The following is a 117,421-nucleotide window of genomic DNA, read 5'->3' as shown; positions in this document are numbered from 1 at the left end:
GGACAGCCGGACATCTGCACCCCTCCTCCTACAGCAAGCAGGAGGCTCCCGAGAGCAGCTCCAAGGCAGAGGGCAGGAGCAGCACATGGCAGTGGGGGAGGGACACCTGAGCTGCCGGGCAATTGGTAGCCTGCTGGGCAGCTGCCACACAGGGAACTTAGGGGAGCTGATGGGTGGACTGCTGTCCCACCCTGGTTCCATGCTCTCACCAGCTAGCTCCAACGGGCTGCTCTTCCTGAAAGCAGTGGACAAAGCAGGCAGCTGCTAAACAAATTATAAGGGAGCATTGCACAACTTTAAAAAAAAGCATGTTCTCTAATTGATCAGCAATGAAACAATAACCTTAAGTGAGGAGTTACTGTACCTTGTTCCTCTCTTGCCCCTTACAGAGGGGTTCTTCCAACTCTCAACCCTGAACAGATGAGCTAACAGATGCATCCATGCACGCATGCACACTCGCTCTTCTCAGGAAGTAACATAATATCTTCTTCCTTGAGTGCTCTGAGCTCCTTCCTTTATAGAAACCACTCATCTCCTCCCCAGCTGATACTGAATTGAACCTGACACACCCTCCAGGTACAACAAGGTGAGCTAATTGGTTTCTCAGGCTTCCGTTAGTGCTTTGTTGACCTCTGTGGGGCTTATACACCCCAACACAGCCCCACACATAGGGGTATCCTGCCTCAAACAATGGTCAGATGCTGCAAGAGCCATGCAGTAGGTAGATGTGGAATAATCTGCCCTTCTCTATTACAGGTCAAGGTGAGACATATGTGATGTGCTTCAGGGTTAAGCCAAAGATGTAATATCTCTTCCAAATTCTTCATTGTCAATTATTATAACTCTGGATATTCTTGATATTCATATAAATGTCCAATCCCTTTGTGTCTCATTAGGTTCTTGGCTTTAATAACTTTCTGTGACAGTGAGTTCCACAGTTTAATCACAGGTGTGGAAAAAAGTATTTCCTTTTATCAATTTTGTATTTCTCACCTTTTAATGTCATCGAATGTCTCCTTGGTCTTCTATTATGAGACAGGGAGAACTGAAGCTCCAATCTTCCTTCTCTAGATCATTATTTTATACATTTTCATCATAGCTCCTCTTATTCACCTCTTTTCTAACTATCCTAATCTTTTCAAATTCTCTTCATATGAGAGCTTTTTCAGGCCTTTGATCATTCTTGTCACTTTTCTCTTTAACCCCTTCCAGCTCTGCAATATCCTTTGAGATGGATTGATCAGCACTGGACACAGTATTCCAAATGATGCCACATCATGGATTTATAGAAAGGCCTCATAGTATTATCTGTATTAGTTTCCATCCCATTTCTTAAGCATCCTAACATCTTGTTAGCCTTTTTTTAAAAACAAACAAACACCACAGCAGCACATGGAGAAGAGGTTGAGGTTTTCATTGATGTCTGGATCCTTGTCTTGGGTTGGTATAATTTAGAACCCTGTAAAGTGTAAGAGTAGTTTAAATTAAGATTTTTCAATTATACCTTTTCCATGATAATCTTCAGTGATCATTGTTGGTGCAAAATTAGTGGCTGTAGTGAGACTCCTTTAAAAATCAGGCCCATAATGATTTCAGAAGGTTTTGGCATGAAGAAGAAGAACCCACTAATAATAGTATTAACAATATTTTCAAATTTTCATGTATCAGATTAAAATGACAATAGAATCTGGCCCATTGGGTAGATTGGTTCTGGTAATATTGTCCTTTATGGGGCGAGAGGGGAGTTAATTATTCCACTTGTGCTTTGAGAATTTTGATGGGCACATTTTATATTATTATTTCTTTATTTATTAGTATAGCAATGTCACCCTGAGGCTCTGATAAGGGATCAGTGCCTACCTGGGCTATGCACTGAAAAATCTAATACATTTAATAGAAAAAGTCCTGAGAACAGTCATCTCCCTGGTGCCTAACAATGAGAGATTTTTTTTCTTGGTTTAAGAATCAATCTAATACTGAAGTAACTTCACCGAAGTCCATAAGGGTTCAATCTAGCAGGTTGCTCATCCAGAATAATGAATAATGATAACCAAAGTAAATAGTCTGCAAACAATTCAGGGCGGCTGCTACAAAATGAGATGCATATATTTGTCCCATCTTTGTGTGTTGTTTTCTTTAATCAGCAATAAATCATCCAGACTAAAATACCTGATTTGATCTTGGTTTATGGAAAACATAACATACAGAAGGCCAAACTGCTGGCACTCACTGTTTGCACTTCCACATAGTGCAGAGAAATATGCACAGATGTTCAGCAATGTGAGAAGACATCCCTACCTTCATTGAACTGAGCTCTTATTATTATTATTATTATTGTAATGCCTGGGAACTCCACTCAGGAATCAGGACCCCTTTGTACAAGGTGCTAGTAGGCATTGCAGGCTGGTGATTGAGCATGACTAGGGCAAAGGTATTTCAATCCAATCCAATGAATGCTAGTCATGGGATTTAGTTTTTTCAGTTACTTCTATTGCTAATCTGGAGTACTGGCTACTAAGTGAAACTTGAGAAGAAAATGAAAGCTGCAGTAGTCTTTAGTGTCACTATCTGACACAGAAATGCATGCAAGCATTCCAAAGAACAGTATCTCTCAGGCAGCTGCTTAGTGCCTAATGATGCAGGCTTGGCACAGCGTTCTTGCTGACCTGAGAGATTGCAATGTCCATTCCCTGCACCTAACCTTACTATACTGGAATGTAACAATGCACTGCACTCAACAATCCCACCAGCACCTCAGGACTGCTGAGTAACAAGTCTTCTCTACAATCTTCTGTAGGATCAAGTCCCATGATTGATAGCAAGAAGACAGAGCATGTTTCAGAGATTTTTCCCCTCCCTCAACATATGGTTTGAGCAGTTTCTCAGCACTCCCTGCTGCTAAAGAATGGAGCCATACCAGTAAAGGAAGAGAGAAGGAATTGTGCTCCAAGGTGTGTGCACACTGCAATAAAACACCCATGGTTGGCCCGTGGCAGCTGACGCAGGATCATGGGGCTCAGGCAGTGGGGCTTTAAAACTGCAGTGTAGACATTCAGACTGACTGCACTGCAATTTTATAGCACTGCAGTCTAAGCCCAAGCTGACATGGGCCAGCAGTGAGTGTTGTATTACAGTTTAGACATACACCTGAAGTGGCCTATTCTACTTTGCACATTCCCCCAGATAGCATTCTGCAATGAAGAAATTGATGGTGGAGTCTGTTCAACAGTGCAAAAGTCTAAAGCAATCTTCTGCCCAATCCTGGGCTATAGCCACCTAGCTCTGCTTATTCTCCATTGAGTTAACCCAGAACAGGGCCGGATTTAGGGGCAGGCAACCTAGGCGCCTACCTGGGATGCCAGACTTGGGGGGCACTAGGTTCAGGTGCTGTTTGTGTGGTTAGCAACAAAAAGAAAAACAGAATGTTTGAAGTAACATATTTCAGGCATTCCATATGTGGATTCATTTTGCACTAATCTCCAAGAATGTTTTGGACCTTTGTAGAATCTCGTGGAACCTTCCAGACTCTGAGAACTTCATTTTCCTTGAACCTCCTAGAATGGTCAGCCATGCCCTCATGAGTATATAAGGGGCAGGGCACCACCAGTCAGTCAGTGAGATACAAGAATGAAGTGAAGTTAAAGCCCAACTGTGATATTGTGAACCTTGTTTTATTGTGTAATTATGAATCATGTACTTGTGTTTTATTACTTGAAACGTATAAGGAACAACTAATAAAGGACAAATGCAATAAAAAAGTATTCAAAATTAACAAATGGGAGGGAGGGCGCCAAACACGCTCCTTGCCTAAGGTGCCATTTGGTCTAGGGCTGGCCCTGACCCTGAAGTTATTCCATCCATGATCACCACCAAACAAGAGTATCCTCTTGAGAAGCCTCCACATTGGTGCCTCTGCTCACTAGGATGATTGACCCAATGAAAAACAGACAAGAGTAGAAGTTTGAGAGGAATTTTTTTTAAATTTTGCTCTTATATGTTGTTCCCACCCACCCCAGATGTGTGTTTTCATGGTTCTCATCTAAGGGTAGATGTATCATATTAATGATGAAAACAATAGGCTTATTTTTAAAAGTACAGGTAACAAATCTGTTTTATTTGTAATAAAACAAAACTCTTGTAAACCAGTTTAGCTCAGTATCATTATCCACTGTTATACTGTCACGTATGTGTTTGCTTGAGGGAAAATGTGGCTTCATTTGCTAACTAAAGTCTTATCTTTGTGCTAGTCAGTTCATTGTACTGGCTGATCATTGATCTTGCTTCCCACTCTGACTTCAAGGCAGCTGAAAAAGTAGCTAATCAGTACACTGGATTTATCATTTTACTAACCAGGCCAAGATATAGTTTATCTGTATTCATCTGTAATAAAATTAACCTCTAAAATATATGGAGATATTAGGTGTGGCAGTGGCAGGTATTGAAGACAATGGATGTGGCATTTGGCCCTAGACTGACCCATTCCCTCACTGAGGCAACTTTTTGTTTTGCTAGAACCAGGGCCGGCTCTAGGCACCAGCAAAACTAGCTAGTGCTTGGGGCGGCACATTTTTAGGGGCGGCATGGCCGGCGCCAGAATGCCACCCCTGCTGCCCCTAAAAATGTGCCCCAGCCGCCCTAGCTCACCTCCGCTGCTGCTGCCGCTCGCTGCTACTCGCCCTCCCTCCCAGGCTCTCAAACCTGGGAGGGAGGGGGAGATCCTGAGCGGCCACGGCGCGCGAAACAGCTGATTTGCGCGCCGCTGCTCCCCCTCCCTCCCAGGCTTGAGAGCCTGGGAGGGAGGGGGAGACTCCGAGTGACCAAGGCACACGCACTGCTTCTCCCCCTCCCTTCCTCCTAGGCTTGAGAGCCTGGGGGGAGGAGGTGGCGGGGCTGGGGATTTGGGGAAGGGGTGGAGTTGAGGCAGGGCCAGGGGTGGGGGCCCAAAATTGTTTTTGCTTGGGGTGGCGAAAATCCTAGAGCCGGCCCTGGCTAGAACTATCCAGTGCCTGAACTTCACAGATAAAAAGATTTCATCCTGCTCCCATTCAAGTCCAGTCATTAATTTAAACAGAAGCAGGCCTGTAAATATGCTAAACAAATGTACTCAAATAAGTCAGATTCTATAGAGAATGATATTGCCAGTTGACAATAAAAGGATCAATCCTGTAAGCCCATGTCCGTATGAATAGGCCCCTTTCAGTCCATGGGACCTTTCAGAAGAAGAATATATTTTTGCAGAAATCAGGCCCAAACAAAATAAGAAACCTAGTCATACAAGCAGTCCTTGCCCACATGAGCAGTTGTATTGACTTCAGTGGGATTATTTGCATAGAAAATTATTACTTAGGTGAGCAAGGGTTACAGAAGCAGGGCCTCACTTTTTTCTGTATCAGGTAGAACATAGTAATGAACCTAGATTCCACCAATATCACTAACAGCTCCCTAGCTCAGCCCTTTCCTGATATTAAGAAAAGCAAAATAGAAGATAAATTAACAGAAAGCAAGACAAAAAAGTGAAAGCCAGGGCCCTGGGGAACTTTGCTATCAACAATGTACTCAACATGTTCAATCAGTTCAGCATTAATCTCTCCAGCTTTTTTCTTATAGGAGTAAGAAAAAAAAACCCACACAACATGGCCTTTCCTTGTTTTTCTTACCCTTTTTTGTGGTTACATCATTAATACAATATTTGATTTTGAAACCCAGCCCTAAGTTCAGTAGTAACAAATGGACAGATGCCAAAATAGATTAGATGTAATGTATGTTAATAATTTTATATAATGGAGATATCCTATCTCCTAGAACTGGAAGGGACCTTGAAAGGTCATCAAGTCCAGCCCCCTGCCTTCACTAGCAGGACCAAGTACTGATTTTGCCCCAGATGGCCCCCTCAAGGATTGAACTCACAACCCTGGGTTTAGCAGGCCAATGCTCAAACCACTGAGCTATCCCTCCCCCCCCCCCCCCCCAAAAATGGAGATATCATATCTCCTAGAACTGGAAGGGACCTTGAAAGGTCATTGAGTCCAGCCCCCTGCCTTCACTAGCAGGACCAAGTACTGATTTTGCCCCAGATCCCTAAGTGGCCCCCTCAACAATTGAACTCACAACCCTGGGTTTAGCAGGCCAATATTCAAACCACTGAGCTATCCCTCCCCCCTTTGTATTGTTGTAATACATACTAGGCCGCATGTGCTGGGCACTGTACATACACATAGTAAGAGACAGTCCCTGCCCCAAGAGCTTGCAATCTGAATAGGTAAAACAGACTTGGGTGGGGGAAAAGAGGCAAAGTGACTCGCTTAAGGTCACACAGGAAGTCAATGGCAGCACCTGAAAAAGATTGGTCTCCTGCCTTCCAGCCCTGTCCCCTCCCTGTTAGCTGGAAAGGCAACATGAACTATCCCTACACTCAATTCCTGGTTCAGTCACTGACTTGCTCTGTCAAGTCACTAAACTCGGTGCCTCAATTTCCCCCACTGCAAAATGAAGATAATGATGGAATCCCACCTTTGCAAGTGTTTTGAGGTCTTAGGATAAAAGGTACTTGTAACAGTGCAAGACTCACCACCATGGTGCCTCCTGCTGGTCGCTTCTGGGAATTAGCTCATCCAGCCTCCAGAGTGCCCTCTGCAGGCCAATGTCCCACTGCTGCTTGCCCCCCCATGTCCCTCCCAGACCCAGTACCCCCTTATCTGGGGTGCTGCCCCCTGGCCATACACCCCTCAGTCTCAGGGTCTCCCCTCCCCAGGGAACCCACACCCACTATCCCCACCTTGCTTCAGTAGAAGGCTACTGCCAGTCATTGTCTAGCCCCCACACCCTGGGGCAAACTGCAGTATCAGCCTACTCATCACCAGCAAGGTTGGGTTTGGACCTGCTGCCTTTGCCTACCTCAGGCTGTCCTCTCTAACCCCCAGTACCTGTTGGCCTTCTGCTAGGCTGCAGCCTGGGGCTTTCCTAGCTGGAGCTCCCCAGCCCTGCTCCACTCAGGTACTCTGCTCAAGTCCCTACAACCAGGTCCCTCCCTCTCAGAAACTAGAGGAAGTCTATTGCCTGAGTGCCTGACTCACAGCCTTTTTATAGGGCCCGCTGCTGCCTGATTGGGGCGTGGCCCAGCTGTGGCTACTTCCCCAATCAGCCCAGGTTTCCCCCTACCCCAGCCCTCTCCCAGGGCTGTTTTAAGCCCTTCAGGGCAGGAGCGGGGTTACTGCCCCACTACAATGCTATGTGAACATTATTATTAAAATTATTACATAGGATGAACAACATTGCCAAGATGCCACTGAAACTAATTTTTCAATTCTTGACTGATTTTTATCTATGCAGCTTTAAAAAAATTAACAGAGGGGTGGTTGTTCTTTTGCATTTAATAAACAATAGTAATTTGCTAGTCAAGTGTATTTTAGAATGCTAAGATCACAGTTTATTACATCATCTCTGGAGGTTCAGATTAAAAATGCCACCAGATGGTATCTGAATAGTCTGTGCAACAGATACAGAGCCTAGTCAATAGGGCACTGGATGAGGCATCAGAAGACCATGGATGGTTCTGTTCCTGGATCTGCTATGGATCTGCCATGTCACCTTGGAAAGTCACTCCACCTCTGTCTTGTCTATTCAGATTGTGAACTCTTCGGGGCAGGGACTGCATCTCACTATGTTTGTACGGTGCATAGCACAATACAGTTTGTAGGGACTACTTAAATGCAAATAATAATAATAATAATAATAATGACAATGTATAGTCCTAGCCCAATTAGCTAATCCTTTGGGCCACCAAAGCTCACCCAGAAAGCAGCCCATGGCTCCAGTGGATTCACTTGTTATTTTTAGGCCAACAATAAGTAATCCAAATTTTCAGTGAATTCAAAAATTACCTCAAAGTTTTTTTTTATGCAACTCAGATATAAAACTAGTTACTTTTATTAAAACTGGGTTGACACAAACTATGTATTTTAACAGCCAAATTCTTGTGCCTGGGAAATCACAGGACAGTTGAATAAAGTAACAAGTAAAAATTGCTTTTCTCAGCATCCAGGATAGATCAGTACCATTCACAGTCATTGACAGTAGGCTTTCTCTGATCAGTTGATTTGTTTGTAAGATACATTATAAAGCCCTGCTGCAGACTTCCGAGAGTGTTATCCCATAAAGGGTTGGAGCCATTCAGTTAGCGTGGCATCAGTTTTGGTCAGGGGGCATGTTGACGTCACTAGGCATCACCATCACCCTAGGTAACTCGGGAGGGTGGAAAAATCACAAGTGTCAATGAAGCCTTCCTGCACTAGGCCTAAATGAACCAAACTCCTTCCATGTTTAAACTCTAATCAACCTCAAAAGCCAGGTGCAATTGGAATATGTAAGCAACCAGTTATCTGTGTGCAACCCCCTGCTCAAGCAGTAATAATGAGGCCTGCATGTTCCTGGCTGAAGGGAAAAAGGACAAGATAACGGTTTAAAGAAGTTACTAACAAACTAGGCTTATAGCTGCCAAGAATGACTTAACTGCTTAAATGTAATCGTTATTTGCTTAGTAACTATTACCAGGGATGGGGAGGGGTAGAGGGAGGAATGGGGGAGGAGAAAGGGAGGGCTAGAGGAGGAAAGGGGGGGGGATGAGGCTTAACTGCAAAATGTATAAAAGAAGAAAAAGCTGTTTCTGTTGGTGTGCTTGATTTGAGACGTGCCAGTCTCCTTACACCGCTTTGAGATCTCAAATAAACTTTGTTTGCTTCTCCACCTCGTGTGTTTATTGACGCGAAGCACACCGGGCAACGAACCCGCTGTTACTGTCCTCGGGCACTCTGTGCCGGTGTAGCCCCACAAAGTGCTCCCCTCCCCTTTTGCTACTGGGAGCGGTTTCTGCCACGCAGCGTAGCAGTTTGGTAAACACTCCCGGTCTGCTTCCTCTGGGGGGGGGGGATGGTTGCAAAACGGGAGGGATGGGGTTGTGGTGGAAAACACTCCCGGTCTGCTTCCTGGGGGGGTTGCAAAACGGGAGGGATGGGGTTGTGGTGGAAAACACTCCCGGTCTGCTTCCTCTGCGGGGGGGGGGTTGCAAAACGGGAGGGATGGGGTTGTGGTGGAAAACACTCCCAGTCTGCTTCCTCCTGGCTAATGTGCCAAATTGATCTGTTGCATGATTGAGGCATACTGTTTTACTTTTTTGTGTGTGAATCCGTGAAAAGGGAGGTAAGGTTTGGGGGAACGGAGCATGCCCCTGAGCCCAAGGTGAGACCACAGTGGCCCCTTTTCATTTTTTCCACTGGCTTCTCCTTGCTTAGTTCCAATGACTGGGCTGCTCATGCACCTGTCACTGGTCCAGGGATGGTTGCAAAACGGGAGGGATGGGGTTTGTGGTCGAAAACACTCCCAATCTGCTTCCTCTGGGGGATGGTTGCACAACGGGAGGGATGGGGTTGTGGTGGAAAACACTCCCGGTCTGCTTCCTCCTGGCTAATGTGCCAAATTGATCTATTGCATGATTGAGGCATACTGTTTCACTTTTTTGTGTGTGAATCCGTGAAAAGGGAGGTAAGGTTTGGGGGAACGGCGCATGCCCCGAGCCCAAGGTGAGACCACAGTGGCCCCTTTTCATTTTTTCCACTGGCTTCTCCTTGCTTAGTTCCAATGACTGGGCTGCTCATGCACCTGTCACTGGTCCAGGGATGGTTGCGAAACGGGAGGGATGGGGTTGTGGTGGAAAACACTCCCGGTCTGCTTCCTCTGGGGGGATGGTTGCAAAACGGGAGGGATGGGGTTGTGGTGGAAAACACTCCCGGTCTGCTTCCTCTGGGGGGATGGTTGCAAAACGGGAGGGATGGGGTTGTGGTGGAAAACACTCCCGGTCTAGAGAGTTATGCACAGTTGTTTGCTCCCCCAGGTATTAATACATACTCTGAGTGAATTACTGAATAGAAAGTGATTTTATTAAGTACAGACAGTAGGATTTAAGTGGTTCAAAGTAGTAACAGACAGAGCAAAGTAAGTCACCAAGCAAAATAAAATAAAATGCGCAAATCTATGCCTAATCAAACTAAATACAGATAATCTCACCCTCAGAGATGTTTCAGTAAGTTTTTCTCAGACTGGACACCTTCCAGGCCTGGGCACAATTCTTTCCCTGGTACAGCTCTTGTTGCAGCTCAGGTGGTAGCTAGGGGATTCTTCATGATGGCTTCCCTCCCTCTCTGTTCTCTTCCCCCTTTATATATCTTTTGCATAAGGCGGGAACTCTTTGTCTCTCTGGGTTTCCACCCCCCCTCACTGGAAAAGCACCAGGTTAAAGATGGATTCCAGTTCAGGTGACATGATCACATGTCACTGCAAGACTTCATTACTCACTTGCCAGCACACACATATACAGGAAGACTCACAGGTAAATACAGCCATCTGCAGACAATGGGAGTCATCAAGATTCCAAACCATCATTAATGGTCCACACTTTACACAATTACAATAGGCCCTCAGAGTTACATTTTATATTTCTAGTTTTAGATACAAGAGTGGCACATTTATACAAATCAGATGATCATACTCAGTAGATTATAAGCTTTGTAATGATACCTTACAAGAGACCTTTTGCATGAAGCATATCCCAGTTATGTTACATTCACTTATTACCGTATTTTCTCTAAAACTATCTCAGTTACATTATATTGACTTATTATCAAGTTTTTATAAAACCATATAGACTGCACAACGTCACACCCTCCTCCTGAACTTACTGCCAGAGACTTGGACACTGACCATGGCGGAGGCAGTATATCTAAAATTCGTTTTTGGGCTCCCCTATGGGGCAGACACTCCTGTGTCCCCCAAAAGGGAAAGAGACCCTGACCCAGCTGTAGGCTCACAGCTTCCAGCTATGAGGGACCTTTCGCTGGGTCTACACCGGCAACAGGCATGCTCTGGATCTGATCTCAAGGCCCGGTTTTCCAATAAGGCCTCCAAGTCTTCAGGGGACGAATGCTCACACGCCAGTTGTCACCTCGCAGCTGAGAACAATATTAATTAATGTAAATGCTACAACAGCCCTGCCTTGCGCAGCAACCATTGGGTATTTGGGGGATTAATCCCCTGCCCTGCCCCCACCCTGCAGCCCCCCTGTCCTGGCCACCGGGCGGGTCTGTGGGGATCACTGCACTCTGCAGCCCCCACTGCAGAGGACAAAGGGAGGGCCCCTCTGGGGATGACACCGCCCGGACGTGCCTTTTTACGCAGCCCCTCTCCTGCATAACCCTGCAGCACCCGCCGGGTTCAGACCCCCCCGCAGCCGGGCGCTGCACCCCCCAGGCCCATGTCCGGCTCTAGCGGGCCGCCACGCGCTCCTAAATCCCCGGTGCAGCCCCGCCCCCTCGTTCTCAGGTGCCTCGCAGCCCTCTCCCCTGCTGCTGCTGGGGACTGTAGTCCGGCGCAGCGCCCTGGGCGGTGGAACTACATTTCCCGGCATGCCGTGCTCCCCGGGCTGGGAGCGCCGCTGGCTGGCTCAGGCTGCGCGAGGGCGCTGCACCGGCGGCCGCTGTCATGTCCCTGCTGCTGCGTGGGGCTGGGGGCGCCCGGGGCGCGCTGCGCCCATGCTGCCGCGCCGCCTCCCGCCGGGGGCTCAGCTCCTCTTCCGGCGGCTGGGCTGGGGTCCGGCCGGGGCGGCGCTCGCTGCTGGCCGGGCTGGCGGGGGCCGCGGCGGCGCTGGCCGGGCTCGGGCTGGTGCGAAGGGCGGAGATGGTGTCGCGGGAGGCGGCGGCGGAGGAGGAGGAGGACGAGCTGTCCCGGCGCTGCGGGGATTTCATGGCCCCGCCGGTGAGCGGGCTGCGGGAGCTGCGGAGCCGACGCCAGGACATGCGGAGCCGCATGGAGATGCTGATCATGGAGACCCAGAGCCAGGTGTGCCGCGCCCTGGCCCAGGTGGATCGCGGCGCCGCCTTCACCGTGGACCGGTGGGAGAGGAAAGAAGGTGACGAGCCGCGGGGGCCAGGGAGCGGGGCCGAGGGTGCAGCGCACGGAGTGGGAGCCTGGGGGGTGAGTTTCACGCAGGGTGGGTGGACCGGAGGATCCTTACAGGGTGTTTGTGCCTGGCCGCACGTACTCTCGGTATAACAAAAAGTTGACAGATGGGCGATCATACCTCAGACCCACGGTGAAGCCTCACCATCCGAAGAAGTGGGCTGTAGTCCACTAAAGCTTATGCTCTAATAAATTTGTAAGTCTCTAAGGTGCCACAAGTACTCCTGTTCTTTTTCCTCACCATGGGTAGATCGTGCGGACCGCTAAGATACCGCTACGCTTTCCCAGCTTGTCATGACTAGGGTGGGAAGCAGATCCTGTGGGTGTTAATCATTTGATCGGTCTGGAATAGATCACATCACATTACCACTGGTCAAAGAAAAAGAGGGGTGCCAAAAGGGGGCATGCTCGTGTGCATCATCTGGAGAATGTTGTATCTGATTAACCGTTCCTCTTGCTATTAATCCTTTCCACTTGCCTCTTTCCTTTCCAATATCAGAGCTCTGCTGCACCCTGAAAATAAATAAGTAATTCCTAGGAACAGGTTTTTGTGTCTCTAGCAATTAAACAATCACTTAAAATATGTTGCGTTGAGTAACTCTTGCAAAATAGTACAGTGGTCGGTTGTTGCCAAACAGGGTAGAGCTGTTTGATGTATGGACAGATTCTGTTTTATAATGATACTTTTCTTGCAGATACGACATTTCTGCCTCTACTCTCCAAGGCATAAATTCTGGGCATTACTCACAATCACACAGAGATTCTAAAAAGGAAGATATAAATGGTCACGGCTTGAAAAATTTACTAGACACATACTATGTAGAAAAACAAACCTACTGTACAAAAGAAGGCTAGGCCCTACCAATGAGTCCAGAATAAACGTATTAGTGAGAAGTCTGGCCCTCCCCCAGGCCTCCCCAGCTTCAGGGAAGAGAAGAGTTGCTGGGATTTCTACCAGGATGCTTTCCATGTATCCTGCTTGAGGGTGGGGGTCTATCTTCTATATTTGCCTTTGATTAGTAGGTGTCTGATAAATGTGAAGATCCCTCTTCCTTTAATTGCAAGAAGTTGTTGTTTTCCATCATTTTTCCCCTCTCCAGACTTACCCCTTCTCAATAGCCTCCTGACTGCTGGGGGTAGGGAAAGGTTTCTTTTGAATCCTCCTTTCTTCCTACTCCCTTTCTCCTGAACAACTCCAGTACTTGCATATGTGGTTGCTCATTGCTTTCCCAAGCAGCAGTGTGAGACTGACATGGTTTGTGACAGTTTTGTTATTCCATTCAGGGTTCTGAATAGCAGCAGAGAAGCTAACTGGTGCCTTCTTATCCAAACACTACTGCTGCTTAGGAAAGTTATGAATAGCGTGTGGAAGCACAGAAGCTGTCTGATAGTCAAGTGTAATCTTCCTGAATTATCTCCTTACATTTCACAGATTCTCTTTACAATCATAAGAACTAGATTTTTGTTTTAAATGAAACTAAGTTCTGTATAAGCCCCCATACTTGCCAGGGAATATTTCACTATTATTACTGACAAGTGGGAGAGTGAGAATGGATTTTTCAAGGCTTCTAAATGATTTGGAGCAATCATAGTATTTTAAAATGAGAGGTTTTGATAAAATGTGTCCCTTAATGAGTGACAATGAATGACTGAGAATGAAATGTGGTATTAATTACAGTCTTTGGTTTCACTTTGGAGACGTGGAACTGCTTAAAACAAATTCAGATTCAGAAGAGAGTACTAATGGTACTTAGCTGACCATTTATTCTTGCCACTTATGTAACTTGGGTCATCGGGAGGATTTTTTATGGCGAAAACTCTGCTGCACATCTGAAGTCAAAATCTGCCTTTTTGTTTCTACTTGCAGTTACAAGTGACTCTCTGGTTTATAGTTGTTTCTAGCCAGGTTCTAGTAACTCCAGACTTGTCTGTGTTTCCAGTGACAGAATAAATGGGCTCTCTAGGTACTTCACGCAATCTATGGTCAGCCTGTAAAATTCACTGCTTCAGGACGTGCTAGCTCTTGGAGATCTAATGGTCACCTATACTCTACTAATCAGTGTTAAGAATTGGCAGGATAAGATGCTTCTGAGATCAAAACTTTCCTGGGGTTGTATTTAACAGGTGGTGGTGGTATCAGTTGTGTGCTCCAGGATGGCAACGTCTTTGAGAAGGCAGGCGTCAATGTTTCTGTAGTTTTTGGGCATCTTTCCGAGGAAGCAGCCCAACAGATGAAAAGCAGAGGGAAAACTCTGAAGACCAAAAATGGTAAAACATGCTACTTAAAATCTAATTGAGTCTACAGTGTTACTGAATTATTGTGTTGGAGACAAATAAACCAGACTTCTCTTATCTATGTTTTTATAAACTGCCTTACCATATTCAAAGAGATCTTGAAGAAGGCCACGTTTCTGATTGAAATTGTTTCTCTTCTCAGTGCTCTACAACTCTTCCTATAGCATGCATGACAGGTTCTAAACATGAACACCCACCTAGGAAGCTTTCAAATCTCCAAAGATTTGAATATCAAAATAAGTGTCATCTCCTGTCTTGTTGCTCTGTCTTGAGGACAAAAGAAGTGCAGCCAAAATTGTTTGAGAAATTACAAAATCCAGATTAAAGAGGAAAGGGTGAAACAGGGTTCATTGATATGATGACATGTTATGTTTGCTGGAAGATTTTTTTTATTTTATTTTTTTAACTCTTGGCTCCTATTAGCATTGCAGTAACACTAGCGTGTAGTTCAAGTCAAAAACAGATCCAGTAAAAATGCCATAGTATTCCATATTCCGCCTTCATCTCATATTTGTTCATGAATAAAAATCTTGTTCTGTTACGCTGGACACACACACACCCCGTACAAATGTACAATTCAGATTTCTGTTTTTCTTTTGTATATAACTAAAGGGAACTCCTCCCCTCCCCCAAGTAAATTAGAACTTGTTGAGTTGTTTTGTTGCTGAAACAAAAGGCAGAATAGAACCCAGTTTCTCCTGGTCCCCATGCAGTCCTAGTAATACTTCTTTACTCACTGCAATAAGCCAGCATAACTTGGAAGATGCGCCTGAAGCAAGCATGTAAGGACTTACACTGCCATTTTTGGGTCTCTTTTCTGACCATAAATACACTGTAATAAATGACAGCTCACTGTTGAAAACTTGAGCTTGCTTTGCATTTCTCAAATTCCAAATGTTGCTGTTTGTTTGGAGGAGAAAATTGCAAGAGCTGGTATTGTGCTTGTGCACTGCATTTCAGCATTTACTAGATTAGATCCTGATTCTTCAGCTAGCTCCTCTGGTCAGACCCGTTTAGTAGACATGCTGACTTCAATGAGACACCATGCAGAGCCAGTTGCAGAATTGGAGTCCTAGTTTGGAAGCCTTCAGGTTAAAAGGTGTTGCATGTAAATTGTTCCTGTTCTTAACTACTGCTTTTTATGTATGTGCTGCTGTCTAGGTAAATTGCCTTTTTGTGCCATGGGTGTAAGCTCCGTTATCCATCCAAAGAATCCCCATGTTCCAACTATACACTTCAACTACAGATACTTTGAAATTGAGAACGCTGATGGTAAGATTTATAATGGTCTGGGGTGTGTACAAATATGGAGTCAAATTTTAAGGATGGAGCATGACGTAGTGGTTAAAGCACAGGATTACGAACCCTTCTAATTCTGTTTCCAGCTATGCCACAAAATTGTTGTTTAGTATTGAGTAAGTCACTTAAGTACTGAGGTTATTTTAGGGTGACCAGATGTCCTGATTTTATAGGGATACTCCCAATATTTGGGGCTTTGTCTTATATAGGTGCCTATTACCCCCCCCCCACCCCCGTCCCGATTTTTCACATTTGCTGTCTGGTCACCCTAGGTTATTTCTAACTTTATTTTAATGAAATTTATCAATCTGACACAAGGAGGAGCCAACACCATGTGACCAATCACCAATGGTCCATGGACCACAATTTGCAAAACCATTTTTTAGAGGAAGTGACTCATTTCCCTGCTATCTTCCTGCTGCAGGGTTAACTTAAACTAATATACTGTAGATGGCTCCTATCATTACAAACCTGAGAGAAAATTTTTGTAAGCCCATTCAGTGTAGTAATTACAAAAGACTAACCTTGTGCAATTGATACCACATGAGAATGGGCAGTAGTCAGGGCAACTGATATAACACTGCACAAACTTTCCTGCTTGGAGGTTAATTTAATAATTATCTGGATTCATGAGTCATTTTCACCCATATAATATTAGTTTAAACTAAGCATTTACAGTGCTACTTTTGGGTACTCTTGAATTTAACGTTTGAAAGTAGTTGCAATTGTTGGTTTATATCTGACACCTAGCATTGTATATGATTTGTGTTTGGAAATAAAGCAGTCGTTGCATGTCTGTCTTCTGTAGGGACTAAGCAGTGGTGGTTTGGTGGTGGAACAGACCTGACTCCAACTTACTTGAATGAAGAGGATGCTGTTCATTTTCACAAAACTCTGAAGGAAGCTTGTGATCAGCATAATCCAGAACTGTACCCCAAATATAAGAAGTGGTATGTGTGGGGAGATGTACTTGCATTGTTGTTTACCTTGGGTCGGATTTTTTTTTTTTTTATTTGTGGGAAGGAGGCGGTATCACACAACAGGCCGTGCTAATGCTGTTGCTTTAGGTTAGTTATTAGCTCACCTCACAAAACTATTGGGAATCTTAGTTAAGCATCTGAGAATGATATATAATTAGTGTGGTTTATCAGGGCCATGTTCTGCCCTCTGATATGTATGAGCAGCTCCCAGTGAACATCCGCTGGAGCTGCCAGTGTGTATCTGGGTAAAATTTGGCCAGATATGTTTGTAAAGCACTTGGAGATCTCCATTATTCATATGCAACAAAAATTTCAAATATGAATGTCTAAAATTGGGCTCCTAAATCGATATTTGTAGCCTGTTTTCCAGAGGTGCTGACACAGATCTCCTGTGTCAGCTTGGGCAAGTAACTTAACGTCTGTGTGTCTCACTTTCCCCATTGGTAAAATGGAGGAAAATAATAATAAATGCCCCTGTGAGATGGATGGTAAGGGTTAACTTTATTACACTCTGAAAAGAACTGAGATCCTCTGAAGGGGGTGACTGCTGTAGAATCACAAGCTAATTCGCTTGCTGCTCTTCATTGAAAAGAGAGTTTTCTACTATGATATGGGCTGTTTGCACTAATAATGTCTTTAACTGCTCTGTTTTCATAATTTTACTTGTTGCTAACCTATCTCTTAATAAATAATACTGTACAATATGGCACAACGTCTGACACATGTAACTTGCGCAAGGTTTAGGTGATATAACTCTAAAGAACACACTCGCCCTCTGTTACAATTGGGAATGTTTTTGCAAGTTATACATGACTGAAATTGTCAACTGCTTTATTTATTGATAACAATGCCTTTCATTCGTGCCTGATGCCTTCCATATGAGCATCTCAAAGCACATTACAAATATTAAGCAATTAAACCTAGACCTTCATTCCAATGCCCTAGTCACAAGACCATCTATATCTCCTTGTAACACTAGCATATTTGTATTTATTTTGTATCTTTGGAGGAAGAGATGGGGGAAAGTAGCAGGAGATACAGATATTGATGGGGTGGAGGAGGGAGGGAATGTCAGAAAGCAAAACGCGTTGAGAACTTTCTTCTAGTTTCTATGAAATGGTGTTAGATGTGAGGAGCCACAATGGGGCATCTTAATTTTAGACATTCAGAGCTGCAAAAGACCTATTGGTTTACTTTGTCCATTCTCTGGCAATGGAGGATTGCAGACCAAAAGTGCTTTGTCCAATTTAATCTCTTTTATGAATGTTTCAAGCAACTGGGCTTTCATGCCTCCCCCTGGGAGATTATTCCACAGAGCTCTCTGGTGGGAAACATTTTATTTATGGTTCAAGCTAAGAAACTTACTTCTCTTTTTATCCCTCTGCTCCCAGATATCTTGTGCATTGTTAGCCCATCCTAAACAATTCCTCTTCCTCGTGGGGGCAAGACCCTCGGGTGCAATTGCCAAAAGGAGTCGGAGGTAGTTTATCTGCTCTCACTGAAATCCGTAGTAAAACTCCCATTGACTTCAGTGGAATCAGTTGGGCTAGCACTGCACTTTTGAAAATCCCACCCCAGCGTCTTTGCTGTCAGACAAAGCAGCCAATTACTGGGCTAAATTATATTACTCAGAACTAATTAGGGTGCTTTTGGGGGTGGGGGAAGGAGTTTGTCCTTTTGCATGCAAGGGGAGCGTCCTGCTATGTAAACAGCTGCAGCTTTCAATGACAAATGCATTGGAAGCTCAGCTGTGCATCACTTAAAGACATAGATTTAAGCTGACAGTCTCTCTTGCTTTGGAAGACGTAGCTGATGGTGCCCTTCAGTCTTAAAGCATAATGGATTGCTTGCTGCTCTGTGTCCAGTGTCTTATCTGCCACAAGCTATAGTATCCAGAGGAAGGGTAACTTCTTTCTGTAAGCTGCCAGCCTTTGTCTGAGTGTGAGAGATAAAGTGGGTGGTGTGAGTTCATTTTTGCTGTTATCTGGGGGCACGCTAGTTAATGTGCATGTGATGATCTTCTCTTCGAGGAATCTCTTATGTAGTAGGATATATCCAAGTGCTTCTGTGCAGGTTGTTACAGTTCCTTTACTAGATGAGAAAGCTATTCAAGCAAGCTACAGAGGTTGAGGATAGCTAGTAGTGTAGGGTATGTCTGCTTAAAGTGTGAACAGATACCCACAAGGAAGGCTGTACAACCATTACTCATTATCAAGTGATGTATATGTATGCAGGGGAGAGGAGAGAATCTAGTGGAATTAGCATGCACTTCCTTGTTCCTTACTCAGAAGGCAGCCTCAGGGAGGAATACACTCCTTCCTCTCCCATGAGGAGGGGAGATGAATCACTTCCTTCCTATGCAGACAGCCCAACTCTAGTGTTTGGTTTAAGAAGCAGTTGTCTAGGGACATGTGTGCTGCAACTGAACCCAACTTTCTCAAATGGAAAAGCTCGCGCTTATACTTGCTATGCTAATTTCTGTCCTAAGTGTCTCATCAGGTTTATACTCTATGCTCTTCTGTTGAGTTTCACATGCTGTCCCACTGCTTTCTAAGGCCTGGTCTATGCTAGTGGATATCGATCTAAGTTACGCAACTTTAGCTACATGAATAACTTCACTGCGGTAGGTTGACAGCTGACGCTCCCCTGTCGACTCCACCTGCGCCTCTCGCTCCGGTGGAGTACTGGAGTCGGGAAAGCGCTCAGCAGTCGATTTATCGCGTCTTCACTAGACGCGATAAATCGACCCCTGCTGGATCTATCGCTCCGGAGGTAAGTGTAGACATGCCCTAAGTTTCACTCTCCACCCACCTTGGAATAAAAAGCCGATTCTCCCAGCAAAAGAGAGATGTCTTTCAATTTACAGTAACTTCTCCATCTCAGTGCATGTATGGCCCCACATTTTTGTTTTTATTGCTTGAGAGCAGCCATTGTGGGCAGATCTTATGAGATTCTAGTACTGAGAGAGAGAGACGGGATCTCCTTGGAGGAACCCTCTAACAGGAAAGGAGATACACTGTCCTTTTTTGTCTCAAAATGCACAGCCGTTCTGATACTAAGACTTTCTCATTCTGTCTCAAACTTGAAAATGGGCCTGCTTTCATGGGCAAATGTTGCTAAGATTTGTGAATCTTTCATGTGTTTAAAAAAAAAAAAAAAACTAGTAAAATTGCAAAGGAGAAAGTTTTTTAGGGAGAACGTGAAATTGCAGAAACTTGTGTGCAGTCTTCCACAAAATAAAATGTGAATTTTTATACAGCTCTGGAAACAAGGGCTGCAGAGCTCAGTGAGATGTACCTTAATAAGACTTTTCCCCAGTTTCCTTGGTAAGGTGAAAGGTGTGGACTTGTACCCTTGAAGACTAATGTTTGCATACGTAGCCACGTATTTCAAAATCTGCTGTTGTACTTGTTCGCACATGTGCAGTAGCTGATCTTTTTTCAAAGTAAGCAGTGTCGTGCTTCGTTATACTGAGAGTATGATTTAATCCTTAAAGGCAGCTAATGTAGAGCCTAGTCCTGCATGGTGCTGAACATCTTTAGCTTTCATTTAAGTCAATGGGCGAAGATGGCATTCAATAGCTTGCAGGATTTGGCCTTTCGTCTGCATTTCACCAGTCTAATGTCTGGGGGTTTGATTGTTTTTCTCTGAACTTATTGCACTAGCCTTGACATCTGGTTGTTGCTTCTTCCAGGTGTGATGATTACTTTTACATCAAGCACCGTGGAGAGCGAAGAGGGATTGGGGGCATATTCTTCGATGATCTGGACTCTCCCTCAAAAGAAGAAGTATTTCAGTTTGTGCAGAGTTGTGCCAAAGCCATTGTGCCTTGCTACGTTCCCATTGTGAAGAAACACGCCCATGACTCTTTCACACCAGAGGAAAAATTATGGCAACAGCTTCGTAGAGGGAGGTGAGTAATGCAGGAACAAAATGTAACATAGTGGAGTTGGGGAAGAGGAGAAAGTGAGACTGGTTCCTCTGTCATGACACGAGGAAAACTTACTCTTCTGTAACATTCCCACATTGAATCTTTGCAGAGTCACAAAGTTATGTTTTAAAAATAGACCCTGAAAATCCTACTTAAGTTGGTACAACTGCATTTTTAGGGGGGGGGGGGTTCCCCCACTTTTTAAAGGTGTTCAGGCTGATTCCATTTTAGAAGTATAGGATCCTATGCTTCTTTTGCCAGTACAAACTGAACTCTTCATAGTAAATGCAGTATTTTTGCCTGAAGAGATTTCTTTTGTATACTCTGAAATCCCTGGAACTCTCAAGAGTTCAAAGAGAGTCTCTTGAGCACTGCCAATGATACTCATTAGTAAAACATGAGGTTTTTAAACTAAGAGGAAATTGGCCAGCCCTGCTGGTACAGCGCTTGTGTTTTAATGTTCTGTAATACAGTGAGTATGGGGACAAAGATAAATAAGAATACAGACTAGGAAAAATCAGGCCATCCAGTTCCTGCATTTCTTAAAAGTAATAAAGTGCTTTATGTAGAACTTTCCTTTTTAATTCCTCTCTCCCCTTTGAAGAGCCCATCTTTATGATAGTGAAATTTAGTGAGGCAAGATGTCTTGCAGGACAGTATTGTAGTGGGCTTTCAAATGCCTTTTGTCACTAGATACATACTGAAAAGGAGCTATTGCATATATGGCACTCCTTAAATACCTTGCTCTAGCAAAACTCCTTCTCTGTTGATTTAGAAATTGTCTGTAGCATAACAAAGCTGAAGGGACTGAGAATCCCCTGTAAATGTCAGCTGGAATCCTTTTATTAATTGCTGTGGTACTTCCTTCCTTCTACACGGGGAAAAATAACCCTTTTACTCCACCATTTCTATTCAAAATATGTATTGCTATTTCTGATTGTCTGGCTTCCTCCCTTTCTTTAAAGAAAGTGAATGAACCAGTAAAGGGATATAGAAAAGAATAAGACTGCAGTTGAGTTTAGGTCCCTGTCCTACAGCCTTTACTCACCTGAGCAATCCCGCTTACTTTAATGGGGCTACTCACATGAGCAGAGCATTGCAGGATCAGGCCCATTGAATGGTGGTGGCAAACTCTGGAGGGTTGTGGGAAAATAGGTTTCCATTAGGTTGCAGCCTAGACCCTACTAGGCTGCTTACTACGTTTGATCTCCCTGCAGAGCCTTGGGCTAGGTTATTTTCGTTCCTCTGTATGAAGATAAGGAGCCCCTCCCTTCACTGTCTCTCTCTTAAACGTGTCTGGTTGTTAAGATAGCCACTTCTGAATTGTAGGGGCTCTTTTCAGTGCCCTAAATGCTGGAGCAAGACAGTGAAAGCAGAGTGGCTGCTGCTGTGCCACGCAGGGTCCCCGCACTCTCCCATTTGAGGGGCCGAGGCAAAGAACAATAACAAAGACATCTGGGCCACAACAGTGCTTCAGGTGTCCCAGTTTGCATGTTGACCCCTACTTACAGAATACACCATGTGCCTCAGGAAGTGTCTCCGAGCTTTAGCAGGGCATTTAGGTGGGGATTGAGCTTTTTGTGATCTGTCTCGAATGCTTTCCACTAAAATTTTATCTTAATTTCCTTCTTTCTTAACTCCGTACAAGAGAGTTGTGTCCACTTTTGCACTGGCAGGTGCTACCTCATTCCTGTATTTTAAATCATGAAGTGAAGTTCTTGTCTTATATAGCTTTCACTTTTAAATCTCTATCTATAGCCACTCTTGGGGTCAATGCTTGGAATTTTGAATGGGTGTTTTAGCCCAGCAACTCGGGCAGGACAGGTCCAGCACAGCCTGGACAGAGTTCAGACAAAATATGGCAGTGGGGACTGGGAGTCAGGTGTTACTGGATAATAGAGTTTCCTTTTCCCAAATCCCCCGCCTCACTCTCTCTCTGCCACTGTTCTGGGATGCTGGGCATTTTATAATTCCCTGCAGCTGACTCTGCCCTACACATCCTTGTATAAGTGCTGGGTAGCTGTGGGTCTTTCTTAGTGAGAGACTGTTTACCCTTTCCCTATTAGCTATCGGACAGGGCCACCACAGATCCTTACAATAGTCAAAAGGGAGTCTAGCTGGATGAGCTCCTTTGGAAAATGTCCCCTTTGTGTAAAGGATTGCATGCTGGGAAGATCAGTGTTGTAAGGGCACATGGCCCCTTTGGACAGAAACATTGCCCAGAACATGATGGCTGTAAATTCATTAAGTAGCTGTTTCATTAGAAAACCTCATCTGGAGACTTGCTAAAGATTTCACTGCCTCCATCTTGTATTTTATTTAGGAGGTAAATATGGCTTCTGATTGTAACTGTGAAGAGTTTCCATTGAGAGTTTAACCAGACTGCATATTGTGCATTGCCTTTGTGCTTATTAATGAGCTGAGTCTGTGGCTTGCAGGGTTGGTTCCAATATTCTCTCAAATAGTGTTCAAGAATGGAGTAGATGTTCACAGTTGAGTCATTGAGTTGACAGTCAATTCATTTTACTTATTTGGAAACCTTCCGTTCTTGTTTTGTGATGCCTGTGTGTGCAGTGAAAGTCTCTACTTCCTGTTGTTGTTCACAGGAGGACAAGGCTACATACTCATTCCTGCACATATGCTGAAGGGGGACAGCTGGTCCAAACCTGGTGCTCTTTGTTCTGGTGTCTTGGGGTCAAGGAGACTGAAACTGACTATTGTTTGCAGCCTCCTGCTACATGCAAACATCAACCTATGTGACAGTAAATCTGTTTTTGTGCTAACCCTTTGTGTCTGTGTTATTCCCCCACAGGTATGTGGAGTTCAATCTTGTTTATGACAGAGGTACAAAGTTTGGCCTTGCAACGCCAGGATCCAGGATTGAAAGCATTCTTATGTCTCTGCCACTGACTGCCAGGTAAAGGAAAAGTTGCATGTTATTCACATGCTAGAACACTGTTTGTTTTCTTTCCCGCTGTCCAGTCTTGGCCAGGTATTGGCAGCAGGAAATGTACCTTATACATACTTGCAGACTATATATCACTCCCCAATCCTACTGTTGTGAAACCAGCATGTTGCAGGGATGAACTGGTTTTATATGTTGAAGTACTCGGACGCTGCTTCCCTTCTCTACATGAAAAGTAGTTCCTAATAAAAGAATGAGAATATGGAAAAGGTTAAATACTCTCTACTGCTTGGAATATCTTTAACTATTTTTTTTCCACAGCTCCCCATACACTTTTATGGTTCCCTGTCATTTCAGCAGCAGCTTGTTGCTCAGTGGACTATTTTACCTTCATTTTTAACTTTGGATTATTGCAGAGCTCCGTGTTTAGTTTTGACATTAGACAATGAGCTAAGCAGTGGGTGAAAGGACCCAATGCTGCAGTTTGTGCATTGGGGCAAGAGGGAAGTTGAAACCTAAGGGTTCCCTCCCCCACCCCATCCATTGAATATAATGGGGGTAGAAATATCTATTCCTAACTTGAGATGAAGTTTCAGTTGTGTGTGACTATGGCATCCACAGAAAGGCCCAGCCATCCACATCCAATCAGAACACAGTTTTGGACAAGTGGTGTCCTGCCAGCCAGCCAGACTCTAATAGTTATATTCCCTCTTTCTTTGTTGTGCACAGGTGGCAATACATGCACACGCCGCCAGAGAAGTCCAGAGAAGCTGAAATCCTGGAAGTCCTGCGCAATCCCAAAGACTGGGTGCACTGATGAATAGTGTGAGGGAGATGCTCAACTATAAGCAAACAACATGAACTCTTACCAACTGGCTCACCCAAACTGCCATTGCCTGGCAGTTTAGTGTCTGGATTTATATTCTTATCACGTGCCTTAAAAATGTTGTAAACTTGTCATCCTTTGCATGTTGGTGCAGTGTTTCACTGGCAGACACACTTTTCTCTGTCTGTTGCCTTGTGGCGGGTACGTGAGCTATTAGTAGGACCAACTGATGTGTTCAGTAACTGTTTCAATTTGTCTAAACACACAATGGTATAAAATACTGTGAAATGTTCCCCTAAAGAATTAGTGTTTTCCAAGCTAAAGGTGACTTGTGCCCTAAATTACACTGCTTGCTGTTAGGAAATTCACAGGAAATTTTAACATTTTAAAAATAATGTTCTTATTTGTTTCATAGTAAAATGAGTATCTCTGTTCTGGTGCGTATTAAACCTCTTTTTAAATTCAGTTTCAAATACTTTATATCACAGTTATTTTTCACTAAGGGACAGATTTTTAAAGGTATTTTGGTGCCTGACTCCCATTGACGTCAGTGGGAGTTAGGCACCAAATTGGATTGGGTGCCCAAATACTTTTTTTAAATCTGGCCCTGCATTCCTAAAAATGTAGTTCCATGGAGTGGTGGTTGCTTTAAAAAACAAGTTGAAAATCCACTGAAAGCAGGTAGGAAACATTTGACTCTGGGCCAACTAAGGAAAATTAGCTCCCTTGCCATTTTTCAGACCTACCAAGCAGAGCTATGTTAAAGACAGACTGCACAAACAAAATAGTGAAGCTATACATTTTAAGGAAGGTGTTTTTACTTTTAATCATATCCCAACCATCAAGACTGCAGTAAAAAATGTTTTATCAATGTGCTTTGTAGATCAAAACTCCTCTTAAGATGTATTAAAATTCACTAAAACAGAGCAAAAAGTATGTTTAAACAAAGTGCTGACCCAAAAGAGGAGGAAATCCATCTATATACTAGTTTTTACACTAGGTTTTATTTACATGAATGTACTTCTGAGCTAAAGCATCCTTCACTAACTGCTTACTCTGAGGCCTTTAGGGGATGGTGGCAAAGATTGTAGAGAACACTTACTATAGGAGGGAAGTTATGACATGCTGCACTGTACACTCTCACAGAAGAACATCCAACATTGTTAAATGTGGGTGTCTAAAGTTAAGCACTGAAATCCAGGATGCATTCAACCCCCCTTGATTATGTGGAATAGTCCCTTACTCCTTAAATAACTGTTCATGTCAGAGGGACTACTTGAGGAGTAAGGCACTACTCAGTATGAACAAGTGACAGAATCTCACCCCTTCCATGTCTGGGTATCTGAGGCGGCCTGGTCTAAACAAAGCTGCACCAGTTTAGTTAAAGGTCTGATCTTAAACCAACTTAGTTAAACTGGTGTAGCTTTGTGTGGCACTATTATATTTACTTCAACCTGGCTAATAGTAGCTTAGTTTGCACTGACAAATTTAAACCGGGTATAAACAGGTATGAATGTCCACATAGAGACTTGCACTAGTTCACCTGGTTTACTAATTCAATTAAAGTTTAACCAATGGGCAAACCCCAAGTGCTCAAGTTCAAAGGTGCTCAGAATCTTTGAATATCAGGCCTTTTTTTTTTTTTAGGTGTTTATAGAAACCCAAATCTGAAAAATGTGCACTGTTTGTTTTAGCAAGATGGTATTTACAGCTTTCTTCTGTTTGCTATTTGACTTGTCATTTGACACTACTGTGAAACTGAATAAAGTGGCTAGCGCTGCAAATGTGTTAGTGGTCACTGGTTTCTCATGGTGAAAGAGCAAAAATTATCGAAATAATTTAATCACAGGCAGGGCCGGCTCTAGACACCATCAAACCAAGCACGTGCTTGGGTCAGCACAATTTCAGGGGCGGCTTTCAGGCCCCCTTTTTTGCTTTAGCAATTGCGTTCCCGGAGGTGGGGGTTTTATTTTTTCTTGGGGCAGCAAAAAACCTAGAGCCGGCCCTGATCACAGGTACTTTTTAAACAATCTATTCTAATCCTATTCACAAATAGGAGTGTGAGTGCCATCATAAGCACAAGCCGAGTTCTCTGTTAGCCCTTGCAATTTTATCATCAAGCTTATGATATTTGGTGATTTTCTTAAAGCCCTGGTTCTCAGGGGCAAGTGCTTACCGGAGAATCTCTGCTTTCTGCTTCCGGAGAAAAGCCTGAAACCATGAACAGAGTGTAATTCAAAGGTTCAGAAGCCAGAAAGCCAATAAAAATAACCCATTTTGTGACTTTGTGACTCCTGATGTTTAGCAGCTGACTTTTTTGGAACACTTGGGGTTGGCAATAAACGTATAGGATTTGCTACATATTGGCTGATGCTGTAAAGGGAGGAAGGTCTGATTTCCATAACTAGTGCTATGAACAAATTACTCTGAGACCAGATTCCCCTTCTAGATAGCATAATCTTCCCAGAAAGCCTCTATCTAATTGCCCTAAGTGCAGGGAGCTCAGCAACTGGAGCAGAAACAAGGCAAGCATGTTAGATAGTGAGGGTTTCTGAGCCTCGGCAGTAACCGCAAGGAGATTGGCTAGGTCTGCTCTACATTCTTCCCTTGATCTCTCTGGGACAAATTGATTTCATTAGCTGATTTTTTCCCCCCCTATATGAAGTTCACAATGTCTTTTATTTTGGGGTGATCGACAGAATCAGTCCTCTCCATTCATTGATCTTAATGTTCCTGACTGTCGTGACCCTGCACCAAGATTGATGCTTGCATTGGGTGTTATCAGTGTGAAAACTTAACCCTTCATTTTTTGAACAGCTACAAACAACATTCAGTAATGACATCTGGGGCTTGCAGTGTTTACCATGGAATACCAGGTCAGAGGGTCCAGCTGGTAGCGCTAGGTGCCATGGGGCTAGTAGAAGCCCCTGCTTAGTAAACAGGAGATCCTGGGTTATCACACTTCCCAGAGATTATTCAAGACTTCATCCTTCAGAGAAAGCTAAAGGTAGAGTTGCTGCACCAGTCTCTTCTTGAGATAAACTTCCCCCACTTTGCTAAAATTAGGATGCTTTTGCAAAAGAACTTGATATTTCCAGTGTTCAATTTAAGGACTCCTAACCTGTGGGGGTGAATTCTTCTCTGACGTAACTGTACAGAAGACATAGTTGACCATCAGTTGAGTTAATGTGAAATTAGAGGGGATAAAACTGCTGATAATGCTCCAGCCCAGTCTTGACTATGGAGAGAGTCATCCATTGCTCCAGGATTTTACTCCATGGATTGCATTAGGCAAGAGCAGCCTGTTAATTTCTGTGATTAAAAGGAAATGGTACCAGCAAGTATTGTAGATGAGGAAAGTCCCCTATTCTCTGAACAGAAAATGCCACAATCTGCCAGCATGGGACCCTGCATTTCCTAGGCTGCTCTAGACAGGTAGCTGGGAAGAGATCTGAGTTTTTCAATCACTCAGTGAATTATTAAGAAGAATTAATATGATTTCCTCAGTTTCCCTCCCTCCTTGTAAACTCCCCTATCCTCTCCAAGTAGCCAGCAGCTCACCTTCCCCAAAATATTTTCCTCCACGTTTTTAGTCGTGAGTATTTAAAATTAGCAAACTAAAAGAGAATGTTGATGAAATGTCAGGGACTTCCTTGATGTGCTGCAATGTAGTCTCAGGTTAGTAAGAGCTAGAGCTAAGAAAAGTATGGATGTATTTTTCACAAAAAGAACCAGGCTGCGGAGACATCAGCAGGAAGGAAGCAAGTACCTGCTTGTACCAGGTAGTTCTAGCTGAGGGGGGTTAAGGTAATGGCTTAGAAATCAATTGGGATCTCCCTATGCAGGTTTGACTCCTACAAGCTGTGTGTTCCAATTAGTCTTATTTCTGCTGCCAGCAGATTTATTTCCCCCCAAGCCACAGAAACAAGCAGCCACTCCCACTTCTCCTGGCTTTTCCCATAACCCTTTTCAACCCAGCAGTTAAGAGGCCTGACTTCTAAAGAGAGGCCATTTCACATGCTGCTATGTAATTTTCAAGAAACTTTATCATCAGTGATATCAGCAAATTAATCTAAAGAATGGGTCACCAAGCCCCAACAGAGAGACTTTGCTGGGATTGTTGTGTTAATCCAAATCCCTTCACTAAGGAAATCGGGATGGTTTTAGCAGCCCCCATGAACACACTGCTGTGAGCCTTGGCAGGAATTCCCACAAGGGGCTAGCCAGAGAGCTATGCCTTTTACCTTGTTGTCTCTCTGGAGCAGTTCAAAGGTTGAGTGCATTGGCTGTGTTTCCCCAGATCAGTTTCATCATGCTTTTTCCCTCTGAGTGAATTACAGCGTCCACAATATTCAATCAGTGGCTTCAGACTCCTAACTGTCCCTCATGTCACCACTAAAGACTGTTCACTGTGTTACTGTTGCTGAGTTTCTGTACAAGGCACAATGATGCATTATTTGGAGAGCTATAAGAGGCACAAGTAAAGTTGAAGGCAGTTTCCAGAACTCAAAAGCATTTACCCCATTTAGAGCCCATAATGCAAGAGCTCACTGTTGATTGGCTAGTTAAGGCACCTGCCTAATAAATAGGAGGTGCTGGGGTCAAGTCCCACCAGTGCCCCGGTACTTACTCACTTCCCTCTGACCTTTAGGAAAAGTTTAGATCTCCCTGACAGCAGAGCCGCAAGGCTCACTCTCAGCTGGTGCAATCACTTCACACAGCCTGTAGAAGCTGTCACCATGAGCAAAGCTATTTCAGTGGGTTTCTTGATTTTTGGTTCCAATCCTGCCTGGAACTTTTGGGGGTTTCCGCCCGATACATGGACAAAACCCCTGATGTATTGCTGGGCCCTGAGATTGGAGAGATTTTCAGTCCTTCCCAGGGCTGGATTTCCAATTAGGCACACTAGGCACGTGCCTAGGGGCCTTGGGTGGCAGGTATCGTAGGCTGTGCCTCCCCAAACAGCCTGGTGTGGCCTGCCCACACTCCACTCCCAGGTCCCCTCCTGCCATTCCCAGCGCTCTGCCCTGGCCCAGGCTGGCTGGCACTCAGGCTGGGCTGCCCACCTGGTACACTGAGGCCAGGGGTATTGCTGCGGCTGTGCCGCCCACTGCACTGGGGTCAGGGGCACTGGGGCCATGTGGCCGGGGAGGGGGCCACTGATTTGGACCAACTTCTGTTGGTGAGAGAGACAAGCTTTCAAGCTTATGCAGAGCTCTTCTTCTGGTCTGGAAAACCTACTCAGATGGTCACAGGTAAATACAAGGTGGAACAGATTGTTTAGCATAAGTAGTTAACACATATTTCAAGGGAACATTCAAGGTGAAGTGGCCTGTTAACACCTCTTCTGTCACAGGAGGGAGGGGATAAAGGCAGCTAGGAAGGATGTTAAGTGGGTTACAGATTATTGTAATAAACCATAAATCCAGTGTCTCTATTCAGTCCATGATTTTTAGTGTCTAGCAGAATTATGAATTTAAGCTCCCAGCTTCATCTTTTGAAAGTGTTGTACAGGTTTCCTTTGAGGATGAAGACTAAGAAATTGGCTATAGAGTGATCACTTTGTGAAAAGTGTTCACCCACAGGTGATGTGTTTTTTGTCTTTTAACATTTTCTGGTGTTAACCATTCATGGTTATTGTCTGGTTTTCACATGCTTTTCATCTTTAGCTAGCATCCATCTAACACAGTGTTTTTAAAACTTTTTTTCTGGCGACCCAATTGAAGAAAATTGTTGATGCTCCTGACTCAACAGAGCTAGGGATGAGAAGTTTGGGGTTTGGGAGGGGCTCAGAGCTAAAGCAGAGGGTTGGGGTGCGGGGTGGGGCCAGGAATGAGGGGTTCAGGGTGTGGGAGGGGGCTCTGGGCTGTGGCAGGGGGTTGGGGTGCAGGAGGGGGTCAGGGTTCTGGGCTAGGGCTGGGGGATTTGGGGTGCAGGAAGGGGTTCCAGGTTTGGAGGGGCTCAGGGCTGGGGCAGGGGACTGGGGCATGGACTTACCTCCGGCAGGTCCCGGTCAGCAGCGCAGCTGGGGTGCACCGCGGACCGCGCTGTGCCCCAGATGCAGCCAGCAGCAGGTCTGGCTCCTAGGCGGAGGCATGCAAGCAGCTCCGCGCAATTCTCGCCCGCAGGCACCGCGCCCCCAGTTCCCATTGAACAACTGCAAATAGCATTATTTCTTTATGTGACAGGGGAAGCAGCAAGATAGGTGTATCATACTTTTCAATTTGATGATGTGGCAGAGAAAGAAAAATACAGGTCTTAAAGAATAAGTTGGAGGCATACTGTGGACCTCAAAGAAATGTCACATGTGAAAGGCACAGATTTTTCACCAGAAGTCAGACAGATGGGGAAAGTAGAGACTAATATGTGACTGATTAAAACTGGCAGCATAATCTTGCAAATTTGGAGAACTCTGTGAATCGCTCATTAAAGACCAACAGAGAGTCCTGTGGCACCTTTAAGACTAAAAACATCTGTTAGTCTTAAAGGTGCCACAGGACTCTCTGTTGCTTTTTACAGATCCAGACTAACACGGCTACCCCTCTGATCATTAAAGACCGTGTTGTGTGTAGTATTGTGCCATTCTCAGCACAAGCCAGGTTGTTGAAGGAGACTAAGGCTATGTCTACACTGGCAATTGAACGACAAAACTTTTGTCTTTCAGAGGTGTTAAAAAAAAATCCCCTGAAAGACAAACGTTTTGCCGACAACAAGTGCCAGTGTGAACTATGCTTTGTCGGCAGGAGCACTCTCCTGCTGACAACGCAAACACTGTCATTGGGGGGTGGAAGTTTTTTGTTGTCAGCAGAGCCGACAAACAGCAGCTACATAGTGTGACTTTTAGCGGCAGGGCTGTAGCAACCAGGGCCGGCTCCAGGGTTTTGGCTGCCCCAAGCAGCCAAAAAAAAAAAAAAAAAAGCTGCGATTGCGATCTGCGGCAGCAATTCGGCGGAAGGTCCTTTGCTCCGAGCGGGAGTGAGGGACCGTCCGCCGAATTGCCGCCAAACAGCTGGACTTGCCGTCCCTCTCCAGAGCGGCCGCCCCAAGCACCTGCTTGCCAGGCTGGTGCTGGCCCTGTAGCAACACAGCCATGTCGCTAAAAGCTGTGTAGTGTAGACACAGTCTAATTTAACCCTGGAATGTGCTGTGGACATATGTCATGCTGATGAAATGACTGCAATACTATCAAAGGGGGTGGGTGAACCAGAAAAACATGTGCACACATTGCAGCATAAATCTGCCTTTAGTAAACACCCAGACTCGCAGGCATGGACTGGAGGGCATCCTACTGCTAATAAAAGCCTGAGATCAATATTAGTAAAAAAAGAGCAGTCAGAGGCAATTAAAGGTTGTTAGAAATGTGGCCGTAGCTATACCACAAGGAACTGCCCTGCTGAATGCTGAAGATGTGGCAAACACAATCCTTTTGCCAAAATGTGCAGTTCTGGAAAGGAAAAGTCCCATGGCAAACAGATGTTTCCCCTCACAGAAGCAGATGAGCATTCATAAGAGCAGTTCCTCAGTACAGGGCCGGCTCCAGGCACCAGCTGAGCAAGCTGGTGCTTGGGGCGGCAGACTGTTCGAGGCGGCATTCCGCCCAATCCTAGGGCGGCACAGCCGCTTTTTGTTGTTGTTGTTGTTCCGCTCCAGTCGCCCTGTAGGGGGTGGCAGCACGGAAAACCAAAGCGCCCTGCAGGGCAGTCCTCTTCCTTCCCTCCCCGCCAACTGGAGCGGAGCCCTCGCGGCTGGCGGCAGGAGGCAACGCAGTGGGAGGGGCCACGTGGCAGCGCCCCTGCTGTAGCCCTGGCTGCCCCCTTCTCTCTCTCTCCTGCCCGCTCCCTCCCCTGCCCGCCCGCCCAGCCAGTCCCCCTGCATCCACGCTCCGGCCACGCCGCAGGGTTGTTGTTTTTTTTTTTTTTTGCTTGTGGCGGCCAAAAAGCCAGAGCCAGTCCTTCCTCAGTATGAGTACTGAGCCTCCCAAGGATGAGTGGAATGTGGATTTGCTCATTAATGATCACAAAACCGAGTGGTTTTAAATTCACAGCCACAGGCCAGTGTTATGCTTGTAAAATTATACAACACTTTAAGGGCCAAACCACTTCACAGCTTGAGTATCGATAACCTATTCAGCAGAAAAACTGCAAGTATGTGGTAAATGCAACTTGGATTATGTGTATTGGGTTACAAAATTTGCTGGAATTTCAGGTAGTAGAATCTGACTCATAAACTATACTGGGCTGATAGGCTGTGACAAGTTTAAACTTAGTGCAAAGAGTATGGTAAAGGAAAACCAGAAGGACATTGGGATATATTTAAAGAATACAAGGAGGTATTTGAAGGTTTAAGTGCTTTCCAGTTAAGCACACCATAAAGATTAACTCACAAGTACCAGCTGTAATTCATGCACCTAGAAAAGTTCCAGTGACATTAAGGTACAAAGTAGAAAAAGAATTGCACCATATGGAACAGTTGCAAGTAATGCCAAAAGTGCAAGAATCTACAAAATGGGTCAATTCTATAGTAATTGTAGACAAACCAAGTTGAGATGAAATAAGAGTATGCTTGGATCCAAGACATATGGATAAAGCAATATGAAGGAAACATTTTCAATTGCCTTTAGTAGAAGAAATCACCAGCAAGTTACCAAAGCTGCAATTTTCACTGTCTCAATTGCCAGTAGTGGATTTTGGCAAATACAGCTGGATGACAAAATTTCTAGACTCTGTATGTTCAACACACCAATGGGCATGTACAAGTTTACCAGACTTCCTTTGGGGACCTGTTCAGCTCCCAAAATGATCCATCAGCCATTTGAAGGTTTGAGAGGTGCTGAATGTTATATAGATGACATGCTGGTGTGGAGAAATACCAGATGAGAACATGATGAAAGGCTCTAGAGTATTCTAGAAAGATGTCATGAAAGGAACCTATGACTGAACAAGAGCAAATGCAAATTGGCTCTGACAGATAAAATATTTGAGGCATCACTTGACAAAAGAAGGTCTAAAACCTGACAACTGAAACATTTCTGCAATAACTGAAATGGCCACACCAACCAGCAAGGACGAATTGCAAAGATTTCTTGGAGTGGTTACTTTCCTTGGACAATTTTATCCCCTACATGTCAACAGTAACAACTTCTTTAAGACAACTGTTGGGAAAAGCTGTCAAGTTCGCCTGGATGCCAAGGCATGAGGTGGCATATGAACACTTGAAATAATTGCTTACAAGGGCACCCGTGCTGAAGTACTTTAATGTCAAAGAACCAGTTATGCATCAGTGGATGCAAGTTCTACCAGATTAGGTGTTGTATTGCTGCAAAATGGAGCTCCTGTTTCTTATGTCCCTAAAGCTCTGACAACTACACAACAGCGCTATGCACAAATAAGAAAATAAATGTTGAAAATAGTGTTTAGTTGTACTCAATTTCATCAGTTTATCTACAGGGAAAAAAAGTAGCTCTGGAAACAGACCACAAGCCTCTTGAGGCCATTTTCAGAAAAGCTTTGCACAGTGCTCCACCAAGGATTCAAAGATAGTTGCTAACACTTCTTAATATTAATAGGAAATTGGATACAGCCCAGGGAAAGAGTTAACAGTTGTTGATGCTTTAACAGGCAGGGATACTCACCACCGTACTAACGAGGAAAGGGGCAAGACTGGGCACTGCACGGAGCTCCAAGGGACCAGGTATGGTCAGCATACACCATACCATGGGCCCCACCAGGCAACAACATCCCTTGCTCTCTTCTGCTTCCTAAAAGCTTTGGCTGCAGCAACAGCCCTGGCCCTCCTCACATGCCCTTTCCCAGCAGACCGCCTTTGGGGGCTACACAGCTCCTCACACAACACCTGTCTGGGACCTTGCCCTCACCGACGAGCTGCTCAGCACCTTCTTCCTCTCACAACCCTTTCTTTCTACCCTCCCACTTCCACACGCTCCTCAAACTCACGCCATCACAAACTCACCCATGGCCCCTTTGGCTTTTAAAGCACCTCTGGAGGGCCGCAGCTTCCCAGGCACGCAGATCCTTCCTTTCACCGGGCACTGGACGGACATTTGAAACACAGCAGTTTCCAGGAGGGAATACGCTGCTTTTGGACACTGGTGCCCAGGAAGAATTCCTGTTACTCTTTTCCTGATGGATGGACCCCACTGACTTTCCTTTACCAAGCAGAAATTAGGGACCAGCTGCTGGCTTTCTTTGCAAATGGACCAACCAGGCTGAGCCACGAGGCGTGCGGCAGGATATCCCCCCAAAAAAGCGATGCCGTGACCCGGATTCAAACCAAGGTTGCTGCAGCCACAGCGCAGAGTACTAACCACTATACAATCACAGACAGCTGCCTGCTGATGCAATATCTCTGTAGAAAATGCTCAGCTCTGTACTCACAGGGCAGTCACTGACCTCACTCATGGCCACAAGTATTTCTCAAGTCTCCCCATTACTGTCACATGTAAAATTGTAACAAACAGAAACAAGACAGGAGGCCAGCCTGATGCCTGTCCGTTTTTCTGTCTTCCTCCACTCCTTGACCAAGTCCCTCCCTGTTTGTCTGGGATATAGTCCTCATGCCCCTGGCCAGCGTATTTCCCTTTGCGACTCTGAAATGTGCCCCCACGGGCAGGTCCCGAAGCTGGGCCCAGTAGCGGAAGGCCATGGAGAGGCTTTCACTAGGGCAAGCAGGAAGGGGTGTCCTTGCGAGGTACTTGTCTCTCTGGAGGTGAAAATCAGCTGTGCAGGGTGTGAACGGAAGTCGCCCTAGAAGGAGAATGCAAGGCATGTGCTGGGCAGGCCGGGCATTTCTTTGTCCATCATTCAAAAGGGGGTTACTCTCCCTGTTGGGGAATCAAACCCCTATCTCCTGCATAACAGGCAGGGATACACACCACTATACTAACAAGGAAAGAGGGACAGTTGTGCACAGCACAGAGCTCCAAGGGACCAGGTATGGTGAGCGTACACCATAGCATGGGCTCCAGCAGGCAACAACACCCCTGCCCTCTTCTGCTTCCTAAAGGCTTTGGCTGCAACAACAGCCCTGGGAAAAGACCTGGCCCTCCTCACATGCCCTTGCCCAGCACCTCCTCACACAACACCTGCCTGCGACCTTGCCCTCACCTACCAGATGAGCAGCTCCTTTTTCCTCTCACAACCAGGTCTTTCAACCCTCCCCCTTCCACACTTCAGACTCACGCCCCTCAAACTCACCCATGGCCCCTTTGGCTTTTGAAATGCCTCAGGAAGGCCGCAGCTTTTCAAGCACGCAGATCCTTCCTTTCACCGCGCACTGGACGGACATTCGAAACACAGCAGTTGCCAGGAGGGAATACGCTGCTTTTGGACCCTGGCGGTGCCCAGGAAGAATTCCTCTTACTCTTTTCCTGATGGATGGACCCCACTGACTTTTCTTTACCAAGCAGAAACTAGGGACCAGCTGCTGGCTTTCTTTGCAAATGGACGCAATCAGGCTGAGCCACTAGGCGTGCGGCAGGATACCCCCCCCCCACCAAAAAGCAATGCCATGACTTGGATTCGAACCAAGGTTGCTGCAGCCACAGCGCAGAGTACTAACCGCTATACGATCACGGCCAACTGCCTGCTGATGCAACAGCTATGTGGATCGTGCTCAGCTCTGCACTCATGGGGCGGCACCTACCTCACCTGCAGCCACAGGTATTTCTCAAGTCTCCCCATTACTGTCACAGTCCTCATGCCCCTGGCCGGCGTATTTCCCTTTGCGACTCTGAAACGTGCCCCCACGTGCAGGTCCTGAAGCCGGCTGGGACAACCCCTGGGCCTCACGCTTTGGCAGGCCCCACGTTTCGGGGTGTGTGGGGCCCAGGGCAGCCTGGGGGATTAGCAGGGGGCCTGGCGCTGGCAGCAGCAAGCAACCGAGCCCTAGCCCGCTCTGCCCTGCCGGTTCCCGGGCTTGCTCGGGGGAGGGGGGACAGAAGCAGGAAAGAGGCAGGGCAGGGGCAGGGACTTGGGGGAAGCAGTGGAATGGGGGCAGAGCAGGGGCGGGAAGAGGCAGGGTTGGGGTTTGGGGAAAGGGGTGCCGTGGGGGCGGGCTGGGGCCAGGGCGCTTGCTGATGCCGGCGCCAGGCCCCCCACTGCTGCCAGCCCTAGGTCCCCTGTCAACCTCGCAGGCTGCCCTGGACCCCACATGCCCCTGAAACACGGGGCCCGCCAAAGCGCGGGGCCTGGGGCGGTTGCCCCGGTCCAGCCTATGGACGGGATGGCTCTGATTAAATATAAGCCCAAACATTGGTGGAGCTGGGCTAACGTTCCTGAATATTGGTGGAGCACAGGCACCATGGGCTCATAGAACTCGCCGCCTATGCGTGACATGCCCTTGCCCAGCAGACTGCCTTTGGGGGCTACACAGCTCCTCCCACAACACCCGCCAATAAGATGAGGTAGAGCTGCTGATAGCATAGCTTCTTACCACTGTACTCAGGAGGAAGGAGATTGTTGTTTGAATGTGCGCTGAGTTCTAAGAGACCTGCTTTGCACATATTACTGGGCTTTATAATCCACGCTGTGCAACTGCGATCCTTGCTCTTTCACCAGGCTTAACCGCTTTCCCTGTGACAACAGCAGCAACCCAAGTTAACCACAAACCTCTTCGCCGCTCCATATTTTTTTTTCATTATTTACTTTATTCCTTCGGGCAGTGTGGAGCGCGGCGCACCGTGACACTTGGTGGGGGCTGGGAGGGTAGCAGACTTACAACTTCCAAACAACCAGGGCCGGTGCAACCACTAGGCAAACTAGGCGGTCGCCTAGGGTGCCAAGTGGTTGGGACGCCAAAAAGCCGTGAGCCCCAGCCATGGAGGAGCCAGCACAGCGCAGGGTGGGAGCAGACTTACAACTTCCAAACAACCAGGGCCGGTGCAACCACTAGGCAAACTAGGCGGTCGCCTAGGGTGCCAAGTGGTTGGGACGCCAAAAAGCCGTGAGCCCCAGCCATGGAGGAGCCAGCACAGCGCAGGGTGGGCAGCAGCCCTGCAAAGGCGCCACTAGCAGGGAGCAGCTGCGCCCCCCCCATGCCCAGGTTGCGGCCCAGCACACCCCCCTCCCCGCTCCTGCAGGCTGCAGCAGATGCATGTGGGCGGCAGCCCCCGTGCACCCCCCCCAGCTCCCCCATCGCCGTGCTCGGGCTCTGCGGCTCCCGAGCATGTGAGCCGCCGCTGCCACCTGGGCACGGGGCCCTGAGCCTGCTCCGGGGAACCGCAGAGCCCGAGTGCAGCAAGGGGGGAGCTGGGGGGGGCACACGGGGACTGCCACCCGCATGCATCTGCTGCAAGAGCCTCCCGGGGAGGCGCCGGGCTGCAGCCCGGGCAGGCGCACCCCCCGGTTCCCCCCTCACCGCGCTCCGGTTCTGCAGCTCCCCGGCATGTGAGCTGCCGCCGCCACCACTGCCCCTGCTGGAGGGCTCTGACGATCTGCTGGGGACAGAGGCGGCGGGCGGCATCGAAGCGCGCAGCCGCCTCCTCCCCGGGCTCCAACTTTCCTGACTCCCGCCGGTCTCCAGCCCGTGTGCCCCAGGCCAGGCGCTTCCCCAGCACAGCAGCAACCGGAGCTGGGGGGGTGGAAAGTTACTTGGGGTCCCGCAGTTCAGGGAGCCGGGAATGTTGAAGCCCGGGGAGGAGGCGGGTGCGCGCTCACATGCCCCCATCGCCCCTGTCCCCCGCAGATCGCTGGAGCCCTCTGTGAGGGGCAGTGGCAGCGGGTGGCATCCGAGCGCACAGCCGCCTCCTCCACGGGCTCCAACTTTCCTGGCTCCCGCTGCTCTCCAGCCCGTGCGCCCCCGGCCGGGCGCTTCCCCTGCGCAGCAGCAGCCGGAGCTGTCGGGGAGGGAGTTGCTTTGGGCCCCATGGTTCAGGGAGCTGGGAAAGTTGGAGCCCAGGGAGGAGGCGGCTGCGTGCTCGGATGCCGCCCGCCACCTCTGTCCGCTGCAGATCACCGGAGCCCGGCGTTGGCTCCTGCCCTGGGAGTGGCAGCAGGAGGCGGCGCAGGACTAGGAGGGATGCTGCTGTGGACCATGGCCACCAGGCAGAGTGGTGTTCCCAGGAAATGTTCCTGACCATCACTGCCTGGCTGGCTTGGCAGGAAACCTTTGCGGTGCCGACTTGAACCTGGGAGTTGTAAGTTGCAGCCCCTCAGGGTCCCCTTCACTGCATGTTGCATGGGCCAAGCCTCCACAGCTCAAAAAACCCCTGGACTTTCTAGTTGTATTTCCCTGTATGGATTAATCTGGGATTTCTATGAGAAAGCAACCTATATAAAAAGTTACATGATTAAATACTTGATATTTGCATTAACCTAACTTTCAAAAATATGCCCCAACTTTTTTTATTGCAGTGTTTAAATCAAGAAAACAATTCCAGTTGCAATGATGTATCCTGCTCTTTAAACTGTTCAGAAAGCCACAGCATACAAAGAAATTAATGTAGCTAACATTTTAAAAAGTAATTCAACTGATTATAAAACACAGCCACAAAACTAAGAAAATCATGCCAAGACAGTTGGTTTCACACTTCCCAGATAAGGAAGTGATCAGTAAAGTAAGAAACACATATTATGCATAAGTGGAGTCAATGTCAAATAGAAACAGAAGTTTCAGTAAATATTAGTTTAAACTTAAAGACAAACTTTACAATATGAAATCATATGGGAGGGGCCGATTTTATAAAGAACATTTCAAAAAAGCACTTTTCATCAGTTGTTGGAAAGTTGTCAGGTGATTTTTAAGTAGAGATATCAAAGATCTGCAAATGTGTTATTGAACTTATTACTATGAACACTTGAAAAGGACCAGGGTGATGGGGTTTAGCTACAGCAACACATGATTTTTATACAATCCCTTCTGCTGTCACATTATTTAAAAGAGACAAAGTGGATGAGGTGATATCTTTTATTGGACCAACTTCTGTTAGTGAGAGGGGCAAGTTTTAGAACTATACAGAGTTCTTCTTCAGGTCTGAAAAAGTACTAACAGTGTCACAGCTAAACACTAGAGCTAACAGATAGTTAAGCACAAGTAGTTAGCACATATTCAAGGGGACCATTCAAGGTGAAGTAGCCCATTAACTCCCTTGCCGGGGTGCCCTCCCGGCGCTCAACCAGCGCGACCCCATCGCCCGCAGGGGCAGTGCCCCGCCATGTGTGGCCGCCCAAAACTCTGCCCCCGGTAGAACTGATGCTGGCTCACAGACCACCCCACGGGCACCAAACACCAGAAGAGCCGACGGAACCCTGATACATTAACTCCCTTGTAATCCCAGGACAAAAGGGGAGATTAGTGGGTTGCAAATTATTGTAATTAACCATAAATCCAGTATCTTTATGAAGATCATGATTTTTAATGTTTAGCAACGTTTTGAATTCAAGCTCCCAGGCTCATCTTTTGAAAAGTGTTTTGCAGGTTTCCTTTGAGGACCAGGCCTGATAGGTCAGATATCCAGTGATTTTGTAGAGGCCCACTCATGAGTTCTGAATGTTTGAGGTTGGCAATACTGAATATTACATCATGACACAAAAGAAATTTAAATCAAGGTTTCTCAAACTTTTTCACAGGCCGCATCTTAATACAGTTATTGTTTCATGGGCCAAATCCTCCCTCTCTGTATTAATTCTAATGAATAATGCCACATTATGCAGTATTCATTTTTGAAAGTTTATAATAAGCGATGCTTGGCGGGAGGGGGGCGCAAAGTAGAAGTTTCACCTAGGGTGCAAAATATCCTTGCACCGGCCCTGCAAACAACTGTACCAAGTCGGCATCCCCTGGAATGCTCCGCAGCAGAGGGAAGAAAGCGAAGTTTCCAACTGCATGTCGTACTACAATAGGTCCTGTTAGGCGGGGGAGGGAGACTTCACTTAATGTCCATGTGTTACGTGCCAGTGATGCAGTGGGAGCGGAAGGAGGAATTGAGAAGTTTGTGCAGAAGACCCCCATATAAAGAATCATTTCCCTGCTCTGCAGCAGTTAGATCCGCCTCAGGTCTGCTGGTAGGGTGATCAGACAGCAAGTGTGAAAAATCGGGATGGGGGTGGGTGGTAATAGGAGTCTATATAAGAAAAAGACTCAAAAATTGGGACTGTCCCTATAAAATCGGGCCATCTGGTGTGGTCACCCTATTTGCTGGGTGCAGGTGTCTCACATTACAGAGGAGTTTGGGCAGCATGTACAGTGCGAGCTTAGCCCCTTCCCATGACTAGAATTCAAGGGTCCCTGGCTGCCTCACAAGAGACCATGAGACGTGTCAGTAACCTGCCCTTAGGATGGGCTTGGAAGGACTTGGAAGGGCGCAGGTTGTAGTGCGCTCAGCTTTGTTTCAGGGAATTTCTTAGAGTAGCCAGCCAGAAACACGTTAAAGGAGATTATTGAATAATAACTTGCGTGTCCGTTTTAAGAACAAATCATGACTGTACTTTTAAAAAGAAAGGTAATGTCAAAGCAGCTCTAAATGGAGTTCAGAAGGGCTGAGCTACTGTCCCCCTGCCCTCTGGAATCACCCCGAATGCTGTCATGAATTGGTCTCTTGTCATTTGTGTGCACAGGTTTCTTTCTCCCTTCAAAAGCCTGTCCTCAAAGCTGCTTTAGTTGTCATGGAATGACGAATCACTCGTGATAGCATGGCGCTCTTCACAGGTAAAAGCTACAAAAGGCTGTGTATGGCTGGCCGGTTAGCTCAGTTGGTTAGAGCGTGGTGCTAATAACGCCAAGGTCGCGGGTTCGATCCCCGTACGGGCCACAGCTTTTGCAACTCGGGCAGTTGCCCTTGGAAGGAAGGAGGAAAAGCCTTTTCATTTACCTTTGGGGACAGGAGGAAACAAACATCTGCATGGAACAAAAAGGAAAACCAAAAAAAGTCAGACGTTTGAGCTGCAAGACGCCGGGGTAAAGACTCCTTTCCCCACTCTGCAGCACTTAGATGATTCCTCCCCCGTACCCACTTGCTGGGTACAAGTGCCTCAGGTTACAAAGGGTCTTGGGCAGCAGCTACAGTGCGAGCTCAGCCCCTTCCCGTCACTACAGCTGGAGGGTCCCTGGCAGGAGCCCGGGCTGGGCAATGAACCACTTTCCCCTCCGAGTCTCAGTTCCGGCTGCAGAGAGAATGTTGATTTTTTCGGGGCTAAACGCTGCTGGGAGCTAGTGTAGGTTCATTATTTCCAGAACGGAGCCTGCCTTACTAAACTCATGTTCCTGATTCAAACCTATTCCCGCTGCGAGAGACGGGATCAGAGCGACCGCTCTTCCATTGCAGCTCTGCGCTCTTGCTTTAACACTTTCCTCTGGTTAGTCGGTTCATTATAGCGTTGAGGTGACTGCAAGGGGAGACGTTTTTGGTTGTCCTCTTCGTTCTCATGCGCAGTTGTTTGCTTGCTTCTGTCCCCAAAAGTAAACGAAAAGGGCAACTGCCCGAGTTGCAAAAGCTGTGGCCCGTACGGGGATCGAACCCGCGACCTTGGCGTTATTAGCACCACGCTCTAACCAACTGAGCTAACCGGCCAGTCATGTTGAGATTGTCCACATGTGTGTAGTTCAGGAGAGCAAAATTGTCTCAGGCACATTTCAGCACAAAGGTTGAAGTGTCTATGCCATTAGATAGAGATTTTCTGGGTCATTTTATTCAACTTTAAACATTTAAATAACACATGTTTCTGAATAAATAAATTAATCCACACACATGAATTGAATGAGCACAATTAGTTACCAACAGTGCTGGGGGACCTAATAGGGGAGATGGCCCATTCTCTTGTAAGGGTTTGTGAGAAAAGCTTCGTGAAGGATGTTTAGAATGCAGGACATCTAATGTTCATAGAATAATACAGCCTGGGGATGGGGCAAAAATGCTAGAATTTAGCCCTTAAAGTGCCTGGCTAATCACCTAGAAGGAAGCAATTAACCCTCTCCAGTCAGTAGTCGTGGCCGAGTGGTTAAGGCGATGGACTAGAAATCCATTGGGGTCTCCCCGCGCAGGTTCGAATCCTGCCGACTACGTAGTATTTTTGGCTAAGTCCATTTTTGCTACCTGTAGATTTATTTCCTCTCGCCCCCGACACAAAAGTAAGCAGCCGTTCTCAGTTCTAGCTGCCTTTCTCAAAATCCTCATAATAAATGTATCATTCATGACACCAGCAAAACTACACGCTAAAATAAGAGTTCTGGAGAGAGGCTCTGTTGAGAGGATTGTGTTAATTTAACCTCTCCAAAGAGGGAAAAGGGAAGCCCAGAAATTCAATGGAAATCAAAAGCAAGCATGTGGGGCATTAGAACAGATCCCGCATCCACGCTGCAGGTTCTGAGCTTCACCGGGAACTCCAAGGTGCTAGCAGAAAGTATAACTCCTCGGAGTCTCCCTTTTATGTCCCTGGGGCGGCTGGCAGCCCGAGTTCTTGGTCTGGTTTTCCCCTTTAACAATGTCACCTCCCCCCTCTTTGGTTGCTTTGCAGGCTGCAGCAATCGCCCTATCCTCCTCACAGCTTAGGGGTTTAAACCCCCTGCCTGCCTCTTAGCTCACCTCTAAGGGACAGAAATGGCATTTGCAGATATAGAATGACGGGTTACTGGAAGGACACGGGGAATTAAAAGCCACGTGCAAAACCCAGTAAATTTCTTGGGTTCAGCAGCCTTTATCCTTTGGGTCTCGGAATTAGTGGCCCCTATAATCAGTACTAGGCACTTTGGCTTAGCTGGTTAAGTCGTCTGTCTAATAAACGGGAGATTTTGGGTTCAAATTGTAGCAGCTCCCCTGCTTGTTTCTTCTTCTTCCCCTCTATTTTCCTCTGGTTTGCAACAGCCTGGAGAACCCCCTACAAGCACAAAGGCAAGGCTCACGCCCTGGCTGGTGAGAATCGCCCCCCCGCTATACTTATCAGTAGAGGCAAAGCAACATAGGAGAGCTGCTTCACTAGGCATTTTCAGATCAGACCCTGCCTGGGAGAGTCAGGTGTTCGGTAGCCCTCAAGCAAACCCTGAGCTAGAGAACGAAATGCTGAAGAGCTTTTTTCACTGCTTGATGATCATTGTATCCCAGCCAAACGTTTTCGATAACGTTTCTCCTACCTAGTCTCGTCGTCAAAGGTTTGCTTTGTCCTCGAGGCAGCAGCAGGGGCTTGCCCACCTGTGACTATTGCCGCCTCACGTAGCAGGCTATACCTAGCTTAAAGCACAAGGCGAGAAAGGAATGAGAGGTGAATCTAGGATTGTGAACCTAGGAGGAGACTGAAATTGTGTTTTGGTCTTTCCAAAATAAAAAGCAAATGAATTTTTATTTCCTGCTGTAACCAAATAATACAAAACGCGCCCGGGGATCAAACCCCCAAGGGGGTCATTATTAGCACCACACTTTAATCGAGCTATCTAACACGTTCCTGTCGCTTCCCTGTTCAACTCTCAAGAGGGCAATGCTGTTTCTGGTACATTTGCTTGGAATCAGGAGTGATGTCACAATGGCATCTGCTGGAGATTTTCTGTTACGTTATTAAATCATGAATGATGAGGAGAAAGTGAATAAGGAAGGGTTATTTTTCACTTCACATAACACAAGAACCCAGGGCCACCCACTGAACTTAATATGCAGCAGGTTTAAAACATACATAAGGATGTACTTCACCCAATGCACAGTTAACCTACGGAACCCATTGCCAGGGGATGTTGTGACAACCGAAAGTATAACTTGGGATCAAAAAAGAATTTTAGAAGTTCATGGAGGATAGGTTCACCAATGGCTATTAGCCGAGATGGGTAGAGAGGCAACCCCAGGCTCTAGATGTCCTGCTGAATGCTAGAAACTGGGACTGGACGACAGAGAATGGACCACTTGAAAATTGCCCTCTTCTGTTCACACTCTCTGAAGCATATGGCAGGATCCTGGTCTAGTTGGACAATGTCTAACCCACTATGGCCATTCTTAAGTTAAGTTTAAAATGCTCAAGCCTTTTTAGCCCACAATTCACAATCTGAGTGAGAACATTCTCACTTTTCATGATGTCATAGGCGTGACCCCTCATTGTTAACTGCATTTAACTTAACAACCCTTCCCAGCCCATGTCCCCTTAAGGTGGCAGCAGGTCAGGCAGCCATTATCCCATAACCTTTCCCCGGCATTCCCTAATACCAATGACCTTGCAAAGAGCATCAGTGGGTTATGAATAGCCATGGCTGCATGCTACTCTCCCTGGACACAGAGCTGATCCCACTCCAATCCCTCACCTTGAGCTACCACGGTGTTTCTTAATGCCCCTCTCCATAATACAGAAGGTCTTACTCTCCCACAGCCTATTCTCTTGCCTTAATGCAGAAATCACACACACCCTTTCACATTTGGCACAAGCTAACCTTCCAAGTACAACTCTGTGCTGCCAGGGCTAAACTGCTATTGTTATTTGAGACGCCAGCTCGGGCATACTTACCTGATGTGCAATTGTACCTCCTGACTGCTGTGTAGACACACCCTCAGAGACAACTTTTTCCATGCTGGTCCTACCAGCTTTAGCTACCCTTGCAAAATAAGAACCCATATTTTAGCCGATGTACCAATGGTACAAGTGCCAACGTAGGTAGCCATCAGCAGATTTGCCTGAGTTGCTGGTGAAAATCCCAGGGCACTGTCAACACTAGCGGCTCAGCAGTGTATCAGTTTACACCATTAATGGCCATTGTAGGAAGACAGTTACTAGTTTTGCTGTTGTAAAAACACCAACTGAGAGCTAGGAAAACCTAAAATTCTACCTCATCTGCTTGGCTCAGATTGATTGGACAATTAAAAGTAAAGTTCTGTCTCTTTTTCCATTCTTCTTATTTTACATCAACTACTTCCTTCAGCCAAGACTCTTGATGTGCAGATTTTAAAGCATGTGGAGGAAAATATTAAATCACATTTCTAGAGTGACAGATTTCTATATTCAAAACATTTGAAACCTTAGAATAAATTGAGATTATTACTTCAGAGAGCAAATTAAAAAAAAAGAAAACTTTGTTGTCAGAAGTGGGATTCGAACCCACGCCTCCAGAGGAGACTGCGACCTGAACGCAGCGCCTTAGACCGCTCGGCCATCCTGACAGCTGTGAAAAAAAGAACAGCTCTACAGGTAGAAATGTTTAATTGGTGCATGATAATTATATTTTTCTTAGTATTTAGATTCCTGAGTGAGCTATATACTTTTTTCTAAGCTCCTTCCCTCAGTAGCAAATACTAGCAGTGCAGATTTCTGGGTGCTGCTGCCACTTTGTGACTTTCTCCTCTCACACATTTCTACACATCTTCTGGAGTAACATACAGTGTATATGTGTATCATTTCATAAAAATAAGACAGTTAATTGTGGGTTCCTAGTATAGAAGATACTAGGGTTGGTTTTGTCACTCACATAATTGATACAGGCATGCTGACTGCCCTACCTGGCATGATTATAGCTCACAGGACTTAGATACTTGGGATGTGAAACATTCAATGAAATTAGGAAGCACTTTTCCTTTAGGGCTAGATACTTGACTACTTTCTGCTGTTCAGAGCACTAGAGATTCAGTTCATCCTTCAAATACAGTAAGTAACCAGTCACATCTTGGCACATATCCAGTCATTGCCACCTGCAAATCGTTACTTCCTATAAGATTTGGTACTGATTTAAAATGTTTACATAAGACCTTTAGTGACTGTGGCCCTGGCATGGACTAGTGTGCTCTGTATTATTTCTACTTAACTGCAGAAAAAGATTCCAGGGGAGCATTATCAGAATTTTTATTACAAAGAGATCACTTATTGACAATGTAGATAGAAAAATGAAGACATCCCTCAGAGCCATTTCAAACCTGCAATTAATTCAGCCTTTTGTTTTATAAGTAATAGTAAAAAAATGAAAGTAAGGTCACATTCATAATTTTTCCACTACTATTCATTAAAATATCTAGATAACACCAGGGCTCGTATACACAGACTGACATTTGTGTTAGTGACAGTTTTAGAAAATAAATATCTTGCTCCTACCCTTTGTGCCTCTAACACAAAACCCTCTTTTATTATGACCATTACTGAGGACAAAATCTAAAAAGTTAATATTTGATCTTTATTGCCAAGTCCCATCAAACATTATTTACGCTCTACTGCTCCTTTAATGATATTCAAAGGCTGCTTCTTTTGCCTGCTTGTTTTTTAAACTGAAATATAAAGAAATATCACATTCTCAAGTCTCTTTTTGCTGGAGGACTTTGGCATCTTGGAAAATATAACTACAGATATCAACCATAGCTCTGACTACACCTGAAGGCTTCCCAGCCACTAGCTGAGTGGGGAGAGGGTGTCTTTCTGCTCACAACTCCCCCTGCCAGTTACTAACTTTGTCAGGCAGGTCTTCAGTGGCTCAACCCTCTAGCTAAGTCACACGTAGTCAAAACAAGACACATGAAGGTGTAAAAGGTCCAACAGGGCCTGTCTCTGTGCCCTTGTTACTGTATTTAGTCCTGTCTCTGGGCTCAAGCTTTAAGTCTATGTCTGCCCTGGTGTACAGCACTGGCCCCAGGGCTTTCTCCCTAGAGATTCTTTAAGTCCTGCCTTCACTTGGGCCTCTAAACAAGTCTTATTCCCTTCTTGGGACTTAGCCCACCCTGTCAGTGGCTGGTGGAGGGACCTAAGCCTGCCCAGCATTCCAGGTCCCTACCCAGGGACCCTACAAATATTAGCCTGTGCTGTTTCCTTTAACTCCATTTCGGCTTCTGCATTCCCTGAGCCACTTCCTCTTCACCCTTACCTCAGGGCTAAAGTTCTTCCTCACAGAATGCCAATGTCACCAGACCCCATCTTCTGGTTCTCCCTTGAGCTCCAGCAAGGAGCACCTTTCTCACTCCTCTGGTCCCTGCCAGGAACTGAGCTGCTCCTTTTACCTGAGCCTGCTTCCTTGCAGTCTTTCTAGGCAGGCCTGGAGGACCCACCTTCACTGCTCCTTTTTCCGAGGACAGGTGCGGCAGGACTGCAATGCTTCCAGCAGGGGGCCCCAAAGAGGAGGGATATGGCAGGAACTGCTCAGGCCCTGCAAGGCTTCCAGCAAGGTACACCCTAGACCGTCACACACAGTTTTTAGAATAGCCCAACTAGGTCCTAGATAATCCAAACAGGATACAATGTAACAAAAGAATGCTTAGTGTGTATATCCAGAAACATCCCTTAAAAAGGTGAGGCCAATTAGACTAGGTTAATAACCTCTCTAGGGAAAGGGATGGAACTTCCCTGATGGGACATTTTTAGTTTACCCTGGAGAATACACCATTGGGACCCTATATTGGCAGGAATAGAATCAGACTTTCCAAGTTTCTGTGATTTTAATCCCTATCTCCCCATTTTGCTGGAGAGCATATGTAATTTTAAAAATGGAAAAATTTTCCCTGAAGACTCTGGAAAAGTCAAACAAGAGATGTGCTGTGCTTCTTGTAGGGGATTTAGGGATCTTTATATGAGGGGGTGGGGGTGTCACATAAGCCATTTGCCCCTTTCTAAACCTACAGCGACCCCACAGCCATTTTGCAGCCAGGCCAGAGCTCTTCCCCTCTGGATGGAGCTATGGGCACACATTCAATGTATGTGAATACTGACAAGTGTTTGCCCCCATCCCCTCAGGTAGCTCGGGGGGTGGTGGGATGGAATAGCACTGCAATTTTTTGCAAATCTCATATTATACGGGAACAGGTGTGGAGATGGTCTTTCCTAGTACCTCATAGGTTCTGAGGACTCTACAGGCTGATCCTCTAGAAATCTGAGGGTCTAGAGAAGGACTTCAGCCAAAGCCAACCTACACACTCCAGAAATGCCACAGCTTCTAACAGAGATCATTAGAGACAATATATATTGCTCACTCTCATGTGACATGGTATTCATCTTTTATCACTTTGACCCATCCATATGAGATGAGTAAGAACAGGAAATGAAATCCCAGTTTCATACCACTGCTCCTGTGCGTCACACCTTTATTACATAGTATGAGAAATAAACTATGTCTTTGGTAAAAGTGGAAACAAAATCTGCTGAATTATTCAGTCTGTAAGGGCACTTGTCAAGAGAATTGGCGGTGATGGTTGCAGGCGTCTTTGGAAGTTGGATCCCAAAGGAAACATGCAGTGGAGAGGAAATCAGAGTGTATTCTGTATGCATGGCTTTGGAAGTGGGAGAGGAAGAACAAGTATAACAAGCTGGGAGGGTTTGCCTGAAAACCCCATTCTTTAGCAGACGATGATCCTACTTGAAAACAGACAACAAACACTTTCTATTGCAAGTAGATTATTACTGCATCTGCTATAAAGTGGGAAGGACCTAGGATGTAGGCTGATCAGTCCTCAGGGAGGAACCCTGCGAGCATCCAAGCCTGGGGAGAAGGCCTGGTCTGGAGTTTGCATTTCATTTTGATTTCTTTATATGAGTGTGACTGAAACCCAAGGAGGGGGTAAAATTCCTGCCACCTGCATGTATTGTGTTTGGAGCAGGGAGAAGCTACCTCTCACTTAGATATAAAACATCTGCTTGAGAAGTACAAAGGAATATAAATAAAATTTGTTACGTTTTAAAAAGACAATTTTCAGTTTATTTCTTCTATTGCTTTATTCTCCTCCTCCCCTTCCAATTTTGATCCATTCTACTCACTTTTATCATTTTCCCTTTTGGTATTTTTCTCTGAAAAACAACATCTTTCTTTCCTTCCCATTCATGCCATCTTCTTCTCCACCCTCTTGCTATTTCCTACCTCACACTCTTTTCCTTTTTGCTCCCCTCTTCTATCCCATTTGCTCTCAAGTTCTCTCTCATTCTAATAAGGGGAAAAATAAAATCTTCTTTAGTCTTATTGTGTGTGTGGGGGTGTTAAGCACATTTCTCTATAGTTAAAGAGAATAAATTTGACTCAGAAGTATTATTAAAGAACAGCGGTGGTCGGTAGCTGAAAGGGCAATGGAACGAGCTATGTTGGGAATTTCCCTTCTGGATCGTATCCCAAATGAAATGATTAGAGAACGCAGCGGTGTGAAAGATATTGTTGTGGAAAGCAGATACGATGGGTGGGCCACATAGCACGGTTCACAGACAAGAGGTGGACTGCAATCATTACTGAGTGGTACCCGCGAGAACAGAAAAGACCACCTGGTCGGCCTCCAAGAAGATGGGAAGATGACATTGTAAAACGTTTCGGATAAATATGGAGAAGAAGGGCAAGAATGCGAGAAGGATGGCGGATATGTTGTGATTGGTGCAGTCTTAACGATAGCTGAAGACCGATCGATCCAGCTACTCCATAAGTATTAAAACAATCGATTTATTTATAGTTTTATTGGTCTTTACTGCGTCTAACTTGAATATAAAACAATTCAAAAATCTAGTAGCTTCTCCTCCTGGAGCAGTTTTTATAACAATTTTAGTTATTGCTCCCATAAGAACTAGCTACTTTAAATACAGGCCCTTTGTTGAAGACTCCCTGGTTTCCTCCAGGCACTGGACTGTGTTCAAGCTGTTTGCTGTAAGAGGCAGTTAGATGCCAAAGAGAATTTTGAGGTCAGCCAAGGTGAGTTTGGTGATGGAGTCTCCTGTGCCCGACAGCACTTGTTGAGCCAGATCTTTCTTCTTGGTTTGGAGTTGTGAGATCTTTTCTTCCACTGTCTCCTCACAGACAAACCTAAAACCCAAAGCACCACATCACCCTAATTTCTGGAAACATCAGCATTTCAAGCTTCCATCCCCTTTCAACTTCTAGTGACTCATCTTTTTTTCAAGAAAAGGGGAGCAAATCATTTTTATAGCACCTCTCATCCAATGTCAGACTCACACTGCAGCCACCACCATTTATCCTACTAAATGTTTATAGGTTTGTACTTTGAAATTTAAATTTTTAATTATAGGGAAAGAAATCTGAGTCCCTGACCAATCCCTCCTTCAATCATCGTTCTTATTGATATTAAGGGTTTCCAAAAGTAGAGGGCCACATTTGGAATCAAGAGTTTGAAGACCATATTAAACACATGGAACTATATTTGTCCTTATAATGAGTGTCTTGATGAATGCAAATGGGCTGATGGCTGAATTGCACTCAGCAGTGGAGAGACCCAAGGCATTCATCAAGCCATTAAAGGAAAAGAGCAGTTTTGGGCTTTGACTTGTTGAAAATCAATTTCAGATCAGCAATCAGGAGGCAAATTCCAGAAACATTCATACAACGTGGCCTCTGATCCTGTGCACAGCCCTGAAGTTCAGAAACAAACATCAAAGCAAGCCCATGTCACCCCGCATCGAAGCCAAGACTTTATAAGGCTGTTGCCTGTCACGTGCACTGCTAACTCAGGAGTTTAGAACAGCAGACCCTGACCTGTGTATCACCACGTCATTCTTCTGCCCCACTCGGTATATACGGTCACATGCCTGATCTTCAAGTGCAGGATTCCTGCAAGGTAAGAAAACTGCTCAGACAGTCTAGTGGCTTGTTAATCTTAGAAACAATGAAGACAAGTCCTTATCCTCAGCTCGTGTGTCCCCCTCCCCATTATACTGCTTATTCCCTCTATACAAGAAATGTGACCTCCTCCCTAGCTCTCTTACTGTTCTGAATATCAGACAATGCACCGCAAATCAGATTCTCCCTACGCCCCTGCTGAAGGTCTACCACAGGGGTCTCAAAACATGCAGGCCGGGGGGGGCGGCACGCGGGCCATCTCCAGACCAGGAGGGAGGGATAGCTCAGTGGTTTGAGCACTGGCTTACTAAACCTAGGGTTGTGAGTTCAATCGCTGAAGGGCCCACTTAGGGATCTGGGGCAAAATCAGTACGTGGTCCTGCTAGTGAAGGCAAGGGGCTGGACTCGACAATCTTTCGGGGTCCCTTCCAGTTCTAGGAGATAGGGGTGGGCAAACTACACCTGCGGGATTGCCCCCCTCGAACCCTACACCGCTCCCTGAAGCGGCTGGCATCATGTCCCTGCGGCCAGGGGAGGGGGGGGAAAGCAGAGGGCTCCATGTGTTGCCCTGGTTTCCAGGCACTGCCCCCAGCTCCCATTGGCTGGAAACGGGGAACCGTGGCCAATGGGAGCTTTGGGGGAGGTACCTGGAGGAGCAGCAAGCTGCGCGCATAGCCCTGCGGCCCCCCCTCCCCCAGGGGCCAGAGGGACATGGTTCCAGCTGCTTCGCGCAGCCTGCCCTGGCCCCGGTGTTTGCCGCTGCTACCCTGGAGCCGCTTTAGGTAACTTGTCTGAGTTGTTCAAATTATTGGTACCAATGCATGTTACCTCGCACTTGTCAATATTAATGTTCACCTATCATTGAGTTACCATTCATTTCACTTTGTTAGATCTCTTCAAAGTTCCTTAAAAGTCTTCTCTAGTCTTAGGCAAGGATCATCTCTTATGTATTTGCACAGCACCTAGCACAACAGGGCCCTAATTCATGACTGGGGCCTTTGGGTACTACCATAATACAAACAATAATTCTACTAAAAGTTAGAATGATTGCTCCCCTACAGTCCTGCAATATAAGCCGCTGATTTATATGAAAGATTGCATATTTTTGTTAATAGCTCCGACACTCCATTCTCACATTCCTACAGAGCTCTCCAGTCATGGTGACTTGCTGCTTTCTAAATCTATCACTTATCAATTTGTTCCAAAACAAGCCCTCTAGACTCAGATATTTTTATTTTCAGAACAGATTACTTCTGGGATTGGCACCTCTCTAATAGCTTCCATGGTAAATCCTATGTGTTATCCTCATCCACTTTAATAGTTTGTTTTAGCTGCCAAGTGGAGCTTTACTGCCATTTTTCACAGTAGTGGGTGTCATACTGGCCATGAGTTGAATTGTTCTTGAAAGTTTCATTTTAAAAACATTTTGCCTTGACAAGCAAGTAATTTCAGGGATGGAAAAGTAGGACCGTGTGTTTTACCATTCAACCAGATACAAACTGCATGAGAGAAGGATGTAAGCCCTCATGTTACCATGCTGAAGTAAAGAGCCAGTCTACCCTCAAAGTTTCCATCTCACTTTACCAGTGCATGTCAAGAAGGAAGAGGTGGTTTCCTCCAATTAAGTTAAGGCCAACACCTCCAGCCAGGAGCGAGATCAACATCACCTTCAACAAAGAACAATAAGACAGAAAGACAGGTTACTTTCATAGATTCATCTATTCCAAGGCCAAAAGGGAACGTTGTGATCATCTAGACTGACCTCCTGTATAATAGAGGCCATTGTACTTCCCCAAAATAATTTCTAGAGCAGATCTTTTAGAAAAACATCCAACCTTGATTTAAAAATGGCCTGTGATGGAGAATCCACCACAACCCTCAGTAAATTGTTCCAATGATTAAATTACTCTCCCTGTTCAAAATTTATACCTTATTTCCAGTCTGAATTTGTCTAGCTTCAACTTCCAGCCATTGGATCCTGTTATATCTTTCTCTGCTAGATTGAAGGGTCCATTATTAAATATTTGTTCCCCATGTAGATACTTATATAATCAAGTCACCCTTTAACCTTATTTTTGTTAAACTAAATTAAATAGACTGAGCTCTTTGAGTAAGTTTCACTGACAAAAGCGCTGGTGTGGACAGTGCTATGTCAGCGGGAGACGCTCCCCTGCTGACATAGCTAACGCCGCTTGTTGGAGATGATTCAATTATGCTGGCAGGAGAGCTCTCTCTCATCGGCATAGAGCGGCTACACGGGAGACCTTACAGTGGTGCAGCTGCCGTGGTACACCTGTGCTGCTGTAAGGTCTGTAGTGTAGACATGGCCTTAGACTAGTTAAAATGTCATCAGATTCATTGTGGTGTTTGCCCCTTCCAAACATGGATTTACACTAGAGGGAACAGCCAGTCCAGTCTGAATTGCAGAAACTTTCACAAAACGTTTTGAAAAAATAATGTGCACAGAGAAATGTTCAACCTGCACTCAGACTACCCAGCCATCTGAAGTTCCAGTAGACAGAATTTCAGAAGCTGTCATAGATGAGACGGAAATCTTCATCTCCAAACTGCCATGGCATTGGATTTTTTTTTTTTTTTTTTTTTTTAATTTTGGCCCAATCTGAATGAGCCAGTTACAAATGTTTCAATTGGGTCACTCCATTTTAGAGGTGAAGTGGGAATTCTCCCCTGCCAACTTAGCATCCTTGTCCTTGTCCTTAGACTTGGATCAGCATGTGAAGTCTAATAAACACTATAGTGTTAATTTGGCTCTTTTGTAAGTGAACCTAACATCCCCCTCCCTTCCATAAATCGGTAGTAGGTGACTGAACAACTGAGGTTTTGCATGAAGTACCACATGTGCTGGGAGAAGAGGCTGTAGGGAACAATCCTACAATGTCTCCCATGTCATGGGAGTAGTATGACCCAATACATCTTTTATGTCATCAATCTGCAGTGGGGTAAGCTAGGAACAGTTTCTGCCTGATCTGAATTGCCTATCCCACAGGCCCCCAATCTTGCAGATACAGCTTAATGTTAACAGAGACTTTGGTATGATTGGGTACCAGCAAGCCTTTAACTTGCCTGAGAGCCAGGCATTCTTAGTATGGAAGATTAAAGCAAGTATAACACCAAACAGTGTCTATACCAGAACTGCTCCCATTTACGGACATCTGGCTTTTACAGCTACACCCTCCCACCACGAACACACATCTTGATGCCGGATATAGAATCTGGCCCAGCAAATCCTATCATAAAAAAAGTAACTACCCCAGCTATTAATAGCTGCATTGAACACAGCTTTCCTGATCCCAGTTCATACCCGAGGCCCTTTGGGATTGTTATTGAACTCTTCCACCAAATCCATCCTTTGCTTAGGATTGACGGAGCCATCCACCGTAGCATACTTCAGCCCCTGACGCTCAAGGTGCACTGCCACAATCTTCAACATGCTAGTCCACTGAGATACGATGACACTGAAGAGAGACAACAGAGTCCAAAACAAGCATCAGATATATTGTAACAACCCTACTATGGTAGTGTCTTGCCCCTGACATATTAAGAGTGAATTAAATCTGTTTATCTTCTCTATTTTAGGGTTTAACACTGCTGCCCCATCACCATAATATGTGAGTGCTTCCCACCAAAATCAACAGCAAAGTCCCTAGAGGGACTTTATGGAATCTGCCTCTCTTTCCTTTTTGCGGTCAAAACTCTGCTTGGGGTAGGTCAGGTTTTTGGATTTGATTTGTTTGGTTTTGTGTGGGGGGGGATTTAATGATAGAAAGGTGCTTGTTGCATGTCATTCTTATACTGGAAAGGCTTTTTTGAAGGTGGCTTTGCAGTGTTCCCTACAAGACAATCACACTCGGGATTCACCTGATCTCGTCTGGAAATTTATCCTATAAGTGGCTTACATTCAAGATGGAGATGAGGTATCTGAGCAGTGACTGCTTCTGTGCATTCTAGAAATCCAGAACTGCATTATCAGACCTAGCAGACACTTGATTTGCATGTGCAATTCCGGCCGCTGTGCTTGGAAGTCAGGGAAGCACATGGGCATACACAAATCGGTTTCTTCCTCAAACATCTGAGTGTGCTTTTTGCACACAAATTGTCCAAAAAAAAATCAGGCACCAGTTTCCAGCTGGAGCAGGTAGTGACTATTCCTCTTTACTAACAACCTGACCAAAGAGCAAGGGGTGACTAAATGGCAACCTCACCTCCAGCAAGTGGCCACTTGAGCACAGTATGTTTATTCTGAGGCAGAAAGACTAAGCAAGCTGTTTCTCACTGCAGTCAGAGATCCTTCCACAAGACTATTCTGACACACAGGGTACGTCTTCACTACCTGCTGTATCGGCGGGTAGCAATCGATTTATCCGGGATCGATATATCGCATCTCGTTAAGATGCGATATATCGATCCCTGAACGCGCTCACCGCCGACTCCGGAACTCCACCAGAGCGAGCGGCGGTAGCGCAGTCGACGGGGGAGCCGCAGCCGTCGATCCTGCGCCGTGTGGACCCCAGGTAATTCGATCTTAGATCGATCCCCCCACCCCCCCCACCCCAGTGTAGACCAGCCCACAGTCTGGAGATTTCCCCCCAGCCTGCACCAAACATTAACTGTTCTGGAACAGTCCATTGCAAAGAGTTTCTCCAGTATTTTCAGATGCGTGACCCTTTTAATAGGATGCCCAAATCCTGCATTTAGATATTTATATCAGCTCTTTGGAGTACCAGTCAGGTATTCAGAAGCACAGATGCTAATCTCAGCATATGAATATATATTTCTGAAGAACGGTTATGATTAGAATAAAATGTAGGAGCAATCAGGTTCTTAGGAGGCACATACCACTGTGGGATCTGAACACCTACATGCACCATTTAGGGATTAAACTGAACCAATCTTCCCTTCTCCCACCCATACTCGCTCTTTGGCACTTCATGTAATAAAGAAAATTATCTCCCACAAGTTATAGATCAGGGAGTTCCTCCCTCCCTCCCTGAGGTCTCTCTCATGAGAGAATCAGATGGCTTATTTGAAAGATTCTGCCCTGCCCCATGTCAGTCTTGTGTCCTCCCACACAGCAGACCTCCTTGCCTCACATCCTAAATCACCATTTCCCAACGTGAGATACATGTCTCCCTGGGAGGTGTGAAGGACTGGCTGGAGGGCCATGGAAGATTTGCACATTAAGATTTGTAGCAGTTCAGCAACATAGTGAGGCAGGATTGTTTTAATTTTCCTGAAGTGGGGGTCAGCTTTCAAAAGTTTGGGAAATGCTGACTTAAGCACAGATTTTCCCCATCCCATGATTTTTTAATTTTATAAGTATTTTCTCCCAGATTCTTCGGTATGACCAAAATAATTCTATTATACCCAAGAGAATATTGCACACCTGGTTTTCAGATCACCTCACATACTCTCCACATGCATTAATCCTGAATTCACATCCACCTAGTTCCCCAACCACCTATTCTCCAAATCTCCCCTTTGGCTTCCTGCGTGCTTTCACACACGGCTGACAGTTTGAAATGTTGCGATACTGGGGTGTAGTGGGACGGCTCGCCCACTCCAGCAGAAAAGGGTTAAAGTCAGCCCTGGGAGAAGATTGTGGCTGAGAGCTGCTAAGCTGGGCTGCTTGGGGAAGCAGCTGCAGCTGGGCCACGCCCCAATCAGGCCACAGCTGGCCTGTATAAAAAGGCTGTGAGCCAGAAACCCAGAAGTCTCTCTCTCCCAGCTAGGAGAAAGCAGGGCCTGGCTGCTTGCAAAAAGGGTACTGGGAGTGGAGCAGGGCTGGGGAGTGGCAGGGGAGCTCCAGGCTGGCAACTCCCCTGGCTGCAGGGCCTGGTCCAAGGCCCATCAAGGTACTGGGAGGCAGGCAAAGGCAGCAGGTCCGACCCCCCCTGCCTATGATGAGTGGCTTTTACACTGCAGTCTGCCCCAGGGAGTGGGGGCTTAGTGATGACTGGCAGTAGCCAAGACAGAGGCAAGGTGGGGATTAGAGGGTTGGGGGTTCCCCAGAGAGGGGAGGCGCTGAGACTGCGGGGGTTATTGCTAGGGGGAAGCCCCAGGGTAAAGGGGTACTGGGGTCCAGGAGGGACATGGGGCCAGCTACAAGCAGGACACCGGCCTGCAGAAGACTCTCTGGGTCAAAAGAGCTAATTCCCGAGATGACCAGCAGGAGGTGCTGCAGGGGGTGAGTCCTGCACCTTTACATGGGGACATTTCACTTTCTGAGGGGTTTCTGTATTGGATCATCTTACTCATTCTTCCCCCTACCCACAAAAATACACCCCAGAAAGAGAGGCATTATCACACTTACCTCTTCTGGGATTTTGAGTGACTTTGGATGGTCTTCAGTTCAGCCAAGAGATGCGATAGCTGCAGGAAAAGAAGTTAGTCTACTTGCTGTGGAGCCAGGAGGCGGCCTGCACTTTACCACTGGATACACAGAAAAGGCTGAATCCAGACTTAAGTGAGGTCTTCCACTTGGCTGCCTGAGGTAGCTTCACAGGATGTTAACTGATGCTTTGTAAACCTGATTTTGCCTTCATGTACAAACTTACGTTATTTTAAAGAGTTAGTAATCCACAGACACTTGGTTTAGGTAAGTCAATGGCTCTCAACCTTTCCAGACTACTGTACCTCTTTCAGGACTCTGATTTATCTTGTGTACCCCAAGTTTCACCCACTTAAACAACTTGCTTCCAAAATCAGATACATAAATACATAAAAAGTGTCACAGCACACTTACTGAAAAATTGCTCACTTCCTCATTTTTACCATGTAGTTATAAAATAAATCAATTGGAATATAAATATTGTATGACATTTCAGTGTATAGTAGGGGAGTATAAACAAGTCATTGTATGAAATTTTAGTTTGTACCGACTTTGCTAGTGCTTTTTATGTAGCCTGTTGTAAAACTAGGCAAATATCTAGATGAGCTGATGTACCCCTGGAAGACCTCTATGTACCCCTATGGGTAAGCATACCCCTGGTTGAGAACCACTGAGGTAAGTTACATTTTTTACTCAATGTAAGTGTAAGTGTTCACTATATGATGTTGCAAAAAGGGTAATTTTACTGCAAAAGCAAGTAAGTTGTAATTTGCCCCTGTAACTTTTTACTGTAGCTGTGACTTTTTAGATAAGTCTTAGCCAGTAACAGTAATAAGACCACAAGACATGGAAACCATGATCAGAAATCAAGAGTTACGAACATGTTTTGTAGGAATCAAACTTCCCGTGTGGACCCAGGCTAGTATTGCTCCCCTTCTCCCACCCGTTATCTAAAGGTTTTAGGGACCACTTTGCTGCCACCTCCCTTCCTCTACCTAGAAGCGCTGTACTGTCTCAAGGGTCTAATGTTTGAGATGGGCATTGAGAGTCCACCAGCATGGTAGATCCTGTCTCCCCTGGTGGTTTTGTTGCAGGTACTCTTCTCTTACAGCCTCCTATGCAGTTTGACAGGATGGAATCTCCCTGAAAAGGGTTCATCTGTACATTCATCTACCCATGCCCAAACTGCTGACCCACCCATCTAGGCAACTGTAAACCTATCAGGCTATCAGAATTAACTAAACTAAACAAAACACAACAGGAAAATGCTGAAATCTAGGCCTCCCAAGAGATGTGACAGAACCACAGCCCCCATACTTTGGTGCTTTCTCTGGTGATGTCAAAGAGATCCATGCTGAAAGCCTTGCCATTGAGATAGACGGTAGACTTTGGGTCAGGACCTTGGAGTTCTGACAAAGTCAAAGCACTGAGGTGTTCTTCCAGGGAAAGAGAGAGGCCTTCACTATTCAAGTTCGCTTGGTCCAGGGCCTGCAAAAGAGTAAATAAGCAGATATAGTAAGGAATGAGAGCCACATGCACATCAGCACATAGTAACCAGAAAGCATCACCTGCATGCTATTAGCAGAATTTCAAGCTTGGCTTAGGGACCATTCTCCTCCCTGGGCTGTACACCCACAAGATGGAGCTGGATTTTATAATCAGGAGATAAAGCCATGCTCTGTCTCCAAATCACAGTTGAAATATATAGTTTAGAGAGTGGTGAAGCACAGTCTATAGCACTTCACCCCTGAAGCCTCCCTATAAGATGGGTAAGCTTTAGTCCCATTTTACAGATGGGGAAATTGAGGTTGAAAAGAAAAACTTGTCCAACGTTCAAGGGGGTTGGTGTTGGACCTGGGAATGGAACTCACAAGTGTGGCCTACAGAGCTTTACTATGTGACCTGTGCTGGCCACTTTTATTTTAAACCTGAAAGTGGAGAACCACAAGAAATTATGGCCTAACATGAAAGATGCTGCAATCCGCTCCATATTACACAAGTCAGGTGCGGCGCCTGGCCTCTTGGCAAGTTGCTCAGCTGTGGAGGCCACATCTGCAATGTTCAGTGCTTAACCAGCTCTTTAATGCAGCCTGTTACAGACCCATTAATTCTTTAGTACCAGGAATTTCTAAAACAATGCCCCAAATTCATTTTGCATACATGCCAGTACCAGATGGCACACATGCCCCCACCAGATCAAGGATTGTGGTGTTCACGAGCATGACACTTCAGTAAGTGACCAAGGTAGTAGTAGAGGTCAGCAAATAAAAGATCACATCATGGATTGGGCAATATGACTCTTAATATGATTCTGGTAAGACTGCTTCTACAATGCAGTGTTCAGACCTCAATACAAGAAAGAGACTAACTCAGGTGGATTCAGAGAAGGAAAACAAAATGATTAGTTTAAGGAAAAAAAAAATCTTAGCCAGTTTAGTTGGCTACTACTAGGAGAGAAGAGAGGACACAACAACAGTCAACAAATATTTGCCAAAGTAAACACCAAGGATGGAGAAGAATTTAAGAGAAATGTAAAGGAAAAGTATGGGCCGAACATCAGGAAATGTTTCCTATTAGGTTGTTGCTAGTTTCTTTCAAATATTCTGCAAAAACTGGTTTGGTTCAAAAGAGCACACTTCTCCTTTACCTTATGATTTGCTGTGATACTGGCAGACCAGGTGCCAGATCATGGCAAGGCCCCTACACTTCACTGAACACTGACAAATGCATACTGGAAACCAGTCTGGCTCACTTGTGTGTTAGTATTGTTAAAACAGGAATTAGATTTATAAGCATGCGTTTGGAATTACGAGATGCTCATAGGTTGCTGCATGGATTCATCTTATTTATAACCTCTGTATGCCATGTTGTAAGGTTATAGTAAGTGTCTGCATTGTAATCCTCTGTAATTGTGTAAGTCATCAAACAGGAAAGGAGCATTAATTCATGTAGAAATGTTGGGTTCCTACAGAAGGTGTTAGGTCCTGCCCTGAAGAAGGTCCATTGAACCCAGATAAGCCATTGTGAAACAAAGAACAAAGACTTTGTTGATTGCTCCCCTCCACCCCCATGAAGAGGAGATTTGCAGGTGGATTCATCCCATCAGCTTGAACTCTGGGGGAAGGGAACAAAAACCACTGACAAGAAAGAACTCTCTGTATGCTGCTTGAACTTTGAGAGGTGAAGTTTTCTAAGCATAAGCAAGGGATCCACAGCTGGGTTAGCTCCAGAGAACATACAGACCTTGCTTTTTACAGCAGCTTCTATTACCTTTTGTAACCTAAGACTAACTCATTGGTGTGTGTATATTTACCTACTTTTACCTTGTAAATAACTTATTAATTTTTCTTAGTTAACAAATCTTTACTTAATTTATTATAGGATTGGCTACAAGTGTCACTTTTGGTAGAGGATCTAAGGTGCAATTGACCGGGGGTAGGTGACTGGTCCTTTGGGACTGGGAGTGTCCTGAATATTATTGTGATTTTTGGAGTAAGGGACCATCTATCACAAAGGCAAGTTTGCCGGCATGACAAGACAGACTGGAGTACCCAAGGACACGGTCTGACTCCATGTTAAGGCTGTCACAGCACTTGAGGAGATCACACTTGATACTTGGTTGGTGAAATCTAACTATAAAACTCACAACCAGTTTGGGGTTGGTGCCCTGCTTCTCCACAGTCCGCCTTGAGATTGGTTCTCATGCTTGTGAGCCACTCCAGCCAGCTTGATATTTGCATATTAATATGAATCGCCCACAAACTTACGCAGAGAGCCCCCAACCCTAATCCTACTGCAAAATCCTAGAGTTGTTACTTACCGATAAACTAACCACTGAAACGCAGCCACCTCTGGGTTGGACAGCAACATGACACAACATTTTAATAAATAATGTGGCCAATTAAAATGAAAGGAAAATGTGTAATTTGGCCAGGATGCTGGCACTAAAGCCCCCTCCCTCCCCCATCCCGGCCAACCATGATGGGGAACTGGACTGACCTCAGGGAGAAGAATGCTCCCAAATGAGTTACCAACACAAACCTCCTCCTGTACTTGAGAGTTCTTTGGAAGTTCCATTCAAGGAATTAGAGATCTGACATGTATAGCCAAAATTGCTCTGTGCTCTAATCAAGTGCTTCTAAAATGATCCATTCTATAAAGCACATTAATCACAGTACAAGACTGCATGATTACCACTTTTAGTAAGGAAAGATGGCAGCAGCACTGGCGGAGTCTCAACAACATGGACAAGACATGGACAGTACTTGAGACGTGAGAGTCACTTTGGGAATCCTTTCGACTGGCTCCAAATTCTTGTACTACTATTAGGAAAGAAGAAAATACAGAAAGCATTCAGAGGCATATCAGAGCAGCAGCTCTACCAGTCAGTCATATTTCAACAAGAGGAAATGAAAAGTAACAGCAGTTTAGCATGAAACTTGTGTTTTGCTGGGCTTGGTATGTTCCTACACAAGACATAAATTATGTTAACACTTTGTACTTCTGTTAAAGCTTTCATTAATCCTCAGCACCCGTTGAGCAGATATTATACCCATTTCAGAGAGGAGGAAACTGAGGCCCAAAGAAGTTAAGTGACTTGCCCAACACCACATAGTGTGAACAGGACTTGGGAGTCCTGAATCAGTTCCCACGTCTAACCACTACAATACATTGCTCACACCACCACCTGCCACACCAGTTCTTTATTGTAACTTGCACCACGCCTCCTTTCTTACCCAGAGCAAACAGATAAAGCAACGTACAGAGAGCCCTATACCTTAAAGGTGAGCCTGGCAATAGCACTGCCAGAAAAAGGCTTTGCAGACACACACCAAACCTTCCCCCCGCATATTCTATAGCCACACTCTTCACAAGGGCAGCAGTCAAGCTGTTTTCCAAAGAAGAGCCCCAAGGTGCTGAGAACTCAGGAGTCATAGCTCCCACTCTCTGCTCTGCACTCTCTCTTAATTTTAAGGGAGAATTTCCTCAATTTAAAAAACCACTCCCTGCAGAACATTTCTACAGGCTCTATTCTAACCTTTATCAAATGGGTTGGCACCAGAGTACTCTCTGCAATGACTCTTCTGCTCTTCTTGTCTCTTTAAGTAAGACTGTAGTGTTGACCTGGCAAAAATGAAATACAGCAGGGTTATCCAAGGGAGAAATTAGAGATAAATATTTAGACACAGCCTATGTCCCACAAACAGTTTACAATCTAAGCCAGTAGTCCCCAAACTTTTTACCTCATGCCTCTCCTTACCCGTGTCTGCTGCCCCCTCTCCTGAGCTGGGGCTGGGTGCAGGGCTGCGGCTCCAGGAGGGGGGAATGCAGACAGGGGTAAGGGGACGAGGCTGGGACCACAGCTGGGGGGGGCCCTCAGGGCCAGGAGCAGAGCCTCGGCCGGCATCCAGGGCCAGGGGGCACTCCCTCCCCGTCCCCTGTTGAGGCTAGCCCAAGCCCCAGCCATACCCCCAAACATTCCTCTGCACCCCCTTGGGGGGGTGGGGGTGCCCCACAGTTCGGGGACCTCTGATCTAAGAACTGGAGTGAGGATGGAGAAACAAGATGAGCTTCACCAGCAAGCAAGTTATCATCTCTCTAGTTAATGCTATTATTTTGTGATTCACCTTCAAGGGAATCCTGTGTCAGTTTCAGACAAACAGGTAAGGCTGGAATGGAGATCTACTTTATAAAGCATGAGAGAAGAATTCTCACCTTAAAAAAATACACAAATAACCCCATTTTCCTAGGAATGCAAGGCCCAACGGATGATGTTTTGTGCAAAATACGAATGAATACACTCTGGAGAAAAATACTCAACTGGAGGGAAAAACCTGGAATGTGGTGATGCTTAAGGAGAGGTAGGGGCAATAGTGGGCAGCAAGTTAGAAACTGGTTTATGACAATGCAATTTTGGGTTGTTTACACAGAAACATGTCACGTTGCAAGGAGGAGAAACGCCCTTCTATATATAGTTCTTTGGTGCAACAGCATCTGAATACTGCATCCAAGGCAGCAAAGAGTATCAGGGGGTTGGAGGGACTGACTTGAATAAAGATTTAAAAATCTGAGTATTTATAACTTGGACAAACAACAAGCTCAGGGAGCTAGAGCATAGCCTTCAACTATTTGAGGAGTATAAAGACCATGACAGAGAAAAATTAGACTTGTTGAGACACAGACCCTTTGGAGGCTTGTGGAGGTGTCACAAGGTAGAAGCCCTCCAAAACAGGTGGGACCACGGAGGACATTCAGATCATTAGTACGGGTCTGGGAGAGAGGGACTAAAGAATTAAATTAAATTAATGGAGAATATCCTCTCTCTTAGGACTGGAAGGGACCTTGAAAGGTCAGCGAGTCCAGCCCCTGCCTTCACTAGCAGGACCAAATACTGATTTTGCCCCAGATCCCTAAGTGGCCCCCTCAAGGATTGAATTTACAACCCTTGGTTTAGCAGGCCAATGCTCAAACCATTGAGCTATCCCTCCCCCTAGAAGACTAGGATGTTACCTGCAGAGTTGTGGAAGTCCAAGAGACTTGTCTACATTATACTCTTCTGGGAAACTGTGACAGTCTGTACCCTTATGTTCACCACTTTTACAAAACTATGCTAAATCTTGGACAAATTATGCCCTGTGAGGTATCATTTGAAAGCTCATAATCTGCTGAACATTACTGTTCTGGTAAAATATGTGTAGAAATATTGTATGTAAAGTTATAATATTCTACTGTATGACTTTACTGAGACATGTTCCTAGGTTAGGGAAACAGCTTCAAACTAGTTCCCCAGAGACAAAAGGCTAGCCAGCACCTCAGCCAGGTGTCAGCATAATCACATGGACCATCACCCGATTAAGCGGCCATTCTTTGGCAGGAAGAAGGGTGCGAGTGAGAAATTTACCTCTTGGCAATGGAACAGCTGGGGGTTCCCATGGAAACAGTTATAAAAATGAACAACAGAAGCCACAAATCACCTCTCTCCCCTCATCTCTTCTCACGGCATCAACAATGTTTGAAAGACAAAAGAAGCATAATTGAACTGGGGAGGGGTCCTGGCTGGAGGTATCTAGCCAGATTGCTGTCTGCATGTTGTAAGCGAAACCTTTTTGCTTTAAATTCACTTAGCTTGTTAAGTTAGGTATTAGCTTGCATTTAACCTTTTATTTCTTTGTAACCAATTCTGACTTATATGCCTCATTACTTGTAATCACTTAAAAACCATCTTTCTGTAGTTAATACACTTGTTTTATCTAAACCCGTGTGTTTAGATTGAAGTGTTTGGGAAATGCCATTTGAGATAACAAGGTATTTGCATATTATTTTCTATGAATGAAATGATGAACTTTATATGAGCTTGTACTGTCCAGAAGGAAAAAGCAGGGCAGTACAAGACGCACATGTCTGGGGACAAGTCCAGAACTGGGAATTTGCTGGTGTCACTCTGCAATACAATTCAGGAGTGGCTGGCTAAGAGCACTCATATAACTCAGCTGTGAATAGCTTACATGCTAGAGGCTGTGAGAGAGCCGGCCAGGAGTGGCTGCTCTCACAGCAAAGCAGTGTAAAAGGCACCCCAGGCTGGAGAACTGAGGGGACACAGCTATCTAACAGTCCAGTACCCTGGGTAATGTCACAGAAATTTCTTACCATTTTACACTGACATTCAGGGTAGTAATACAAAGGACACAGGCAGTCAGAGGAGTTTTTAAACCACTGTATCATCACAATCCGCTCTGAGCAGTGTTGAACAACATGGGGGTAAAAACACCAATGATCTGTTTATACTAGTGATCCCACTGTTACAACAATGGTGGAGCTGCAATGATGGGATTGCAAAGGTAGGAGATTTCCAAAAAGCATCTAGCATATACACAGTCGGACATTATTTGGAAAGCAGAATTTGCCCAGACAGTTCACTCCTGGCTTAATAAGATTTCACTGTAAGATGAAAACAAGAATTGGAAAGGAGGGGAAGTCACCATCCTCCCACCTTCTCAGACACTCATACCTTGATCTTGCAAAGAGCACATTGTACACAGACTGCTCATCTTCGGAGAGTTTTAACTGGTGTAACTGAGTGTGTCGCTCAGGCAGAGATACCTAGAGAGAAAAAACAAACAGAGTCAGCCATTTACTGTGTAAAGATTTCAGAAAGCCCCATGATCACTGCTGATTCCTGCAGCTTCATTGAACCCAACATCACCAAACAACATATGCAAGACTCTGCTGTCTCAAAGATCAAACAGCCTGTCTTTCCCCAGGCCAGATGGCCCAGGACTGCTCTGCAGGCAACATGCTCAGCTCCTTGGGAGGAAATCTTTCACACTGCTGTGGATAGAACACTGAAGCCCCTTTGGCCTTCTACAGAGTAGTGTTTCACATGGTCCTCCCCACAACGTTCAAGAGTCAAGGAATAACCACAAGATGGCAGCCATGAGCTGACACAGGACAGAAGCCATGGATCACCAGGCCTAACAGGATGGTGCTATATTTTAAAATGGGTCAAGCACGTCAGGTCCTAAATGGGTAGGATGTGATAAGGATGGGATGAAGTTTCTCATCTGATTTGAATCTTTAAAAAAAAAAAAGAAAAAAAATCCATCTTCACTCAAGATTAAAGATGCTAAGCCATGTAGAGCACTCCCTGTTGGCTCTGCATCTGCAGGTACAGTAACACTGCCAGGTTCCTCATCACAGCCACAGCAGCTAACAAGCGAGGCTGATTCTCTAACATGGGCAGAGTTAGAGAATATATACACAGAAGGAACATTTACCATGTCCATTGAAACTTAAAAATACTATTGGATAGGCATCCCTACAACCCACATGCATGCATCCCCAGCCACGTCCCCTGAAGGTTCAACAGCTAAGAGTGAACACGCCTAACTTGAGGTGGGGTGATCATTCTGGAAGCAGATGCCAAGGAGATTACTGAATGTTTCTCACCTCAGGCAACAGTCCCACCCAACTCCAGCCCGAACGCCATTGCTGAAAACCCCTCCCCCAAGCCACATACTAGCATCTTGTAGTTCGTTCATCCCTCCAGATGCCAAGTTCCCTGGCATTCTTCACTTAAGAAATAGCTAGGTTAAGGGTGAACTCACAATTGCCAACCTCAAACATTCAAAAACTATGAGTCCAGCCCCACAAAAATAAAGAGATTAAAAAAGTAATGCTGGGTTTTGTTTTGTTTTTATTAGCCTTCTGTTTTTCATCCCTTAGGCTATACTTGCTTCACATTTTAATGCTTTTCTCTGCAATCATGAGGGCCAGAAACTTACTTATTTTAAATTAAAGTTAAGCCTCTCATACAATATTATGATTCCAGGAGCTAGGGCTTTAGGAAAAACACTACAAATCACAAACCTCAAAAATCACTAGAGTTGACAACACTCTGAGTTATATAATGTTTAATTTGCTAATATACTGCATGGAAAGAAATCCGATACCTTACATTTCTCTTTGAATACTGAGACTCACTACTGGGTTTCTCCTCTGCTCTAAAGCTCCAAAGAGGATCACACCTGCCAGTCACTGACCAATGACAAGGTGCTGCTGCATTCTGACCCAGCTTTTAGTCCAAGAGTTAACATAGTGTGGCACAGATCTCAGGAAACGGCATCCTTCTTTCTGTGCTAAACCTAATCATCCTAAAGCAATCATGGTACAAACTGAGTGTTTACAGAGCTGTTAAGCTCTGCTTGGTTAGCACTCAGGCTTAAAGGAAGTCAAATGCTCTGTTTATATCAGTCAATATTAAAAGACAACAGGCAACTAAGCCTCAAGTGCTACATGCTTACTAGGGCATGACTAATTTCTGGGGTTGAGAAAGCAGCTGCTTGGTACACTGTTCACAATTAGATACTACAAGCTAGCTGCACAACATTTTTAGATGTAGCTTTTTTTTTTTTTAAAGTAAGAGTTCTGTATGCTGAGATTCCTCTAATGGATTATTTGGGGTAACAAATTGCGATCTTAATTTGTAAGTAGCCATGCAAGGCCATCTTTGGCATTTCGTTGCTGTTACAATCCCAATAGTTGGAATGGCTAGCCTGAATAAGATACATTTGATACCTGATTATATCTCTTCTCAGAGTATCCAGGCTCACCATTCTGACCTGGCCATTTGTTGGATGTAAGAGTTCAGTTCACTGACTCTCTGCTCTGTAGAATATTTTAATTGACAGGAAATTCAACTTCATTAGGAAAACAACAATATATAAGAAGCTTTTTGTTCCATTTTGGGAAGGTGGGTTGCTTTTCCTGAAGAGGAAGCCAAGCCTCCTAGCTGGTGAATGATAAGGTCTGGTCTTGCATCCTAAACTGCAGAACAAAGGGAAAAACTAGTCGTAGAGTGACAAGCCCATATATGAAAAACTACCATCTAATTGCTACATGAAGGGCACAGCTCTCTTTCCCACCCCCAGAAGAGGAGAGAGGTCATTACCAGGGGCTTGCCGGTCGAGTCCAACTGGTCCTTGGTTCTCCGCAATAAGAGACTCCTGGTTAAGATACTCAATCTCTCTCCCCCTTTCTTTGTATTGTTATCTACCTGGTTCTTCCACAGCTTGAATTCATCAAAGGGAGAGCATCGCAGAAACCTAACAGGAGAGGAGAGAAAAGACAATTAATACCAGTTTAAGTGAAGTTCTTTGGTTAGTCTCGAGAAGACCAGACGATAATCTGATTACTTCCCATCCAAAACAGCTTTGTGTTCTGTTTACATCAAATTCCCTCAAACAAAAGCCCACAATAGTAACAGAATCTATATTCAGACTTAGCACTGACACATCTTTGTACACTAAAACAACAAACTGTCTGATGATCAGAGAAGTATTACTCCCAATGGAGCTAGGGGGCAGTGATGTTGGCTCAGCAGGGGCCACCTCCTCTTAGTTGGTATACCTCTGAATACCTCACTTAAAAAAAAAATGGCAAAAAGAAAAATAGTATAAGAATTTGCCAAAAGACATCACATTTAATGCTTCAAACTCCCATCTCTCCAATCAGACAATCTGTTCATCTCAAGTTTGTGCAAAAGTTCCCCTCCAAACACCAAGCTTGAAGCTAAACTCAGTGATTAAATCAGATACTTTTGTAGACAATCAAAAATAACAAGTGTTCAACCCGCTTATGACCCAACTAGAGCCACTTTTTGCAGAGCCATCTAAATTCATAACTCATTTGTTGGAAACTACTGTAACAAGGACACGCTCCCTCATTCTAACAAAGCCCTAGCAATGCCACAGGAGAGAAACAATAACTATTGAGTGAACACAGCTGTTCATTAAGGTCAGTGCCATGGTTAATTCAATTCTCCTGGAAGAACATATAGTAGATTAATAACCAACCTAACCCCCTTGATTATGAAAGCAAAGCTATAAACAATAGGTCAATGGACAAGGATACAGAGCAACTAGGCTTTGGACCATCTTATCTGCAGGTCTAATGAATCTAATGCCATACAAAGAACTACAGTAAAAGTACTGGCCTAGCCAAAATCCATTCACCTGAGAAGACTGCATTACTATACGTTGCTCGGTGGTATTGAATTACTAAAGAATAACTGGATTGGGAATCCACACCACTAGCAAAGTTACTCTACACCAGGATCTTTAGTTTAAGATGACTGGACGATGTCTATAGACAAAGCTACGGTGACCAGGGTTATATTGTTTCCCACGTGGTCAGCTCACCTGAGCAGTGAGTACATATCCAGCAGGTTGTTCTGTATAGGTGTCCCAGTGACGGCCCATCTGGCACTGGCTCTCAGTTTGCACACAGCTATAGAGGTCTGAACTTTGGGGTTTTTGATATTGTGGGCCTCATCCAGTATAATCCGAGCCCAGGCGACTCGGAGCAGAGGAGAGCAGGGACATGACGTATCCTGGAGGAGAGAGCAGGCTTCAATTTATAATTCTATATCAGGCTGGGTGGGGGAGGGGAAACACACATCCTGGAGTGCCAGAAGTCAATACATTTTGGGGGGGCAGGAAGTCTTTCCCTGGTGGAAGTCCCCACAAATCTGAGCAGGTCTTAGCAGTCACCACTTCTATTGCGGGTCTCTCTCCACCCCTTTATAACATGCACTTGTTATTGGAGTCAAGTAGCTCTGGAAAATTGTCAAGAAAGTCTACTAGCCCAGGATCAAAGCGTCCTTGCCTGTACTTTACCGTGATTATGGATGATAATGAAAAATGCATATTTTAATATCCTGCCCAAAAATATATTCATTCTGGACAAGCAGAATTTTGCCAGGTTATGACAAAGGGATAAATGTAATGCACCCCAAAAGATAAATCCCATCCCATTAAACACAAGACATTAATCCATGAGGGGAGATTTTACATTTACAAGTGTGTGGAAATACATAGATCCAATGGCTATGGGAGACACATTTGGGTCCCTTGTGCATACAGATGTAAGGAATAAAGTTCATATACAAAGCGCAACCAGGGAATTGAGGTGTACTTCATCTATACCATGCAGCCAATTGAAAGTAGTTTTGACTTTAGGGTATGTCTACATTGCAAGAAAACACACATGGCTGGTCCATGTCAGCTGACGCAGGCTTGCGGGCCTCAGGCTGCAGGAATATAAAACTGCAATGTAAACATTTGGCTTGGGCTGGAGTCCAAATCCTGGTTAGTTACTACTATTAAAAGTAACATGATTATTGTAATAAAGATTAGGATAGATACTCTACTTTTTCTGTTTACTTTGTGCACTTGACAACACATCGTCTCCAGTCAGTTTCTCCTGTTTGTATAAGTCTCTCGCAGCAACAGGAGATTGAAAAAGAAATACTTTTCCATGTACAATAATCTTAGTTGTTTCTTGTAACAATAATAGGTTGAATAACTTCTCAATCTAGTATGATTTTTAAGTCTCTCTGAATAAAGCAGCCCCCTCGTCAACTCCATGTATCTCACCCCCACATCATGGTCCTCAGCAGGGACCTCTCCCTCTTCCTTCTTTGTGGGAATTTCCTTGGAGAGAAGACTGTAGGTGGTGACAACAATGTCATATTCAGAGAGGCTGTACAAAAAGAAGAGGCATGCTTGTCAGCAATGATACCCATCAGGAACCCTTTCTGCAAGGCAGGCAAAAGCAACACTCAAGGATGAACATGTTGGAGGATACGGTTCTGTAAGAGCTAGTGCTTCAATCAATCCTGACTCCCTATGCCTCCTACAGTTCTACTATTGGGGGCTTCTCCCCAAGACAGCTGAGCCAATAAGCCTCCTGCTTAGCGCTTTGTTTCTCCTGTGCAGAATTGCCATGGCTTTGCACTTACGCCTCTACTTGCTTGTTCCGGTTGGGTCCATGGTACAGACAGACCCTCAGTTTGCCACTGCTTACATGTCTCTCAACCTCCTTTTTCCAGTGGTGGATCAGGGATGCTGGACAGATGATTAAAGTACCTCGGGAGAGGATGACAGAGGAATCTTAAATAGAAAGACCAGAAAAGGAAGAGGTTTCAGAATCTTCTCATTAGAGTACAATTAGGATGGAATTTCCCAACCAGCTGCCTGGACGTTCCAAACCTTCCATCTATTTAGAGGAGCAGGCCCACTTTTCCCATTCACATGGTTCTGCAAAGTAGATGTGAGTGTCTTTTTTAAGCGTTTCAGTTCTTCAGTGTATTCCTGCAGTTGTACATTTTTGAGAAAATCTGTACGATATTAAAAACGTCACATGCAAACAAAAATATTTTAAAGATCAGCTTATTTTTCATGTACTTGACATTCTTTTGTTGCTATTTAGTGTTAACAAAAATGTCATGCATGAAGCCTTACTAATATAATAAATAAGGATTTCAATATGAAGCAATATGAAGCTCTGAAAGACTAAAGTGCCTTATTATCACACTTCATTATTTCTGTTTCAGCATGCTGAAAGTCTAGAAAAAAAGCCAGAATGTGACATCTCACGAAAACAGTCTATGCAAATATTTAAGTTTTGTTTTAGGAAAAAGAAATACCGATTGCTTAAGAAAGACAGAAAATCCCGGTAACATTTTTGGGAGGAATAAAAAAAAAAAATCCTCACAACAAATTAACTGAGGATGGAGCCATCATTCTGAGGAAATAAATTAATAATGAATGTTTCTGTGTACACATACACAGAACTGGATACACTGGTGCAATCAGTCTGTAGGAGGATGTATGCAATCTCCACTTGGCTTTAATACAAGATATGCATAACATTACCTAGTTTCTATGCTTCAAAATGAAGTATAGATTAAATACCCATAGGGAATTCTTTCCCTCACCGTCAGAGATGGAATGGCATTTTTAGTTCTCTGTATCACATAGTGCTGGCAGAATCCTCCCTACCGAGATTCAAGGAGGGGCGGGGGATTACACAACCCCTCCCCCCCCCCACAAACGTACAGTCATTTGGATCCCAAGATTATCTCCAAGTGTAAATGGTAATAGATGAGTTCGATAGCAGTGTTTGGATTTCTCAGACACATCCTTAGCAATCTTGCTAGGACTTTGACCAACCAAATTGCATAACACCCAACAAAGATTTATGAAAGACCTATAGTTCCTACAGACCGGGCAGGCCATGGTCACACACACAGTTTCTAAACTCCACCCAACGGAGGGGCACATTTAACAGCTTGCAGAAACCCACGGACAAACAAAAGGGGAAAATGTAGCCTTCTGATATTCACGTGCAACTCACTGACTCCAGAAGGAGTTACATATCCAAGGGCAAGACTGTATATTACTTGCATATAATGGAGCAGTATGCATTTGCCTTAATCCTGGCTAAATGGAGACAGACTACAAATCCCAGCATTCATATCTCTATGCTGATTGAGTGGAGCACTCTGATCCCAGCATATACCTTCTGCAGGCTGCACCTCCAGAGCCAAGTGTAGGGCAACCACTTTGTAGCACACTGTGGATCAGACTTTGGCCAACCAAGTACCACAACGAATGTTGCCCACACACAATGCACATCTTTTAGAGAGCCCAGACACTTGAAGTACTAGCATTGTGTTGCAGTATAATTGTTCTATACCGTGTTTCGACAGCCACATTTCTAATTTCTTCTCCTTTCCTTTCCCCTTCTCTAGCCTTTTCTGGGCCAGAATGAGTGCAATCATTGTTAGAGTCTTCCCCAGGCCCATATCATCCGCTGGAAAGAAAAAGCAGAGGGAAAGTCACGATTACCTCATGAAATGAGTCTGCATAGCTCAAATCTATGCTGAAGCATCTCAAACTCACAAGTAACGTAGTATGATATTTGTTGATCTTGAAGAACTTACTACCGCAAGCTAGGATTTGCTATGGATCGCTGACCCATATTTGGATGGGATACAAGGAAAACAGGATTCTCCAGGATAAGGAACCTGACTAAAATACAGCTTTCACCACTGCCACCATAGTGGAGAATTAATTACAAGGCATGTTTTTGCCAGTATAAATGCATCCCAAAAGGATACACTGCATCATTATGTTGCTTACCCAGAATTCCTCCACACGGTCTCTGACTCTCCCTCCAGAGTAGCCATGCAAGTGCTTGCTTCTGGTGAAGCAACAATGGGACCTGAAAAGATTAGGTACAGAATGTAAAGTGTAATTGGCATTCAGAGACATTGCTCTCAGACATTTCTGTTCTCAATGCCAAGTTGGTCAATTCATCAAGTTCTGTTTTAGTGCAACTGTACACTCAGCACTTGTCTGTCAGCTTTCTTTCCAAACCAATACAAACATCTCAGAGTGGTACTAGTTACTCTGAGATCAGACTTTTTGCAATAGCAAGACGCTATAAAGGTTATAAGACAACCTAACTTGTGCTAGTACTTCACACACAAGCTGGAAGAAATTTTTAAATGTATGATATTTGTAAAGAAATATGAAAGATATTTTATGAGCACGTCATTTTAAAAGCTTTATTTTACTAAGAAAGATCACTGTCTGAGAAACAGATCTATACAGTGTAGGAAAATTTAAAAAACAACAAGTTTTTATCCTTGGGAATCATGTCTAGCAAATAATGCAACTTCTGACCCTGTATGTTATATTATTTTATATTATTGTATAAGCATCCAAACTAATTTATTATATGACCTGTAGTGGAAATCTGAGGTGTTATTGAGAGTAAAGGAATTTTTTCATGACTAACTGCATATAGCAACAATCAACTCCTAATAATGTTGGAGGAGGTCAAGTCTGACTATTTATTCATTCTCTTAGTATTCCTCTACTATTTACTCTATAGGACTGATTTCTGTACACCTCTACCTCGATAGAACGCTGTCCTCGGGAGCCAAAAAATCGTACCGCGTTATAGGTGAAACCGCGTTATATTGAACTTGCTTTGAGCCACCGGAGTGTGCAGCCCCCTCCTTCCCCCTTCCCCACCCCCGGAGCACTGCTTTACTGCGTTATATCCGAATTCGTGTTATATCGGGTCGCATTATATAGGGGCAGAGGTGTACTTGCATAAGGCAAAAGCTGTTTTTAATAATGAAATAGTCCAGCTGATTGTGGCACAGAGTTGGCAATGGCATAGCTATCAGCATTTTTATAGAAAAAAGAAGAACAGGAGTACTTGTGGCACCTTAGAGACTAACAAATTTATTAGAGCATAAGCTTTCGTGGACTACAGCCCACTTCTGCATCCGAAGAAGTGGGCTGTAGTCCACGAAAGCTTATGCTCTAATAAATTTGTTAGTCTCTAAGGTGCCACAAGTACTCCTGTTCTTTTTGCAGATACAGACTATCACAGCTGCTACTCTGAAACCTGTCATTTTTATAGAGTAGCTGTCACTGTAGTATCTAGGTTCTTCATGAGGATTAAAGAATGACAATTAAATCTGCCCAGCAGGGACAGATTTTCTTGTGGGTCCCCATACTCGGTTCATGCAATACTATGGCAAAAAGGGCTAATGTGATCTTTGGATATATAAACATGGGAGTAGTGAGTAGGAGGAGGATTTTATCTCTGTATACATCATTGGTGAGGCTGATACTGGAATACTGCATACAGTTCTGATATCCACATTTTAAAGAGGATGTTGAAAAATTAGCTTATCAAAAAGATTGAGAGGTGACTTGATTACAGTGTCTAAGTACCTTCACAGGGAAAAAATGCTCCAGGTATTAAAGGGCTGTATATTCTAGCGGAGAAAGGTGTAACAAGAACAAACGGCTTGAAGCTGAAGCCAGACAAATTCAAATTAGAAACACGTTTTTAAAACAGTGAGGGTGACTAACCACTGGAACAAACTACCAAGGGAAGTGGAGGGTCCTCCATTTTGTGGAGTCTTCAAAGGCTGGATGCCTTTCTGGAAGATGTGCTTTAGCCAGGTTATGCTTTGGGCTCAATACAGAGGTAACTGGGTGAAATTGAATGGCCTGAAACATACTGGAGATCAGATTAGGTGATCTAATGATCTTTCCAGTCTTTAAACTCTATGAAACTATAAATTGCTAAAAGGCTTTGAAGCACATAGCTGCAAAATTTGGGAGCTAACTGCACTTACACCCTTCACTGTCTAGTCAACAGGGAGTGCTCTAATCCACAACACAGCTTGGGCTAAATTCTAGGGTAGTTTAGAGTACATGCAAAAAGAATAAGAAGTGGGCAGCTGTGTCTAAGATCAGCACAGAGGATCGTAATGAAGGTGATGATCAGAAGAAGAATGAGTAGTAGAAGAGCTGTGAAGAGGAATGTACTACTCATGCCATGTACAGACAGAGAACTTCAGTCACTAGGCCTGCCCACCTGACACCTTCACTAGTGCCAAACTCACTAGTCAAACCATCTCAAGTTATTTTCCTGTGGGGGGAAAAAACCATATGTGATTATGTATTAAGAACTGTATCATAATGCATACACACAAGGGGGCTGAATTTTGGTTGTACAGGCAGCTTTAATCTGGCATTTCCTAACTGTCGAGTGAGTGATCTTACATCCCAAATAACATTCTTTCAGCATAGTTTTTGTATGTAATATTTAGACTACAGCAGCACCCAGAGAACCCAATCAGGATCAGAGCCTCATTGTGCTAGTCGCTCTGGAAATACATACATAGACATGGCCTCTATCCCAAAGACTTTGCAATCTTAGCGAAGAAGAAAAGTGGTAAGGTTCCAATGTAGCTGACAGAACGCTAAAAATCTTCTGGTAAAACTGAAGATTCATATGTCACTCATAGTACTGCAGTTTGCTCCTCCCACAAAAAATGATAGACGTGAAAGACAAAGTTCTGCTTTTTATTGATGCACTTCTTGGCTTAAGTGGAACAGTAGACGTAAGGCAGTATGTTTGTCTAGGAATAGGTAATATGCTGGAATAACCCATTTTATAGCATAATCCCTGACATTATGTTTCATAAGATTACGTGAAACTGTGAATCAAATTGAGTACTGCCCTCCCTTGCTACTGGCTCACCTTCAACCCAGATGGGTCCTCAGCCACAATCTCCTCTGTGGGGCAGGATTCTAGAGATCTGTGAAGATGGTTAATGGCATCACTTGTGGCACTGTGCACCGCCCTAAGTCGATCTTCAGTCATTCTACCTCCATACAGCCCCTGCACACTGGAGTTTGCTAGGAAAAGACACATAGTGAATGAGGACTGTTTATAGCGCTAATTCCCACTAACAGGCTCAGACGCTAAAAGGCATAGTTAAATGGCTACAGGCTCCCAAAAAACACCACAATGCACCCCCCGGTAACAAACACAGATCAGTGTGGATAAAAATTGATTGTTTTATTTTTTAATTAATCAATTTTTTTTAATTTAAGTTAAATAGAGGTTTATTTTTTAAAAACTTAAATGTGAAATTGACAACCTAGGTTAAAGCTTAAATCTTTTAAAATAATGTAAAATTAAATACAAAAAATATTAAGCAGTACATATCTGCTGCCAAGTTTTAAAGAAAAAGAAAAAAAATCAAACCATTGAACTAGTGGAAGTTACTGGCTAAGCACCTGGAGCCAGAGTTTGCTGAAGTGCTAAACCAGTTTTTCTCAGTAGTAGCTTCTTCTGCAGGTGCAGAGAGAGTATTTTCTTCATTTCAGTTTATTCAACTAGTTCATTCAAACCTTAAGAAATCAACTGGGAGTTGAAAAAGCAGAAACGTTTGTTTTCCCGTCTTCCAATCCATGAATAAACACTAGGTTTTAGAGGATGAGATCTATTAGCTTTAAAATCTGGAAGGACATGCTGTCCAGAAACAAATCAATTCAATTCACTAACTACAGATAATATTTCCTTTCTTTAATAAATCAGTTTTAAACGCAAAACATGCTTTAATAAACTTTTTGATGAACTTTTTTCTTATGTATCCAGAACATTTTAGTTTTATTTAATAAAAAAATAAAATGGTGCTTGTGTATTTGACTGAATTTGAATTTCCATCCAAACAGAGTTTAACACAAATCACAAGTAAAATTAATCATAATCTAGTAAATAAGAAATGTCACCATTTTTAATAAAAATGTAAAAATTAAGAATCTGAATAAATGTAAATTAAGCTATATAAATGCTTATATAAATTTGTATAGATATATAGAGAAAAAAAGTACAAAGTGTAGTGTAAAAGCTATATTTAGTTGCAAATAAACATGTTTTAATGGTTACTAGCCAATAAGAATCCTTTCTTTAGAAAAACTAAAAAGTACAATGCAAAACAAAATTACAACTGATGATTTAAATCAAGATTTCCTGCTTGCTGATTTAAATAACCTTGATTTAAATCAATCCACTCTGCAAGGAATTAGTATCTGATCACACTGCCTAATCCCCATGTGCAACGTAGAGCTAACTTCTTTCATATACCTTATAGGTTGCCAAACCCACCCACCCACAGAGATCTCAACTTGGTTCAGGATGGAGAATAGCATACTGGGATCTACACTCTGCTTAACGAAGGACCATGTCAGCAGCTTGCCAGAAACCAACCTAACAAAATAAAGCAGTTTCTGACTCCCTGATGTACCCCGATATTCCTTCTATCAGGATTTACGCCTCAAGATACCTCATTGTACTTTTCCTCTACACTAAGATTCTACAGAAGAAAGCAACTAGAAATTTACTGGAATAAGAAGCTCTTGCTCATCCACAGAGTTTAGGATTCCCTCCAAACTGGTGCTTGATTATGGTACCTAATCTGAAAAAAGCCAACTGCTAGCCAGCAGGTAGGCCTAGTTTCTTGCTGCCAAACCAACCTTACCTCCGTAGACATGACTGTAGTATTGACTGGGTCCCAGAGAGGGAGCTGAGCTGCAGCCATGCAGTCCTAGAGAGGTTTTAGCAAGAGAATCCTGGAATGGCTGTGGGTTTTTCAGATGCACAGTCCTGGGTGGTTCAGTGGTCGTCCTGCTGAATGGGTTACACAGAGATTCTTCCTGATTGTCACTAATCACACTGTTGCCTGTTTGAGAAGGAAAACATTGAAGGTTAATGGCTCAGCAATGGACTTCACAGTCTCTCAGCTTTAGGTCACTATTTAAAGTGTGGCACAGTGGAGAAGGGACCAAAAGTTTTCACTTAAGCAAGGACCATTCAGTGGCCTGAGACATGAGAGTCTCAGTTCTGTTCCCAGAGGATGTGTCCATGTTACAAGGGGTGTCCTTCTTGACACTCTCAGCATGCACAAGTGCCCAGGAACAAATGGCCCAGTGAATCTGAGAGGGTCCATCTCATCCACAGATGATTAGGTTAGTGAATTAAACTCCAGAAGTATCCGCTCAACCACATCTGGCCACAAAATGGCAGATGAAGTTTAGCACATTGTACATCTGAGGCAAAATAATTTAAATGCCTTGTACAAAAAGTAAGGTTCTCAACAGAGAGAAACAGTTAACCCTTAGGATACTGGTCAGTTAGACACAGGCAGTATACATGACTTGCCTTAAATCATACAGTCAAGTTACTGGCAGAGCTGGATCAGAATCCTGAAATTCTGGAGTCCAGTCATGTACTCTAGTCACTAGAGAAAACCACCTCCCAATTTAAAAAAAAAAAAAAATCAACACTCACAGGCAAGAGAAATTTAGTATATGCCTTCATTCATTTTCAGTTGTTTCAATTAACATGGTGTGTTCAGCTTCTTAGCATTCCCATGGCTCTATATATGCAACACACTACATATGAACTTATACTTTTTATAAACACTGTAGTCGGACACACCACTTGGCAAAATTCTGACCATCCCTCTTACCCTTCTCTGCACTTTCTACTGTTGAGAGGCTGAGAGCACTGAGCGCAGCTTCCAAATCCTGCACTTGCTTTAATAATCTTTCACCTTTATCCGGCAGGGCCTGAACATTCACTGTCGCCAAAGTGCTCTGAAAAACAAAACCCAGAATCTACATCTTATCTTATCTACTCGGTACTGATATCCACCCCCAACTACTTCCAACCAGTCTCCTCTACACAGGACAGTCAAAAAGTCAGAAGTAAAAAGGGTAAGACTTGCATTCTAGGAAATCAGATATTTTAACCTAATTCTGCAATCTCCAAAATATTTGTAAGTGTAACGTAGTTCGTATAAGGGTTATAGAAATCTCTGGAGCACCTTTAACCAGAAAATAAGTTAACTATTATTAAATTTTAGGGGAGGGGAATTAGGAACCCCTGATTCCCTAAGATTATGAGAAGGGGGACACAACCAGCGTAGCCTAAGGATCTCAACAGCTCTCCAGAGCACTCAGTCTAGATTGCTTTCTTTATTAATTATTTTTGTTCTTTTCTACAGCATGTTATCCAACAGAAGTAATAGTTCTAGTAGTGAGATCTAAATTCTATTTTGACTTCTACGTGATCAACAGAATTTCTAAGTTTTCAGATCTTTATTATTAGTGATTATGAACAAGACCAAAAGAACACAGCTTGTTTTCTCCATCCCAGAGTAAGCGTGCAAAGCTGGAATCATAAATATTCTCCATGATGTCTTTTTAAAGAGATTCATTTTTCCAAAGTATTACTACACTTTTAAAAAAGTGAATCGTGGCTGCAATCTCCTCCATTCGATGCAATTTTGGGCGCTTCCCAGAGTAGCTAGATAGACGTGGACTAGCTCGGCTCAAGCTAGCACACTAAAAATAACACTCAAGCTGACTTGCTGCACCCAACCTGAGAGTGAGAACTCTGTTAATCTCTGACATCTCCCAAGTACAATCCTGCCTGACCCTAGGTACGGATTTGGGGGACTAGCCTAGCTGTCGCCGATCCCACTGCAGCCACACTGCTAATTGTAGTACGCTAGGTAAAGCAGAGATAGCACGTGTCTACCCACTCTGGAAAGCGCTCCCTCAGCTGCTATGTAGACACAGCCTAAGGTGCAGCTCATATGTTCCTACTATGTTGCTGACTTGGCTCTCAGAGAAGAAAATAATAGGTACCCCCAAGCTAGAGGATATGAAGTTCTCTCACACAGTGTTTTAAGTGTATATATATATATATATATATATATATATATATATATATACACACACACACACACACACACACACAACTGATGTGTCTGGCCTGAGTTTTCAGAAGCCTGAAGTGATCACCTTTCTCTAAGCACTCCGGAGAGTTACTGCTCGGTAGGGGTTATTGATTCTGACAGGGCTGATGCAAACAGCTGCCGCGAGAATGGGAAGAGCAAAAGTGAGGTGTATAATAGAAACAACAACCTTCTTCTGTTTCAGCTGGACTGTAAGATGGTTCTGAAGGGCTATGGTGTCCAGGGTTTCTTCCTTTCGCAAAGATGTTGCAACTCCTGAAGAGGAAGAGAAAATCCTTTGCTCACTCTTCTCAGATGTTCTCTCACGAACTTCCCCCTGTTGCAAATCCAATACTGACCCATCAGATTGGTCTTTGCCCAACTTGGAAGAAACAAACACAACTTCACTGTTAGTATTTTGAGTCGCATATTTTCGCTCCCCTGGCACTATTCCTGCCTTTGATGGTGCTGGCTGTTCCACTGGGCCTCCTTCAGAGGGCACTTGGAGCAATGCTGATGGTATTGACAAGCCTGTAGCCTCCTGGGAAATCACACACTCCCTGGGTGTCATGTTCTTCTCTCTAGTCTTTCCATCAGCATCTACCTTCACTTCTATTCCTTTGCTCCTGTCGCTTTTTGAGTCTTCCTTTCTGAGCTGCTCCTCTCTTGGTGGCTCAGGGCTTGCTTTTTGGCTGTCAAGGCTTGGGGATGAAGGCTTTAGTTTCCTTTCTCTGTGCAAGGCATCTTTCACTGGCTTCGCAAATGCCTTCTCCTCTGTGTGCTCAGAGGATTTATCAGACTCTCCACTGGTGCCGTATTTCTGTTTATCCCCAAAAAGGTTTCTCTCTTTCTGAGACTCAGACTGACTTGATTTAGCTCTGGACCCTGTTCCCTCCCCAGGTTCTGTGTCACTCCTCTTCTCCCCAGACTGTTTCTTCTTAATCTTCATTCCCACTGGAGGCTCTCTTCCTATCTGAGATTCAGATGTCAATTTCTCCTCCTTTTTATCTAATGCCTGTTCTCTCTTTTCCTTCTGTTTCCCTCCTTCAATGGTATTTTTTCCCCTGTTGCCTTCACTAAGTAGCTTCCAGGAGGATAGTTCACAATTCTTGTCTAGAACTTTGAATGGATTTCGCTGACCATTGGGATTAAGGAATAGCTCTGATGCATGCTGGGATTCTGCATCTACTGGCGGTTTGATGGCTTTGGAATCCTGCAAAATATGCAAATAAAATTAATTCTTTAGTACATGAATTAGGAAAGAACATTACCCCATCCACACCCTCAACCATGCCATAACCCACTCAAGAAAGATATCAGATTCTGTGAATATCACCTTTCCCATAACTCCAGCTAGGCTATGTCAGAGCCGCCATCCTTCTGATCAAGTACTAGTAAGCGCTTGGCTGTAGAAGGCACTACTGAGAAGCATAAAGCTGATTCCTTGCACCCACTGCCCCACCCCAGGGACTAAGCAGGATGTCTCATCAACCATGCAGCCTCTGGGAACGGGGATAGGGGAAAAGAGAAGAGACCACAGCTGGATACTGAAGCCATGTTGCCCACAATGCAGAGTACTCCCTGTACTTTGGCCTGAGGCAGTTAGTTTTATCTAAGCCTGTAAAGAGAGACCCCAGCATGCAATATTTCTTCTTAAGAACAGCAGATTGACACCTTAAATCAAGATGGAGCACTGCACGCTGGAACCCATAGCCCTTCGCAGGTTGAACTGCAGGTTGCATAGTGAACAAATGTAAACAATCGCACACTGTGAGCAGCAGATAGCTTAAATATAAATGACACACATGTACCTGCCATGGGATGCTCCCACACCACCTCTTCCCTTCCATCTTACTTTTAAGGCATCGATAGTATAGCCTAGTAGACAATAAAAGAAAACATGAGCTGCGAAAGCAAGTTATAACACATACCAGTGAGTTCTGTCACAGAGAAGCTTTAAAAATTCAGTTTGCACAAGCGGTGTCCCGGACAGAGTCTCAGGATCTACGCTTTACAGGGATTTGTATGCATTTAGTATATCACTCAAGACCTCTGGAAACACAAACAAGATAAAATTTAGTAACTGCCCAATGCACAGCTTTCTATAATATTAAAATCCTCTGGATACATTCATTTCCTCTGCTTATAGTTCCTCTCTTGCCTTGAAACAAAAACTGAAGGTGTAGTGACACAGAACATTCAACAGGATTCAGTCATTGATTATGATCAAAGTCTTGGGAACCGCTCGTGGTTTACCAAAGCCCAAATTTATTAGCCTGTTAAGAGATGGGCTGTGCAATGCATTTCTTTGAAGCTGGAGGGGAGGAGGGGAGGGAGGAGTTAAGAACACAAGAACATAAGAACGGCCGCACTGGGTCAGACCAAAGGTCCATCTAGCCCAGTATCCTGTCTACCGACAGTGGCCAATGCCAGGTTCCCCAGAGGGAGTGAACCTAACAGGTAATGATCAAGTGATCTCTCTCCTGCCATCCATCTCCACCCTCTGACAAACAGAGTCTAGGGACACCATTCCTTACCCATCGTGGCTAATAGCCATTAATGGACTTAACCTCCATGAATTTATCCAGTTCTCTTTTAAACGCTGTTATAATCCTAGCCTTCACAACCTCCTCAGGTAAGGAGTTCTACAAGTTGACTGTGCGCTTTATGAAGAAGAACTCCCTTTTATTTGTTTTAAACCTGATGCCTATTAATTTCATTTGGTGACCCCTAGTTCTTGTATTATGGGAATAAGTAAATAACTTTGCCTTATCTACTTTCTCCACATCACTCATAATTTTATATACCTCTATCATATCCCCCCTTAGTCTCCTCTTTTCCAAGCTGAAAAGTCCTAGCCTCTTTAATCTCTCCTCATATGGGACCCTTTCCAAACCCCTAATCATTTTAGTTGCCCTTCTCTGAACCTTTTCTAGTGCCAGAATATCTTTTTTGAGATGAGGAGACCACATCTGTACGCAGTATTCAAGATGTGGGCGTACCATCGATTTATATAAGGGCAATAATTATCTTCTCCGTTTTATTCTCTATCCCCTTTTTAATGATTCCTAACATCCTGTTTGCTTTTTTGACCGCCTCTGCACACTGCGTGGACATCTTCAGAGAACCATCCACGATGACTCCAAGATCTTTTTCCTGTTTCGTTGTAGCTAAATTAGCCCCCATCACATTGTATGTATAGTTAGGGTTATTTTTTCCAATGTGCATTACTTTACATTTATCCACATTAAATTTCATTTGCCATTTTGTTGCCCAATCACTTAGTTTTGTGAGATCTTTTTGAAGTTCTTCACAGTCTGCTTTGGTCTTAACTACCTTGAGCAGTTTAGTATCATCTGCAAACTTTGCCACCTCACTTTTTACCCCTTTCTCCAGATCATTTATGAATAAGTTGAATAGGATTGGTCCTAGGACTGACCCTTGGGGAACACCACTAGTTACCCCTCTCCATTCTGAGAATTTACCATTAACTCCTACCCTTTGTTCCCTGTCTTTTAACCAGTTCTCAAACCATGAAAGGACCTTCCCTTTTATCCCATGACGACTTAATTTACGTAAGAGCCTTTGGTAAGGGACCTTGTCAAAGGCCTTCTGGAAATCTAAGTACACTATGTCCACTGGATCCCCCTTGTCCACATGTTTGTTGACCCCTTCAAAGAACTCTAATAGATTAGTAAGACAAGATTTCCCTTTAGAGAAACCATGTTGACTTTTGCCCAACAATTTATGTTCTTCTATGTGTCTGACAATTTTATTCTTTACTATTGTTTCGACTAATTTGCCCGATACTGACGTTAGACTTACCGGTCTGTAATTGCCGGGATCACCTCTAGAGCCCTTTTTAAATATTGGCGTTATATTAGCTATCTTCCAGTCATTGGGTACAGAAGCTGATTTAAAGGACAGGTTACAAACCCTAGTTAATAGTTCCGCAATTTCACATTTGAGTTCTATCAGAACTCTTGGGTGAATGCCATCTGGTCCCGGTGACTTGTTAATGTTAAGTTTATCAATTAATTCCAAAACCTCCTCTAGTGACACTTCAATCTGTGACAATTCCTCAGATTTGTCACCTACAAAAACCGGCTCAGGTTTGGGAATCTCCTTAACATCCTCAGCCGTGAAGACTGAAGCAAAGAATTTGTTTAATTTCTCCGCAATGACTTTATTGTCTTTAAGCGCTCCTTTTGTATCTCAATCATCAAGGGGCCCCACTGGTTGTTTAGCAGGCTTCCTGCTTCTGATGTACTTAAACATTTTGTTATTACCTTTGGAATTTTTGGCTAGCCGTTCTTCAAACTCCTCTTTGGCTTTTCTTATTGTTAGGCTATGGAATAACAGGGAGGTTTCTTTTTTAAATTGGCAGCTGACAGAGCTCTGTGAGATGCTTTTATTGGATTGCAGCTGTTTTTTATTTAATCGTGAATTTTAATTGAACACATGTTGAAAGCTTATGTGGGATATAAATATAAATAAATAATTGTACCAAAGAAAAACTTTTTATGATAACATAAGGTTGTTACTAGTAAATAATTGGATCACTGAATAGAATAAGTTGGTTCTTAGTACAGAAGGAGCCAAAAATTTGAAAGATATTAAATAAATGAATCAAAAGATGGAAGAACAATTATAAGAAACCCTAGTTTAAGTTTTTCAAACAAGACACTGGGAGTCAGAAAACTGGATTCCATTTCACCAACTACTTGCTTAACCCCTTAAACTCAAGTTTCCTAACTGTAAAAAGGGGTAATATCTATCTCATAGGAGACTGCACAAGCAGTTAACAAAAATATGTTAAATCAAAGTCAAAACTACAAGTAGCATTAATTTGCATATAGATTGTATCTATACATTCACATATAGACAGATCGATCACCTATATGACAGAAATGCCCATGTGACAAATTGGGGAAGCATCTGATTAATAATCACACACCTGTGTGCTTTATCACATAACTGTAACATCTGCCCAATAATCCATCTCCCTAGGATTAATTCTAACATTTCCAATTGCTGAGCAGCTTCAAACAGTTGATGCTAAACAAACAAACATCATCAACCTGCCAAACAAATGTTTCTTCTCCACCTCAACTGTAGAATTTCCCTTGAAAACCATACATGTCCGAGGCCTATGATGGTCCTGGGCCAGTGACAACTTTAGTGTTCAATATCCAATGGCCCAGCAGGATTAGAAATGGGATCCTGACATCACTGAAGGGGAGATCTGAGCCTTTCTAGTGGGACCTGGCTCTCATTTTTAGTCCTGGGCTGGCCAGAGCTAGACTAAATTCAGACATTTTTATGTACAGGATTCTATTTTACATCATTTTTAAAGATGTTTTACATTTATTAGTGTTAATTCTCTCTCTGTCGGAGCCCAGCCCATTTGGACTCATGCTGACTAAGGCACAAGGATACAAAAAATAGTACTATGATTTTTTTAAAATCTCTGTAATGTTCCTAAAATAGATTTTCCTGTAACATATGTGTCATACAGAGACTACATGATGGCATTCTATAAAAGTTATACTAGCACTCGTTTTTGATGATCTGGATAACTCAGAAATGGCTTTACCATGCACGATTATGTGATCATCACAAACTCATGCCAATAAAATCCTTAGTTCACAGTGATGTGATATATCTATACAAACTATATCTAGCCAGCAGAAACTGAACTTTGTTGGGAGCTGCTTTTTGTAGACCTTGTGGTTTCCAACACACATACAATCCATCCAATGATATCTACAATTTAATGTTGTAAGATTCATATTGTTTTAAAATGATACCAATTTCAGTACAACATCCCACCTCAATCCAGTTATTTACATTCTATTATCTTAGAAACTGGAACCTGCCATATTTGAAAACTAATGTGCAAACCTGCAGAAATGTATACACCAAGCCCTGTAGCGATCAGGCTGTGATGCCACAAGAAGGAAGAGTTATCCCAGCTTTTCAAACTAATGAGAATTACATGCTGTGCATGTTCCCTTTGGACAAACCTACTTGTATTCTTCTCTGTCCTGTTGCTGAATCAGAACTTGCATCTCCACCATATACTTCTCATGGATCAAGCAGTAGGAAGCAGGAAGGCTGAAGGTGGGGGAAAAGAGATTTGAGCTGCCTGAGTAAGAGCAGTAGCAGAAACAAATGCCTAAGGCAAAATCCTTAGAGGAAGATCTCAAAGACATGTAAAAAGGTCGGGTTCACAGAACTAATAGCTCCTTGTCAAGGCTCCCCAAACAGCCCCAAATTCACTTAAAATTAATAAAAGGGCTAATCTCTTCTCTCTCTTAGTTTCCAGCACTTAAGACACAGAATGCCATTTATGTAACGAAACTTTGGTTTTCTTGCACCCACTATTAGCCCGGGTCTTCTGTATAGTTTTGGTATAATTTACAAAGTGGGTAGTCAAGGTGGGAGACAGTTGAATCTCTGGTTTCTAAATAGAAAGATTAAGAGGTACAATATTGATATTAATAGCTAATCTGTGGGTGAACTGCAGGATGGTCTATGGCTACATCTACAAATCACAGTGGTGTGTAGCCCACAGTGAGTGCATATGATGTATATGGGCATCCAAGTTGAAGGTACACAGGCTAGTTGGAGATACAGAATGCCATTTGGCATCCTGACACATCCCCTTTACCTTGACTACAAAAAAAGCTGATAACTGTTAATCAGTTGGTGTGATCAATCTGCTGCCTATCATGACGACTAGTATTATCTCATTGTTCCTTTGTGTTTTCCCCACTTATTTGTATCTCTTATCTTAGTCTTAGACTGTGAGCTTTTTGGCTCAAGGACCATCTTTTTGACCTGTGTTTGTACCACATCTAGTTCAATAGGGTCCTGGTCTATGCAGAGCCGGTGCAAGGATGTTTCGTGCCCTAGGCGAAACTTCCACCTTGCGCCCTCCATGAGCCCTGCGGCAGCTCCTCCCCCCCCCCGTGCTGAAGCACCTCCCTGCCCCCCCCGCCCTGAGGCGCCCCCCCCCCTGCGGCTGCTCCCCACCCCCCCTCCGCCCTGAGGCGCCCCCACCCTGCGGCAGCTCCCCACCCCACTTAGCCCGGGTGGCCGTGCAGCAGTTCCCCACCCCAGCTCACCTCTGCTCCACCCCCTCCCCGAACCCTGCGGCATACCACCGCCCCCCACAGCAGCTCCTCACCCCCCCTCCTGCCCTGAGGCGCCCCCCCTTGGCCCGGGGAGCCATGCGGCACCTCCCCACCCCAGCTCACCTCTGCTCTGCCTCCTCCCCGAGCACCCCGTCGCTGCTCCACTTCTCCTGCCTCCCAGGCTATCAGCTGTTTGGTGCCGCAAGCCTGGGAGGGAGAGAAGCAGAGCGGGGCGGCATGCTCAGGGGAGAAGGCGGAGCAGAGGTAAGCCAGGGTGGGGAGTTCCCCTGCGTGCCGCCCCCCCCCCCTTACTTGCTGCAGGCGGCCCTCCCAGCCCCTTCTGTCTAAATGCGGACGACAGCCACCACTGTCGCCGCCGAAGAAAATGCCACCCCCCCCAAATGCTAGCACCCTAGGCGACCATCTAGGTTGCCTAATAGGTTGCACCGGCCCTGGGTCTATGACTAGAGCTCCTAGGAACTATGATAATACAAACAAATAATAAGACACTCTACCGACTCTCTAAGGGGATTAGGATATGTTTCTGCCTTCCCATAAAGCCGTTTCAAACTCAGATGATATGTTTACACTGCACTGTCTCTCAGAACACATATACAGCAGCTGCCTTTGCTTAGTAATGAATATTGTTATAATGTAATCTGAGAGCGTATCCAACACTGGAAAATCTAAGGTAACATATACCGCATCCCAGGCTGTATGGTGACAGCTCAGCATCACCCCCGAGAGTGGGGTACGTGTGCGGAAAGGAACATCCCCATCCCTAAACCTACTGTGCAGGAAGGGCGAATCCGCAGGGCGCCTGGTCCTGGACCGCGCACACGTAGAAGCTTTTCCCTTTGTTTGGTCCATCGCGGACGCCTGTTTTTAGGACACAGAGAGACCCTGGTGGGGAAGCAAAGCAGCCTTGTGAGACTGGTCCCAGCATCCGCTCCACTCTGGGACCCGAGCCCAGGGACACCCTCAGCCCCAGGAAACTCCCGCACGCTCAGTTTGGGGACCCAGCCCCAGGGACCCCCCCACTCTGGAGACACCCCCGGGGCCCTCCTCAGAACAGCCCGACCCGGGGGACCCCGCAGCCCCCGCCCACAGGGAACCGCTCCGCGAATGTCACGGCGGCACCGCCCCTCACCGTGCTCCGCGCACCGCACCGCCTCCATCCCCAGGCACCGAAGCCCCGGCGCGGCGCGGCCCGGGACCCGACAGATTCTCCGGGAAACGCGTCCCTTCGGCCACGCCCCCGCTCAGAGATCAGCCAATCCGGCATATTGATCCCGCCCTCCGCTAGCACAGCGGCCAATTGGAGCGGGGAGGCATGATGGACAGCCAATCGCAGCGAGGCACCGCCCCCCCTTCTCTCTCTCTCTCTGCGCGGGCACTCAGCTTTCGAATGGTGAGAAGGAAGTGGGCAAAGCTAAGGGGACAGTCATTGGTGGGAAGGCAACCAATGAGCCCTCGCGAGAACTCTTCCTATTCCTCCACCGACTACACACCACGTGGGAACTCTGCACTCCTCCCCATGGGAGTGGGGCCGTGCATGGCTGGGCGGGGGCCGGGGACGCAGCGTCCCATCTCCGAGACCGGGTCTTGTCCTGCTCCAGTCCCCAGCGCGTGGCGTGTCCCCTCCGCACACAGCTTTCCCTGCCCAGCTCCCCTATAGCACACGGTGCCTTACCGTGCCCTGACCATGTCCCAGTCCGTGCTCTTGCCTACCTGCCCCATCTCTGATCTGCAAGGGAAAGGGCTCGATGTTTGGCAGCGGGGAAACCTCCCTACTCTCTCGCTAGAAGTGTCACCAAACTCGGGGCGGCCACCTACCTCGCCGGCGGCCACAGGTATTTCTCAAGTCTCCCCATTACAGTCCCAGTTAAAATCGTGACCAAAGAGGAAAAGGAGAGGAAGCCAATCCGATGCCCGTCCCTTTTTCTGTCTGCCTCCACCCCTTGACCAAGTCCCTCGCCGTTTGTCTGGGCCATTGTCCTCATGCCCCCGGCCGGTGTATTTCCCTTTGCGACTCTGAAACGTGCCCCCGCTTGCAGGTCTTGGTGGCGGAAGGCCATGGAGAGGCTTTCACTAGGGCAAGCAGGAAGGGGTGTCCTTGCGAGGTACTTGTCGCTCTGGAGGTGAAAATCAGCAGTGCGGGGTGTGAACGGAAGTCGCCCTAGAAGGAGAATGCAAGGCATGTGCTGGGCAGGCCAGGCGTTTCTCTGTCCGCCATTCAAAAGGGACCACCCTCCCCATCGGCGAATGAAACCCCGGTCTCCCGCGTGACAGGTGGGGATACTCGCCACTATACTAACAAGGAAAGGGGCATGATGAGTGCCTACCGCTCCCAGAGACCACCTATGGTCAGCGTCCACCATAGCATAGTCCCCAGCAGGCAACAACACCTCTTGCCCTCTTCTGCTTCCTAAAGGCTTTGGCTGCAGCAACAGCCCTGGCCCTCCTCACATGCCCTTGCCCACCAGGCCACTACGCACCTCCTCACGCAACACGTGCCTGGGACCTTGCCCTCACATACCAGATGAGCAGCACCTTTTTCCTCTCAAAACCGGGTCTTTCGACCCTCTCCCTTCCACACTTCGGACTCACGCCCCTCAAACTCACCCCATCACAAACTCACCCACGGCCCCTTTGGCTTTTGAAGCGCCTCTGGAGAGCCGCAGCTTCCCAGGCACGCAGATCCTTCCTTTCACCGTGCACTGGACGGATATTCAAAACACAGCAGTTGCCAGGAGGGAATACGCTGCTTTTTGACCCTGGAGCCCAGGAAGAATTCCTCTTACTCTTTTCCTGATGGATGGACCCCACTAACTTTCCTTTACCAAGCAGAAACTAGGGACCAGCTGCTGGCTTTCTTTGCAAATGGGCCAATCAGGCTGAGCCACTAGGCGTGTGGCAGGATATCCCCCCCACCAAAAAAGCAATGCCGTGACCCGAATTCAAACCAAGGTTGCTGCGGCCATGGCGCAGAGTACTAACGACTATACGATCACGGCCAGGTGTTTGCGGAGGCAACAGCTGAGCGGAAAATGCTTAGCTCTGCGCTCTCGGGGCGGCCACCTACCTCACCGGCGGCCACAAGTATTTCTCAAGTCTCCCCATTACAGTCCCAGTTAAAATTGTGACCAAAGGGGAAAAGGAGAGGAAGCCAATCCGATGCCCGTCCCTTTTTCTGTCTGCCTCCACCCCTTGACCAAGTCCCTCGCCGTTTGTCTGGGCCATCGTCCTCATGCCCCTGGCCGGCGTATTTCCCTTTGCGACTCTGAAACGTGCCCCTATGTGCAGGTCCTGAAGCCGGGCCCAGTGGCGGAAGGCCATGGAGAGGCTTTCGCTAGGGAAAGTAGGCGGGAGTGTCCTCGTGAGGTACTTGTCTCTCTGGAGGTGAAAATCAGCAGTGCGGGGTGTGAACGGAAGTCGCCCTAGAAGGAGAATGCAAGGCATGTGCTGGGCAGGCCAGGCATTTCTTTGTCCATCATTCAAAAGGGACCACCCTTCCCGTCAGGGAATTGAACCCCAATCTCTCACGAGACAGGTAGGGATACACGCCACTATACAAACGAGGAAAGGGGCATAATGAGTGGCCACCGCTCCCAGAGACCACCTATGGTCAGCGTCCACCATAGCAAAGGCACCACCAGAGGCCTGAGCCAAACTATCATTGAGGAAATACCTCTTGTTATTGCTGAAACTATGCTTCAGGTGAGAAAATTTTCAGTGTACATCCATTTTTATTTTTCAAAGTATTAACAAAGAAGTCAATGTATCCATTTTAACATTTAGCGTTAGGGGAGCAGGGGAATACAAAATGAATATAAAAATACCAAAATATTCTTTAGTCAGAATATTATTTCAGTTACACAATCCTGTGCCTCGTAATAACATACAGTACCATGAAAATTACACAAAAATGTGTTAGCATTTGCCAACCGTGATTACAGCTATTTTAGATTGTCCTCTTACTTCCATAAATCTACAGTCAGAATAGCTCCTTTGATTTGAAATGATCAAACTTTTTTTTAAAAATATAGTATTTAGAGCCCGATTCTCCTTTTGCATCAGTGTAACTCCATTGACTTAAATGGTGTTACCTCTGATTTATTCCAGTGGGATAGAAGTAAATGCTAAGAATATCTGCTTTTCTCTGCAGAAAGGTTTCAAACAGGGGGCGTATGTTTTTTTTTTTAACACATTTATCACAAATATAAAGTACTGTTCCACACTAAAGAACTACTCTCATAGTAAACTGAAATTAAATATATAATAGAACAAAACAATTAAAGTTTGTGATCAACATATTCATAAATTTTTCAGTATTAATTGGGGAAGGGGCCAGATGGAGAAGGGATATGAACATATGCATGCTTTGTGCTAAATTCTGCTCTCAGTTATACGCTGATATAGCCCCACTGACTTCCACGGATTTACAACAGTGTAACTAAGGACAGAATTTTCCCCTTTGTCTATAACAGGGGTGGGCAAACTACGGCTTGCGGGCCAGATTCGGCCCGCAAGCCGTTTTAATCCGGCCCTCGAGTTCCCACTGGGGAGCAGGGTCTGGGGCTTGCCCCGTTCCGGCACTCCAGCTGGGGATCAGGGTCGGGGGGCTGCTCCACACGGCTCCAGGAAGCAGTGGCATGACCCCGCTCTGGCTCCTATGTGTAGGGGCAGCCAGGGGGCTCCACTCTGCGCGCTGTCCCTGCCCCAAGCGCCACCCCTGCAGCGCCTATTGGCCGGGAACTGCAGCCAATGGGAGCTGCAGGGGCAGTGCCTGCGGATGGGGCAGCATGCAGAACCGCCTGGCCACAGCTCCGCATAGGAGCCGGAGCGGAGACATGGCCACTGCTTCCGGGAGCTGGTTGAGATAAGCACCACCCAGAGTCTGCACCCATGAGCCTCTTCCCGCGCCCTAACCCCCTGCCCCAGCCCTGATCTCCCTCCTGCCCCCCGAATCCCTCGATTCCAGCCTGGAGCACCTTCCTGCACCCCAAAACCCTCAGCCCCACGCCAGAGCCCGCACCCCCAGCCAGAGCCTGCACCCCTTCCACACTCCAAAACCCTGCCCCAGCCCTGATTCCCCTTCTGCCCTCCGAACTCCTCGATTACAACCCAGAGCCCGCACACCTGCCCTGCACCCAACTCCCCCATCCAAGCCAAGAGCCCCCTCCAACACCCTGAATGACTCATTTCTGGTCCCAACCTGGAGCCCGCACCCCCAACCAGACCCTGCAGCCTCTACCACACCCCAACCCCAATTTTGTGAGCATTCATGGCTCGCCATACAATTTCTATTCCCAGATGGCTCTCTCGGGCCAAAAAGTTTGCCTACCCCTGGTCTATAATAATGGATGAAAACACATGCCTGGCATGACACACCTAATTTGTTACTTGCTGATTTGTATTATTTGAGGAATGAGAGGAGGAGGAAAAGATGTCATATTCTTATGGAAACGATGAGTCAAACTTTAAAGTTATTGGGTGAGATTCTGATCCCACTAACACTGGTGTAAATCTGCATTAACTCCATTGAAACCAATCAAGTTTCTTGACAGGGAATTAACTAAAAGTAGAATCTGTAGCAATGGGTCTTTTTTTTTTTAAAGTTAGAAAAGCCTGTTCCAAGGGGGGGGGGGGGCCTAAAAACGCACCCTCCTCATGGAACAAACCTGACCATAATTTCTGCCTATCCTCACTGGATTAATAGCCATTGATGGACCTATCCTCCATGAATTTATCTACTTCTTTTTTGAACCCTGTTTTAGTCTTGGCCTTCACAACATCCTCTGGCCAGGAGTTCCACAGGTTGACTGTGCACTGTGTGAAAAAATACTTCCTTTTGTTTGTTTTAAACCTGCTGCCTATTAATTTCATTTGGTGGCCCCTAGTTCTTGTGTTATGAGAAGGAGTAAATAACACTTCCTTATTTACTTTCTCCACAACAGTCATGATTTTGTAGACCTCTATCATATCCCCCCTTAGTCGTCTCTTTTCCAAGCTGAAAAGTCCCAGTTTTATTAATCTCTCCTCATACGGCAGCCGTTCCATACCCCTAATCATTTTTGTTGCCCTTTTCTGACCCTTTTCCAAGTCCAATATCTCTTTTTACTTTTAACTAATACTGGAGGACTAAGGACATGGTTGCAGCCTTATGCAATATGTTCCATGCTTTTGTTTTAGTCTTGAACTATGACTTTCTTAATGGCACATTGTTGAGATTTTAAAAAAAATTCCTCTGCTATGTAATTAGTTTCAGAGTAGCAGCCGTGTTAGTCTGTATCTGCTAAAAGAACAGGAGTACTTGTGGCTACAGCCCCATGAAAGCTTGTGCTCAAATAAATTTGTTAGTCTCTAAGGTGCCACAAGGACTCCTGATCTTTTTATGTAATTAGTAACACCTTTGATTATCAAAAATTAAAGAATTAAAGAAGGGGCACTTCACTCAGGTTGAAGAATGAAACAAAACCGCTCACCTTCACTATCTAGAAACAATGCACTTCCTTGTACTTTGAATACAACTTTGTAAAATGTGTGTGTTTCTTAATTAGTTATTTCTCTAACAACACCTCAAACTAGAAAACACTGATAACAACAACAGCATTATGGGGAGGGTGTAAGATGTGTTTCATTTAGTAAATAAATTATTTAGTAAATATATTACTAATAATATGTTAGTGAAATTAACACAGTGAGCCAAATTCAACCCTGGTGTAAGCAGGTGCAACTCCTCAGACCTTCACGGGGGGCTGAATTTCAATCAGTGCCTTGGTGGGTAAGGTGCTCTTTATGTAATGCTAACTGTTTTGTGCTTTCATATGTGCTTGGGGGTTTCCCCCCTATGCCTTTGAGACAAAATCTTGACAATTACTTCAACGCAACCTAATGGTGAATAAGAGCAAACCCAATCCATCCAAACTATCCTATGGTTGCCCCTTTAATTCAGGCTCCCTGTTCCCTTTTCCTTTAATGGCCTTTTTGGTCAACTTGTTTTGCAAGGGTTACAAAATAAGTGGAACATTAAGAAATTGTTTCTAACAATCTGATGAGCTATTATACCGTGTGTGTGTTCATATAGACAGCAATTAAAACAGCATCACCCATGAAAAGAAATCCAGTGGCCTAGCTTTCTCCCTGCATATTCATTTTACAATGGCAATAATGACCTCGGTGCAGGGCATTTCCTGGCAATTGATGGGATTATAGATTCTTGGACATGTGCCAAGAGCTGTCAAAAGATACATTTTAGACACTGAAAAATTAAATAAAGTAAAATGAATGAGTGACTGGGGTCACTAGGCTACTTTTCAGGCCATCAGCTCCTCACAATCCATTGTTATTAACTATTTCATTCCTGAATATTTTGTAACTATGCAAAACACCCCATTTTGTGGATTGTAGAAGTCTCAATTCAACAGTCCATCTTTATTCAGCAAATCACATGTTTAATTTCAAGCATACACTTAAATCCCATTGACTTCAATGGGACATAAGCAAGTACTTAAGTTAGCCATGAGTTAAGTGCATTGCTGAATAGAGATGGATTTACTCATGTGCTTGAATGCTGTTTTGAACTGGGGCCAGAGAAAGGGGTGATCTAGTGGTTTAAGAACGGGATTGAGTTTCATGAAATCCAGAGATTTTACCCTCTGATATTCTGTCTATGGCCTTGGGTAAGTCACACACAGCCAAATTGTCACAAGAGCTCTGTAATTCTCAGGTTTTAAGTGCCCAAAGTGAGATGCCTTGTCCCTGATTTTCAGAGGTTTTGAGCACCTGCAGCTACCACGTGGGCACTCAAAAACTGAGTCACACAAAACGAGTGAGCACTTCTGGACAAACTTGGCCCTTCACTTTAATAATGCTTCAGCAAAAATGGGAATGATACTGCTTACCCACCTACCTGCCGCTTGGGGCTAGGGGGCTGTAAAGATTAATTCATGTTTGTACAGCGCTTGGAACATGAAAAGTGCTATATAAGTGCTAAAAATTGTTATTTTAAGATTTAATGAGTTAAACTCCAAGAAATACTTGCACTGAGGTAGTTATTGCTTTAACAACACAAAAAGACGTACTCCTTTGTAAAAATCTAACTCACCAAGCTTTTCTGTGTATAAAGGATGAAACCTGTATAACGTCAATATTAAGTGGCAATACAGTATTTATGTTCTATCTCATCCTTGTTTAATCTTAGTGGCTGTACAATGCCTCTGTAAAAACAAAACAAGGAAAGCAAATCGTAATTCTCATTGAGAACTAAAAAACCCCAAACAAAATCTGCATGCCCATCTTCTACAACCATTTCTGCCATCTTTCCGGTGCTTGTCTGCCTCTACCCATTATGCATGTGAGAATGATGTATCTGCTTTCTGTAGTAAAACATTTGTCCAGTGGAACAAAAGCAATAAATATGGCCTCATATTTAGCATTCCCACGACTGAACAGTCAAAAATTTAATCCACCACCAAAGGTGAGCAGGACAGTAATTTGGATGAAAGGGATCCTGGAAATCTGAAAACTAGGCTCAGATTTTGTGCTTTAGTTAAATCCATGCTCCTGTCATTTTTTTACAGTTCTCCAAAATAACACTGTGTATAAAGTTTCCAGTAAGTAGAGCCATCAAATCTCCTCTTTTAGGGATTACATTGATAGCCCCATGGGTCAGGAAAAAAATCTCTACAACACCATGTATAATGCTGCATGGGTTTTGTTTGTTTGTTTGTTTTGCTTTCCTATGAAATATCAGGAATTGGCCACTGAAGGATACTTGATCTGATGGACCAGTGGTTTGGTCCAGTAAGGCAAATCCTATGTTTTTATGTGCTGTATAATGGATAAAAACATTACACAAACACATCTACAGTATCCTGAACAGTAAGTAAATACTGTTCTAAAATGTAGATGTATGTATTTAAAGACAAGTATTCAGGTATTTTCAAGTGTTCTTGACTAAAACACTGAAGTTAAGCCATTCTGAATACTCTGCTTCTTTTACAATAATTATTACTAGACTGGGTCCTACTTAGTGGTTTCTTCTAGTTCAGCGCTCTTCTCAAATATTCCCTTCATCGATGCTTTGAAGCTGAAGTCTTTGGCCAGCCTGGGCTCTGCCACCACGCCGTGCACCCACATTGCCGCCTGGTATAGTCCGCGAAGGAAACAAAGATCCTGGTAAAGCATCTTCTCCAAACAAGCTAATTTTCACATCAGCTTCAATAGCTTTGGCTAAACTGGATGCATAACTGTCCAGAGATTTATGGACTTCAGCTTTTACATGAAGAACGGAATTCTTTGCAGCTTCTAAAGAAAAAAAATTAAGACAGAACAATTAACAATAACATACCATGGCTGTGCAAACATCTGAGGGCAAATATTTGTCTTCGGGACTGCAAATGTGTGATCATGTCTTCTACAAATGATAAATATTGATATTAATAGTACTTTATGCTTCCACAACATCTTTTGTCTAAGGATCTCAAAGCACACCATGAACACTAATCTTCACAATATCATCATGTCAGGTAGAGAAATTATCCCCAAATTACAGATGGGAAAACTAAGGACTGATGAAGCAAAGCATTTAAGCACATGCTTAACCTGATGTCAAATGGATTACCCACGTGCTTACATGGGACTACATGCTAAATACTTTGCTGGATTGGGACTTAGGCACAGAAAAGGTTATTGGCCTGATTCTGCCAAAGCGCAAAACTTCCATTTATTCCATCTGGCACAGAATTAGGCCCTATGGGAATTACATGACCATGGGAAAGAAATAAGTGACAAAGCCAGGAATAAAACTCTTGAGTCCCAATTCCCAGCCCCTTCTACTCTAACCATTAGTTTTGTACACAAGGAGATTCTCAATTTAGTTTAGACCAAAATTTTACATTTTGTTTACATAAAAAGGGGGACAACACAAGAAGTCACATAGCTCATGGTATGTTTTAAACTTGGTGAAGACCAAACTTTTTATATACAGCAGAACCTCCCTGTTCTATACGTCACCGATCTGCACAAAAAACTGGTAGCCTCCCCCTACTCCTCAGGAATCTATTTAAACAGCCTTGCACAATTGCTATAAATGTCTGTGAGGCAACACACAAAAGCTACTTGGCTACCTTTTATCATTATGGGGCGGATAGTGGAAAAGTAATGATAATTGTCAAACAAAACCCCAAACCAATTCACCCTGGGGTGAGTGTGTGAGTAGAATTTTGCTAAGATAATTTACAGAAGATACTTCAGAAAAGCCCTCATATTAATAAGACTACATTATTTTGGACTAAATATACTACAGTATGTGTGTCCTGTAGAGTCTCAAGTATTAATGCTAATAATAAAATCAAAGGTAATAACAAGTACACTGTGCGATGCATTGTGGCTGTTTTTATATTGTCCTCATTGACTTATGATTTAGTAAATTCTATCACTTGCAATTGGCCTCCTAGTTATTAGCCCAAATTAAAGAGGATCTGCTAAAATTAAATCAACCCTGCAATGTTCTAAAGCCAGTCCCAGCAACATGTTGCTAGTATTGAGAACCAACATGTGAGCCTAACTAGAAAACAAAGTGAAACTGATTTGTCTAGTTTCCCTGTCCCAGCTGAGACAAATGCAAGGAGCAAACAAATAGCATAAATGGAGAGAAATACATTCTTTCAGTTGAAAGAATTTAAAGTAACACAGCCAGGTAATGGACAGGAGAGACAAGAGGCGGGCAGTATATGGAGAAAATAAAAGCCTGGGAGGGCAGAAAAACATCAAGGTGGTGGAAAAAAATACAGTGGGGAGTAGACAACGGAAATGGATGAAACCCAAGGAAAGGCAGGGTCACATAAGGCTGTTGTTCCTGCATGAATGAGGCCCATGCAGGGAAGCCCAGTTTCTGATCCTTGATCTAGACTGGAACTACCTATCAGAAGGAAGGCCTGTTATTAAGCTCTTCTATCCAGGGCGCTGGCTATCCCTGAATAAAAAATAGTGTACCCCCAGTTCAAGGGATACTCATATTTTGAACTGGAAACTGCTATTATCTATTATCGCCAATGATTTTGTCATAGCGCTGCAGGGGTGGGTATGTGTGCACGCACGCCTGGCCCCAGAGCATGCTAGTGCTACACAGGGGAAGCCTGGGGTAAGGTCATCACTGGGGTAAGGTCATCCAAGGACCTTACACCAATGGAGGATGGGTTGTACCTCTGCTCCATTCCGCGACGCCTCCTCCCCATCTCTATTCCACCCCTGACACCCTCTCCATCCCTTTATGCTGAGAGCACAAGGGGTGGCAGAGCTGGCTGGCTTTGCCAGCTTTCTGCAAACCATGAGTTCTCCAGCACCGGAAATTCTCCACAGACTATCTCCAGGCTGTTGAAGGCTTATGCAGCGCAAAGTGGCCTTAGCTGTGCAGAGAATCCAGGCCCATGTTTGAAATGCTGTACTCCTCGTGTGGGCTTTTGGTTTTAATTAACAAAGATAAGGCGGGCTCTAGCAGAAATATGTTATGCACCACTTTGGCGTACTGGTACACCCCAAGCTTCCTAGTATTCCCATAAGAACTTCATACAGTTCTGAAGAGCTCTCTGTTGTCCCCTACATTGGTTTGCTGTAGTGTGGTGCAAGAGCAGATACCGTTAAATCAGACCACACATCTGTCAGGGATTTCATGTCGTGCCTACCCGAATAAGAAGAAAAGAAAGAGCAGATCTTAAAAGGAAATGGATGGATGGCAGAAAGACAGTTGTAAAATATACCCTGCAAGTGAGTCCTGTCCAGCCTCACCTCCCTAGTTCCAGAAAACGTGCATTTCCCTCCCTTCCACCCACCTACCAACCAGCAGCGTCAGGATGGAAAACAGCAGGGAGAAGCAGCTCAGATGGCATGGGAGTGCGTGTCCACCGGGGTCGATGAGGTAACTAGTGGGAAGTCAGAGCAGGCAGCAGTGGTGAAAATGAGTGACCCAGCAGTAAAGGATGGGGTGAGCAGAAGTTGGGGCCTCTCAAGAAGGTTGTGGAGGAATCAGCAGAAGGGAAGAGTCAGAGCACCTATCAGAAGGGGAAGGATGAAGAGCCCAGGAGTGATACTTGTCCTCGGTGTTCTAAGGTTAAAGAAGGGGACAGCTATGCTCGGCAGCCATCATGAAGGTGCAGGGGGTGGTCATCCCAGGTGAGCAGCATTACTGTATCCACCCTAAACACACCTTTGATTTGCTCCACTTCATCTTCGAATGTCACCGAACTCCTCCGTCGATAAGGATAAACGCAATGTGGGTGATGAGCGCCATCCGAACTATAATCCTCAAGCAGCATCACATCGGTCCCTGAAATGCAGAAAACGTTTGGAAATAATAACGATCCCTGAGAAGACAAACCTAAAATTATCGGGGGAAATGAACTCATAGACTTGAGCGCCTCTCCTCAAAAATTGCCTAAAATGTGCTGATGCATTATCACTCTGCATTCAACTGTGATGGGATTTCAGACAGGGCCAGGGTCAAGTTATTACTTGGTCTTCAGCTAACCAGAGGTTAATCTGAGGACAATTCCCTGCTTCTCCTGAGCGAGAGAAGGATTGTCTACAGATGGCATTATTCAACAACAGCTACTCCACAATAACTATTCCTGAATAATGCCACAGGTAGGCACACTTATTCTTCGAAAGTGGATCACACTAAATAGGCACCTGTCCACGCATGGTGTTCTTCTGGAATAGCTATTGCCTTTTACATTCACATGTTACCTGAATTAATTTTCAAGTGTGGACAAGCCCTTACAAACTGGCTGCTTGGGAGACAGACAGTGGGGGATGCCTATAGGAGATCAGATTCCATACTCAGAATGGATGGCAAGCCAAGCTGGGGAATGTTCTGATCACTCTATTTTGCCTTTGTTAACTAATTTTGCTTTCTTGTCACAAACACTATTCCTTAAGGAGAACATCTGCCTGACTGATCCTGTATTTTTTTCTGCTGAGTCATTCTACCACTTTCTGGGTATTGATCTCATGAACACTATTTCATCTACCTGCGTTTCCTCCGTATTATTTAGGTATAAAATAAAGTTTACCTGTCACTGTGTGGGGAATACTAAACTCACCGTCTGGCATGCTATCACATGAACGGCCAAATTGTGGCCTGGCTCCTCACTCCAGTGCCGTTGTGGCTGAGTACAGACACTAAGAGTATGTCTACACTGCAATTAGACACACCTGTGCCAACTGACTCAGGATCATGGGGCTTGGTCTGAAGGGCTGTTTAACTGTGGTGTAGACATTCGGGCTTGGGCTGTAGCCTGAGCTCTGGGACTCTCCCACCTTACAGGGTTCTAGAGCTCCGAATGTCCACCCTGCATTAAAGAGCCCCTTAGCCCAAGCCCCACGAGCCACAGTCAGCTGGAATGGGCCAGCCACGGATTTTTAATTGCAGTGTAGACATACCCTATGACAGTCAAAGAGGCATTCTGCCTCCCTAGCATAGAAGCAGACAGGCTGCCTCAGGGAGCACTAGGGAAGCGTGCTGTGTCAGTGCTTCTTACACCTGCTGCTGAAAGGCACAGCCTGTGCTCCCCTGAATGCTTGTGACACTTTACTTTTGCCCAAATACTTTTGTACTCTGACGATGGATCGAAAGCTTCCTACAACAGCCATTCGATGCTTTGTAGCTTGTTCCAAATCATCCATTGGTCAGATTACACCCTCTGCAGACCATGGCTTTGTGCCCTCTCCACCCACATGAGTTCATTTGATTCCTGGATTTATTCTTATAGCAATAGCCAGAGGGTCCAGGACCAATTTATAGCAAAGGTGACAACACACATCCATGATGAGTTCCATGAGACAAGCCACTGTCGCATATACCTGACCTTTACCAATGATTTATTTAGCAAACCTATTTTTTTTAAACGAAGGATAGTCCAGAATTGAACTGTGATATATAAATATTTCCATTCCATACTGTCAAATGCCTTCTCCAAATACTTAGTAATGAGCGAGTGATCTACCTTCCTCATTGACCATATTAAATGAGTGGGATACTTTTAATGTTCTGTGGATCATCTGGGGTATTGACGTCGATGGTACAAGATCAAAGCCCTACTCCTTGGAAACCCAGCCAGCCTGCAATGGATGGGTAGAATTAGGAAGATGACACTCTAGTCCTTGAGACTATATTTTAGCATATATTTTAAAAACTACATTGAATAAAGAAATTGGCCTGTAATTCTTGCCCAGAAGTGGATCCCTGTCTATAAGTGATGCTAAGATAGTGTTTTGACTGGATACGGGTGATCCTATATTATCTGCCTCATTAAATACTTGATCTGTAATGGGCATCCCTTGATCTTTTCTCTGTATACAGTTCCTTTGGCTTGTACTATCTGAAAAGCCTGTCTTCTGTCATTCAGGATGTTCAGTGAAGTGGGATATTTCCCAATTCAAATTCCCTAAACATTGGGGCTCCTAACAACTTATATCTTTGATTTGGTCAGCTGTGGAGGCCTCTTAGTGCCTTTCTTCAAGGATGATAACACAGGATGCTATAAAGAGAAGAGTTTTCCATTACCCGTTATCACCTATAGCTGCACTTAAGCCAGCAATTCACCTACAGAATTAGTGGAGTAGTGTTGCCTTCATGAAAAATCCCACCTTGCCAGCCTCCTTCTCCCATTCTCCCAGTCAGAGAGCAATGCAGAGCTGCAGCTGTCAGAAGAGTGCTCTCTGGTATCTGTAGAGCAGAAATGCTCTTTAAAATAGATTGCAGGTGGAGGTTTTGGAAAACTTCCCTCTGTTGGCAGTTAAAACCACAGCCCCCCTATTACCAGCGCTGGAAAATTACTGGCAGATCACCATGCCCTTTTCTAGGCTACTGCTCGAGAGATCCATGACAAAGATGAGAAGCCTCCATTCTATAGGAGAGGCTCTAGCATAGAGTGACCAAATGAAATCTCCTATAAGCAGGATGTGAAGAGACCTATTTCCCGAGCAGTTTGCTTCTTAGCTCCTTGGGGGGCCAGGAAGATCACTGAAGAGGGAAGAAGAATAAAGGAACGGGACAAACAGATTATCACACTCCTAGGAAATATGCACTAGGGAAAGAAATTATTTTCCTAGGCTGAACGGTATTTTCATAGTAGACACTGCAAGATCAAAAATACAGAGGAGAGGCTAAGGCAGTTCTGCTCAGGGTACCATAGGACAATTGTTTTCAACCTTTTCTCATTTGCAAACCCCTAAAAAATGTCAAATGGCATAGCGGACGCCTTTGGAAATCTTTGACATCATCTGTGGACCCCCAGGGGTCTGCGGACCACAGATTGAAAACCACTGCCATAGGAGAAGCTTAATGTTATTGTTCACCTACCAAAAGATATCTGTACATAAATACAGACTGTTCGCAGAATTCTGCAAGTAAGCCGCAAGTAAAATCTTTCTGTCTGAGAAAGGAAAACAACAGAGTTACCTGAATCCTGAGAGCAGCTGAAACCAGTGTCCCCTGTGCTGCTGCTGTGTCCTAAAGGTCGCCCACCTGCCATGAGAGCTGTAAGATGGGGAGATAGTCCCAGATCTGCAAAACAGTTTAATCATCACTGAGTTGTGCTCTGTATGGTAGAGCACTCTAATGATAGCATCTTCAAATAACCCCCACATCTGAGTGCCCGATTCCACCCCCCAGCTTTCCCAACTTTCCTTTCTCCCCATTTTTCCTGTGACAAGACAGCAAAAACCACCCTCCAGACCCAGCTGCCAAACCACCTGGATTTCCCATCTTGCAATATCATGTCACCAGCTGCCACATGCTCCTGGATTCTTTCCACACGGCAAGCCTGCTGTCTACCTCTCCCCAGCAATTTGCAAGTATGTGCAGTTTATCAGGAGAGCTAATTATATTTAGAAATATATGCATGCAGGGCTGGAAAAACTTATCAAACACCCTCTAGCCAAAGGATTAAATCTAGTAGCCAGAAGCAGTTATAGAAGACAAGTGTATTGATGGGATAATAACTAGTGAGGGTTGGCTAATGAGCTAGTTTCCATCTTCTTTGCAACCCTGAGATGCTAGAAAGGGGGAAAACACTGGGATTCTTACTAAGGCGCAGTCTTAGGATCCTGCTCAGGGCTCCACCTTTTCTATCAGCCTCTGGCTAGTAGGGGTCTGATAAATTGGAAGCTGCCCAGCCTACTCTCGCAGCTGGAAGGAGAAAGAAGCTTTCTGTCTTTTCTTCCCCAGCTATGCTTCCAATCCTTCCAGAGCCCATCTGTGAGAGCTACCTGGCTTCTGCAATGGGGATGGAGGTTTCCAATGCCCTCACCTTCCTTCCACATTTTGCATTCTCTTTCCCCACTAATAATTCCAGAGCCTGCCTCTACATTTAGTTCTCCCAAGCAGTACCATGAAAGTGGAAATTTCAAAGAGTGCTGAATTAGCAATCATGAAAATGATCAGAATCTTGCTAATTTCACAGTGCTACAACATGGCAAAACTCTGAGTAGCAATAGAGGCACTGGTGGTGCCTGTCTGCAGACTCAAGACAACACTATTGCACTGGAATGGTTTCATTACATTTACACCGTTTTCTTCACAACCAGAAGGACTAGAAACTTAATTGAAACAAACAAACAAGCACTCACATTTTCTGAAGTCACTAGAAAAAATTGCCACTGGTGAGACACATGGATTTTTCAACCCCTGTACCTAGTTGACATATACCAGAACACTTAGTCCTAAGGAGTGGAGGGTTATTGCAGATGAGAGGGAGGTGATGGACTTGCCCTAGATAGAGAATTTAAAAGCTGGTGCCTAACATCCATAAGCTCTTATTAGGCCTGGTTCAAAGCCCATTGAAATTAATGGAAAGACTCCCATTGATTTTGATGGGCTTTGGATCAGGCCCATCATCAGGACAGGGAATGTTCTGCCTTTTTCTAAGCTGAATACAAATTTTACACTTGCAGAGAGTAATAAAATTTGTGTATCAACAGCACATTTGCCTACCCTGCTATACCAAGGCAAACATGACTCCTTGCTAGCAAAGACACTGATTGGTCAAGCAGGCTTCCCAAAATATAGAATACTTTTAACACTAAGAAGCATTGGGAATTAGAGAGTGGTCCTAGGAATCTGAAAGATTTTCTCTGAGATTTTGATACAAAACTACTTTGGTGAGGAATGGAGTATATTTTTATTTACCACCAACACCTGACTTAGTGCTGTACACGATACAAAAATAAAAACAGTCCCTGTCCTATATAACTTACAATCTAAAAGGCAGACCAGAAAAAGGATGTGATGGACTGGGATATCTAGAGATGGGGGATCACAATTTTTGTGGGTTTTTTAAATTATAAACTTACTGCTTGTGAGCCTGGTGGAAGTAGATTTTTAAAGGGACTACCATTAATTTAAAACTTCCACTTCTGTCTGTACATGTTTTACCTGGTATTGTTACAAGGAACACCTAAGATTATGGTAACCAAATGATATTAGAGAAAAATATTTTCTTCATATGTTTCTGTTTGTTCACTCCTTGCATTTGTCAGCACTTTGTGTCTAGTCAGTTTCCCCTGCATGGTTGGTCAATTTCATATTGTGCTTGCATTGCCCTTTCATACAGCAGGTTTTTCCCACTCTCTCATTCTCAAAAACAGACAGAATCATTTTAACTTTCCAAAATATTTTGACCTCAGGCCTACACAGGCCTAGAAAAGTTTAGCCCAATAGGTAAAAGTTTGGGATGTTATAATCAACTGAATACATGGTCTTAGAATGAGAAGTTTGAAGCAATGTTAACTATAGCTATTGTTACAGCTCCAGCTAAAATGACAAGTTTAGCTAAGAGAAAGGCAATACCACTTGGCAAACATTTTTATATTAAGCTGGAAACGTTTATACTTTGCTCCTGAAAAATATACTGGGCCTGATTCTCCATTCTATGACACTGGGTTTACACCAGTGTAACTCCACTGAAGTCAACAGAGTTACACCACCATAAAAACAGGCAATGGAGTGGAGAATCAGACCCACTGAGTATATTGATAGTATAAGAATGCTCAGATTTGAATAATTTGAAATAGTGTGTGTGTGTGGGGGGGGGGATCACAACAGAGGAGAAAGGAAATTATTTTTATTGGCCCCAGAGTTAAATCTTCTCTGCCAGGGACAATTTAGCTGCATCAAGAAAGGGAGGTGAATTCCCATCAACTCATCACAACTTTCCTTCAGATGGGAGGTATAATTTGAAAAACGGTCCCTTGAGAGCTCCCTCAAGCACATCACTAGTTAGTATTTGTACAGCCCTTGGAAGTTACCACATGAATGCAGATACTAAGTATCAGCCTCAAGGGAATCGTATTTTTTATCTAAGTGTTTGTTACCTGTGATCCTATTGGAAATGCTGAATAATCTGGCTGTCCTATGACGCTGAACAAATGACTCCCGGTAATACCGGTCCCCAAAACACATTCCTAATAGTTCTTTGCGCACTGTTTTGTTCCAGAGTCCATAAATCAGTGGATGGCAAATGGCACTTGAAAAAGATAACCATGTTGCTAATGTCTCCAGAGCAGGAGAAATGCTATTTTTCCCCCAAAGTGCTTCTGACGTAATTACTACCATATAGGGCCCCCATGTGATCACAAAAGCACCAATGACAACCAAGATGGTTATGAAAGCTTTGCACTGATTGGCTGAGTAGACAACCCCTTGGAAAGCATTCCTTCGACTGCCTGAAGAGGAGGTGGAGGTGCTAGAGTTCTTTCTCCCATTCCTCTGAGTGTCCTCCTCCACAATGACCACGCTACCGCAGTGAATCTTGCGCGCTTTAATCCTAGCCACACGAAATATGAATCCGTAGCAGATCATCATAACCAGGAAGGGCAGCAAAGCACACCAGATCTGCCAAAAGGCTGTGTAGCCTGCCTCCTTATGCCACGCAGCCACACACATCCATTTGAATTGATCGAACTCCAAGGACGACCAGCCAAAGAGAGGAGGAAGGCAGCCAATGAGGGAGTGTAACCACACGTACACAAGGGCTACAACTGCTCTGTTTCCTGTAATCTTCATTGGATACACCATTGGATATAAGACAGCATAGTACCTGGGAAACACAAAAGGAGACATCAGTACCATCATAGAAAAGTACAGTAAGCAAAGAACTGGGTTTACTGATTAAGATCCAACTCCCATTGGAGTCCAGGGAAAGACTTCCCCACTTCCGCTCCCCAAATCTCAAATGGGGTTAGAGGGACACTTAAAAAAAATATTTAAAAAAATTATTTGCAGTCATGAGCTCAAAAGTCAAGAAGTGCCCAAGATCAAGCTGCATATGCAGCCTTAATTCTACCTACTGATTATAAAAACATGAGTGTGGCCATACTGGGTCAGACCAATGGTCCACCTAGCCCAGTATCCTGTCTTCCAACAGTGGTCAATACCAGATGCTTCAGGGAGAATTAATCCTGGTGTGAATGCATTATTGTATTGATGTTTACAATTATACATGATTACATACAGCTACTCAAATGCTACGTTACTACAGATCAATTGATTTTAACAATCTTAGATGCATGTACTGCATCTTGAAATAGTAATTTAATTATTTTCTACCTTTCTATTTCATGATTTTACATGTAATTGCAGGGAAAATGTATTATATTGGGGAGGCGGTGTTGCCTGCTGGAGAGAGCACTAGACAGAGACTCAGGGGACCTATGTTTAGCTCTGCCACTGGCCTACTAGATATCCTTGGGCATGTCACTTGACCTTTCTGTGCATCAGTTTCCCAATCTATAAAATGGGGATAATGATACTACCTTTTTTGACTCCCTTTGCTTTGAGATCGTCTGATGAAAAGTGATATACAAGAGCTAGGTATTATTAATCACTATAATTGCAGTGGTTTCCAACCTTTTCCATACCATACCCCATGTTACAACAGAAAAAAGGTCTGGAACCCCTCACCATCCACCTAGCCCAAAAGAAAGGGAGGGAGATCATGACTCCCAGGTCGAGAACCCCTGTTACATTGTATTGTTTGAAAAATAGTATGTTATTGTGTTCATGCAACCTTAACTCTGACTTTTCATTGCTTTACCCATGGAACCTTAACATTCTCTTACCAACACTTTTTAGATAGATAGATTTATAGATTCCAAGGCCAGAAGGGATCACTGTGTTCATCTAATCTGACCTCCTCTAGAACTTCCTCCAAATGAATTCCTAGAGCAGATCTTTTAGAAAAAACAGCCAGTCTTGATTTAAAAATAGTCAGTGATGGAGAATCCACTACAACCTGGGTAAGTTGTTCCGATGGTTAATTACTCTCACCGTTCACATTTTACACTTTATTTCCAACCTGAATTTGTCTAGCTTCAACTTTCAGCCATTGGATCATGTTATACCTTTCTCTGCTAGATTGAAGAGCTCATTATGAAATACATGTTCCCCAGGTAGATCCTTATAGACTGTAATCAAATCACCCCTTAACCTTCTCTTTGTTAAACCAAATAGATTGAGCTCTTTGAACATGTTTTCTAATCCTTTAGTATCAGAGGAGTAGCCGTGTTAGTCTGGATCTGTAAAAAGCAACAGAGAGTCCTGTGGCACCTTTAAGACTAACAGATGTATAGGAGCATAAGCTTTCGTGGGTGAATGCCCACTTCGTCGGATGCATGTGACGTGCATCCGACAAAGTGGGCATTCACCCATGAAAGCTTATGCTCCTATACATCTGTTAGTCTTAAAGGTGCCACAGGACTCTCTGTTGCTTTTTCTAATCCTTTAATTATTCTTGTACTCTTCTCTGAACCCTCTCCAATTTATCAACATCCTTCTTGAATTGTGGGCACCAGAACTGGACATAGTATTCCACAGCGGTCACATCAGTGCCAAATACAGAAGTAAAATAACCTCTCTACTCCTACTTGAGATTCCCATGTATGCATTGAAGGATTACATTAGCCCAAGGGTGGCCAACCTGAGCCTCAGAAGGAGCTAGAATTTACTAATGTACATTGCCAAAGAGCCACAGTAATACGTCAGCAGCCCCGCAGATCAGCACCTCCCCCTCTTCCCCGCACCTCCCGATCAGCTGTTTCATGGCATGCAGGAGGCTCTGGGAGGGAGGGGAGACGAGCGAGGGCACAGCAGGCTCAGGGGAGGGGGCAGGAAGGGGTGGAGTGGGGCAGGGCCTGTGGGAGAGCCAGGGGTTGAGCAGTGAGCACCCCCCGGCACATTGGAATGTTGGCACCTGTAGCTCCAGCCCCGGAGTCGATGCCTATACAAGGAGCCGCATATTAACTTCTGAAGAGCTGCATGTGGCTGCGGAGCCGCAGCTTGGCCACCCTGCACTAGCCCTTCTGGCCACAGCGTTGCCCTGGAAGCTCAAATTCAGCTGATTTTCCATCACAACTCCTGATCTTTTTCAGAGTCACTGCTTCCCAGGATCAAGTCCCCCATGGCCTAGATTCTTTGTTCCTAGATGAATACATTTACATTTAACTGTATTAAAACACATGTTGTTTGTTTGTACCCAGTTTGGAATTAATCATTGCTATTCATAACAAAAAGAGGAGCTTACCGATCTATAGCAATGAGACCAAGAGTTAGCATGCTGGCCGAGCTGATCAGCATATAGAGCAGGGCAGAAAAGTTGCACCAAACTACTCCAAAGATCCATTCCCGCCTGATGGAGCTGGTGACGACAAAAGGAAGCACCAGGACAGACAGAAGGAAGTTGGACAGTGTCAGACTGAACACAAACTTGTTGCTCAGCGTAAGGAGGTAAGACTTCCGATAGAGGGTGATGACAATCACCAAGTTGCCCAAGCAGATGAAAATAGCAATGACGATAATAGCAATTGACTCGGTGACTCTGACTGCCCCGTCTTCCTGCGCTGTGAGGTTTCTCAGGCCCTTCCCATTGCTGAGGGAGGAGTTGATGCTCATTGTCAGAGCGCACATTGACAGAGCAGACAGTACATGCTGGGCAGCTGGAACAAGAAGAAAAACACATGAAAACATTATTGTATTTTCTGTGTCTACAATATCTTTTATCCCAGGATCTCAAGGCCCTTTACCAACATTAATCAAGCTTCACAACATCCATGGGAGGCACATAACCATTTTTAGATGGGGAAACTGAGGCCCAGAGCAGGGACTTGACTTTCCCAAGGTCACACACAAGTCAATGGCAGAGCCAAGCACAGAACCCAAGAACAGGGCTGATTGGAAAACGGGAGAAATTCTGAAAACATTTCATTTAATATTTTCCAGGAGTGGAAGGGGGGCATTATTTCAAACTTTTGACCAGACCTACCCATGAGTTCTAACTCACAGTCATCTATGCCAAAAAAGCTATTATGAAAAGAAACAATAATGGAGTAATAAATGGTCTTTGTTGATCTCTCTTTATACAGCTGACAGTTTGTGGTACTTTACTCTGGTCTGTGGAGCACTTGCTGGTGATCCACAGAGAGCTGGCTAGTCAGATGGCACTGGCCCGTCCTCCTTTGCAGCTGCTAAATCACATTAAAAAAAAACCCTAAAATACAGTAAAATACTCTCCTAATATCACTTTTGCAATGACTGTAGTTGCCACAGGAATGTTCTTGTATTGCCAGTGAGCCGGGGGAGGTGATCCGGACAGTCTGTGTGACTGTCAATGAGAAATGTGTCCAAGAGGCAATTCCTTTGTTATGATCTCATCCACGGTATGAAAATGTTTGAGAGCCCTTGACCTAAGGCTTTATCACTTCTCCCAGGTGACCAACACCATCTCCCCGTCAGGCCCCAGAAATACTGCTGCTGGTTCCCCTGAGAGCCACTGTCACCTCCCCTTATTGTCTCCGGCAGACGTATTCCTGACTACTAACCCTTCATTCCAGTGGGCCTGCACCAACTCCTCTGGGCGCCTGATTAGTGGCACTTCCACAGCCGGCTGCCTCGCGAGGCTGCCGACACCACCCGCTGGCCTCAAAAGTGTCATTCCTGCTTAATCACCTTCCCCCTGGCATGAGCATTGGTGTTCCCACTACCAGATCAGATTTTTCTCTTTCCACAGCCCTGGAAAGGGAAAGGGAAGAACCTAATGTGCAGCCCTCTCACTGCTCTGTCAGTGAAGCCACACACATACTGAATCCCAAAATCCAGACCAAGAATTGAAAACATAAAAAGGGAATGTCAAAAAAGATTGGCTTCAAATTCATGCAAACTTGGTGTTGGCATTTCTTGGGGACTGGTGACTCGTAGGGGTTGCTTTGGCTGGGACTCTGGCCATCTACCCTTCCCAGCTGGGCACGAATATCCAGAAAGTGTCCTAGATCTCTGAGGTAGTTAGAGTTTAAAGGGGCGCTGTCAGCCTAAAAATCATATTTTTCCAAACAAATTTCCTTCCGTGTGTTCCTAAGAAAACCTTAATTTACTGACATTAAAAGAATTTTTAAAATCGCATTTACTTTTCACCACCAGTGAAGCTCATTGTTTACTGTTTGTATTTCATTTGGCACAGACCATGAACATTTTGCATAAGATCCTGGCTGCTTTTGGCTAAACTCTATTGGTACAAAGAAGCCAAAAGCCAGCTTCCCTGGCTACTCAGGAAGGATCTCTCCTATGTAGGAGGATCCTTGGGTGGCACAGAGATATGGATGTGGTTTGAGCAGGAGTGTCCTGGCATCTCAGCAATCCTAGCTGCTGTAAGGGTCCCTTTGTGCTTTTGGCAGTTGGCACAAATCAGAACAGCCCTTAGGCAGTGCTAATTTATGCCAGAGTGCTAGAATGATGAAGAACAACTCCAGGATCTGAGAAGTCTGGTGGTAGATTAAAGTCACCTTTGCACACTCCCTCTTCAGCTGTGCAGAGCACTTGTCTGCCACAAACAAGGATTTTATCCTTTCTTTTTTGTTTATTACAAAGACAAGGTGGGTGAGGTAACATCTTTTATTGGACCAACTTTTGATGGTGAGAGAGACAAGCTTTCAAGACACACACCTTGTTTCTCTAATATCCTGCGACCAACACAGCTATAACTACTCTGCAGACAACAATTATTGTTTATTGTCATTTTCACTTTCAGGTGCTCAAGCACTAGCACAATACTGCAATGGTTGAGTTGCTAGCACTGTAGGAGGATGCTTAAAACCTAACAAAAATCCATTTTCACTAGTTTTAAATGCCACAAAACCCTAAACTGTTTTTAAAAATATACTACACCTCTACCCTGATATAACGCTGAACTTGGGAGCAAAAAAATCTTACCGTGTTATAGGTGAAACCACGTTATATCAAACTTGCTTTGATCCACCGGAGTGCGCAGACCCTCCTCCCCTCCCTCTCCCGGAGCACTGCTTTACCACGTTATATCTGAATATATATTTTATATTTTTATATCGGGTCGCGTTATATCGGGGTAGAGGTGTATTTTGTTTGGTTCTAAACTACCCCAGAGAAATAAAATAACCATCCTTTTAAATGTAACAAGAACATCTAACTAACAAATTAAACATTCAGAAGAATTTTAATTTGTAAAAGCTTTTTAAACATCATGGTAGGATCCATCCATGGTAGGATCCATCAATTAGTTTATAACAATGCACTTGGAACACTCAGTGCTCACCATTCCACTGGCAGTCATATTCCTGGACACATGCCCTCTTTGCGGCACATGTACAAATCTTCCCTGCAAATTTTAAAACATCCAAAAGGCAAAAAAGCATCCCTCCTTTGACCCTCAACCAACAGAGAACAGAAACATGAGCACCAGCCATCTAAGCAGTAATCAATACACTGTGGGACAGTAGCTGGAGGACTATTTGCACTGTTAGAGCTAATATGCTGTCACTTGCTATCCACACAGGCACTGCAGTGATGGCAACTGGCTTGGGGGGTGGAGGTTGACAAGGTGGTTAGGTGTGGCAGAGCAAGCATAATGCAAAGTGTTTAGCAAATGCCTGTGCATCACGGGTAGCAGCTGTGTGTGCAGGTGCAAGGTGTGCATGTTACAGGTGTGCTGGAGGGGAGGCTCCAAATGCTGGTTATCAACCTAATTTCTCTAATGTAGAAAAGGTCCCACTGAGCAGGCATAGAGATGCATGCAGGTAATAGCAAAACAACAAGGCAGGGCCCTGCAGAGAATACATTTTCTCTTATTCCACCCCTATGCAGCCAGAGCATGGACTGGGAAGAAAATCCCAGGGGAACACTATTGCTACTGCAGCAAGGGGCTGAGGGTGAGGGAGCACAGGGGAGAGAAATTCTTCTAATGCTTCAGGCAGGGGCTTCTGATGGGGCTTCATCTCATAAACAAATTAGGGAAATGCAACCTAGATGGAGCTACTATAAGGTGGGTGCAAAACTGGTTGGAAAATTGTTCCCAGAGAGTAGTTATCAGTGGTTCACAGTCATGCTGGAAGGACATAACAAGTGGGGTCCCGCAGGGATCAGTTCTGGGTCCGGTTCTGTTCAATATCTTCATCAATGATTTAGATAATGGCATGCAGAGTACACTTATAAAGTTTGTGGACGATACCAAGCTGGGAGAGGTTGCAAGTGCTTTGGAGGACAGGATTAAAATTCAAAATGCTCTGGACAAACTGGAGAAATGGTCCAAAGTAAATAGGATGAAATTCAATAAGGACAAATGCAAAGTACTCCATTTAGGCAGGAACAATCAGTTGCATACATACAAAATGGGAAATGACTGCCTAGGAAGGAGTACTGCGGAAAGGGATTTGGGGGTCATAATGGACCCCAAGCTAAATATGAGTCAACAGTGTAACGCTGTTGCAAAAAAAGCAAACATAATTCTGGGATGTATTAGCAGGAGTGTTGTAAGCAAGACCTGAGAAGTAATTCTTCTGCTCTACTCCACGCTGATTAGGCCTCAACTGGAGTATTGTGTCCAGTTCTGGGCACCACATTTCAGGAAGGATGTGGACAAATTGGAGAAAGTCCAGAGAAGAGCAACAAAAATGATTAAAGTTCTAGAAAACATGACCTATGAGAGAAGATTGGAAAAAATTGGGTTCATTTAGTCTGGAATAGAGAAGACTCAGAGGAGACATGATAACAGTTTTCAAGTATGTAAAAGGTTTTTACAAGGAGGAGGGAGAAAAATGGTTTTTCTTAACCTCTGAGGATAGGACAAGAAGTAATGGGCTTAAATTGCAGCAAGGGAGGTTTAGGTTGGAGATTAGGAAAAACTTCCTAACTGTCAGGGTGGTTAAGCACTGGAATAAATTGCCCAGGGAGGTTGTGGAGTCTCCATCATTGGAGATTTTTAAGGGCAGGTTGGACAAATACCTGTCAGGGATGGTCTAGGGTGCAGGGGACTGGACTAGATGACCTGGGGAGATCCCTTCCAGTTCTATGATTCTATGGAGCAAAGGGGAGTGGGGAACTTGTGTAATGCTTCAGGGCAGGGGAGTGGAGCCCAGGTGGGAAAGCAGGGCGGCTGCTGAGGTAACCCAGCACCATAGATCCGAGCCCGGCGCCGGGAGCCGAGGGAACTGGGAAGCAGGGGAGCTCTGAGCAGCTCCTGCTGCAGGCCGATCATCCGGGGAAGAATGGCATGGGATGGCAGAGTAGCTGTGAGCCTCCTTGCACCGGCCCATTGTCCCATCGGAATAACACTTCTTTCCTTTCCTTCGCCTGCTGCTCTAGCCCCCTGGCGTCCGAGTGAGACACAAGCCCAGCCCCGGCGCGGGCAGGTCCCGCGTGGCCCGAGCCTGCTGCAGCGAGCTCCGCTCCAGCCCCAGCCCCAGCCCCAGCCCCGGACGCGCCCGCCCGCGGCGCACTGAGACACAGAGGCAAGGGAAATCGCAGCGCCTGTCCCGGGCCCAGCGGCCCCGATTGGGACCTGGGCAGCTCGCAGGGCTCGCGAGAAGCAGGAGACCCCCCCCTCCCCCCCGCCGCAACCCTCTGCAGTCGCTGGCTGGCTGGCTGCCCCCCCGCTCTGCAATCAGAGATGCAGCGCTCGGCTGCTCCCCTGCCCTAAAATCCAGCCTCCCTCCCGGCACGGGCTTGTCCCTCCTCCGCACACAAAGGCTGGTGGGGAGGCAAAGTCCCGGGGAAGGGTGGGGCCGGAGAGACCGCAGGAGCAGGGGGCAGCGAGAACCTACCCGGGCCGGGATAGCCCCGCAATGGAGGCACAGACACACACCCCCTTCCCTGCCCTGCAGCTGCCATAAGCTCCAGTGAAAAAACCGGAGCGCTCCCCCCTTGGTGTGGGACACACTCACCGCCGGGCCGGGCCGAGCCGAGCCGCTTCCTCCTTCCCCCGCCGCCTTCGCTGCACTCAGGGGCGGGAGGTTTCGGGTTACAGCGCCCCGGACCCCCCACAGCCGCCGCCAAGAGAGAGGGCCGGAGCAGCTGCCCGACCCGCCTCCCTCCATCCCCCTTCCTCACATCCTTTCATCCCCCTCACATCCCTCCTCCTAGCCTCCTCCCTCCACCCCCTTTACATCCCTCCCCCTAACTTTCTTCCTCCATCCCCCTTTCTCCTCCCTCCATCCTCCTTCACATTCCTCCTCCTAACCTCCTTCCTCCATCCCCCTTTCCTCCTCTCTCCATGAGTTCACATCCCTTCTCCCCTCTTCCCTCTATGCCCCTTCCACACATTCCTCTTCCTCCCTCCACCCACATTTTCCTCCTTCCTCTATCCCCCTTCCACATTCCTCCTCTGCCTAGCCTAGTTCCTCTATGTCCACTTTCACATCCCTCCTCCGAACCTTCTCCTTCTATCCCCCTTTTCACATCTCTCCTCCTCCTAATCTCCACCATCCATTTCCCTTTCACATTTTTCCATCCAGCCTCCTTTCCACATCCTTCTTTTTCCACCCCCTCTATCCATCTCTTTCCATACCCTCCCTGTTCTATCCCCCTTTCCAGATCTTCTCCTTAACATCCTGTTTTCCACGCCCTCCTTCCTCCATTCCTCTTTCTTCCCTCCCTTCTTCCCTCCCTTCTCTTTCCCACCTTCCCTTCTCTCCTCTATCAGTTTCCAATTCTCTTCCCATGTTTCTCCAGTCAGCCATCCCCCTTTTCATTTTCTTTTCTGATAGGTCTCTTTTCTTTCCATCTCCCCATCTGCCACAACCCCTTTCCTCCTATTCCTTTGACCCTCTGTCTACCCTCTCACCTTCTCTGCTAGTCTTTTCTCCCTGCCCCACTTCATACTCACAGGTCCAAATTCAGAGGTGATATGTAACTTAGATTCCATTACACTAATTTAGATTCCTGTAGACATCAGTATATGTAACTTTAAGTGTGTGTGTGGGGGAGGGGGTATCTACATGAGCATAAAGGAGTCTTGCTGTATGAAAGGGGTTACCACTACAAAAAGTCTGAGAACTACTGAGGGTATGTCTACACTACGGGATTAATCTGAATTTATATAATTCGAATTTGGGAAACAGATTGTATAAAGTCGAAATGTATGCGGCCACACTAAGCACATTAATTCAGTGGTGTGCGTCCAAGTACCGGGGCTAGCGTCGATTTCTGCAGCGTTGCACTCTGGGTAGCTATCCCATAGCTATCCCATAGTTCCCGCAGTCTCCCGCGCCCATTGGAATTCTGGGTTGAGATCCCAGTGCCTGATGGGACAAAAAACATCGTCGCAGGTGGTTCTGGGTACAGCCTCACCTCCTCCCTCCCTCCCTCCCTGCATGAAAGCAACGGACGGCAGACAACCATTTCGCGCCTTTTTTCCTGGGTGAACACTGCAGACTCCATACCACGGCAAGCATGGAGCCCGCTCAGCTCAAGACAGCAGTCATGAACATTGTAAACACCTCGCACGTTCTCGTGGAGTTTATGCTGAACCAGGACCAGAAAAACGAGGCGAGGAGGCAGCGGCAGCGCAGCGACAAGCATGATGAGGACATGGACATGGACACGGACACAGAATTCTGTGAAACCACGGGCCCCGGTGCTTTGGAGATCATGTTGTTAATGGGGCAGGTTCTATCCATGGAACGCCGATTCTGGGCAAGGGAAACAAGCACAGACTGGTGGGACCGCATAGTGTTGCAGGTGTGGGATGATTCCCAGTGGCTGCGGAACTTTCGCATGCGTAAGGGCACTTTCATGGAACTTTGTGACTTGCTGTCCCCTGCCCTGAAACGCCAGAATACCAAGATGAGAGCAGCCCTCACATTTGAGAAGCGCGTGGCGATAGCCCTGTGGAAGCTTGCAACGCCAGACAGCTACCGGTCAGTCGGGAATCAATTTGGAGTGGGCAAATCTACTGTGGGGGCTGCTGTGATGCAAGTAGCCAAAGCAATCACTCAGGTGCTGCTACGAAAGTTAGTGACTCTGGGAAATGTGCAGGCCATAGTGGATGGCTTTGCTGCAATGGGATTCCCTAACTGTGGTGGGGCGATAGATGGAACCCATATCCCTATCTTGGCACCGGAGCACCAAGCCACCGAGTACATAAACCGCAAGGGGTACTTTTCAATGGTGCTGCAAGCACTTGTGGATCACAAGGGACGTTTCACCAACATCAACGCGGGCTGGGCGGGAAGGGTTCATGACGCTCGCGTCTTCAGGAACACTACTCTGTTTAAAGGGCTGCAGCAAGGGACTTACTTTCCGGACCAGAAAATAACCGTTGGGGATGTTGAAATGCCAATAGTTATTCTTGGGGACCCAGCCTACCCCTTAATGCCATGGCTCATGAAGCCATACACAGGCAGCCGGGACAGGAGTCAGGAGCTGTTCAACTACAGGCTGAGCAAGTGCAGAATGGTGGTAGAATGTGCATTTGGCCGTTTAAAAGGTCGCTGGCGTTCATTATTGACTCGCTCTGACCTCAGCCAAAGAAATCTCCCCATTGTTATTTCTGCTTGCTGCGTGCTCCACAATCTCTGTGAAAGTAAGGGGGAGACCTTTATGGCGGGGTGGGAGGCTGAGGCAAATCGCCTGGCTGCTGATTACGCGCAGCCAGACACCAGGGCGATTAGAAGAGCACACCAGGAAGCGCTGTGCATCAGAGAAGCTTTGAAAACCAGTTTCATGACTGGCCAGGCTACAGTGTGAAATATCTGTTTGTTTCTCCTTCATGAAAACCTGCCCCCTTTATTGACTCATTTTCTGTAAGGAACCCACCCTCCCCCTTCCCCCAGCTTGCTTTCAAACCAAATAAAGTCACTATCATTTAAAAATCATTTATTCTTTATTAATAGATTAGAAAAAGAGGGAGGGAACCCGGGTGGGATTTGGGAGGAGGATCGGTGGGAAGGAAAAGGCCACTAAAAAAAGGTTAAAAAAATGACAGCCTTTTGCTTGGGCTGTCCACTGGGGTGGAATGGGAAGGTGTATAGAGCCTCCCCCCCAGCGTTCTTACACGTCTGGGTGAGGAGGATATGGAACATGGGGAAGGGGGAGGGGGGTACAGGGGCTGTAGCGGCACTCTGTTTTCCTGCAGCCGTTCCTGAAGCTCCACCAGACGCCGGAGCATGTCTGTTTGCTCACGCAGCAGCCCCAAGGTTGCATCCTGCCTCCTCTGATCTTCCTGCCGCCACCTCTCATCTCGAGCGTCTCTCCTCTCCTCACGTTGGTCCCTCCTCTCCTCACATTGGTCCCTCCTGTCCTCACGTTGGTCCCTCATGTCCTCACGTTGGTCCCTCCTGTCCTCACGTTCACTGGCTTCTTTCCTATACTTTGAAACCGTTTCCTTCCACTCATTCAGATGAGCTCTGTCACTGCGGCTGGATTCCATAATTTCTGCAAACATCTCGTCTCGCGTCTTCTTTTTACGATGCCTTATCTGTGATAGCCTTCGGG

General features: G+C 45.0%; 3 protein-coding genes and 4 non-coding genes across 7 annotated transcripts; 3 read left to right on the top strand and 4 right to left on the bottom strand.

Annotated features, from left to right (window-relative positions):
* Positions 1 to 11,505: 11,505 nt before the first annotated feature.
* CPOX (coproporphyrinogen oxidase) lies at positions 11,506 to 26,026 on the top strand. Its single transcript, XM_005299036.5, has 7 exons — positions 11,506 to 11,956; positions 14,131 to 14,274; positions 15,463 to 15,573; positions 16,409 to 16,550; positions 20,275 to 20,493; positions 23,324 to 23,428; positions 24,146 to 26,026. The coding sequence occupies exons 1-7, from the start codon at positions 11,530 to 11,532 to the stop codon at positions 24,231 to 24,233; spliced, it is 1,236 nt and encodes a 411-aa protein (XP_005299093.3). The 5' UTR covers positions 11,506 to 11,529; the 3' UTR covers positions 24,234 to 26,026.
* Positions 26,027 to 40,933: 14,907 nt separating this feature from the next.
* Positions 40,934 to 41,007, top strand: TRNAI-AAU (transfer RNA isoleucine (anticodon AAU)). Its single transcript has one exon. It is a non-coding gene; the product is annotated as a tRNA-Ile (tRNA).
* Positions 41,008 to 41,692: 685 nt separating this feature from the next.
* On the bottom strand, positions 41,693 to 41,766 carry TRNAI-AAU (transfer RNA isoleucine (anticodon AAU)). The gene has a single exon. It is a non-coding gene; the product is annotated as a tRNA-Ile (tRNA).
* Positions 41,767 to 42,175: 409 nt separating this feature from the next.
* TRNAS-AGA (transfer RNA serine (anticodon AGA)) lies at positions 42,176 to 42,257 on the top strand. The gene has a single exon. It is a non-coding gene; the product is annotated as a tRNA-Ser (tRNA).
* Positions 42,258 to 45,238: 2,981 nt separating this feature from the next.
* TRNAL-CAG (transfer RNA leucine (anticodon CAG)) lies at positions 45,239 to 45,321 on the bottom strand. The gene has a single exon. It is a non-coding gene; the product is annotated as a tRNA-Leu (tRNA).
* Positions 45,322 to 49,546: 4,225 nt separating this feature from the next.
* On the bottom strand, positions 49,547 to 87,930 carry TTF2 (transcription termination factor 2). The gene is made up of 23 exons (XM_005299037.4): positions 87,779 to 87,930; positions 87,420 to 87,531; positions 85,520 to 85,606; positions 81,301 to 81,367; positions 79,680 to 80,702; positions 78,218 to 78,344; positions 77,228 to 77,428; positions 75,442 to 75,599; positions 72,507 to 72,588; positions 72,061 to 72,177; positions 70,322 to 70,472; positions 69,957 to 70,062; positions 68,721 to 68,911; positions 67,472 to 67,625; positions 65,033 to 65,124; positions 62,063 to 62,148; positions 61,219 to 61,346; positions 58,342 to 58,512; positions 57,007 to 57,065; positions 53,998 to 54,151; positions 52,260 to 52,342; positions 50,592 to 50,666; positions 49,547 to 49,904 (listed from the first exon to the last, which is right to left on the bottom strand). The coding sequence occupies exons 1-23, from the start codon at positions 87,804 to 87,806 to the stop codon at positions 49,760 to 49,762; spliced, it is 3,597 nt and encodes a 1,198-aa protein (XP_005299094.2). The 5' UTR covers positions 87,807 to 87,930; the 3' UTR covers positions 49,547 to 49,759.
* A 7,415-nt stretch (positions 87,931 to 95,345) lies between these two features.
* GPR161 (G protein-coupled receptor 161) lies at positions 95,346 to 114,075 on the bottom strand. The gene is made up of 6 exons (XM_005299040.5): positions 113,872 to 114,075; positions 108,213 to 108,624; positions 105,007 to 105,731; positions 102,095 to 102,199; positions 98,840 to 98,959; positions 95,346 to 95,940 (listed from the first exon to the last, which is right to left on the bottom strand). Exons 2-6 carry the CDS (start codon positions 108,593 to 108,595, stop codon positions 95,693 to 95,695), a joined length of 1,581 nt encoding a protein of 526 aa, XP_005299097.2. The 5' UTR covers positions 108,596 to 108,624; positions 113,872 to 114,075; the 3' UTR covers positions 95,346 to 95,692.
* Positions 114,076 to 117,421: the final 3,346 nt, after the last annotated feature.

Source organism: Chrysemys picta, chromosome 1 (genome assembly GCF_011386835.1).
Source record: "Chrysemys picta bellii isolate R12L10 chromosome 1, ASM1138683v2, whole genome shotgun sequence".
In the NCBI taxonomy this organism is placed as follows: Eukaryota; Metazoa; Chordata; order Testudines; family Emydidae; genus Chrysemys; species Chrysemys picta.
This window is presented reverse-complemented; position numbering and strand designations above follow the sequence as displayed.

Coding starts and splice junctions, on each gene's coding strand:
- CPOX (XM_005299036.5), top strand. CDS start 11,530: ATGTCCCTGCTGCTGCGTGGGGCTGGGGGCGCCCGGGGCGCGCTGCGC. Junction 14,275..15,462: donor AACTCTGAAGACCAAAAATG/GTAAAACATGCT, acceptor GCTGCTGTCTAG/GTAAATTGCCTTTTTGTGCC. Junction 15,574..16,408: donor TGAAATTGAGAACGCTGATG/GTAAGATTTATA, acceptor TGTCTTCTGTAG/GGACTAAGCAGTGGTGGTTT.
- TTF2 (XM_005299037.4), bottom strand. CDS start 87,806: ATGGAGGCGGTGCGGTGCGCGGAGCACG. Junction 72,589..75,441: donor AGGACCCATCTGGGTTGAAG/GTGAGCCAGTAG, acceptor TAATCTTTTCAG/GTCCCATTGTTGCTTCACCA. Junction 49,905..50,591: donor AATGACGTGGTGATACACAG/GTCAGGGTCTGC, acceptor TTTGGGTTTTAG/GTTTGTCTGTGAGGAGACAG.
- GPR161 (XM_005299040.5), bottom strand. CDS start 108,595: ATGTGCGCTCTGACAATGAGCATCAACTCCTCCCTCAGCAATGGGAAG. Junction 102,200..105,006: donor CATTTCCAATAGGATCACAG/GTAACAAACACT, acceptor ACTGTTTTGCAG/ATCTGGGACTATCTCCCCAT. Junction 95,941..98,839: donor TGAAGTGGAGCAAATCAAAG/GTGTGTTTAGGG, acceptor TTTTTTCTTTAG/AAGCTGCAAAGAATTCCGTT.